At 40.6% G+C, this 144,179-nt stretch overlaps 3 protein-coding genes and 2 long non-coding RNA genes across 6 annotated transcripts; 2 read left to right on the forward strand and 3 right to left on the reverse strand.

Moving 5' to 3' along the window:
• Positions 1-1,153: 1,153 nt before the first annotated feature.
• LOC308408453 (solute carrier family 25 member 53-like) lies at positions 1,154-4,739 on the reverse strand. Its single transcript, XM_080900696.1, has 3 exons — positions 4,671-4,739; positions 3,990-4,276; positions 1,154-3,856 (listed from the first exon to the last, which is right to left on the reverse strand). Exon 3 carries the CDS (start codon positions 3,847-3,849, stop codon positions 2,968-2,970), a length of 882 nt encoding a protein of 293 aa, XP_080756822.1. The 5' UTR covers positions 3,850-3,856; positions 3,990-4,276; positions 4,671-4,739; the 3' UTR covers positions 1,154-2,967.
• Positions 4,740-5,959: 1,220 nt separating this feature from the next.
• On the reverse strand, positions 5,960-9,847 carry prps1b (phosphoribosyl pyrophosphate synthetase 1B). 2 transcript variants are annotated; one of them, XM_080901217.1, is made up of 7 exons: positions 9,516-9,847; positions 8,899-9,088; positions 8,246-8,344; positions 7,898-8,022; positions 7,543-7,716; positions 7,196-7,355; positions 5,960-7,047 (listed from the first exon to the last, which is right to left on the reverse strand). In XM_080901217.1, exons 1-7 carry the CDS (start codon positions 9,635-9,637, stop codon positions 6,955-6,957), a joined length of 963 nt encoding a protein of 320 aa, XP_080757343.1. In that variant the 5' UTR covers positions 9,638-9,847; the 3' UTR covers positions 5,960-6,954. The 2 variants fall into 2 exon arrangements, with proteins under 2 accessions (XP_080757343.1, XP_080757344.1); XM_080901218.1 differs by having other exon boundaries at positions 8,905-9,088; positions 9,516-9,846.
• A 4,660-nt stretch (positions 9,848-14,507) lies between these two features.
• On the forward strand, positions 14,508-17,312 carry LOC308409041. Its single transcript, XR_013973896.1, has 3 exons — positions 14,508-14,621; positions 15,421-15,500; positions 15,714-17,312. It is a non-coding gene; the product is annotated as an uncharacterized lncRNA (long non-coding RNA).
• Positions 17,313-22,518: 5,206 nt separating this feature from the next.
• Positions 22,519-114,926, reverse strand: frmpd3 (FERM and PDZ domain containing 3). The gene is made up of 16 exons (XM_080901584.1): positions 114,879-114,926; positions 39,920-40,029; positions 39,655-39,809; positions 39,465-39,567; positions 39,121-39,166; positions 38,386-38,490; positions 33,592-33,699; positions 31,778-31,909; positions 30,659-30,778; positions 30,307-30,443; positions 29,656-29,782; positions 29,214-29,303; positions 28,958-29,137; positions 28,658-28,793; positions 27,061-27,954; positions 22,519-26,540 (listed from the first exon to the last, which is right to left on the reverse strand). Exons 2-16 carry the CDS (start codon positions 39,955-39,957, stop codon positions 23,740-23,742), a joined length of 5,172 nt encoding a protein of 1,723 aa, XP_080757710.1. The 5' UTR covers positions 39,958-40,029; positions 114,879-114,926; the 3' UTR covers positions 22,519-23,739.
• On the forward strand, positions 27,469-28,635 carry LOC308409042. The gene is made up of 3 exons (XR_013973897.1): positions 27,469-27,516; positions 27,794-27,937; positions 28,323-28,635. It is a non-coding gene; the product is annotated as an uncharacterized lncRNA (long non-coding RNA).
• Positions 114,927-144,179: the final 29,253 nt, after the last annotated feature.

A 144,179-nucleotide genomic window follows, 5' to 3' on the forward strand; every position in this document is an offset into this window, starting at 1 on the left:
CCTAGGGAAAATACCCCTTAAAGACCAGGCTGTCTAGGAAAATTAACCTTAGGTAGCCTGATAAAGACTTATAGACAGCCCTAATCTGCGGGCAGAGAAATGAGGCACTGTCAGGCATCTGTACACACCCTGCGCCATAACTGAAGTGACTAACACACCAGTGAGTGTACTAAAAGAGATACATACCAAAACGTTGCATAACGTATTTCATATTTTAATACACAGCACATAAATAATCACTTAAAATAAACAATTCGTTCGCATTTTTTTCTTAGCAATTAAGAAAAAAATAATTTATCAGCAGGCTAAGACAGCTGGAAAAACAAAACAATTTAAAGAGTTTTACCTGGTGTAGGACCGCGTTGCAAGACAATCTTTAACAGGTAACTGTGTGTGTGTGTAATCCGTGCAAAACCAACGGTTTAAATAGAGACAACACGCCCTTGTGCACGCCAACATGGACACCGGTCCTCTGGCTCTCATTGGCTTTCAAAGCTCAGAAGGCGAATTTTAATTGGACACTCTTGATGTCTCACCGCCCTCTCAAACCTCCTTAAAAATGATATGTTGGGTCAAAGTTCTTCCTATGCAGTGTTGCAATCGTATGATGAATTCCTTCACGTATCCGCACGTTTGGAAAAACGGACACCTATTGTAGGTGATGTGATGGATTTCACGTTTTTCTCTTTTAGCACAGTACCATCTAGTGGGCTACAGAGTTATGACAAGCCAACTTAAAAATAATCATAACAAGAAAGGGAAAGAAACCAGTTAAAGTCGAATGACTGTAATTTGTTAATGCACTTGGTGGGAAAACACCGATACTTTCCAGTAACTGTTATTTTGTTTGGCAGTAAATAGGGGAAAATATGCTGTTTTGACAGTCAAATACATATTCTTTTACTGTTATACGCTGTAAGCAAATTATATACCTTCAGGTGAAGCAGCCGCATGCTCTTGGGGTGTGTGTGTGTGGGGAACCTAGCTAAACAAGAGGCAGCAAAGAATTATTTTCCTGATTCATCCAGTCGGGATGTGTTTGGACATTTCCACAAGCAAGAGCAGGAAAATTCCTCAAAGGAAGGCCCCACTTAGCCCTGCCCCAAAACCTTCTTGCTGTCAGGAAACAGTGCAGTAGTGACCGAAACTTAGCTTTATTTTCTTACAGTCTTTAATTCATAATATGTATATGATGATTCATGGTCACCATATATATTGAGACCATACATGGCTTAATACCTTGGGTTTTTTTTTTCAGAAGGAAATTGTTTATCTTGCAAAAAGACGGCAATCCACAGATGTAAACGGCACATAGATTTATGGGGTCTTATGCTAAGGATCAGTATAAAAGGATCATTTAAAAATAATAATAATAAAACAACAGGTGAGTTAATGGGTCACAGTAGGTTGTCCTCTTTAGCACATAAAATGCCCAGAATAAAAATGACATTTCACACAAACAAAAGACATTCAAATTAACTTTTTAAAAAGTAAAACAACAATGATTATTACCTTCAATCATTGGCTACAGAAAGACTGACAGTCCTGAGGAAATAACAGATTACATTAAAAAGTGTAAGACTGAATATAATTCAGTATAGTGCCAGTGTTTTACACTGAACTACAACATAACTCCCTCTGTGCACAGAAAACCTGTTTCATAACACATAATAATAGTACCTTACGACTTGCAGTTTGCACTCTCGTCAATGGGTGTGCGTGGTCAAGCTGTACCTGGCTGATATTAACAACTCGCTTGTTGTAAATGACCTCATAGAAGCATAGAAAGAGGTAGGACAAGCATAAGTCAATGTGTCAGCTATAAGCAGACTAAGCAGCTGGTTGTGGGCTCCCTCACCAGCAGGGGGCCCCCGAGAGCATTTGAAATGTCACACAATGCAGGTTAATAAATGTTAAATTTTTGTGATATATAAGTTGTATTCATGAAAGAGAAAGCTAAATATTTTTGATACATATTTTAATAAAATGACAGGTTAATGCTACTGGTTTGATCACTTTCACTGTCATAGCTGCGGCCACGTTCATGCCCACTATAAGTGTTTTAAAGTAGACCGCAGCAAATATGTAAAAAAAAAAAAAGACTTATTTTGCTAAAAAGAAAAAAAATGAGGGGGAAGCATTGGGATAAAGGTATGTTTATGAATTAATATACTTTTCTGCCATTCTGCACATTTTAAAAACAGTATGAACAGTCAGATGTTTTGAATTTACAAAAGTTAACTTGGTTTATTTCTTTCCACTACACTAGAAAGGCATGATCATGTATGACATGACAAATGATCGAACATGGACAATTCATGGATAATTGTGGCTGCGCTAAAGTGGGTGGTTGATGGGCCCCAAATCAAATTCTGCTTTAGGCCCCAAAAAATCTTGGACTGCCCCTGCAGAACTACATTGTGGCTGTGTGATGACATTACCAGCAGTGCACAATAATCCTAATTCTCAGGTAGTAGAAAACTAATCTGTGTTTCTGACTATATTATGGCATCCGTTCTTTAAGCCTGGCTGGCTTACAGCAATTCTTGTTTTTTGAGTCCTAAGCAAAATTTCTTTCCTTACAAAACAATAAAAATTCAAAGCATATGTGACTGACAACTTCATCAAAGGAGAACTATTCAAACCCATCTCTGAGACCAGAAGTCTTAGCAGTGGTGCTGTCAGCTTGATAGCACATTTTGACACAGAAAATTAGCTTGTTAGTATGACTGCATTTTCTTCACTCACTGCAGTAAACATCAGAGAAGCGCAGGTGGAAGTAATATATTGAATAATTGTTAAAGTTATGGTTTCAGAGTACCGGAATTGCTTGTGGTAGTTCACTCCCACACTATAAAGGCTTATCAATACGTTTTTTTTCTTGCAGTTATAAGTCAAAATGTCTCCTGTGAACAATATCAAAATTGAATACACTTTTGTGGATAAAAATGTCTGGAGCACGTATCTTCAGCCTGATCGTTTCTCCTGCCTGTCATAAATGGCAGTGGTGAGTCCCCAAGTGATGCACGACCTCAGGATAACCATGGAACCTCCTCGATACAGTAACGCCAAACTCCTATTACGAGATTTCCAGAGCAGAGCCCAGCATGCTATGACCCCTTTAACGTCCCCACCTACTTGTGACTGCATGTTTGCCACAAGCACAGAGAGTGGATACAGAGTCAAGCTGACTGCCACTGATATCACTGTTCCTGAGATGAAAGAGGAGGCCATTGGTGAGACCCCCTGCTCCGCCACAGCAACACACACAGGCCCCTTCAGTCCAAAGTAGAGGGAGCTGCCGAAGGCGTTGCGGGCTGCAATGGGCAGGAAGGCTCTGTAGTAGCCCAAAACAATCCCCTCTGCCTTTAGCCTTAGAAGGACGCTCTTGAACGAGGGTAGACGACTGTCATTCTGGCTGTTCTGCAGCACATTCTGAACACGCTCAAAGGGCGTAAAAACCACGGCTTCTACAACACCTGCCCCAAACCCTGCCAGAGCAGGAAGGGCCTTGGCAGAGATGACATTCTGGGATGACAGAGGGAGCTGTCGGAGGAGGGTATCCTGGAGGCCAAAGAGCAGTGTGCCGTTCAGCGTCCTCATCACTAACGGTGGAGCCACACCCCTATAGAGCTTCACAGGGCCCTCTCTATAGAGCTGTGCCACTGCCTTGTGAACTGAGGTGTTGTGGATTTGTTGACGAAAAACAGTCTTATAGACAGGAAAGACGATAAGGGTGGGAAGGGTGGACAACAAGCTGGAGGTTCCTCCATGCAAGTAGCTCTGGAAATGAACAATTAGGTTGCCAAGTGCCTCTTCTTCTTGTTTACTCTCAGAACCGCCGGCCATTATTCTCCTTAGAGAAATTAAGCAGATCCAGTCAGGCATGCACAGTCAGTTATAAGAGAAAAATGAATGAAAAAAGCCATTTACAACACTTAGGTTAAAAAAACTCAATTTACAGTGTGTGATCATAATCATTTACTTACTCTGTCAGCTGTCTCCACCAGAAAAACAATTCGTTATTTTCCACAGATCACTGTAGGAATGTGGAGGCAGAATAGGTGTGTCGTTATTGTATTTTCCAGTGCTGCATGAGGAGAGGGTATTTCTGCTTGTGCCCGTAGTTACCACAGATGCTCCTCCGATAAGTGGTCCACAATAGAATTCCTTCTTCTTCTTCTTCCATTTTTAAAGGCAGCCTGCATCCAACGATGTTGCACTACTGCCATCTTCTGGGTTTTACTCCCACATCACTTCTATATCCTTAGATCCTCTTGATGAGTCCAGCATTAAACAAAAAATGAAATATCTTTAATTCATCTTCTTTCATATCATATCTAACCGCAATATACCCATACACTCTAAAAACCCCAAAAAGGCTTCAACCATGTTTCCTGAATACAAATGTCAGATTTTTCTGTATGATTGTATATAAACTTTTTAAAAATCTTGACCATTTGACAAAAGACTCCTTGTATTCCACTTTAGGATTAATGTGGTTATAAAAAATTAACCACCACATTATCCCTCTTGACTTCCGTGACTACTTAGTCCCCCCTTACATCCACTCACCTGATATTCTTCTTATCTAAACTATGGCATGCTGCCTTAACAATAATCTGAATCCTCTCCATCTTGGACTTCACATCTGATTTTGCATTTATTACCTCTGCAGTGAATGTCACCATCTTCCTCTATTTTCCTTTGAACCATTTCCATTACTTGTTTCTCCCCTAACCTGGGTCTGCAATGGGATTAGAGAGCAAGGCGCACTGAGCGTTGATCTGCTGGTGTCTGTGACTGACCCCGCCCCCTTTAGAATAATCATTGGACAAGACGAGCTACGTCACGACACAATGGATTGGTTGTATCATCTGTCAGTCAAGACCGCCTTTTCCCCCCGCACCGAGCTTCGGGAGAAGGGTGCGTCCCATGAAGAAATTGTTTCCGGCAGGCTCATGTTCCACGGAGTTTTATCAATGCCAAGCTAAAATATTTTAGCAATTTTAAGAAAATATTTAAGTTACTAATCCAATAACTGATAACGGATGTATAAAGAACCTCATCTTCCCTTTCAAAATATAAATTTATCAGCAGACTCTACAGATTGCAAGAATATCTGGTGGGCAAACAAACAGACAGCCCTCTATATTTGGATTACATTAAAAAATGGCATCACAAAATATTACGGTAAAATGCAGGAGTAATATAAAATAATACAAAGTATCCTTGGTTACTAAAAAGAATAAAATAAGCCAGGTTACAGGAAAAAGGACATTGTGGAAATTAGCTATAAGCTACATCCAGTCTAATTAAAGTATTGTGCATTAGTGCTATGCCATACTGCAGATTTTGGTTTTGATCTGATACCAAGTAAATGCAGGATCAGTATTGGCATTTACAACATACCAATACTGATACTTTTACCCTACATCGATGGCTTATACAGGGGAGAACAGTACGTGTCATGATTGATCAGATGAATAATCAATGTGTAAATGCTGAACACATTTTAATGAACAGGTTGTGATTTTTACTTTCCAGAATAACAAATATATATCCCTTTCAGCCCCCCCCCCCCACACACACACACACATGCACTGCGGTGCTGAACTTTTTTTAGTTGAGCTTGTGGAGTGATTTGTGAATGTCTTACCGTGGGATTGCACATTACAGTGTTTAATCCGCCAACTGTCTAGTACAACCTTCTGTGACATCTCATTGATCCCATGTAGCAGCTTGGGTTAATTTGTAGGTGAAATTTCAAGCAGCCTTCACTCCTGGTTTTTGAGAGCTCCATCTAAACAGCATTTTAATAAAAGACATTTTTTCCTAGTACTGAGAATGTAACTCAAATGGACTATATACTTTTATGTGGTCTAAGATGACTGCGGACAACCTCAACTAGGTTCAACTTTCATGTGTCTAAGCAGAAAAAAGACATAGAAGAGCCATGTTTAAGATCTGATGCATATTTAATTGTATTAAGAATGCATTCATCAAATAACTGGCACATTCAGTCTACTGAAAAAAATAAAAACACAAAGATTTGGATTATGCACATAACTGACAACTCCTTCCTCCAGACAAAGAAATAAAAGGCAGGTGAACATTTCTGAAGGAAGCTCCAGCCTGCAGAGACCCCAAGCTAAAAACCAAACAACCTAACTATGGAAGGCTCCTCACAGACCCTCGAGGACACTGGGCAAACCCCACTCAATGAGGGCACCTCAAGAGCCGAAAGAAATATCCAAAATTATTGTTTTCAGCCTGCTAAGACAAACCGAAGTGCTTTGTCCAATGGGAATCCAAACAGAAACATGGGAGGGAGGGAAATAAAATAAAGCAAGAAAAATATTTTCATTTCAGACTGTTGAGGCACACTTGGTTGAGTGGAGCTTCAGTGGCACTGTAAACTCTCTCAAAACACATTCACTTCAGTAATTATAATCTTTTAAACAGCAGTGGATAAAACAAGGAACAAAAAAGAACTACTCTCATTCAATGTAACAAAAAGCACTGTAACAGCTTCATATAGCAGAAGCTTCTCCTGACCACTGGAGCCGTCCAGGGTTATTCATATTAGCTCTTTGACAACAGACTGAAATTACTCCTGCAGAGGTGAGATGGTCAGGAGAAACTCTGGATCGAAAAGTTATGAATGAAGAACAAAGTTCACAGTGGATAAAACACCATTTATCCATATAAAATAAATATGCCAGCCTGAATTAGTAGCTTGTGATTGCTTTGGTGCCCGAGGTGTGATGGTACACCGTTGAAAGGGAAAGGACTTAAAGTGAGGTGGGGCCAGCGTTAGTAACAGACATGACATTTCTTTTCCCTCCAAACAATTAGCTGAACATCTTTGTTAATGGTTGTGTTTGAGTTGGGGAAAATCCCTCTTCTCTTATTTGGTGTTAACAGCACAAGGTTGATGGTAGACAGCTTTTGTTACAAGGGAACGTGGCTAAACAGGTACGACACGGACTCGCCGTTGTGAGTTCTGCGAATGGCCTCAGCAAGGATCATGGAGATGTCAATAACCTGAAGGCAAGAAAGAACAAGATGTCACACAAACTGTAAGACACTGTGCAGCTTCAAACACCAGCTTTCCAAAAATGCACACAGCAACCTGACGTTTTTCAGCTCTTATGTCAATTTCTGTTCTGGAAACGGTTTTCAATTTCCTGACCTGTATTTTGGAACAATGCTTCATCTTCTCCTCTTGAGGGATCGTATTGGTGACAACCACAGCTTCAAAACAAGCATTGTTGATGCGGGAGATCGCTGGGCCAGAAAAGATGCCATGAGTTAAGATGGCATACACCTTAGTTGCTCCAGCAGAAATGAGTCTAAAAGAGAGAAAGAGCAAGATGCATTACGAGCCTCCATATCACTGGACACAGTCTGCAAAACACATGTCTAAATGGGATTCAGTAATGATCACTTAGTTTCCATAGTAGCCCAAATAGCTCTGCGTCTTGCACTGGAGCAAAGCTCAAAATTTACTTGATTTAAAAGATTAAGAAAGTGCTTTACTTGTCAGCAGCATGGCAGACTGTGCCACATGTGTCGGCCATATCATCCACAAGAATGGCGACCCGATCGGTCACGTCTCCGACGAGAACCATGCGGTCCACCTCGTTCGCCTTTTTCCTTTCCTTGTGAATAAGAGCAAAGTCCACGTTCAACCTGTCTGCTATTGATGTGACCCTGCAAAAGAAAAAGCAAGCATTGCACCAGTTAAAGCTCTGTGTTTAAACTACTTTTACATATCAAATTAAACTCCTGTTGAGATAGGTAAAGCCAACAGAATGTTAATCTAAATTAAACTCTAGAGAAGATATGGAAAGGTTAAGCTATGGTTAAAGGTAGAACTCCTGTGGGAGCATACCTCTTGGCTCCTCCTGCATCAGGTGAGACAATGATGCAGTTTTTCCACTCTGGGATGTTCTCTTTAATCCATTTCAGAACAGCTGGCTCTGCATACAAGTTATCAACGGGTATATCAAAGAATCCCTGCAAATAAGAGATATACACACACACACACTGGTTAAACATATGGGCTTTCATTTTCTTTTATAGTATCCAAGTAAACAACAAGATTCACAATGCAAATTTTCACATGTCAGCCACATGGGAGTTTAAAATGCAAACCAAAATGGTGATTTTGCAGGGCTGACCAATTGGAGGGCGGTGTATGAGAAACAAGTCTGTTTGCATGTACTGTTGTGTTGCTCACCTGGATCTGTGAAGCATGCAAGTCCATTGTGATTATATGGTCAGCGCCTGATACTGACAACATGTTGGCCACCAGCTTGGCAGAGATAGGGGCACGGCTCTGTAATGAAAATAGCTCTTGTTAGTCACATGGAATAAGTAAACTGGCAAGCAGTGCTCAGTTCTAAAAATAACACTTAAGAGAGCTTAGCAGTTCAGTAAAATTATAGCAGACAAATGCTGCAGGTTACCCTGTCATAGTGACACTATACATTAGTACTGACAATATAAGAGGTAGATGGGTTGATTTAGCTACAAAAGGCATTCATTAGAATAGCCAAAACAGTTGAGAATGATGGCTTTGGCCCTGCTACAAAGCAAACTCACATTGCAATATTATATTAACATTTTTTATTTAGTAGATTAACATGTAAAAACATTTGATTTGTGCTGTATGATTAAAATGCCAAAAAGGGAATAAATAAAAATCCAAACAGCTGCATGGGGAGGTATGGAAGTGCAATTCAAGTTAACTTAGCAAACAATACAAAGGAGGGAACAAAAACAAAGAAAAGCAAATATGCCCTGTTGGCTGATGGGCATGGCTGCAGGCTTCTTGTCATGGTGCTGGATGGCAAATGGCATGACAGAAGTAAGTAGACAGATATCCCTCACCCCCACCTTGTCCTTCTTGTCCTGCCGGGCGTACGGAAAGCAGGGGATGACAGCAGTGACCCTGGAGGCGGAGGCAATCTTGCAGGCGTTTATCATGATCAGCAGCTCCATCAAATTGTCATTGATCTCTCCACAGCCACTCTGTACGATGTAGACATCCTCCCCACGCACGCTCTCCCCTATCTCCACGCTGCCAGAGGAGAGAAGGTGACAAAAATAAACAATTAGGGATAAGGAGCTAACACATCATGGCAGGTAGGAGATGGATGAGGGAGAGTAAACAGTGGCTCGTGTTTGCCTTTGTGATCTGATCTGCACAAGCGTTAAACTGAGGGTAAAAAAAGAAGCATGCAGTCCGGAAATGACAGTCTCTAGACGGTACATGATGGCACTTTAAACCTATTTTGAGGCGGCTTTGGTGCTGAGAATTAGCTGGTTAGCATTAGTTCTGTGGAACGCATGGACTACAAGTTCCTGACAACAGTGCGCGGCACTTTCACCGTGACACCACGTTTCCCATTAATACATGTCGCTAGGCTACGATATTTGCCTACCAGACACACCTCTAAAATCTAAGCCTTTTTTAAAGTAGCTACAAAACAAAGAAAACAACTCACCATGTTTCCTGGTTGCTAAATTTCTTTGTTACAACCTTTCCCAGCTCGAGACCGAGGCGGTCCGCTATTTTCTGAGACAGGTCCGGGTGTGAGCTACCGCTAAATATTTTGATATTCGGCATTTTTCTGTGGTCCAGGGCGTCGTCCAGTCCAAGCGGGCTGCAGCAGCGAGCGGTTGTCGGGTCAGAGCGATGGAAGAGTCCAAGACAACAACTGGGAATTGATCAACAGTTGAAGAGCTACTCTTAGCGAGCTTAAGTGTGTTCCCTACCTATCCACCATTATGTCCCACACATCCCGCGTGCAGCTTCCTCTGAAGGTGGCGCGCACGCTTTTGCTGACGTCGACACCGTAATTACGTCTTCCGGCCTTGACACAGTCACGTGAGCGAGCAGAGTCTAGAAAGCTCGGAAGTTTAGACGGGTAAAAATGTAATAATTAGTCCACACGCAACTATATAAATAGATGTGTTTGGTTTTTTCAACTTTTTTTGCGAGTTGTACATTTTATTGTATGATATTAAAAACATGCCTGAAATTGACATTAGTAAATCTCCTCTTTTTAGATTTTACCACAGCAGACCATCTGCACCCCATCCCTACTATCCACCGCCTCTGCACGTCCTTCTGTATTACATCTATGAAGCTCCTCTGTGGTCTTTCTCTTTTCCTCCTGCCTTGCAGGTCCATATCCATTATACCTCCTCTGCATGTGTCCAAACCATCTCATTTTTACCTCTCTAACTTTGTCTACAAACTGCTCAACCTCCGCCGTCGCTTTCTCATTTTTAATCTTGTCCATCCTACTCACTGCCAATAAAAAAAACTTAGCATCTTCATAGTTTCTGTAGATCTACAAATACACTGTGCAACTCCAAGATGAAGTAAATAATTAACAATTTGTAACGTAGCAGATGTGCATCTGTTTTTGTTTTTTTTTGTTTCCGATTTTCCTCCCTAAGGGCAGGAAAAAAAAAACTTATGTTTAACCAAATCAAGGAAGAAGGCACATGGATTTACTCAGGGGGAATTTTTATTGACAGGGGTTTTTTTGGAAGTGGGGGGGGGGGGTGCATGCAAACATGCAGTAATATTTGCAACCCCCTTTACTACATTACCAACACCTCAAAACTCCTCACCTAAATCAGACAGCAGACTCCTGACTTTGACATTTTAAAGTGCACGTCTAATAAAGGAACATCACTGGATATTAGACACAGCTTTTAAAATAAGTAGAGAGCCCCTTAACCTTGGCCAAACTTGTTGATTCTGCAGAACTGGGCAGTTTTGTTGAGGGCTTTTTTTCTTGAGGTTTTGTTTGTGTTTCTCTTTTTCTTTCAATTTTACAACATGGAGTTGTCATGCTAGTTTTGTCTCAGGTTTCCACCTTAAGGCGGAGTTTCAAATTCAAATCAAATTCAAATTTTATTTGTCACATACACAGTCATACACGGTACGATATGCAGTGAAATGCTTAGACAACTGCTCGTGACCTGAAGAAAAAAAAGAAAAGGCTATGAATAAGATAGGAAATAAATATGAAAATTAAAAAGGGTAAATTTAACTAGGAAGGAATAAAATAAAATATAAAAATTAAAGTTAAAAATGAAATAACTGTACAACACAAATTAGAAAGAAGGGTAAATTTAACTGGGAAAGAATAAGATAAAATATATAAATTAAAGTTGAAAATAAAATAACTGTACAACAAAATACACAATACACAGTATAGAAATATATAAGAATGTATGAAGAAATATAAATATATATACACACAATAACAGCAGCTGTACAAGTATTAACTGGAAATGAAGAATATAATGTCCAGTGTTGTGCAATCCACAATTGTAAGTGTCTTGTGCAGTGCAAATATGCTTAAAGTGATGAGTGAAAACAATGTCCAGAATGTCCAGTGTGTGTGTAAGAACTATATGTGTGGGTCAGTACTGTGTGGTGGTGTGATTGAGAGACCGTATCGCCTGCGGGAAGAAGCTCCTCCTCAGTCTCTCTGTGTTGGTCTTCAGGGAGCGGAATCACTTTCCTGACCTCAACAGAGAGAACAGTCTGTTGTTGGGATGGCTGAGGTCCTTCACGATCTTCCTGGCCTTGGTCCAGCACCGCCTGCTGTAGATTGAGTGCAGGTCAGGGAGCTCGGAGAGGATGGTGCGCTCAGCTGATCGCACAACCCTCTGTAGAGCTCGTCTGCCCTGCAGGGTGCTGTTCCCGAACCAGGTTAAGATGTTTTCGCGGTGTGGGTCAACACCTCCTCACCTGTTGGTAGTTGATTCATCAGGCTTCAAGTGTAAGAAGGACAGGCCATAGTTCCCTAACAGACTGTTCCCATTAAACTGGTGACTCTAGGGCACTATCAGTCTTGTTTGATCTCATCCTTTTATTCTTCTGCCCTTCTTAGCTGCTCATTTGAGAGCCCCATTTGGAGCATGCTGGCTTGAGAATCAACTTTCCCGCAATCTGGTAACAACTCAAGCTGTTTTGCGTCTCTTTCTCACTGCTACCTGGACCTCTGGATGTCTGTGACCCAGACTCAACCTGCCTGCCCGCTCTCCACCTGCTCTCCAAGGAAACCCACCTGCTGATCTAGTACTTCCTCCATATTCTGCCACTTCGCAGCCTCAAGTTAGATTTGATCTGCTTCAGTTTAGAACCTGCAATATTCACAGTGTCACTCTCTCTCACCTTGTAAACCTCCTGTGTTCCTATACTCATTCCACCACCACAGTCCCTTCCCTACTTACTCACGAAGTCTGCTTTGTGGATCCAGCCAATCTCACATTATGACAAAACTTTAACCTTGTGAGATATAACAACATTGCCTACTCTGATGTGACTAAACTTAGTAATCCTTTAGACCATGATGGAAGAGACTAACTTTATTATTAGAGTGTCTCTCCTAGACAGAGTTACTGCATTACAGTTTTACCCAAGAAACTCAATGTCAGGAGTCAGGACACAACTGTGAGTGAGTTCAGTAATATGCAAAAACAGAATAAGAATAAGCTTTATGAAAGTATTTCCAAAACATTGACTCAAGCAAGTATTTCTACTACATTTCCATAGAGTTTGGCTTCCAGTATCTGCAAGGAGGAAGACAACAAACATGCATGTACTGGTAAACAAGAAAGTTTTACTGCTATCCATGCTCTCTGTCAGCAGTACCACCACATGGAGGAGAAAAACAATCTGACAATGAATAAAGGGTTGATAAACTGTTGATAACTAGAGGTTAGAAGTTCTCCCTCGGCCATGCCAACTCGTGGAAAAGAGATCAGTGCCTATGCACATGCACACAACTGATAGAACATACAGGTTGAGTAAATAGAGGGAGGCAATGACAGTGTTATTGCTTAGATGTTAAGACATTTTGTAGACCTATTTGTCTCTCCAGTCGTACATTTTATTGCTTCATTTCTGCCTTAAACTAAACCCAACCACAAAGCAAATACTAAAAAAAGAATAATAGCCTGGTACTAATAGGAAAACTGAAGCAGGTTTGCTCATAATCATTCTTCCTGTTCATACTGGTCAGGGATTGTTTCATTTTAAGGCAACTTTAAAGTGAATGATTGGGGTGGGCAATAAGCACAAATAAGGAGTAATTAATTTTGTGTCAGATCTATAATAAAGCCTAGGTTTGATTTAACATTTCTTATTCTTCAGCAAGTTTCCACCATTTTTCTTTCTTTCATTATGTTCCTTTTTATCCAGGTTTCACATCCACCAATTGGTGGTGCCTTCCCCCAGAATAGAAAGGCACCACTTGAAGAAAGCCTATTAAAGGACAATGCTAGAGTGTCTCTCTGATTCCTAAGTGTCAATAGAAATTCTCCAATCTAGTTCAAAGCATACCACAACCTCCTTAAATTTGCATTACTCTCACACTGTTTTCATCTGCTGTAACATGAAAGTCTTGTGATCTTATACAAGAACACGGAGCATTGTGTAACCAGGCCAGGTATTTGAGGCCATTCCAGCCTTACATGGTCCTGAGGGTCTGGGAATGTTACCCGGCAAACCAGCCATCCATACTTGAATATACTTTTAAAAGCCATGACTCTAAACTGTTGGTTGTCTCACCCTTAATCATCAAATCACTCTTTTACATTCAGCCCTGGAAATAGTAAAGTAAGCATCAAATATGTATAAAAATTGATTGCATTTCATTGTGCTTGCTATCCTGGCTGGATTAGATATATATTTGGTAAGGGTTAATATAAGCTTTGATTAGGTAGAGTATGATAGGTAGAGTTAGGTAGGGTTAGATGTGGTGAAGCTTTATTAAGCTGCAGCTGTTTGTTTTTTTATTTAGAAGAGATGCACATTTTGCAGCATTTTCAGATTAGCATCTCTGAGAAATAACTTGGCTGACCAAATGTAGTTTAAGGAGCTGTTTTGCCGACACTACACTGTAATTTTTAATATTTTTCATCCACCTATAGATTTTGACAGTCAACCGTGTCACAGAGTGCTCAAACCCTTTAAGTTAGCTGCGATAAAAAAAAAAAAATCATTTTCTTTGTATTAATATATTGTTTAAATCCAAGTTTTGTCCTGATTTTTCCTAGCACATTAAAAGCTGTAGTCCAAACAGGACAGCTGCTAAAAACATGTTAATTCATAGAATATGTTGTGTTACTGGAGATTAAACAGAAAATAAAATAAAGTGAACTCAAGCTTGAACATGTGCAGCAGCGCTGATGGGGAACATTTTCTGCTGAATCATTACTTTTAGTTCTGTTACAAACTGTGTACTAGTGTTAGGGCTTTGGGGGTTCAGGCCCACTCAATATAGTAATTATGCCCACTCAGCTGAATTCTGCTTATACACTTGAACTATAAGTTACACTAATTTATACAATTTTGTAATGAAAAACATAAACACCCATATCTCCAAAAAGTGTAATGTAGTGTGAGCTTACTTTAATTATTTGGTTCACTGTAGTTTAGTGCTTTAGTGGGAAGTACTTCATGTGTCTTTGAAGCTAAAATGAGGTCATTCATCAGCTTGTGCAGCTAGTTTTAAAGCATGGTCCTACTGGAAAAATGCAAAACAAATGGAAATGCGGTGCTCACGGTAAACTGCTCAATGGTGAGTTCACTGATCCACTTTCTACATCCAGTGAGAATGTTTCTGCTGTCTCCTGTTTGTCTCTGCAATCCAAGATAGACATTTGTGCGCATTTCTAACTGTGGCTACATTTCTCTATGTGTGTACTATGTGTGTTTATGATTTTAATTATTCACCGAATGCCCCTCTGTCCAGCTGATATGATCTGGTCCCAACCCTGATGTGTAGTGAGGTGTTTTCATTGCGTATTTTTGCTTTTTGTAAATGAACGGTTCTATAATCCTCACTCTAAGCTAATCGTGTGTATGCTGTTAGCATTAGCCATGTTGCTAACCAACGGCAGCTACATGTAGCACAAATCAAACAGCGACAGAAAAACACTGACCAGTAAATCCTGTTTTTGAAGAGGAAAATAAAAAACTTAATTGTTAGCATTGGGCATGCTGACTACTGTGCCATAAGGTTAGCATACAGTAGAACAACTGGGATCCATTTAGGGATTGCTATTATAAATGGATGTCATGGATACTCTTATCCACACTCCTTATTGTAAACTAAACAGCATCAAAACGTAGTATGTAAAAAGGAGTAGATAAGACTTAATGGATGTTGAATTTTTAATTATGCTTCCAGGCTGTGAAAATGGCTATTTCTATGTTCCTCATTCCATGTGGAAGATAGTCAAAAGATATCGATTGTATTGTATTGCAGAGTAGTCTGTGACTAATACATGGTTTGTTAATCCTCAAGCTGGATGTGGAACAAAATTGCACAATTTTGCACTGTCATCAAAACTAATAACTTTTTGTTCTGTTGGCAGAGGTCTTAGCACATGACTGGTTGTTCCTTCTTTCTGTTTGACAAAACTGCTGACCTGAAGAAAAATACAAACAGGAAAAGGTATTAATTTTCCACTATATTCATTTTCAAAGATGTGTTGTCATAGAGGAATAAGCAGATATTAATAGTAAAATAATTTGACAGTGAGAGTGATCGCAGAAGTAATTCTTTTCTTAGGAATGTTCAAAAGTGTCTTGATAATCAATGGTCAAACTTTAAATGCCAAGCAAAGGCTTCACTGCTTAATTTTGTCTACTACCTTATTTACTTTAGGCTACCCTGGACCAATCCTTTATGAGAGAATATCATCACACAATATGTGGCAGGATATGTAAAAAAAATTAATAAAAAAATGTTAATTCAGATTCTTGCTGGTTAAAAAAGCAACCTTGTGAGATTTTTGTGTGACTTTGAATCCAGTTTCAGTACTGTAGTAATATTTTTTCTGACTGATTGAAAGTCTGCACAGGTGGAATTAACAATGGCTCAGTCCATTAAGCGTCCAAGTAAATAGCGTTTGAGAAAATCAGAACCTCACACAAAGGGGACTGTAGTCATGCGCTTTATCTGCTGTGAACAGTTTTATTGTGAGTACAAAACTGTGTTTTTATGTCGGGCTTGACTGGTGTGTGAAGTCATTGTTGTTTCAGAAAGGAGGCTCATCAAACTCTTAGTTTCAGTCTAATTTAGTCTAGCAGGTCGCGGCAGATGGCTGTCCCCTGTGAGCCTGGTTCTGTCGTAGGTTTCTTCCTGTTAAATGGGAGTTTCTCATTCACACTATCACCAAGTGCTTTTATTAGGGTCAACTTATTGTTGGGTTCTTCTCTGTATCATTGTGGGGTGTTTATCTTACAATGTAAAGTGCCTTGAGTTTACTGTTGCTTTACTCACTTTAAACTAGATGAATTTTTGTTTTAAAATCTTAAAGTTATTTCAGCCTCATGTTCACTTAAATAATATTAAAGATAGTTTGACACATATGTCTGTGAAGGTTCTCAGTCATCCAGGTCATCGTAGTCAAAGGAGCTTGCAAAGAAAAGCGTCTGGACTTCTTTAAGTTGCTTGAAGACGTTTCACCTCTCATCCAAGAAGCTTCTTCAGTTCTAAGGTCAAATGGTGGAGAGTCCCAGATATAAACCTAGTGGGAGTGACCCCCCACAGAGGGACAAAAGGACCCCCTGATGATCCTCTAATCGCCTGAGCCAAGGTGTGAAACTGGGTGTGGGTCCCAATCAGCCAGAGTTTCGGGTGTGTTCATTGTGAAACCTGGCCCCACCTTATCATGCGAATTCCTGAGATCAGATGGCCCAGGATGTGAGTGGGCGTTAAGGCGTCTGGGAAGGGATCTCAAAACTGGATTATAGATGGCAGAGAGTTGGTGTCGTAAACCCCCGCCTCTGTTCAAAGATGGTCGCTCACAGTGGACATAGATGGCTTCTTTCACTCCTCTTTCAAACCATCTGTCCTCTCTGTCCAAAATGTGAACATTGGCATCCTCGAAAGAGTGTCCTTTATCCTTAAGATGCAGATGGACTGCTGAGTCTTGTCCTGTGGAGGTGGCTCTTCTGTGTTGTGCCATGCGCTTGTGAAGTGGCTGTTTGGTCTCTCCAATGTAGAGGTCTGAGCATTCCTCGCTGCACTGTACAGCATACACCACATTGTTAAGTTTGTGTTTTGGCGTTTTGTCTTTCGGGTGAACCAGTTTTTGTCTGAGCGTGTTGCTGGGTCTGAAATGCACCGGGATGTCATGCTTGGAGAAAACTCTCCTGAGTTTCTCTGATACACCGGCTACATAGGGGATGACAATGTTGTTGCGTCTGTCCTTCTTATCCTCCCTCGCTGGTGTCTGGTCTTCTTTTCTGTGCCTCTTTGCTGACTTTGCTGACTTGGAGAGACCAAACAGCCACTTCACAAGCGCATGGCACAACACAGAAGAGCCACCTCCACAGGACAAGACTCAGCAGTCCATCTGCATCTTAAGGACAAAGGACACTCTTTCGAGGATGCCAATGTTCACATTTTGGACATAGAGGACAGATGGTTTGAAAGAGGAGTGAAAGAAGCCATCTATGTCCACTGTGAGCGACCATCTTTGAACAGAGGCGGGGGTTTACGACACCAATCCAGTTTTGAGATCCCTTCCCAGACGCCTTAACGCCCACTCACATCCTGGGCCATCTGATCTCAGGAATTCGCATGATAAGGTGGGGCCAGGTTTCACAATGAACACACCCGAAACTCTGGCTGATTGGGACCCACACCCAGTTTCACACCTTGGCTCAGGCGATTAGAGGATCATCAGGGGGTCCCTTTGTCCCTCTGAAGGGGGATACTCCCACTAGGTTTATATCTGGGACTCTCCACCATTTGACCTTAGAACTGAAGAAGCTTCTCGGATGAGAGGTGAAACGTCTTCAAGCAACTTAAAGAAGTCCAGACACTTTTCTTTGCAAAATAGTTTGACACACATTTCTCCATCAGTGTGACCGCTTAGAACAAAACAAATAATTCTATCAACGATCGGTATATTTATGTGTTTAGATTTAACAGCCATATAAATGTAATTGCTATATATGTGGCTTAAGATGACTTAGAAAAAACAGATTTTCAACACACTAAATAAATTTTACCCATGGCTTGATTAGATCACTGGAGTCTAATACCATACTGTAATTTTATTTAAACAGAGTAACAGAAGGCAAACCTATCAGAGAAACTGTCTAACAGCTGCCTTATTGTCCACAGAGACACAGTATTAGAAAGATGTAGAATATATATGTTATTCTGAGCTGAAAATAAACCCACGGTGTCCACTGATGACCATCCATGTCCTTTCATCAATGCCTGATTATAAAAGTGCTCATCTCAAACATAATAAGACACAATAACAAACTGCTATTTCATGTTTTCAGACACATGAGTCTGTACATATGTTCTGTTATGTGCTTTACACTGACCGTATAAATAAGGAAATGAAACTCTGGATTTTGTAAAGCTGTGTTTTCATGGAACCAGATGAATAAATGCGTACTCTGTGAATAGCATGCAAAGCAAATCAAGCACTCCCCAAATCAGTGTTCGCCCACGTGCCTGCATGTGTGCTGAAGTTTCCTGGACAAGTCTGGCAGAAAGTAAAAGGCTTGTTCTTCAAAGTGGATCATCATCAACTCTGATTTAATGCAAGTGACGATAACCAAGAAGAGTGCCTCAAAACACACCACAAACTGCAGTATGCTGAATGCATGAAGACCAAGAACAACAAGGCAATGGTCGCTAATGAAAATTGTCCAACATTACCCTGATGTCCATGAAAGTGAAACTGTACACCACGTGAACTTATCGTTCCAGCTTGCAAACATACTACAATCACCCACACAATCACATTTCATCTGGCCAAAGGTATGTGTCCACTAAACATGCTGGGTAACAGAAGCTTCAGGAAAATGGCTGACACTCTGGATAAATGATATGTTATCTACTCATGCATTTATTTTTCCAAAGGGGCAATACTTGTGCTGCACAAAAAATGTTGGAGGGGAAGAGTGGAGCGATCTCAGTAATGGAGAGGATTAAACACCTAATTTGGCTGCAAATATCTTTTAACAGGAACGTAGCACAATGTAAAGGTGGAAGTAGTGTCTCTTGATTTAATATTGCATTAGCTTTTTGGTACAATTCATCTCAGGGGTAACAAACTACACCTCTTTCCTGGAACTCTGCTCTGTTACTTCCACTGAAAGTTATTGTTGCTGTTGTTTTTATCTTTAACTATTGACACTTTTGTAACTTCCACAATCTTACTGCATTGTTTTGGCTAATCTGGTTGTGGCCTGATGTGATTTGGAATATTTAACATTAAGCACAGCACACGAAAATATATGCAATATCATAGCCATGTCAGTAGTTGGTATTGTGCCAAGTCAGTGCCGTTTGCACTGCTAAGTCAACATCAGTTTTTAGCAAAAGGCAGTAAGACAGCAGCAAGAACCTTTCCTGGTAGTCTTTCACATGACTTACTCGTTCAAAGTCATTTTAATGGACAGCCTGGCATTAGCTCGACTTTAGTGCGTGCAATGTCATTGTCAAATTCTCTGAAGAAGTTTATATAATATGCTTTATTGCTCTTAAAACATGGGTTAACTTGTACACAGACAGAAGACCACACTGACGACAAGATCATTGACAGTAAATAAAGACAGGAATGAATAGGTGCACATAAAGAAACAATGGATCAATCAGGGTGAGCTCTTCGTATGAATGAAGCACAGACTACTCCACACAGTTTAAGCAAAGCAACTGGAACAATGACAACCACAAAGAATGTTTATTATAATGTGGAAATATGCTGATGAGGGAACATTGTCTGCTATTTTTGATTATAAAAATAAACATGTCCCATGCTTTATAATCATAATATAGTCTTTAAAATATATGTTTTGCTATTAGTCACTATGTTACATTACTACTATAAATAATTACCATACAGATATGTATTGCTTTGTCCTATTTACAAAATAGCATAGTGTTGGATAAATCTGAATACAAGTGATGCTTTAAAAGTGTTTCTTTCTTCTTTTTTTAATGAATCATCTTATTATGTACATTTTCACTGTAAAATTATACATCTCCATACTGAATATCATTTTCAAAACATTAATATGTTGCCATCATACCATTTCAGTTTTGCCTCTTTTTTCTACTTTAGAAGTGGAAAATGATCTATACAAATAGTATCTTTACCTTCAATGGTCAAAGTGTCTGCCCCTGAAAGTGTAATACGTAAAGGGAAACATGCAGTACAGTGAAGAAGAAAACACTGCTTATGGTTATGGAAATGACACATCAACAGGAAAAAAACTTTTAGAAGAAAGTGCTCAATAAAACCAAGACACCAGTGCCAATGGCCTTCATACTGAAGGTGAAACTCTCATACAAAATGCATATCACAGTATAGGTGTAATAAGTGCCACATTTGCTGTTACTGATGATTATTTATGTTATGAGGATAATGTAGAACCACTCAGAGGTATATTTCTGTAATCAAAGATTTAATCTATTTTAAAAAAGAATTGAATAAAAGAGATTATGTTTAAAGAAACACTTTGATATAATTTAAGTTTGTTTTTTTTAGGTGTGCTTAAATTAAATGTAAATGCTAAAATATTGAACATTTGCAAGTTAGCTTTATGCAGCATGTTTACCGCTTGACATTCAGCATCCTTACAAGCAGTGTTGTCACAGATGTTTTCATAATTTACATTTATGTAAAAAAAAGAGCACACCCTCTTTCAGTTCTAAGATTTACTTATTAGTACATGATAAAAACAATCATCGGGTCCTTACCAGGTGATAAAATTAAGTAAATAAAACTCGGTGGTACTAAACCAAAAAATTTTAAGTTCAGTGTCGAGTTCCTGGGGGAATAAGTTAGCACTAGCACAAAACTTAAGGTAAATAGTTAACAACTCTTAATTTCGCAATGTATTTTGCCTTGCCAACAAACATGTTAATGTTTTGGCCTCGGTATCTTCATAAGGGTACTTGACACATGAAATATTAAAGTTTCTTTATTTATTCAAAAAATTAAAAAAAATTAAGCCAAATGCAGAAGCATCATGTGAAAAATTATGTACACCCTTCCTGCTTCTATAGAAACCACAAATGTAAGCAGCAGCTATGGGCTGCTAATTAGATGTACTTGGTAAACTGATCATCTCTTAAGCAAGTGTGAGCACCTCTGTAAAAGCAGATGTTCTGACAGTGCTCATCTGCAAGATTCAGGTTTGTGATCAAAGGAATCAGCATCAATTTTACAGAAGCAATTAGTGCTACCCATCACTCTGGGAAAGGTTAAACGGCCATTTCCAAAGAATTTGAAGGCTATCATTCAACTATTCAAAAGTGGAAATCATTCAAGAAAGTTGCCAATCTGCCAAGTACTGGACATCCCAACAAATTCCCAGGTCACACTGTGCAATGCTCAGAGAAACTGCAAAAAAACCCAAGAGCTACATCTCAGTTTTTACTGGGCTCAGTTAGCATGTTAAATTTTAAACTTTATGACAGTTCAATTATAAAAAAACTAAACAAGTAAGTCTTGTTTGAAAGGTTACCAGGAGACTCTTCTCCCTAAAAAAACATGACAGCATTTGAACAGACCACAAGACCTCAGAAGTCTGTCTCTCCATAATTCACAGTGGTGAAAGCCCAAAACAACATATCAGCATAAACAGGACAGGTTTTGAAGCCACAGGAACTGGGAGTCATTGAGTCAACCATGAACTCATTTATCAAAATATTCTAGAGTCACATGTAAGGCCATCTGTCTGATGGCTAAATTGAGCTGTGCAACATGACACTGATCTCAAATACAGCAGCAAATCTACAGAATGTTTGAAAATGAAAAGAATCAAGGTGTTGCAATGGCCCAGTCAAAGTCCAAACCTCAATCGGATTCAAATGCAGTGCTGTGCATAAACAAATGTAAACTCCACTTTAAATAAGCAACTTTGCAAAGAAGTGTGGGCCAAAATTTCTCCACAACAATGGGATTGATGAATAAGTCAAAACAGAAAAAAATCACTTCAAGTTATTCCTGTTAAAAGTGGTTCTGCAAGCTACTGATTCACAGGGTGTCACTGGGTTTTTTTCAGACACTGCTTCTACAGTTTGGCTTAGTTTTTGTAAAAAGAAATTTAAAAAAATAAAATAATGACATGGTGCACCGGATCATGTGTTGTTATTCATCTGAGGTTGTTTGCAGTTTATTTTAAGACCTTTTGTGGACCAGATGATTTCTTAAATCATGCAAACCATTAGATTTAAAACTGACTGATCAATCTTATTTTTATTCAAAACAGTAAGTTGCATTTCCTGTGTATTTTTGTTATTTAGCCCAATTGCCTCTGATAATTGGTAAACGGTTTCACAGCACTTTCTTTTAATAGCACATCCACTACACACGTTAGGCTGGCATAAATTCTAAAGGCTCTTGCTGTAATTTCCAGGAATAACAAGAGGATGAGACACAAAGAAGATTTCAGACAGGAAATGATGTGTTAGTTTTATTAAAATACATAGAAAACTACTTTATGTGTTCTTAAATATTTGCTAGATTGCACAATGTGTAACAGCACATAGAAAGCAAATTTGTTTATATTGTTTCTGAAAACTTAAATAAAAACAGGGGAATCTTTTAAAATTGATCAGCATTCACTTTTAGGAGATGAATTGTGAAAAAAAAAAAATAGCGGCATTAACTCTCTTGGAAACAGCGAAACAAACATTAAAAGATACAGTTCAACTTCAGAACTAGTTTCAGAGGTTGTGCAAAGTCCTAAGGATAAGCCTACTCACTTGCAGGTGGGTGTGTATAAACTATTGTTAACAATTGGTGAGGTGCAAGTGAGCTATTAGTGGTGGCATAAAATACAGTCTGTGTTACTAAGTACATTGTGGGTATGCCTTCTCTGCAGCAGAATGAGGTAACAACACTCATTACTGTACCGTGAATAAGATTGTGACTTGAATCTATGCTACATTTTCTGCCCTGAGCAGGTCTGTTTCATACCTGCACCTTTATAGTGAGAGAAAGGGCATGTGTTTATCAGTATAGTTAAATATTTATACTTGTCTTTGAGTGCTTTTCATTTTCCAACACTGTCACTTACATTTTGACTCTTGTATCAGTATTTCACACTGTCAACATAGCTAGCAGAGACCAGTTTGCATTACAACAGAAAATTCAATAAACACAAACACCATCTAACACCATCTAACCAACCAGCCAACCCTTTGGACTACGTACTTTACAGAAGTTGCTATACTTGACGAGACTTCTGAAATATTTTTGTCCAAAGCATACATTTATTTCTGATGTGTTATAATTTTAATAGTTCTCTTGTTTCAATACATTTCAAATATATTCTTCACCTTTTTTCTTCACAAAACTTTATATTATTTGCTAGGTAGACACAACTCAAATATACATTACATATAAAATATTATACTATAATCATTTATGTATATTGTGAATATTGATATGAGGTGATTAGCCCTGTATCATCCAGTCTGTGTAGGGTTCATATCCCATTGTGCATTAGTTTGGTGTATCTTTCTACTTCATAATAAGATCCACGAGGCTACCTCAGGGCCTGTAAACATGTGATGGAACAGTTGCATTGCAATTTTTACTGAAGATGATTCATTGCACATCTCGTAAAAAATGTAAATAATAAATAAATAAACAATGAATTTGGATAGAGTTGCCACCCACATTCAGGACTGTTCTGATTTCATCTTACTGCAAAGGCAAAGTTTTGATGGGTCGAGTGAGGGAGCTCATGTTATTGGCGTTGGAGGAAACTTGGGGGCTCACTGTTTTTGTCGGTAAGCTGCTTGAGTGCCCCATTGACTCTTCTGCTGCACGCAACAGCAAAGTGTAATTGATGGCAACTTCCTCAACTTTTCTCAACAGCTGCAGCCTTTGGGCTTCTGAACGAACCCCTCTGACCAGTTTGATGAAAGTCTGAGTTAGTTCACACAACACTTGAAAGCTAGCCGTGACAACAGCAAGCATGCGTGTTGGACTTTTTTCAACACTCGCCACTCTCCGACAAGATGCTCTGAATTCTTTGAAGTGCACAGCCAGCTCCTGTTTGTACTCTGTAATCCGTGAAGGTTGAAGGCGAGCCTCACCCTCAGCTTGTGGGGTGTTAGCACAGTGACGCAGGATAGCCAACAACTCATTAGCATCCAATTGAGCATTTAGAAAACCATCGGGCAAGCTAAACGTTTTCCCTTGTAAAGCCTGCACCCGAGCTAGGCTCCCCTCCAGTGTACCGCAGGCTCTCAGGTCAATCTCCTGCATCTGAGGTTCCTCCTCTTCCACCTCCTCTTCGTCCCCGCTGCAGTCCTCGGCATTAAGAACCTGGAGGGTTTTGCTTACGACAGGAAAGGTATGTGAGTCCAGCTCCATGCCTGGAAGGACCTGAAGGGGTATTGAGTATGAAAGTTCATCTTTCTCGCTGCTTTCGTCTGCAGCCTCACACTTCCGGTAGCAAAAACAGAATGAGCAGCATTTGTCTTTGTCATCACTGTCTTCGCTAGGTATGGTCAGCAACACCTCTCCAGTCCCTTCTTTGTTTTCACGCAGTAGTTCCTCTCCCTGAATGAAAAACACACCCTTTTTCCCTTTCCCCTCCTGGTGGGACTGAGTGTGGACTGGCTCTACTGGGGTGGGGAGCCTCAGCCCTGTGGCTCTCACTCTCTCCATCTCCTTCTCGAGACTTTTGGCTTTGGGTTTTACCTCAGCATACACAGGTGTGCTAGTGCTGTTGTCCAGTTCTCCAATGCTGTATCGCCTCTGAAGCTTCTTATATTGTGGCGCTCCCATGCAATCTGTTTGAGAAGTACAGGTGGGCAAGCAGGAGCCATGTTCTCCTCTTGGCTCTCTTGACTCAAGACTTGTAGATCGTATTCGTGTGGTTTTGATCTCCAAAGTCTGAGGTCTCCTCGTAGCACCTTGGGTTTGAGGGGCTTTGGAGACTGCAGGAGGGGTCTTCGAGACAGTTCTCTCTCTACCTCTGTTTTGAGTCTCCGTTGTAGAGCCAACCGGTGTGTCAGGTAGTCGCATCCCCCTACACATTCGCTTGCAGTCACAACTGCGTCGCTGCTCCCTGGAGATCCCTGGTGCCTTAAGGACTGGACTGGAACGGAGCTGGCAGGAACAAGGAGTTCCTGAAGGTACGGGTGAGGAACCTTGGGGCATAAATTCTCCCTGCGATGACTTTGGTTTCAGCAGCTCCTCTAAAAACTCTAGCTCATACTGGCGAACTTTCTGCAGCTGAGCCCTGCGCTCATCTGTTTCTCTTCGCATTCTCGCTGGAAATGTGGCTGAAAGAAGATTTCTAAAGCTCAGGAAGGGAGCACTGCGCTGGGACTTCCCCTTACCACTGCTCTGTTTCTTCAAATCTCTGGCAGGGAGAGTGGAGACTTTATCTACAGAGTGACTAGGGGTTGTTGGATCATCTAAAATAGGTAAGGATTTCACTGGGCATTTCTGCGACTCAGGTTGTGATTTGTCCAGGGCACCCTCAGTTTTGCTTTCAGCTGTTTCTTTTCTCTCCGCTTTTGGAGGCAAACGAGGGGAGTACTTGGTTTGTATTTGTGGGCTGGGTTTTGCCAAATTAGGTTCTGGTCCTATTTTCGCCGCATTTTCTTTGTTGTTAGCCAGCTGGAGACCTTTGGCTCGAAGGCGCTCATCATCTGTGGGAGATGAGGATTGAAACACGACTATTTTCTGAACCTGTGGGTCTTTTAGTCTCAGTTGAGATGTAGACTCCTGTTGTACTGGACAAGTACAGAAAAGGTCATCAACTGGCAGAAGTTCTGTAGAGGCTGAAGGCTTCATGGTCTCACTAGAGGCAGTCTCGGCATCTTGGCACATGTTAGAGGGGGAAATCTTGGCAGTGGCAGTTCTATCCACAGACAAGAGACTAGGTAAGGCTTTGTTTGCAGGGTCTGTATTGAGAGGTACTGCTGTCTTCCCCTTTATACCATCAGAGATATTTTCTCTCACTGTCTCCCCAGAAGAATTTACTAACTTTTGATCTTTGCTGACTTGCTCTGTGTGTGAAGCACCAGAAGCCTTAAGTTCCATAGGTGGTTTAGACGGGGGCTCTGGGGTGTTTGCTTTGGTGGGTGCTTTTAATTCCCCTTTCGATTCAATCTGAGTAGTTTCATGATTGCCCGCCTGTTCTGTCACAACACTGAGAACCGCAGAGTCCTGGCTTGGGCTGACTTTAAAGGGAACAGTCTTGCTCAGGATTACTTGCTTGGGTGGACAGCCAGCACGGATCTGACCCACGGAGAAGGCCCCAGTCCCTATGGTCTTTGCAGTGCAGCCAGGGATTGCCAGGGGAAAGTCACGGCGGCAGAGGATCCGATCCTTGTTGATATGGTGAGCCAGCAGGTAGGCCTGGTTCTGGTTCTGTTTCATAGCCGACACCATCTCAGAAACGTCTGTCAATTCAGAAGAGTTGGTCTCATGGCCTGAGTCCAGTGATGACTCAGGTGTAATAGCAGCTAAGACAATCAGGCCTGAAGAGGAGAGCAACACAGTATAATGTTAGAATAACACACGAAATTAAAAAAAAGAGAACATTTTCATAGTGTTCTGTGGAAACTGATATTTCCAGCTGACTGATAAAATTGTGATAATGAAACTGAAAATCAGTCGGGATCAAATCTCTTCAGATAATTTTATGCATCAATGGGTTTTCCACACAAGACACAAGAGTACTGTGGGTTGCGTGTGCACAGCTCTATGAGTGTAAGTGCCTCTATTTTAGGCAGATATAAAAATTTGGTTGGCTTGTTTTTTTAAGCACACGACTTAAATAGGCAGCTACTGATTCCTTATTCATGCAAAATCTGCTATTTTTTAGATGACTGACAACATTATTTTAAGCTTAATTAAAATATCTTTCTAGTTGGATATTAATGAACTAAAATGATGTATTGCAAATGTATGGTAATACTGTTTACTGGCAGTACATAATCCATGGCCTGTTTTGTACATGTGTATTTTGAGAACAGTGGCATGACTGAGGTTGTTGACCTGCAGTCTGTGTTGGCTGTTGAGGGTGATGGGGGTAATCCTCAGAGGCAGCCAAAGCTTCAAGTGCCTGTAAGGTGGACACCAGAGCGTCATCAAGCTCCTGGGCATGATCTCGGACCGTTCTTGTGGCCACATTATCAATAAGTGTCACAGGCACATCTTCCTTTGCCTGGGACAGCTTTCCAGAGGCGACCGCGGTGCTGGCACTGGTACGAGCCTTCCTCCCTCTCTTTGGGTCATCCTCATCAGAACTGTTGTCCCTGAAGCCAGGTGGTGGGGCAGCAATGGCAGGTGGTGGTGGTTGCAGCTTCTCTCCACCGCCAACTGCCTCTTCCTCGTCCTCTTCTTCATTCCCAGGTGGTGGTGGTAGAGCTGTCAGGTCAACAGCTCCTCCATCTCGGGAGGCACAAGTACTGGAGCAGTGTTTCCCAGAGCTTCCACTGCTGTTCATTGCAGGTGAGAGACCCTCTGCCCTAAGCCTGGCTTTGCAGGAGTCACAGAAGTATCGTGACGTTTTCTGGGATTGACCCATTGTTTGTGCTCGGATTCTAAATCCAGCATTCTCCACTGCTGGGTTTTCTAAAACTCCGGCTATTTCCTCTGTACTTTGCTGGGTGGGATCTGACTTTGTGCGGGGCCGTCCGGGTGGCTCCTGTGAAATAAAGTTCTCATTGATGTCGAGTTCTGCTTCGGCATGCGTTTGGAGATCCTGAAATTGTTGTTGTTCTCGAAGGTGGACATGACACAGGCCTAGATGCTGAGGTTCTGCGGGAACCACGGCCCTTGAAGACCCTGACTCCCTGTGCGAGCTTTCCCTCTCGTCTCCTCGTCGCCCTCCACTTGGCAAGCTGGCTGCCCCAGAGCGTGGGTGTGCATGGTAGGAACTTCTGTAATCTGAGGATAGAATTGTCAGAGGAGTGGAGAGTTTGAGGAGTTAAAAACTAATGGGGACAGAGAAGATCCAGATGGAAAAGCAGGCGGCAGCTGGTGGTCACATGGGGATTATTTATTTCAAAAATGAAAATTGAACGTTGAAGTTTGTTTGAAGTTAGAAGGTTAGATTCAGTGGGATGTGATGATAGAATGGTACTGTTCTTCTTTGATGTAGACTAAAGGTTGATACAGCAGATGGAAGCAGATCTGTTCATGTCTGGACAGCAAATGTTTATGATTACAGCAAAAATACATTTCAGTTAATCAGTTTCAGTTGATATTTTGTGTAAAAGTGAAATATGGACTACTTTTTTTCCAAATGAGTCAAGATGGAGATGGGAAGAGAGACAGCAGAGGGCGCCATGGGATGGGATTTCCAGGATACTCTGGATAATCAGGTAATGATTTCAAGCAGTGTCCATCAATGTCCATGAAGACTGAACATAATGAAGACTGCCAATTTCCCGACATGCAGTGTCTAATACGAAACCGGAAGAAAGACACTTATACGACTCTGAATGTGTGATGTTGTTCAACTTAAACTATTAAGGAAACAATGTTGTATTCTGTAGTTTTAAATTAAATCTTTACTTGGGCGTGGGCATGTAGTTCAGCATCAACATGGCATTTTGCAAATGAACAACAGAGGTTAAAAGTGACATACCTGCCTTGGTCAGCTGCGACTGACCCGGGGTTCTAAAGTAGATTGTACGTTTAGGATCTACAAAAAGCTTGAAGTAACCAGAGATGAGGCACGCAAAGTTACTGGCATCAGGCCATTCCATGAGGAGAACCAGTGGCTGTAAGGGAATGTCACGAAAGAGAATTAGGAGACTTAATAGGGGACAAGCATAGACCTTATCAAATTTAACTGTTGACCAGTGTATACTAAACAATTGTAGTATTTCCAAAGTTAAGTTTTAAACTATTGTAATATGAAACTTTTGGCACTTTGTAATGATACCTTGGCCTCATGGATTGTCACCTCCACACGAGCCACTCCCTGGCTCTCACGGTAGAGCTGGATCTTAGACACCCGACTGAACTCGGCCAAAACCGTTGTGAGGTTATTTTTCAGATCAATAACGTGACTGATGCCATGTCGAGGACCCACCAACAGGGTTGTAGCTGATTGTTTCTCCTCCTACAGAAGAACACAGCAACTTTACCATGATGGATGGATGGACATTTTACAGACGAATGATCCAAAAATATATTACCAGTCCAACAGTATGGAACAGTATTCCACCAAAAGGTGGAAGGTCATTGAGCACACGCATGTACTGCAGCTTTCCTTGCAGTGGAGGGACCTGTCAACAGAATGATAAAGAAGAATCTTTTAATAAAGACCAGTCCACCTTTAGTGCTCCATACAGCCTCTTAGGGGCACTCTTGAGCCACAGTTCTTTCTAATAAACTCTTATGCAACAGTTACATCTGTAAGGATGAAGAGCTTGTCGAAAGGAATGATTATCAAGCAGACATAAAGATTCTATACAATAAACTAAGATCCAGCAGAGGTTTTGGGTTTGCATTAATAGTAATCAAGAATATGGAGCATTTGCATGCATATACATATAAAATCATCCAGCAAGATACAAGCTATTGCAGTCATTAAAATGGTTTAGATTTTTACTGATAAAATGTTTTATATGAAGAAACCTTGTTCCCCGATGGTGGTGGATGCTGGTATGTCTTCAGCAACTGAGACAGGGATTTGCACACGTTTTTCTCCTTTACTGTTGGAAGTAGAGTAAGTGGAAGGAAAGGCTCTAGACCCCACTCTTTTCTGTGAAAACACAGAGAAGGATAGCAGAAGTGTACGCAAAAGACAAACAGAGTGGCGTGCAAGAGTACAAGGAGGATGTCATAACTGCAGGACCAAAGAAGTTTTCTTTCATCCTATCGGAAGATGTAGTGAGCCTGGCTGACATCTTCTACCAGCCCTGGTTTGACATGGCTATCCTAAGTCTATTACAAGCACATTGAACCTGTTCTGCTTCTGTGGTTGTGATAGTCGAAGCTAATTACTTGCTAGGTCGAGGTTTCGAAGAGTAAGTGGGCAAGTTGAGGGAGAGATGTAATTTCACAAAGCAATGGCTTTCTTTTTTTCATAATGACCTGCAGAAAATGATCCTTAAGTATTTGAGTTTTTAATACTGCTGGGATTAATTATTAATCATTTAGATATTGTTGAATGAACAAACGTCACTAAGGGACTCAGAATGGTTAATGAGGTTAAGAATGCAATAGATCAGGGGTTTTTTTCCCCCCTCTATAATTTCTGAAAACGTCACTTTTTTGTGGACTTACTCGACATGCTTGAGGGAGATCTTCTGATTGGGCCTTGCAGAGGACACAGTGATGTAAATATGAAGTGCGGCCAATCGTAACGTGACGTCTGATTTCCAGTCCATGCCAAAACGCTCCTTGATGACATCGTTGCGACTCTGTGAGGACATGATGACACATTCTCTGTATAGTGCTCTTTCCAAATTGTTTTTAAAATGTATTATTGATTTGTTTCGATTTCCTCATATTCCCAAAGAACAACTGCAAGAAAACTGTTTGCTCTGGCTCAAACAGCACTTTGAGGAGATGGCAACTTCAAAAGTATCATGACTGTTGACATCTGTTTTAATCTTCCTTTAATCCAATGCTTTACCTGTATATAAAGGTACTCAAATGCAGCGGGGTCCCTTCTTAGCAGATCTGCAGGGTCCTTGGGAAAGAAGCAAATGCGGAACAGACACTTCATCCCTTGGAAATAGGTTCTATGCACCACCTGTGGGAATACAATTATATCAACCACATACCAAATAACTTTGATTTTATTCACATATTGCAGTATCATTTTCATTTATTTCATATTTCATTTAGTCATTTCAGTATCATTTAAGTGAAGAGAGAAGACTGATGCATCATGAATCAATCTGCACTATCTTGGCATTTCACGGTGAGTTCTGTTTATGTGTCATTTTAGTCAAGGTGTAGTACGGCAAAAATGTTTAATGATCAAAATCACCTGCTGAAGTTCAATACGGGGATCAAAATGGAAAAATAGTTATTTAAGTGACCTTAAATGTGGAATGGTTGTTGGTGCCAGATGGGTGATTTGAGTATTTCAGAAACTGATGATCTACTGCAGGGGTCTCAAACTCCAGTCCTTGAGGGCCGGTTCCCTGAAACTTTTTTATGTGTCCCTTTTGCAACACAGAGAATAATCCAAAAAAAGAGAAAATATTCAGGAGGTCTGTGAGAAAAAGTGGTTTTTGATTGTTGGTTGTTGATGCCAGTGGTCAGGAGAGAATGGCCAGACTGCTTCCAGCTAATAGGAAGGCAACATCACTTAACCAAGGTGTGCAGAAGAGCATCTCTGAATGAACAACATGTCAAACTTGTGTGGTCAAGAACAGGGAACTGCAACCAGAATTGATGAGAAGACAACTGGAAAAAGGCTACCAGGTCTGATGAATTTCAATTTTTGCTCAAACAATCGTGGGAACCTCTGGTATAGCAGTAGGCAATACTGCTTCTCAATAACAAGGGCTGTGTTTTAATCTGCTGGTTATCTGAAGATATTGGATTTATTGGTAGGGGAACATGTCCTATCAGTTTCATGTAAATGTAGTTATAAAAAAACTTTTCAGTGACAACTTTTGGTGGGTAGGCTTTTGTTCTGTTATTATTTTTTAACACAGAAAATCACTTTTAACATAGCATGTATAAAATTTGAAGTGTTTTTAGACAAGTCTTCTTCTTTTTTTCATTCTAGGTTTCTTACATGTGTCAGTGGCTGGTTCTCCTGCAACAGATGCAACTTCTGATTCTGGTCCAGACCACCTGCCTCCAACACCAACGCAAAGTGCTCGATGTAGCGCAGTGAAAGGCGGTCCTGCAGGGAAGAGATCACATCCTGGAGGAAATGAGATGGAAGCAGATGAGTGACTGGGATACACTGCCTCAGTAAGAATACATTAATCTACAAGAAATATGAACATTCATTGTACTGAAGCTACTTTTCACCTTGAACCCTTGAACCCCCCTCCCTCCATGTTTATGTGGTGCATTTTATCATTGATATCATTGTAGTGAGTATTTTCACTCAAATCTCTGTGCTTTGATATTATGTTTTGCCATTTTGTGCAGTAGAGAGCTTTTATAGATATTCTATATTGTGCACAGTGACTGCAACCGATTTAGGAAAATAATTCCAGCACGTTGGAGTGTGCAGGGAAAACATTTTACCTCAGTGCAGATCAGTATCTATGAATGATGTAGAGCTTCTTGTATCATCTTTCTAAAATGCAGAGAGTACCATCTAAGGGGACATTTATGACTTATCATTCCTCACTGCTGGCAATGCCTCAGGATAAGGTTTCATAATTTCTTCGGACTCTAAGTTGCACGGACATGAAAAAAGGAGTCTAATGTAGTGATGTTACTGCATTTTGGTAATGAATTTTTATATGGACTCTTATTAACAACTGCAAAAGAAAGCAAGTACACTAAATGCTTTGCTGCCCATCAAGAAGTTAGTTGACTTGTGCTGATGTATTCCAATAGCTGTCCCTAAAAGATAAGCAGTTTTAATGCTATTGATCTGTGTGCTTTGCATTAAATGACGCTTGGGGGAAGCCACACTATCAAGTGAAGGAGCCACAGAATGCAGCCGAAAACACCGCAGGGAAGCTTCTTTAGTTGACAGATACTCTAATAGCCATACAAGTAGGCATCCTCTTGTACCATTGATTAAATCTGCGGTATTGTATTATTGATCTGAGCTTTCTTATTATGCTGAAATTCCATTTAATTAGGCTGACAGGAGAGAGCTTCCGCTATCTCTCCTTTAAAGTGCTTCTGAGTTTTCTTTTTTCTTTTCTCCCTCACCCTCCATGAGCAGAAGAGAGATTTGTAAAATCTAATAGAGTCCATTTAATGAGTCTGCTCGGAGATGTCACACTCATCTTAGAGGCTGACATAGAGACAGAAATGACCTCTGTCTGACTGAATTCATTTGTTGCTTTATGACCTTAATCACTTTAATGAGATTTTACATTCCAGAAACTGCCAGGAAAAAGGTTTCATAGAATTAAAGCTATTTTTTTTTCTCTGTGTTTTCTGAAACCTGTGATTAATTAGATAAACTTTGAGGGCTCTTAGCTTGACAGATTTGTGGTTAAACTGTTTATTTACTTATGGCAATTTGATTGTGTTGATAGTCTTTCTGTATTCTGATCCAAAATGTACTTTAACGATTTATTTGCTACAAAATGGATTTATGTCGACACCAAAAAAAAAGAAAAGACGCAAAAACCAAAACACAAGATGGGTATGTATGATGAATGTACATCCATCATACATTTCCCTTTTAGTCTGACTTCAACTATATTCTCCAGCTTTTTTATAGCAAAACAATAAAGAGGGATGAGGGAACTGCAGTTTATCACCACGAATTATCACTTCACATCTTCACGAGGAGCCATTTCAACCATAGTCAAATAAAATTAATGATTATAGGGGCACTAAGTCATTGCTGTAATCATGTGGTAATTCCTGTTGCCCTTTCCCCTGTGCTCAGCTGTAGGCTGTACGTACCCGAACAGTGGTACGGCTATCGAACGTAAATGACTTGATCTGTCCATTCTCCAAGAACACCTTCAACACATTTGGTATGAGTAGCAAAGAGTCGTCCTTGAGCATTGTCTGAAAGAGAAAAAAGTCCTGTGTTTAGCCCAGGAAAGGCATGTGTGAGCTAGTTTTGCTGTAAAAAAAAATCAACACAATCAGCTTTACTCGTTGGCGAAAGGCAATAATAAAAAGCACTGCAAAGGAAGGATCTAAGAAACAAAGGGGCCTTACGAGAACAATAGAGTGATTCTTAACTGAACTCCGGACAGCCTCAAAAGGAACCTCCAGAGCCTGCCTTACGATGCCGAACCCATGCGTTGTATCATGATCAAAGAAAGGCCTATTCACTTTTTCTGATCTACCCATTCAATATGTATGCCATGCAAAGAAAATTGGATGGTGGGAGTGGAAGCACTCACTGCAGAGTAGGGTGAGGGAAAGCATAAGAGGACAAGCACTATTCAAGGTTACTGCTTTGGACTTAAAGCACACATTAATAGAAAAGTTGCGATATGCAGTCCGCGTCTTCTCCCGTTTTCCCCCTTTTTTTGCTAAAATGTGATGTGATACCACTCTTCCCTCAATATAATCTTTTTCAAAAAAAAGTCTTGCTCAGAAAAAAATGTTCAAGTTGTCATTGTGTAATTTCAAAGAGCTGCACTTGTGATCAAGAAAAAAAAGGTAGTGTAATGAGATGAAGTTTGAGTTGGTTTTACTGTGATAAGCCATAATGATTCTGCAGGAAACGGCCTCACAGCCCAAATAAAATCCTCCATAAACCTCCCTCCCAAAATCCAGCTCTGTTTTTCTTGTCTTGTTTCTCTCTCTCTCTCTCTCTCTCTCTATATATATATATATATATGTATATATATATATATATATATATATATATATATACATATATATATATATATATATATACATATATGTATATATATATATATATATATATATATATACACATATATATATATATATATATATATATAAAAAAAAAAACACCCAGCACGCCCCTGCGGGCGGTTTATCCTTCAAGCTCGGGTCCTCTACCAGAGGCCTGGGAGCTTGAGGGTCCTGCGCAGTATCTTAGCTGTTCCCAGGACTGCGCTCTTCTGGACAGAGATCTCCGATGTTGTTCCCGGGATCTGCTGGAGCCACTCGCCTAGCTTGGGAGTCACCGCACCTAGTGCTCCGATTACCACGGGGACCACCGTTACCTTCACCCTCCACATCCTCTCGAGCTCTTCTCTGAGCCCTTGGTATTTCTCCAGCTTCTCGTGTTCCTTCTTCCTGATATTGCTGTCATTCGGAACCACTACATCGATCACTACGGCCATCTTCTTCTGTTTGTCTACCACCACTATGTCCGGTTGGTTAGCCACCACCATTTTGTCCGTCTGTATCTGGAAGTCCCACAGGATCTTAGCTCGGTCATTCTCCACCACCCTTGGGGGCATCTCCCATTTTGACCTCGGGACTTCCAGGTTATACTCGGCACAGATGTTCCTGTACACTATGCCGGCCACTTGGTTATGGCGTTCCATGTATGCCTTGCCTGCTAGCATCTTGCACCCTGCTGTTATGTGCTGGATTGTCTCTGGGGCATCTTTACACAGCCTGCACCTGGGGTCTTGCCTGGTGTGATAGACCCCAGCCTCTATGGATCTTGTACTCAGAGCTTGTTCTTGTGCTGCCATGATTAGTGCCTCTGTGCTGTCTTTCAGTCCAGCTTTGTCCAGCCACTGGTAGGATTTCTGGATATCAGCCACCTCCTCTATCTGCCGGTGGTACATACCGTGCAGGGACCTGTCCTTCCATGATGGTTCCTTGTCTCCCTCCTCTTTCTTGGGTTTCTGCTGCCTGAGGTATTCACTGAGCACTCGGTCAGTTGGGGCCATCTTCCTAATGTATTCTTGGATGTTCGTTGTCTCATCCTGGACTGTGGTGCTGACACTCACCAGTCCCCGGCCCCCTTCCTTCCGCTTAGCGTACAGCCTCAGGGTGCTGGATTTGGGGTGAAACCCTCCATGCATGGTAAGGAGCTTTCTTGTCTTTATGTCAGTGGCTTCTATCTCCTCCTTTGGCCAGCCTATTACCCCAGCAGGGTACCTGATCACGGGCAGGGCGTACGTGTTGATGGCCCGGATCTTGTTCTTACCATTCAGCTGACTCCTCAGGACTTGCCTGACCCTCTGCAGGTACTTGGTGGTTGCAGCTTTTCTAGCGGCCTCTTCATGGTTCCCATTCGCCTGTGGGATCCCCAAGTACTTGTAACTGTCCTCTATGTCTGCAATGTTGCCTTCTGGTAGTTCAATCCCCTCAGTTCTGACTACCTTCCCTCTCTTTGTTACCATCCGACTACACTTCTCCAGTCCGAACGACATTCCAATGTCATTGCTGTATAGCCTGGTAGTGTGGATCAGTGAATCGATGTCTCGTTTACTCTTGGCATACAGCTTGATGTCATCCATGTACAGGAGGTGGCTGACAACTGCTCCGTTCTGTAGTCGGTATCCGTAGCCAGTCTTGTTAATGATCTCACTGAGGGGGTTCAGGCCTATGCAGAACAGCAGTGGGGACAGAGCATCTCCTTGGTAGATCCCGCACTTGATGGTGACTTGTGCTATGGGCTTGGAGTTGGCCTCTAGTGTTGTACGCCACATCCCCATTGAGTTCCTGATGAAGGCTCTTAGGGTCCCATTGATCTTGTACAATTCTAGGCATTCCAGTATCCAGCTGTGGGGCATTGAGTCATAGGCCTTCTTGTAATCAATCCAGGCAGTGCACAGGTTGGTCAGTCTGGTCTTGCAGTCTCGGCTGATTGTTCTGTCTACCAGTAGCTGGTGTTTTGCGCCTCTGGTATTCTTGCCAATTCCTTTCTGTGTCCCGCTCATGTATTGACCCATGTGCCTGTTCATCTTAGCCGATATGATGCCTGACAGGAGCTTCCATGTAGTACTGAGGCAGGTTATTGGTCGGTAGTTGGAGGGGACCGGTCCCTTCTTGGGGTCCTTGGGGATCAGGACCGTCCGGCCTTCAGTTAGCCATTCCGGGTGTCTCTCGTTAACTAGCAGCTGGTTCATTTGTGCTGCCAGACGCTCGTGGAGTGCAGTCAGCTTCTTCAGCCAGTAGGCGTGAACCATGTCGGGCCCTGGTGCTGTCCAATTCTTCATACTGGAGACCCTTTCTTGGATATCTGCCACTGTGATGGTTACTGGACCCTGTTCAGGGAGGTCGCTGTGGTCAGCCCTCAGATCCTCTAGCCACTGAGCATTGCCGTTATGGGTTGCATCCTTCTCCCATATGCTCTTCCAGTATTGCTCCGTCTCCAGCCTTGGTGGTGCTGTTCTCTTATTGTTCCCTTGCCACTGAGAGTACACCTTTGCTGGTTCTGTGGAGAACAGCTGGTTTATTCTCCTGCCTTCTATCTCTCTGGTGTACCTCCTCAAGCGGCTGGCCAAGGCTGTGAGTCTTTGCTTGGCAGTTTCCAAGGCCTCAGGTATGGACAGCTTGCTGTATTTCTTAGGCACCTTATTTGTCGCACCTTTCTGCAACTCCGTTAGTTGGCTAACCTCCCTCCGTGCTATATATATATATATATATATATATATATATATATATATATATATATATATATATATATATATATATATATACATATATATGACAAGGTTGGTAAGAAAATTAGTCAGGCATTGCTAGTCGCGGCAGAGAAATGTGGATTTTACTGCAACAGTATCTGTCTCACAAAAAGCATTTAGATTAAGCGGAGAGCTGTGTCCGCAGCAGATGCCCAAGCAGTCTGTTTTCGGAGAACTTAAGTATTCAAAAGACTCAACAAGCTGTTCCTCTGTGCAGATTGGAAGAAACTGAAGTCTGAGTTACGAGTGAACAGATCTTCCTCCATACTGCAGCACTAAAGCCAGGGTGCACTGGTTAAGCGACTCACATAAACAGGTCTATCGCTTCCCATTACAAGCCAACCACCTTTGTCCTTGCTGGTTTACAGTGATTTGGAACCAGTTTGACATATGCAAAGTCTGCCCAGAGAGGCAAATTACAACTCAACACTATTATGTCACTGTCCCTCTTTTTTGCTGACACTGTAAGTCTATAGCAGATAGTAAAATCGATACTGAAAAAAGCCTTTATTCAAAGATCAGTGATTTGGTGGTCCGTGCACCAAACAATTGTATTCTCTGTCTTCTTTGATTAACTTAACACAAAAGGAAAATAAAATTTTGTCCGATTTTTTAAATTTATTGATTATCTGTTTCCCGCTATGTTTTTGCTTTCACCTTATTTATTGCGTGGGCTAATGTTCCCTAAATGTGTTCTTGATTGACATGTTGCTGGGGACTGTACAGAAATGCTTTTATTACTGGAGCATTTTGTTGGAAATGGAGGTGTTATCTGTAGCGTGTGGATGTTGATTAGTAGAGTGAGATTTTGGGAGGTTTACCATATGCAGCTGAGTTGAAAGGTTGGACTATAATGGTCAAAAAAACAAATGAAGTCATATTGTGATTGTTTACATGGCTTTGAAAAGAGGGAGGCTACAGGTTGTTTTTTTTTCAATGCCTCAGCCTCTTTCTCACTACACACACAAACAGGATGATTGAACATCCTAAAAGGATGGTGAGAGGATGCTTAAGGATTTCTGAAAGCATTTGTGGCTGCTGATCAAACCAAGAGAAATGCACAGGAGGTCTGTGTTTGCGCGCGTGTGCATGACGTAGAGACGCGACAAGTTGAACTTACTGAGTCCGGGTCGCTGATGGACACTTGCTCTGAGAAGCGCACTTTGGGCGGGTTTGTTCGCAGGCGGGCCTTTTTGGCTGCACTTATGAAGGCAGATTTAGGTGACTGAGGATGAGAAGAGAGTGGGAGAGGAACTCAGCTTAGAGGATGAGACATAAATGAAAGAAAAGCCCCCCCGACTGCTGGTGCTAAAGAGACATATTGGAGAGCAGGCTAATGCTACTGCAATGCGACAACTGGATAAGTGCAAACTTTTAACATTAGCCTTACCCCATTTTCAGTATTTAAAACTGGTTGTTTTTTTAACTAAATAAAATTTTTTAACACTTAGTATTATCAGTACATGGATAATGAGCTTTCATGCGCTTTCATAATGTCAGGGTTTCACCATCTAACAATGTCCAGTTTAGTCAGATGGTTAGTGGTGCTTTTCCTTTTTCTCTGTATTTATCTGTGCATACACAGAAGAGTCTTTATTTAATAAGGTCTCATGTAGGTGCTAATATGCTCACTTAGAGTTCTTCTGAGGGGTGACCAGAAAAAGAAATCACTCTAGCGTGTAAAGCATGGCAGCGAATACTAATGTGTGCCTGCACTGCATTGGTGTGTACTATTATGAGGGAGAACTGTATAGATTCAGGCTGAAAGTGGAAGTGTTTATTATTGACTGATGAGAAGTAAGAGAAATCCTGAAGGACAGGAACAGGAAAGAAAGCGATTTTCCCAGCTTACTACCTGATGGGGCTGCAGCACAGTGAGAACTATCGTGTCTTTGCAGCGTCTATGGAACAACAGAGAATGGAGTGGGTTAGAAAATGCCAAGGACTGCACGGTATTTGGAGGCCCCCAGTTTATAGCTGCTGTCTCCTTTGCCGTTCTTCAGCTGCAAAAGTGACTGACTCATCCGCAGGTTTGGGTTGATGTAACGCATCGCCAGCAATAAGAAACACTTTGTTCCTTTTCACACTCACCACTTTTACTCCCCTTCACCTGCGCTGCTGATCACCTGCCCCCGATGCCACCCCCTCCTCCCTCCTCCCTCCACCCCCCCTCCCTCCTGGGACAGTAAAGGATGTTACCTTACAAGGTCTATGACTCTCTCTCGGGGCGCGTCGCTCACCGTCTCCTCGTTAATAGCCAAGATCTGGTCTCCGGGAAGAAGCTTGCCAAAGGAGGGGCCGTCTGCAAATGAAACGGGATACCATATGCATGCAGCATAGAGAAACCTGAAATCTGAATGCTGGCTTTCTCACATACATGAACACTAACCAGCAGAGACGGAGCGTACAATGACAGGTCTCTGGCTGCCTGCAATGAAGCCGAAGCCTTGAGTCGGGTGGCGCTGGATGGTGACCTGTCGAGCGGAGGCAGGACTTAGGGTACCACTGTCCATACCATCCTGGCTCTCCTCTAACATTGCAGTGCTATATAGAACACAGATATTCAGATATAAAAAGGGGCAAGTGCACACAGAGACAGTGATGAATGTGCATTTTGTTTTGAGAAAAACTAGTGCGAAAAAAGCAGCATGTACCTGCGTGCGTTCGTGTGTCCATCCTGGACCTTGGCCATCCCCTGAGAGGACGGGGCAGCATGGGACAGGTTTGCACTGCAAAGGCTGCTTTCTGTTTGGCAATCATTCACCTGCTCAAAAGAAGGGGAACAAGGGGGGTGGGGGGGGGGGGGGGGGGGGGGGGGGATGTGAGAAACTGAAATAAAAATTTTCCTGGTTTGACAGCAGCAAAAATACTATTTTGTTGTTGTTGTTGTTTTAATGTGCTGAGTTTATCTAAGCACATCTTGGAACACTGCTACAGGGAAAAATAAAATCATAAATGTGAAGCTGAAAAATGTAACACTCAAGATTACAATCCCAGACATCTTCAACAGCTGACAAGTTGCATTTGGCTTTGGTTAAGGTTGTTTGTTGTACCGAGTGAGTGTGCGGGATGCAGGTAAAAATGTAGGCGGTAAAATATATTTGTTAAAAGTACCTGCCCTTTGAAGCACACCTTCAGGAAAGCTGCACTTATCAAGGAACAGTAACATAATGCACATGTCACGGGGTAAAACGGGACAAGTTATTTAGAGTTTTTATTGTGCATGTTTTGCAATGTTTTATCTGTTTTAATATTTTAATATTGTATATTGGATTTGTTTGTATGAGCTTTATTGCATGTTTTTATCTTATTTAAATTGAACACCTGTCCTGGAAAGACTCCGCCCCTACCTGATAATAAACTGATCACACCTGCGAGAGATCCCAGAGAGGCCAATAAGAGGGCCTGGCAGACCAAAGGAAGGGGTTCGACCGAGAGGCTTGAGAGACGGCCAGGAGTAAGTGGTGCCAGGCGGCAGCGCCTGCAAGCCGAAGGGGCTGGTGGAGCTGGGCGTTAGGAGAGGACGGACAGCACCAGCGACTAGGGACGCGGAGCGAACAGGCGGACGGCAGTAGTAACGAGAGCCCAGCTTGTGCACTGCGGGAGAGCAGAGGCGGCGAGACAGCTGGTGCCGACTTGCAGTTTTAAAGAAGCGGCGGGCGGAGTTGAGAGCTCTGCCCACCTGGGGTAAGTCTTCGACTTAGCCCCTTTTATTGAATGAAAATTGCTGAAAAGAATAGTGACTGCCGCTCCCTCCCTTTCTTCAGCGTACCAGGACGCGGAATGCGGGGAGGAAGGCGAGGACGCCGCTGGGTTTCCCTTTTACATCACTTCGCTGGACTTTTTTAGTTCTTTGTGACTTTTATATCGTGGCGGATGCCACTGGACTTTTAATGTTGTGTTTTATTGCTTTTTATTGTGTTACCCCTTGGCCAAGGTTGTTTTAATTCATTTTGCATTTTTAACTATTTAAATATAATAAATTATATTTTAATTTGACAGTTTTTTAATCGTGTGCTTTCCCTTGGCGGCTCCACTGCTCTGTCCGTTTGGAGGAAGGTTTCCTTCCTTTAAAAAAACGACACTGTGGAAATAAAATCACCTTCGCTCCGTTACACACACACAGGATGAAACACATTAAGGTCTCTGATTCTGCCAGTTTCTGCAAGTGTGGACCAAACTACTCCCATGAACCACACATGCTCTTTTGCAGATGCCTGTGTGGGAGGCAGCGAAAGCAAGATTACTGAAAGACTGAGTGTGAATGTAGCATGTGGGTTTCTGTGTTTGTAGCAGAAAAAATGGAAATTATTGTGCGAGGGATAGAGAGCCAGATATTTATGCTCATATCTGTGATCTAGGACTCTGCTGACTGCTGGCTAAAGAGAGAGAGAGAGAGAGAGACGCTGATTGTAATGTTAATGCTGCAGATGGCCCAAAACAGAAAGAGCATGACAGCACTGCTCAGGATTATTATGCAGGGGTACTGTTGAGAGCAAATACCTTTCTGAGTGCCACAGGCAGAGAACAAACTGTCAGTAGTCACATTAGTCAATAGTCCAGATTCATATTCCTGTCACTTGTTGTTTCTGATAACAGTGGCTTATGAGGGAGCACGGCTCATTTGCAGTTCCATTGATGCATTGCTGATCTCTACCTTGTGTCATGGTATCAGATGAGAGTAGATGTATCATAGATAGGCTTCATATTGTGCTCGGTCCATGACTAACAATCCATTACGCTGCATGTGCTTTGAATTTCAATTATGCTAATAATTTAAAAAGATTAGATTCATATAAAAAAATTTCTGTCTTCGACATTCAGCTGACTTATGAGGGATCATCCGTCTGTATCAAAGGTGCACGGCGGTGACAAATGACGCTGCACCAGCTGGTTCTGCCTCCAACAGAAGATTACCCATTTTTGATTGAGATCGGTTATTTTCTCATTTGACTTTGGCAGTGGATTCTGATGGTGCACTTCTTCCCCCAGTTATTCTTCTTTTCTCTGTCCCTCTAACATTTCACAGCTTCTTTTTTCACTTACCAGAAGGATACCCATTCTTATGAATCCTGACAGGCTGTTTCTCAGGTATGTGTGTCACTGCAAACACCTCCAGTGCAGTGAAAGGCAAGATCTGTGAACTAAGCAGGGAAACAATGGCCTGCACTTGTACATTTGTTGTAGAAGAGTCTATGCTGTAGCTAAAATTGCTCATTTCCAGCGATAACTTTATTATACAACTGCAGGTAACCGCTATGAACTCAGGGACAAAGGAATACATTCTCTTCTATCTGGTTTTCAGCCGATGGCTTTGAGAATACCACATAGATTTTACAGCTTTAGATTCCTCATTTAATTCAGAGATTAGTTTTGGTATTCTAAAGTATTGAGGAAAAAAACAGGACAGAGCAGAAGCGGAGAGATGAAGGTAGCCAGCGGACACTGAAGCTTGCACATCTGCAAAGATAAACAGCTATTCAGCAGAGGGGCCAACCTTTTAGAGAAGACACCGAGGAATTCTGTCAAGAAATGATCCCCAAGGGCATCGCCAAGCCTGTACGTTGCTATGACTACAGCTCTCAGTAGCTTGTTGAAGCTCGACCGGATGGAGGGATAGTGGGTGGATAAGAATAGCGATCTGGCCACTACAAGATATAGAAAGGGCTAGCTAGACGCTCTCTCATCACCCTGCAGTCACTGTGGCTAGATGCCAACACTTCCTCAGGCCCCTTGAGGTCAAGGCATCATATACCTGACCCTCCTCAGTGCCGCAGTCTGCAGCTGTCTCCTAGGCCTCAGGGTGTAGGAAAAAGGATCTTTTTACTTATCATCTTTCCAGGTCTGCACCCTAACAGACCTATCAGTAGTTTAGAGAGACGCTGTATTTCATAATGCTTAGTAGTTCCGAAGTAATGTCAAAACTGGCAACACTACACCAACCAGTCAGGCAGTCTCTCAACATTCAGTGCAGTCCATCTACATTAGGATAAAATCTAAATTAAGTTTGTTGTGCCGTGTTCCTCTTTCTCTTTCTTTCAATTCAATATTTCAATTTGTATTTGTTGTTGTTTTATCCATAATGTGTCTGTCCAGCTACCAGGTCTTGCCTGGCTTATATCAAACTTTTGCCCTTTTAGTATGAACCAATAAAAAGGTCTTAAAATCGATTTCAATAGAACACTCTACATGCACACTCTTTTTGGTCCTCATTAAAACAAAGCAGCAGAGTTTTATGCACTGTAGTTGACCTGTGGCTGTTTCTTAGTAAGATGAGAGAGGGGAACATTACAGTAGTCTGGGAAGATTGCAAGTTTGAGACTGGGAATTATAGCTGAGATACATGACATATATACATATATATACATATATATACACATATATATATATATATATATATATATATATATATATATATATATATATATATATATATACATATATATATATACATATATATATATATACATATATATATATATATATATATATATATATATATATATATATATATATATATATATTGCCACATATAATTACATAAATGAAGCACGTTCAAAAGCACTTTAAATGTTATGGGTTTTGAATAGCATTTTTACAATGGGAATGATGCAGAAATAGCTACCACGGGAACATTTACATTATGATAACCCAAATTACCATCAAAGAATATATGAAGGGCATTGTAGACATTATAAAGAGAAATGCTCCTGTTCAGCGAAATTAGACATACCACTGAGAACTATCGAGGAGAGTTTAAATATGTTGTCTCTCCTGTAGCTGTCCACTTTTCTGTCCACTTAAAGTCCCTGCTGCCAACTTGCATTTGCTTAGTTTGCTCAGATGTTTCTGGTTTTTAACTTTCAGCTCAATTTATTGTCTGGATTGCTCCCAAACCGTCCAGCGGACGTTGTCTGTCCTTGTTAAACGCACTCAGCATTATCTAGGGCTAGGAAAGGATAATGCAGATACTCAATAACTAAATTCATTGTGCCTGTATGTCTGTCTAAGGACATATCCAGATCGGCCAATAGCATATTCTGGGAGCCTGAAAGATAAGTGGTGGAAAAGAGCAAATTTAGCTGAAATATCATTTTACATCACATGTCAGAACACGCAGACACAAAGGACATATATAAACTATACAACTTTGATAATGAAAGAAATGTCTTGCATGGCAACGTTATCAATTTGACTGTTTGTTGTGAATATTGCAGAACAATAGTCAAATAGCAAAACAGGCCATGGAGCTTTTTTCATGCATGAATCAATGAATGCAACGTTTTTTCTGCTTGTGCAACGTTATTTAAACTGAGTGTTAGTTTAGGCTATTCCCACATGCGGTAGTTGCGGCTTATCCTTTTGGATGCGGCATCTCAAATGTTGATTCTTAATTACAATTTAATTATTATATTAATTACAGAATCAAAGAGTCAATTTCAGCAACAATTGGCATGACACTTACCCATGGCACTTTGATTTATCTGGCTACTTACCATTAATGCTTGAGGAATTTTCACTTATTTTACTGTTACACTAATTGTTAATCACTCTGATTAACTGAGTCTGCTAAACACTTGGAATATAACTTATAATATGAATCAGAGATGGAATCACAATCAGAAACTTGGGAGTTGTGCAGCACTAATTGGAAAGTGAGGACTGTTGTAAGGAGCTGAGTGTTATTGGATCACTGCCTTGAGAAGTCAGACAATACGTGTGTAGTATCACAGTGATTATTTGTGACTGATGGACAGGCCAAGCTTATGTTTTGTAGCTAAAGAATACATATTAGACTGTAAGGCATCAGCAATGGCATTTAGAGAAATTAGAGTTGGTTACACTGGTTTGGTTTATTAATAGGGTCCTTGCTAGCAAGCAGTAGTACATTAACAGAATGTTAATAAAGCACTGTAGGGCTGTAGAGTGGGATCATGTTAATAATCCATTACAATTTGCCTCACATCCACCAAGGCCTTCAAGGTCAACTTAAAGATTATTATTATCTAATACTGGTCAAAAATGGACAAACGGTGTAGAAACTGACTCTTACCAGCATCGTGTGTACTGTCAACATATAAAAAATACTATATAAAAATGTAAATGATCATGTCAGGGCCACTGGATTGGTCTCAAGGTCATATAATAATCATATACAGAGCTATTTAAAATTATGTTTCTTACTTCCATTGTTTTGTATTGTTTATGGGGATTGTAAATATCATATTATATTATTATGACTTTGCTATGTAACTATTTGAATACATGTCAGTTTTAATGCATGTTCACAAGTATAATTTGGTTTAGAAAACAAAATAAATATGCCATCAAAGCATTTTTTCAATTGATATATCTATTATTAAATATTTAAATGAATTGAGTAAACAATGAAATGAATGTTACAAATGCACTATATCCACAAAAATAAAAATAGAATAAAAAAAGAAAAAACACAATGTACAATACTGTTCTCTTAAAAGTAAATATGCTCAGAGAGAGTGAGCTGCCATAGTGGAGGTTTGCTCTCGCTGAGTGCTTCTTGTTATATGTTTGCTTTGGTCAAAGAAATTGAGATGTGATTCCAGTATAACACAAAGTCAGGTCTGCCGATGGAGCCCTTTTCTATTCACAGTTGAGAGGAGGTTAACAGTGTGCACCTGTCACAGGTGTGAAAGAGTCTGGAGTCAGTGTGGTGAATGTTATGATGACTGCAACATCATCTGTGAAGAGAAGGGGGCACTAGGGGTGGACCTGCCTCTTCTGGTGTTCTTGGTTGAATGCCAGTCAAGCACAAGTCCCACTTAAAGACAGTGGTCCCTGATGCCATCATAAAGTCTGTCTGTGTCAGTTTAGACAGAAACATGCCCTCTGGAGGTCGTTTCTTTAGGCCTCCGGCAGTGCTCTTCCTGTTCCTCCTCACAGAAATGAGCAGCTACTTCTGTCCAGCTCTCCTTGTGTAAGAGCCCCTCTTCTGTTATCTCCTCCACACTCTTGAGAATGTGCTGGGAGACAAGGCAAACCTTCTCATGACACCAAGTATGGCTGTGCCCTTCTGGATGAGCAGCCCGAATAGGCAGCAGATATAGTAACATGGCACTAGCAAAAAGTGAAACTAGAGAGAAATCATTCAGGAGAGATGAGGAGACAGCTATGGTCTGCAGCCACCACCTGCAAAACCATTTCCTTTTTGAAGGATTGTTATGCTGTTGCCTCTCCGGTGGACCAAAACTGCTAAAATGGTTTATGTCTCCTAACTGGACAGGATGATATCCCTCTATTTTAACTTAAGTGCCCACATTTTTTTTTTTTTTTTTTTTTGAGCAGTGGATTTAAAGTGCATAGTGATACTACTAGTTCAATCGCAGACATCCTCTGTCAACCAAAGTTCAGCCAACAGTCTTGCCAACATTTTGTATCATATGTAGCAAATCCTTGATTCTGGAGAAATCCTGTTAGGATTATGAAAGAGGCGACACAATAATCTCCTCAGTGTACTGTGAAATGAGCCTTCCCAGACAAAGATACTTTTTCTGTCACATGTTTGGCCTCTAGGAAATGTCAAACAGGAAAGTCATTTTGACATATCAGCAGCCATTGTCTTTAATCTGTTTTCAGTTGCAGGCTGCGATAAAACGTTCACTAAATATTTATGTTGTTTTGTTTTTTGTTTTTACAAAAGATTTTAGAATTTCTCATTTGCGATACACAGACAGACCTTTGCACCAAGAGAGCCAATCAAATGAAGCCATCGGCACTGGGCCTAATCCCTTCTGTCAATGCAGTCCGCCTGAGCCAGACGTGCAGAAATCCAACTGGGGAATACGACCCAATCCATTCTGCAGGGAAAGTGAAGGCTGATATGAAATTCTGTTTCATTGTGTATTTTATCTGTAGGATTGAATCATTTAAAACCTTTTTTAGTCCCCTGGCTAAAATTGGAAGTAGATTGCACACTGCTTTTCTTCCTTAATCTTGCAAGTTCCTTCCTTCCTGTCCTTCAGTAAAACTGTGCAGTTTCATCCAGTCTGTCAAAAGAAACATATCCAAACACTTCTGTGACACACACACGTGTGTGTGTGTGTGTGTGTGTGTGTGTGTGTGTATATATATATATATATATATATATATATATATATATATATATATATTCATTCATTTTAAATAGCAATAACTACAGTGGCCCTGAGAGGCCAAACGGACTGCAACTTAAGAAAACACCAGCAATAAGAAAAACGCCGCAAAAGCACACAAAAAACGACGGAAATAGGAAGAAACAAAACACAAATAGGAAAAGCGACACCGGAAATAGGAAAAAAGAAAACAGAAATAGGGAAAAAAAGATTTCCAAAAGCACAAGGGAAGTGTTTCTGGGGAGGCAATAACCCGTCGGACCAGTTGCAGGAACCAAAATATGCTAAGAATTGCGCTGGGAGACACTTAAAAGAAGTGGAGGATCTATCGGTTTTGTGAGGAAAGAAAAGATGAGAGGTAAGTGTGTTAGCCTAACTATTAGCCTAAAAATCCGTCATCAGTATTATATGAACCACGATAAAACACACCTAGCATGTTTTGGGTTCCTGCAACTAGTCCGTCGGGTTATTGTCTCCCCAGAAACACTTCCTTTGTGCTTTTGGAAATCTGTTTTTTCCTATTTCTGTTGTCGTTTTTTCTATTTCCGTTGTGTTTTGTGTGCTTTTGCAGCGTTTTTCTTATTGTTGATGTTTTCTTAAGTTGCAGACCGTTTGGCCTCTCAGGGCCACCGTAAATAACAGTGACTTACCGTAAGTCCTTCCTCAGTGTAAGTTAGCTCTACCATATCTGACCTGCTTACCTATGCTTTCACACTCGTGTCTGTGTGCCTACTTGACTAATACCAATGAACACTGTCCTCTCTTTACATACATGGCCTCTACCCACTGCAATCATGTGGAAATGGAAGTTTTCACAGGACTCTACACAGTCATATGAAAAACGAAGTACACCCCACGATTCAGTAGGTTGTGGCAGGAATACCTTAACATAATAGTTTTCTGAATTACTTACTCATCTCTCTCAACATTGTGATTGCACTCTTCATTAAAATGTGAAGAGTGCTTACGTTTATTGGGGTTTTCGGGCATTCTTTTGCGCATGGCTTATCCTTTCTTAAGGTCCCATTGTGGGATTTTTGTCAGGTTGAGATCTGAACATTAACTGGTCATAGCAATGCTTTGAGGCTTTTCATTTTCAGCGCTCGTGTTGTAGATTTGCTGCTGCAATTGGGATCATTCCCCTTTTTCATTACATATTTTTGGTCAAGTTTTAGCTGTAGCTTGACAGATATCCTTACATTTGACTGGAGAATACTTTGGTATACAGAGAAGTTGATGGTTGACTCACTAACTGTGATGGTGCCTGGGTCCAAACCATCACCCCTCCACTGCCATTTTTGACAGCTTATATGAGGTGTTTGTAATGTGAGGTGTTCTGCGTTTGTGTCAGGACTTTATGGGCAAACATCTCCACTTTGGTATCATCTGTCTAAAAGATGTTGTTCCAGAAGTCTTGAGGTTTGTTCAGACCTAAGCTGTGCTGCCATGTTCTTTATAGAAAGAAGAGGCTTTGTTCTTGAAACCCTTCCAAAAAAGTCCTCCTTTTCCCACTCCAACTGTTATGAGCTTTAATCTTTGACAAACTAACCGAGGCCTGTAGAGTCTGTGATTAAAACTTCCTTTTTCATATGAATGTAAAATGTAGTAAAAGACCAAATACTCATTTTACAAGATGTGCCAGTTTATTACTTTTACTTCCTGAATTGCTGGTCCCTTCTTTGCTCTTTGGGGTGAAATTATTTGAGTGGAAACACATCAGTGTGATGCGCCCTACTGACTGGAGTAGTCATAAATGAAAACTAGTTATTAAGCCTTGAAGTTGAAACAGCTGGATGCAATGCACGTGTTACAAATGTCCTCTTTTCCAAATTGTTTCACCACTATAAATGACTGTTCCAAAAATAATGAAAATTTCTGCTTTCATGCAATTCATAGTTTAAAAAAGGAGGAAAAAGGATCAGCTCATAGGGAACCCGTATCAATGGCACACTGAGTGCAAGCAATCCAAAAAGTGTGAAACAGTTTGTGAAAATAGAGTGGTGCATGCTTTGCCTAAATGTGTTTTTGCTTGCCGTGTCTCAACGAGGAGTTGTCTTTGAGATGGAGATGGGAACTATTGAAAAGGATCTGAAAATTCGAGTCTGGTTTGGAGAGGATGTGACTTCTTCACGACGGAGTTCACAACCTTGAGAAAGATATGACACAAAACTTTGCTTTCTTCTCCAAATCCCATTAAGCAAGAAGACGCTGAAACCTATTTTTCGGTTTCAGCAGAAGCTGCAGCCTTGTTAAATCACTGACATCTTGTCATTCTTGCACAGATTGCACTCACGCTACAGCTGGGGACGTCTTCAAGAAATCACTCTGTTTTTGTTAGCACCTCAAACATGACAAATGAAAATAAATAATAGTGGACAGGTATTATCATATTACGTCCTATAGGGTTATCTGGGCGATATAAACAGGTGTATTTGCATGTACTATAACTCTAATATTTAATATATAACTCCAATCTTAAGCAAATGAGTCATGGCACACATATATTAAATATATTTTTGTGTCAGTTTGACCTGCAGACACTAAAAAAAGACAAAAACAGGAGTGACGCATTAAGTTCACTTAATGTAATTCTCAGTAATAATCCCCGAGGGGTTGAATCGCCATTTCGTACATCCTGATGCACAAGTATAATAAAAAAAAAGCCACATCTGCCATATGTTTGAAGCTCTCTTTGTTCCACTTGAGTGTAGTGTGCTGACCTGTTAGTCTCGGGCTAAGCTGCTCCTCTGACTCACTCCTACATCATTAATGTGATCATATAACCACATAGCCTTCACCACAATATGGAAATCACAATGTCCCACCTTCCAAAGGACGCAGTCTACAAGACAGCTTAACCAAAACTGGTGGATTTATGTTCTCATAAAGTGTTATGATAACAAAAAAGAATCCATAGACCTGAAACAAGTACAAATAAAGCTTTAATATTTGCCATTTAAAAAGCAACAGTTTGATTTTATTTAATGTGAGGGTTTGATGATCTCCCTCTTACTTTGTTTCTTTTCAAGAAAATATCACATTGAATTTTTTCTTATTTGTGCGTTAAGTTTGAGCTCTACTCAGGGAAAAGTCAGTTTTTCTAAGGCTACGTTCACACTGCAGGTCTTAATGCTCAATTCCGATTTTTTGATCAAATCCGATTTTTTTGTCTCCTCGTTCACACTACAAATAAAATGCGACAGCAAACGCGCTCTAGTGTGAACGCTCAAAGCGGCCCGCATGCGCAAAAGAAGATGTCACACACAACGCGCTCTGTTTAGACCAAGAACAAACAGTATTGTTTGACTGATGGCCGTTAATATAAAGACTTCGGACTTTACGTTTCCCAATTTTTGCTTTAAGTTATTTTGTTATTTACATAATAATGTAAATAACCTAATAATGATCCTTATTGCTGTTTAAGAGAGGAGCGGTGCTTCAAAGGATAGCTGCAGATTTCTGTCAGAATCTGCAGATTATACAGTACAAATAAAATGTTTACATTGTCTTCCCAACAGTTTCACTGACATCTACACTGGATGGCCAGGAAGCGTTCGCGATGTCTTCTCGGGCGCTGATAATTGGCTTCAGTCTTGTGTCGGTGACGTAAAAGGCGGATTTAATGCGACTTGACCGTTCAAACAGCAGTCGCTTTCTAAAACATCGGATATGTATCGGATTCAGTACCACATACGAAAGTGACCCAGATCGGATTTGAAAATATCGGATTTGCGCCGTTCACACTGTCATAGCATGATCGGATATGGGTCGCATAGGGTCAAAAAAATCGGATTTGATGCGCTTTCGCCTGCAGTGTGAACGTAGCCTAACATGAGTGCTTTTGCTTCCTTAAATGCAGGCAGACGTCTGAACCTGAGAGTTGAGTGTACACCAAAGTCAACTAAAAGGGAGTCTATAAATGCGGTGCTTCATTCATTTATTCAGAATAAAGAAAAAAATCAATAATTCCGAAGGCACATGCAATAATTGCACCTAAACGCAACTGGGAATAGTTTAGTTGAATAGAAAGGCAATTCCTATATGACAGTTAATTGCAAACAGTTCTGCATAGGGCTGGGCTATATCCTACCGTTCACGGTAATACCGGTGTAATGTTGGGCAACGATAGGAAAATGAAATATCGCGATAGAATATGGGTAATATGGGTAAAATGCGCATGCGCAGTGCCTTTGTTTACATACGCACATGGCAGCGACGCAGAATGAGAAGAGCGAAAGTGGATCATTAAATGAAACGGATGAACCGGAACTGGTTTGTAAAAATGCTGCAACTTCAGTGGTGTGGAACTGGTTTAGCTTTCATCCGTCAGATACACAACAAAACACTATTTTTGGTAGAGCGTGCTAGCGGGCCATCGTTATTATCGTGTTTTTTGGGAAATACGGCACACTTAAAATCAATCCTTTAATTTTTCTGAAAATCGACAGTGCCCCTTATAATCCCGTGTGTCTTATGTATGAATTCTGGTTGTGTTTACTGACCTCGAAACGATTTTATGTGGTACATGGCGCTCGAAAATCTGTCAAATGTTTCAGTACGACTTTGCTGAGCTACGAAGCCGCACCGCTTGATGGATTGTTGGAGCATTACGGCTATCGTAGGCAGGAGCCTGGCGGAGTGATGCGAACTGTGCTTCACCATAATATTACCGTATTGTGTGTGTAGAACCTCTTTTAAGTTTTGTGGATATTATACATGGTTATGCTGAGGATATGTCAGCTAATTTCCACTGGAAATGCCTTTTGGTTAAACTGTCAGCAAGGAATTGCATTTGCACTGTTAATTTTTTCTATAACTTTAATGCACTTAAAAAAGCTGCTTGTTTAAGTGGAAATACATTGATGTTTTTTTTTTTTTGCACTAATAAAGTTGAGGAGTTGTAAAGTATTTTGTCTCGTGTCAATTATATCGTTATCGCAAATTTTCAAATGTTTTTTGGTCATATCGCCCTGCTCTAGTTCTGCAAATAATTTGCTAATAAGGTTAATGGCAGCCATAATTTCTAATGATATGTCACCAATGTGGAGTCTTCTCATTAATCTATATTCATATTTTTTTTGTAAAATGCTTACTTTCAGCTTAAACCTTTACTGTAACTAGGGATGTCACCAGAAACTATGCTGACGATTCTGAAAGTGTGATGAAAATTATGACTTTTTTTTTTTTACAGTATTGTATATATAATAGGCAACATATGTACAGAATAGGGTTGTTAAGAAAAAAAACACACACAATGGCCCAGCCCCTCCCATCACTAGCAGCAGAACACGTGAACAGCAGCACACAAACCTGGTGAAGCATCTTAAAGACTGACACCCTGGTTTTTATTTGGTCATTTGATAGATCCACTTCTTTATCTTGAGAAAATATCTCTCCTGTTTTGTCAGTAATCGAAGACAGATGTTTCTGCTCTTTTATAGGTATATGGTTGTAATTATGCACAGTGCGTTTGAGTCCAACTGCGTTTTATTTTCCATTTTTTTTATGGAATAGCATAGTGACTTGAGCCGGTTGCTCGTCCAGTTCACATAGTCTGCTGCCAATCCCGAACCATTATTTGAATCCCTGGTAACACACACCTTAGATCAGCTGCTGTCATTCACAGGCTCAGTCCCAACATGTGGACTTTTTTGACAGTTGGGTCACACTCAACAGTACACGCCATGTCTCACGATGGCAAAACCGTGTCTGACAGCCGGTTTCTCCCATAGCGACAGTCCATTAAAACGTGCCATAAAACAGAAGCTCAGACTGTTCCTGAGCGTGATCCTCTCTGATAAAAGGTGCAGGAGGTGAAGAGAGCCAGCTCATCCATGTAATAGGTTGTGAAGAATTTCCCCTCACTTTCTTGGTCATAAAGCAAATGTTTATAGAAGGAAAGTGGTAGGTTTAAACGTCCACACACTGCGGCACACCTGTAGAGGTCATAAATAAATGTAATATTTCTGTCCTTTTTTTTTTTGTTTTTATTCATCTGCATTGACGTTATACTATGTGAGACCGAGAGTCACCATCCCAGCCTTAAAATACGAAGTTTTATATACCTGTGATACAGTATAAGCTGCTTCTAATTCATAACAGCGTGGATAAGCTCTTTAAAACCGAGGAAGATGGAAGCGGCCACCTCTCTCAGTTTCGTTTGAGGTTGAGTGAATGCAGAGAATTTTTTTTTTTAAGTTCATTTTAATATTCATGCAAAAGTACACTCACTTGTTTGATGGCAGTCTCAAAAAATTTACCCTGAGTCATACAGTACGCTTGCTTGATAGTCCAATAACCATAAATTAAAATGAAATAAATGGGGGGGGGGAAACACCAGTAAAAAATTAACCTCCAGTCTGTTATATATCGCCATGGCAGCGCTACTGTTTACGCATATGATTGAATGTGTTTGCCTTCTTTTAAATTATAGTGTGGTGGTGCAAAAGAGCAGCTATGGGGAATTAGTTTAAAAACTAAATGAAGCCACACGGCAGCGAAACTGAGGAGAGGAAAAAAATATCAGATGAAATATAAAGGCAGGGATGTAAGCAATGAAGAATATTTCCTAAGTGGAAAAAGCAATTCAGGAAAAGAGACCAGCCGTCATATTCCAATAAGCTTCCTACCAATAAGATAGGGAGGCGATGCGGTTTCCCTGGCTGGTTATTGTGAATCTATGCTCTCAGGCTGCGGAGGTTCCACTTGACAACATTTGATTCATCAGTCAGGAGCTGAAAGGAGAAAGCCAGGTCTGCATTGCATTATTCTCTCCCCGAAGTTTACTCAGCAGCCTCTGCTTTGACAAGACTCTGAATCTTTCCTGTGTGACTGCTTCAGTTTTCATTCCTGATCTAGTTTTTTTATTTACCCAACCTAACCTTTCAGGATGTATAAATACTGTAAATAATAAGACACGAGTGTAGGAGGTGAGACTCCCAACCTTCACAAAATCAATTCCAGACTCCTTCGTGTTTTAGTTTTTATTTTTTCAAAGTTGCTATAAATGACACCATTAGCTAACATCTGGCTTTGGCTACAGCTTTTACATTCATGGGGGAAATGATATGATTAGCCCTTTAGGTCCAGCAACTAGTTACAACATCCAGTTGTCCACAGTTGAAAACTGCGAGGCAGAGTGGCAGTGACAGCAGCAGAGCGGCTCTGTCTCTTCGCTGTCACCCTTCAGTGAAGCACGCAGTTCTCAGCAGCTCGCCTGACAGCGGAACGACACAGAGTCACACTCATTCTCTAAGAAATACAGCATGGCTGTTTCCCCCTCCTCCTCCTCCTCCCTCTCCTATCGCTGCCACCCATGAGATATCACCCACACGCCCCTCCCAGCTCCACCCTTCCGTGACTGCCATTAAAGTGGCCTTCTGCAGTCTGCAACATGCAGTTGATTTCATGTACACTCTCAACGCTTTCTATATTTGGGCAGCATCTTAATAGTCAAAGCACATTTTCTCACTCAGGCACACTTCAGCAAACCCTATATTAATGCATGCAATTTGCTTAACTGTGCAAAAACCGATGCTACAAATGCTTTTTGTTCATTTCGAGATAACACGAGAAGCCCAACAGAGAATATTAATGAGCTTGTGTCGGTTGGTGTACAGCAGTTCTGTGCATGTTTTGCATTTACATGTATTAATGACAAGGGGGCGTAACAGTGCAGCGCACCAGTAATCACAATACCTGGTTTGACCTCTGTGCTATACTGCACATAACTCACTGAGCTTCTACTGTGTCTGGCTTCTTTGCTTCTTTAACACCGCTGTTTTTTACTGGGAAAGTGTTTTTACTCGTGCTTATTGGCACGATGAGATGATTCCACGTATGCCAAAGATTATGCAAGATCTGTTAAAATGTAAGATTTGCTCCATTAGCATAGTGCATTGGCTTTGTCTGTCAGAAAACTCCACACCTTAGGTTCAGAACGCAGCAAGCGGTTGATTTGCAAGCGAGCTTCCCTGCTGTCTGGGTCTGGCTGATCTGGGAGCTTCTGTAACAGTTCTCCCTCCCTTTCTTTCCCTCCGTGTCCGTCTCTCACCAGTGACTTATCTTAGTGCTGGTATGTTTTGGCAGTGTGCAGAGAATTCAAAGTGGCTCTACCATCAGGGTGTGTAATTATCAGGCCTGCTGAGTTGCTGTGTTCCCGCTGCGTGCACACTTGGGTCCAGCTAGGCCTGACTCTTCTTTTGCCTCATCGCTGACCAACATCCACTGCTGTGCATTCAATCTGTTTGAGGTTTTGTAATGTGTCAGCATAGCTTTTTGGTGTTGTATCTAACTAAATGCGCAACTTAAACAAGTCAGTCAAACACTTAAAGTGTTTCTCATTTTAAGGTATTTCTGAATTCTTCTGAGTGAAATGAGCTGTGTTGATTCTTGAGCCTGAAATTTTTAAGTGTTAGATATAAAACATTTTTGTATTACCAGTTAGCTTCTCACCAGTTATGCCATCTTTTTTTTCCTGAAACCTCCCAGTTAAATGATGTCAAAGCTTTTTTTTATTTTAGCTAACAGTTTGTTGTTTCTGTGGATCTTGTGTTATTTATTTGTAATGTACAGAACTTTGTGTCAGCTGTGGTTGTTTTAAAAATGCTTTATAAATAAAGATGATGATGATGATCTAATACCTACTCAAAATGCTGACATGTACACATTAAAACAGCTGAGAATTACATGAATTGTATTTCCTGTCCTTTCACAGAGCCAAAGGTATCATTACTTTTTACTCAAATAGACACTCAGCGAAATATTTTACACTCACCTCCCATTTTATTAGGTACATCAGTTTGCTTATTAACACAAATAAATAATAACCCAAAAATTTGATGCATTTAGGCAAGACAACCAGCTGAAGTTCAAACCAAGCATCAGAATGAGGATAAGATGGTCTGAGTATTTTAGAATCTGCTCATCTACTGGGATTTTCTCAGTCAACCATCTCTAGTGTTTGCAGAGGATGGTCTGAAAAAGAAAATATCCATTGAGTGGCGGTTCACTGGCAGAAAATGCCTTGGTAATGCCAGAGGTCAAAGAAGAATGGCTAGACTGCTTTGACGTGACAGGAAGACAAAAGTAACTCAAATAACCACTGGTTACTACCAGAGTATGCAGACGAGCAGCACTGAATGCACAACACAGTGATCCTTAAAGCAGATGCACTACAGCATTAGGAGACCATGCTGGGAACCACTCCTGTCAAATAAGACTAGAAAACTGAGGCTACATTTCAAATGGACTCACCAAAATCTGTCAACAGAAGATTGGAAAACATTATCTGTTGTGAGGAGTCTCGATTTCTGCTTCAAAATTCAGATGGTAACGTCAGAATTATGCCTAAACACAAAAGCATGGCTCCGCCCTGATTCCGGTGTAATGGTCTCTTGTTCTGACACACTTTGGCCTCTTTAACCCCAAACTGAGTGTTGTTTAAACACGACATCTTAACCGAGTGTTATTGTTGACTATATCTATCCATTAATAAGTCACCCATCCTTTGATGGCAGCTTCCAGCATTCAGTGAAACGCCGTGTCACAAAGCAGAAATCATCTCACATCGGCTCCTTGAACAGTTAAAGACAGTTCATTATGCTAAAATCCTCCACAGTCACCAGATCTCAGTCCAATAGATCACCTATGGGATGTGATGGAACGGAAGACTTTTAGACCTGAAGGTAACAACCTTAATAAAGTGACCAGTGAGTATAGTTCCCTAACATTTTGCAATTATTTATTTACCATAAAGCAAAATATTTACCTGTTTTAATCATTTTATTTAAGGATGTGCAATTTGGAAAACTGTAAAAATTGGTTGATTCAGTGTTTCTGTGTTAATTTTATCAAATTAAACTGTGATGGACTCTTAGAGTTAACTATAAAAAGTCTGTGGAAGCCAAAGCAGTGAAGGGTATTTTTTTAGAAAGTCCACACTGACTTGAAGCATGCAGTCTTTTTTTTTCTTGTAGTGTTTATGACCTCAGCATAACCTGATAAAAGGACCTGATATGAATTTCATTCTGTGTACAGCATTACAATGTAAAGCACACAGAGTGACACCATTATGTGAAGAATGTAGCTGATGACGGTTACAGTGGGGTTCTGCCATTAATGGGAGGCAGAGGTTATGAAGTGTACAATTTTACTTTAGATGAGAAAAATCCATCCACCCTTGAGTTATGTAACGCTGCTTTACGATCATGCTAGGACTCTGGTAAAAGGTTGCGAGCAGAGTATATTAAAGGTGATAAGGTTACCAAATATACTCCATCAGTTTTTCATGCATTCATATTTGAGCTATTTTAACTTATGCACAAACATTGGACTTTTTTATGACCAAGTAACTAAAACAGCCACGATAAAGCACACTTTATTTTTGACACATTATTAGAGAGAAAAATCCAGACAAAACTCCATCCACATCATTTTTACTGATGTAAATTAGCTGTAAATGAATGCAGTTTAGAGGACGGGGATGAAGTGAAGTCTGTCAGCAGCTAGGAAGCTAAATTAGTTTTTGTTAATATTTGCATTTGGACTTTAGACATTTAGACAAATGAAAATATATTACTGTCACTAAAACACACACACAACAAAAAGATTAGAGAGTGACAAGCAACGAGCTATTTGCCAGACTTTGAGCTATTCCGCTAACATTGTAGCCTCTGTATACACAGGTCAGATCAGATATCAGAACTGCTTTTGTGTCATTGTAATATGTGTTGGTGCACCCTTGAAAACAAGGTAATTCATCTGAAAGAGTTTATCCTGCTTAGGGTGAGTATTATTACCAAAAAATAGCCACGAGGATGAAACCCCTTGACTCTCGATACATAGCATTTTTTTTTTTTTATCTCTTTTACCTCTCAAGTATTCTTCATCCAAACTGATGACACAGAACCAATATCATAACCTGTCTGGAGAAATATCAGAAGCTCTTCTGACTTCAGCTCTGTTTCTTAGTAATTATGTTGTGATTAATTTTTACTTGTGTAGCTTTCACATCCGAGCAGGATAACTCCCACTCATCTTGCGTAAAAAGCAAACAAACACTTTGGAATCAGCACTGTTAAATGAAGAAGATTGCATCTGCTCTCAAAGATTTTAATCTTCTGCTTGTTTTGATATGGAGAGATGATCCCGGGACTTTGTGACACTCTATAATATGCTGTCTGCTGCTCTCATCCTCAGTGTGGAGGAAATGAATATATGCTTGCCTGCTCTTAGTGCTTTAATCCATTTAATGCACCCTGGGCAAAGGAGAGGAGAGAGGAATACGCAGCCTGCTGTGGTGCGTGCGTCTAAAAGAGCTTGACTATTGCATTGAAGCAGAACCGCTGACTGCATGCAGTTCTTGTTGCGGCTGTCATTGTCGTGTGTAATTCGCTCGCTCGCATCAGTCAGGGTGTTCAATATTTGAAGAAAAAAAAATGGTTCCTTGATATCTTTCAAGAATAAATAAGTGTGCTCAAACTATTTTTCTCACTGCCCAAATGCTGCTTTCAATCTTTATGACGTTATTCTGACAGACTCATGATATATTGACCATTTTGCCAACTTTTGTCCATTTATTGTCTGCAAAGATGACAAAGTAGCAAGTCCAGTTTCACATTGATATCGATTCTGGAGGCATTCAGCCACAACAATTAAATGGAGAGAGTGTATCAGATAGTTTTGGGGGGATAGCGTCTCCCATTGTTGCCTTTTGACTCATATAAATTGTGTATAGCCACACACGCACTTCAGCTCTTCTGGTCTTTTATGAGGTGGACTTGGTGGAATCGTTTTATAGAAGGTAGCACGTTGGAAGGCTACCTGCGGAGGGATGTTTATTTCAGTTGTGAGTGTAGGTGGCCCACTGAGTGATGGCTGCACCGTGATTTGTGATGAATCAGACTGCAACTGTGCACTTTCATCCTTGTTAATGGGGTGCGATCAATACCGTAGCTCTGTATCAGGAACCACAGAGTGATAAGTGCAGCATGAGTATTGGGTTGGGGGGAGGAGACACATGCCAGTCGATGGGAATGTGGAGATAATCAACAAGATCGCAGGTAATACTCCGGGTGGTCTTTTGCAGGAGCGTTTGAAAGGATCAATCTCTATTGCATAATGACTGCTCCTACAGTACATTTGGGAACATTTGTGTCTTTGTGGTAAAGGCAAGAATAGGAGAAAGATGAGAGGATTTATACCATAGATAAACAGAAGAAGTCATTTTTTTGTGAAAGCTTGTCACATTGTAATAATTCTAGCTGTTCTTTGGAAGTGTCCTTAATTTTTCATGCCTTTGTCACTAAAGCACATAACTTTATTTCTAATCCAGCGCCAAGAATGGGAAGAGATAGCACTAAAGACTCCTCCAACATTTTATGGTAAATTTCACACCTCCCGTCAGTGGTGGACTTTCCCTGAAGTGTCTAAGAGGTGCATGCTGCCTCTCTCCTTGAGGCCCCGGCACTGTCTCAGCTAATTGTCACAGCTCGTTTCCTCCTCTCTCCTCCACGCCAGTGTGATAGCCTGTGCTCAGCCATGTGTGTGAAGTTTGAGAAAGCAAAGTTGATTGCAAAGTGGTGGTGTTATGACAGGGGCGCTGAGAGGTTTGTGCAATGCAGTGTTTGTTTACGAGCGCGCGAGGGGTTGGGGAGGACAGAAACGTAGGAAGTAATGAATAGAACGCAGTCAGACGTTAATTAGATACGATGGTTGATGCACTGGAGACAGGCATATTTTTGTGCGTGTGTATGCTTAGGTTTACTATAAGCCCCCGACTCTTTCCGCTGCCCTGTTGCAGTCATAAGCCGAGCCAAGCACAAACCAGAGCTGGAAAGACAAAAGATATACAGAGTGTATCATTTTTTTCTCTTTTACAGTGCGTAAAGTAAACTGTTTGTATTGGGGATATATGATCAGAGCCGGAACGCCTATTAAAACAAGTAAAACAAGCTGAAATGTGCGTAGCTGCACTGGCAGTAGCTAATCTGTCAGGAGCATTAGTGCAGCTTTTTGTTACACAGTGACAAATGCACTGAGGCTTTTTTACGGGTGAGACAAAATAGTCTGTGTTTGAGCCTCGAAGCTGCTTCGTCTTCAAAGCTGTGACTTTTCTGATCATACTGAAAGTTGAAATCGGATTGACACAATAATGAAAATTCTGTTTCATCTTAAGGTTTGTTTGGTTAGATTTTTATGTGACCAAACAAACAACCTTTTTTTTCCCTCTTTACTTTTGTTAGTGACAGAGAGAGAGAGACTTCACGTGCAATTGGCTTGTGTAGTCAGTCAGTCAGTCAGTCAGTCAGTTGGTAGGCAGGCAGACAGGTGCCGAGCACCGATATGTTTCTTATCGTCAAACTACCTCCTCTTGGCTCATCACAGTCCAGAGCACATCACGCACATGCACACACACACGCACACACACATCCTTGAGTGTGATATGAAGACAGGAGAAGGAGAGGGAAGGGAGGGGAGATTTGAGAGTCTATTTACCTATCTTGGAAAATAAACTCTTCTGTGTTTTGACGCTTGATTCAGTGCAGAGGATTCTTTTTGCCTTGCAGCACGCTTGCCTTTTGAAAAACAAAACACGTTTGTTTTTAATTGAAATAACATTTAATTGGTCAGGAATGTTGCAGATGACGATTTCTGCTTAATGGAATCATTAATCAGAAATCCTTCATGGTTCCAGAGGAATCGACATAACCATACCAAAGTGCAAGTTTATTATATTAAAAGGCAGACTGATCATTAGAAAAGTCTTTTTTCCAATTATGTTAGCGCAGCTGAAAGCTGTATTGCTGATTAAAGATGCAAGAAATATGACTAGTTGAGTGTCTGGAGCACGAGCCTCTGTGGGTTCGCTTGTAGTCTCAAAATGGTATTCTTGTTTCAAGAAATGAAAGCTATTCCATGTGGGAAACAACAGTGTGTACTACTCCGTTCACAGAGCGGCGCTGCCCAGAATAGAAAGAGAAGACAGAGGCCAAGAAAATGAGTCCAACAGAGCCTATAGTGTGAGAAACAGACACCTCACAGGTTCTAAGCTGGCAGCTTCATTAAACAGTATCTACAAAACCCCAGTCTCAACATCGACAGTAAAGTGGAAACTCAACTATCCTGGCTTCACGGCAGAAGTGGAAAGAAAAAGCCATATCTGGCACTAAAGGGAAAAGATTAAGATGGGCAAAAGAACACAGACACAGGACAGGAGAAGGTATGAAACACCTGTTATGAACAGATGGAGCCAAGTTCAAGGGGTTTGCGTTAGAAAGTAGGAAACTTGTGCGATGCTGGAGAAGAAGAAAAAGTGAACGCGAGGAGGGCTGGACATCATCTGTCAAACACAGTGAAGGGGAATGAGATGACTTCCTCAAACAGAATAGAAAGGATCTTCACTGTGTTTGCCACATCATGCCGCACCCTGTGGATGCTGCTTGATTGGAGGCAATTTTCTCCCTTAACAAATAAATGACCCAAAACGAAGCTCCAAACTATGCAGAAATTTTTAGAGAAGAAACCATCAGCAGGTATTTTGTCTGAATGGAGTGACCAGCACAGTAATAGGATTTCAACCCTTGTGAGCTTTTGTGAGAACACCTTGATTGTACAGGACATAATGAGTGCACACAATGCAATCTAACTTGTAGGAGGCACTTCAGGAAGCATGGGATGAATTTTTCTGTGAACATCAACAAAATGAGCGCTCAGATGCCACCGAGCCTGATTGCTGGATGAGGTTTGAATGACAAAATTATTATATCCGGTAAAGGTCCTTATTTTGAACCTCGCAAATGCATTCATTGTGTTTTGCGTTCACTTTACAACTTATTTGCTGATGAGAGGATTATGCTTCATTAAAATTTGCAGTGGTAATGTTTATCTTTGGGATTTCAAAATAATGAATGACCCGCTGCTGTGGCAACACAACCCTTTATTCGCTGTACCCCTTTTTATTAGGAGCATGGCCACCCGCTTCATTACACTGACTACATTTGAGCATTTTTACTAAAAAGCCGTGAGAAAAAGAGAGGACCAGAGAGGTAGCCAGGAGCCCGAAGGTGACATTTACGATTTTAAGATAAGAGCTGTGCGTACTTAATTAAGAAATAGCAAGGGACACAAACCACTCTCTTCTTCATTGTTCCCGTAGGAAAGCTTATTTCATGCTTCAGAAAGCCTTCACAGTGCACATGTGCACCATTTGTGTGTGTCTTTGTGTCTGTAAGGAGGAGGTGCGCAGGGTAGTCAAATAATGAGTCCCCGACAAAAAGTCTTTAAGCATGGAGATACGATATATGCAAGCACAAACTCACATTCTCTGCCTTGCATGAAAAGTAGTGTGTACAGCTTTAAACACCTTTATGCTGTTGGGTATTTGCGGATATTGCGCTGCTATTCTCAGGATATTGCACTCAAACTGGAAATTGCTTCATTTCTTTTACTCTCATTTCTGTTATTAGATAGACACACATTTGTACTTCTGTCTGTGTGAGGATACTCCGTGGCATATTGCAGTCCCCAGCCTCCATCACTGACCTGAAACCGGGCCTTAGCTGACAAATAGCCCTTTGAAGGTGTGTCAGAAAGTGAGAATTTCCTCCCTGCAAGGGCCCTAAAAAGCTCACGGAGATAGCACACTACTGCTATTTCAGTAGTAAATCTGACCAGTATATGGTAGTATATAACAAGCCAACATACGGTAGTTTTAGCACTTTTAAAAAAAAGTTAGTTCAAATAATTGTCCAAAAACAGTAACCCTGAAGTGCAAAAATGAATGCGTGTATTCAGCAGTCTGACTGTAACTCAGTAGGTTGTAATTAAATACTCCATAAGACAGGGATCACTGTGGAAGCTGAGGATCAGGGACCCATAGTATCATCCTCACAGTGCAGCAGCTGTAAGCCTCAAGGATGAGGTATAAAGAGATGTTATAAGTAAGATGATACACTGTACAACCCGCTGAGACTACCTCATCATCCTCTTACAAATGCTGGTCTTTAACAGCGCCTCTCTCTCTCTCTCTCTCACTCACTCTCTCACACACACACACACACACACACACACACACACACACACACACACACACACTGTTCGCACGCAGGACATCAACAAAAGCAGAATACCATTTATTGCACTGATTTAGGATTTGTACAAAGCTGAAAACAAAATCCGATTTATTTACTGTTTTCACTGCATCCATTAACAAGCCGATGGTACAATGTGAAGGCTGTTACTCATCTCTTTAGAATTAGAACCTTTAGAACCTTTTACATTTTGTCACTCGCTGTTTTTGATTGGCCGGGTGCACGCGTGTCTGTGTAAATGCATCTCTGTTGCTCATGTTTCGCTTCTTTGTTTTCAGATTCAGATCTTGCTGGGATTCTTTTTTAACAATCATTTTTCTCCCTCACTGTTCATATACATATAATATTTATTTATATTTCAATTTAGTCAGGGGCATGCCATTGAAGTGTCACATTTTATGGTGATTTGAAATGCACGGCTGCATTCAGGACCTGTTGAGAATGAGTTTGCTGATCGCTGCCATTTACGGATGATCTCATAAAGAAGATTTTCATGTGGCTTCTGTTGAGGACGCCGCATTTTTACAAATAGGTCTCTTGAAGCGTTCCATTGCTGGTGCAAGCAGACTAGTTTCAGCTACACCCTGGGCAGTCTGAATTTTTTGATTGTAACTGTACTGATGAATAGATTTTTACGATGACTGTGATGTCTCTTTCTGAGATCTAAGGGGCATCGGGTCTTTGTTCCTGGACTCATTAAAATATTTATAAGGCATTAGAAAAATCTGGAGACAAGAAAACACAAAATAACAGCAGCGCTTTCAGAGATTAACTAAATCACATCCTGTTTTGTTCTTTTTTAGAGTTACATTTCACTTCCACATCCTTTTATCATATAAACTAGTTGTACATTAATGTAATTTAAAAGACACATTGAGGAACTGAACTCTCCTTTTTTTTTGATAATTGCTTTCAGACTTTAGACATTTACACAAATGAAAATATATTACTGTCACTAAAAAACACACACATCTGCACACAAAGAAAAAAACGATCACAGAGCGACAAGCAACTATGAGCTGTTCGCCAGACTTTGCTGACACTGGAGCCTTTGTCATGCTAGTACACAGGTCAGGTCTTGTATCAAAACTGCTTGAGTGTCATTGTGATGTGTGTTGGGACACCACTGTAAACAAAGTGATTCATCTGATAGAGATTATTCTGCTTAGTGTCAAAAAATATTGAGCAATGGGGATAGATTCCTGGACATTTTGATGACAATCGGGTCAAACTCACAGCAAATGGGAAAATCAGTACAACCTTTATATCACCCACAATTTTTTGCGGATCCTCTTCAATTTCACAACAATATAGTAGGCCTTGAGTGACAAGAGTACCTTGGTTGACTAAGCATTTGACCTTGACCTTTATTGTTAGCACCCAAAGTCAAAGCTGACCTTGAAACCCTTTTGGCTCTCAGCGAAGGCGGTCGCACTTTTCTCCTCTCCTGCCCTTATCTTCCCTGCTTAGCTTCTTATGTCCTTGTCTTGTGTTTTTACTTACTTTTTACTTCTGTTCAAACCCCCACAAGGCTGCCCGCTGGGATTGAAATGATGGGACGAGGCGTGAGTTTCTCAAAATGGGCTCATTGAGTGCAGCACGGAGAAGATCTTGGAGAACGCACGACTGCCGTGAATACTCAGAACAAGACCTCTGAGTGAAAAACTGGATTACATCTGGAGGGGCTAGCTCGAATAACACCTTTGAGTGCAAATTCGATCACATCTTGGGGAAGTGCACTGCGGTCGTGAGTTCTCAGAACCTGCTCTTTGAGCAAAAAGAACGACAACATCACAGAACGTAAGTTTGGATAACATCATAGAAAGCTCACGGCTCTCCAACGGGAGATTGAGAGACCAGTGTTGGACTGTTAGTACAGTTTTGAAATTCATATGAGTTGTTCGCACTAAAGTAAAAACCATCATCACTTCATGCGGAGTCCCCTTCGGCGTCAGCTGCAGCCTCAAGGCTGGAGCTGAACAAAACACCCTGATAACGACTGTGTTTAGACTGTTCCCCCCATTCCATGCAAGGCCACCTGGGTTGGCTGGAAGACTGTTTACTTAGCCTGGCAGGGCAAAGGATACTGTCTCAGCTGAACTCTGGACACACACATACACACTGATATGCACACACTGATCCCCCCTCCCTTTCGAAACGCCTTCAACGCTTGTGCAGTCGACTGGACCAGCGCAGACATGCTGCAGGCCCGGATGCGCTGTCAACACCGGCTCTCTCTTACCCTTTACCCGCCCCTGTTGCTTGTCTTGTGTTTCTATGGTGTATTGATAGTCATGTGCTTTTTGTGCTGAGGTGGTTTTTTTTCTGTTATCAAACTGTTCTCCCACTAGGAGCTCAGTCTGAGTGGAGTTTTTTTTTCTCCTCCTCTTACCTCATGCTATGTATTTTCGTTGATTTTTTTTCCTATCAGCCTACCTTTCTGACATGTCTCCCCAATGTGATGTTTGTGTAAAGTTGGTCAGAAGGTTCCTTTGTAAGTGCGCATGCGCCATTAGCGTGCTGCCCGCTGTAACCCTAATTTCCTTCGGGATTAATAAAGTATTCTGATTCTGAAAAAAAAAATCAAGAAACCATCTCAAGTAATATGTCATGTGAAAGGCCACAGAGAGAGCTTTATACAGCGACTGTTTTTCTTTTTTTGATACAAAGCCCTGCAATGTCAAAGGCTACGTTCACACTGCAGGCGAAAGCGCATCAAATCCGATTTTTTTGACCCTATGCGACCCATATCCGATCATGGTGTGACAGTGTGAACGGCACAAATCCGATATTTTCAAATCCGATCTGGGTCACTTTCGTATGTGGTACTGAATCCGATACATATCCGATGTTTCAGAAAGCGACTGCTGTGTGAACGGTCAGGTCGCATTAAATCCGTCTTTTACGTCACCGACACAAGACAGACGCCAATTATCAGCGCCAGAGAAGACATCGCGAACGCTTCTCTGGCCATCCCGTGTAGATATCAGTGAAACTGTTGGGAAGACAATGTTGGAGAAACGTGAACATTTTATTTGTACTGTATAATCTGCAGATTCTGACAGAAATCTGCAACTATCCTTTGAAGCACCGCTCCTCTCTAAAACAGCAATAAGGATCATTATTAGGTTATTTACTTTATTATGTAAATAACAAAATAACTTAAAGAAAAAATTGGGAAATGTAAAGTCCGAACTCTTTATATTAAGGGTCATCAGTCAAACAATACTGTTTGCTCTGGGTCTAAACAGAGCGCGTTGTGTGTGAAGTCTTCTTTTGCGCATGCGGGCCGCTTTGAGCGTTCACACTAGAGCGCGTTTGCTGTCGCATTTTATTTGTAGTGTGAACAGGCAGACAAAAAAATCGGATTTGATCAAAAAAATTGGAATTGAGCATCAAGACCTGCAGTGTGAACGTAGCCATAGTGATGTCATCAAGTTTTCTCACTCAATGAATATTTCTTAAGATTTCAAGTGTTTACAGCTTATAAAATCCTCATACTGCTCCAATCATACATTTAAGATAATAAAAAACATCAGTGTATAATGTAATTCTTCAAGGTCAAAGGTCAAAGATCAGGGTCACACGAATTCGAAAAATTAGTTTCCATTGGATCATCTCTAAACGTTATAGCAATATATTAGTTATTGGGGGACATTTTTATTGTTTGAGCTACAGATACATCAAGATGTAATTTAACAATGACACAAAAAGAACAATATACCACACTAGATTTCCTTATTAACAATGCTAACATCAGCATAAATGATCTATGATAACAATGCAGACGTCACTATTGGGGAGTTCCAAAAAAACAGTCTGACGTCAGCATGTTGTAATAAAAATGTCATAAAACATCAAAGTTTCAATTTAGTCCTCACCCTTCAGGGGGAGTTGCGCTCTCTGAATGCTCTTGTTATTCTCTGTTTTTAAGGATGTTATTATTTTACAACACATACAGCGCTAAAACAAGTCTTACTCACACCCTGGGCAGACTGTATTCTTTGATTGTAACTGTACTGATGAATAGATTTTTTACGATGAATGTGATGTCCCTTTCTGAGATCAGAGGGGCATCGGGTCTGTGTTCCTGGACTCATTAAAATATTTATAAAGGCATTAGAAAAATCTGGAGACAAGAAAACAAAATAACAGCACCGGTAGAAAAAAAGGAGATAGCCCACATAAACACTTTCAGAGACGGACTAAATCATACCCTGTTTTGTTCTGTTCAGTTACATTTCACTTGTCAAACTCCATTTTTCCTAATCCATTATCGCCGTGCCTTTAAGCTTTTTAATGTGTAATTCTGCAGCAGTCGTTTCTTCACTGGGAAAAGTAGATGTCAAGATGAAACTCTCAGAATACATAATGACTTCATTAGTGGTCCTTCTCCGTGATTAATTGGAGCGCCGTGTCACACAGTGTGACAGAGCTGCTCATTGTCAGATAGTGTTGTGACAGAACATGAGGACCATGTAGACGAGCATAGAGATGATCACGCCTAGCCGTGTACACGTGTAGGACACACTAAGAAGTACACCCTGCTTCTAAAAGTTCCGCTATTATTTAGAAGAGATAAAACTTGGTTTAAATAGTGAACTTTGCAAAAAGAAAAGACAGTCTGCCTGTGATTGGCCGATTACAATAGTTTAGCTTCTAATTTGTGTTGTACAGTTATTTCATTTTTAACCTTAATTTATATTTTATTCCTTCCTAGTTAAATTTACCCTTTTTAATTTTTCATATTTATTTCCTATCTTATTCATAGCCTTTCCTTTTTTTGTTTTCTTTAGGTCACGAGCAGTTGTCCAAGCATTTCACTACATATCGTACTGCGTATGACTGTGTACGTGACAAATAAAATTTGAATTTGAATTTGAATTTGAGCTTCAATTAGAAGCAGCAGTCTCTGCTTTACCGCAGTTCTTTTCTTTTTCTATCAACATGTTAGCACAAGCCTAGCCTTGTTAGCTTCCCAAAGATGTTGGCATCTGTTTGTCTAAACAGAAGGAGAAGAGACATCTGAGGACTCTCAGAGCCTCCCAGCTCGAGGGACCAGACATAAGGAAATTTGCAGTGTTTGATGGCTGCTCTGAGCTCAACATCTTAGAGCAGTCAACTGCGAAAACAAGTTGAATCCAGAGTATACACAAACGAAAGAAGAAAGAGAGAGTTGTAGCCAGAAATGATGGAGAAGTCGAGTGTGGGAGACGCAGGAGAGAGGGCAGAGATGGAGTGACTTTAGGGTCACAGCATCAAAAACAGAATAGGCTGAAGATCTGTGTGCTGGTTTTCAACTGGTAAGTGCTGCACCCCTAGGAAATCCAGTCTGGCCTTTGATGAGTTTACCTGCTAATGTTGCCCCCTGATGACATGTGAACAAAGACACTGGAGAGAAATTTGAGTGGGGTCCTTGAGCAGTGCATGGGTTGTCAGATAGAGAGAACCCTGCAGTAAGCTCACATGGCAGACTGTCATTTAATCAATTTTATCAATACAGCCATTGAATTGGGCCAGCTCCCGTGTCAGTAGCAATGTACCAAAAGAGTAAAAGAGACCTCTTAACCGAAGCGGACTGGTGTTTGAAACTAGGATTCAAACGGCAGCTTCACTGTATTAAAGTACATCTGTCTTTGATGAAAACCTTTGGAAAAGATTTGATACAGGCTACAAGCACAGGTCTCTAACCTGCCTCTGGATGGTTCAAATGGTTTGATGTCTCTATGGTGTCCTATTTAGTGCCTATTACCTTCTACTGTCACTATATTTCAGGAGGGTTTGGAGATAAATCCTTCATTTATCCCACAATCAGTATCGGCCTAAAAATCATGTAAGGAGAAATTTGATGCAGAAAGTGTGAGGAGAGAGTCCAATAAAATCCAGCTAAGCTACACTGCTATATTAAGTGTCTATGAAGCATTTCTGGTGATGTGACTGTGGCTTAACTGCATCTCAGACTTAATCGCTATCTGATCTGTCAGTCTGAGCTAGTTTTTTTTCCACTATATGGTTTCGAATGCCCTTGCCCTATCTTAAAAGCTTACACTGGAGTCTCCTAGGGAAAAACATCACCATGTATATAATGCACGGATGCAGAAAAACAGACTCCTTTCCCTCCTGCCTTTGATAGTTATACCTTCCATATGGTTGAGTTGTAGTTTGTATCCACCCTCACAGAGGATGATTTTATGTTTTCTGTCCCCGGCAAGTCAGGTCCACTGTGCCCTTCTCTACTCATCACAGTTTGTTCAAATCTCTGTGAAGTGGAAAAGGACACTGGCCTCTCTTTGCTGGGAGTAACACCATTCAGGAGCACCACTTTATTTGTGGGGTACAACTACATGCAGCTGTCAAACTGAACAAAAGTGTCAAATGTGTTTACAGATTTGATGAAATGAAACTTTTTGGTCACGCTAGCAGCATGTCGATTGGTCAGTCTGTGTGCTGTTCAGTCTAGTAGTTTGGTGCAGACTAATACCTGACCACAACCATGAGATAGGTTTAATTTTTGTGCTTCCCATTTAATAGATGTCATTACAGTACATTGGATGATCAGCTAACGGCATCACTAGCTTAAATTTTAAATTTGTCTAATACGTTTTATAAACCAAATTGCCATGACCCTTATGTTAAGTGCTTTTGCTTGCAACGTTAGCTGGCTGACATGCTAAATGGGCTGCTGAACACCATGATTTATACCCGCCATTTCAGCATCATCATTATGAGCAAGTTAGCATGGTGACATTAGCATTGTGAAAGCACCACTGTGCGTAAGTGCAGCCTCACTGAGCTGCAAACATGGCTGCAGACTCGCAGTTATTGGCTTAGCAAAGCTCTGCATTGTACACAGAGACTGGATGAAAACTGGCAGGACACACAGGAACAAAGATGAAATTCTGTAGCGGGGTCGAAACGACATTTTACACATAAATCCGTCACGTTGCATTTGGAATGAAAATGCTCGATTTGGAGGGGGGTTGCAAGTTTACATTCCTAACATCTCTCACAGACTCACGCGGACCACTATCAGCTGATTCGTGAGACACTCTGCAAACTTTTTTCGTTTAAGTTGTCTCTGACCACCAACCCGTAACAAAAAGAGGTGATAAAATACACGGCAGGGTTTCGGCACAGAGGAGGTCTGACAAGCATAAAAGGCCACCTTTCGAAGACAATAAGTGGCCTATGAGTTGTTGTTTTTTTATATCCTAAAGCGCTCTGAGGATAAACAACATGTTTTGAATATTTCATATGCTAATTAGGGAAAATGTCCAACTGGGGGTGAGTGTTTCCTTTATGAAAAATAATCATGTTTGTTACACTATTCTGTAATGCCTAAAAATCCTAGTCTGAGATATTTCAGTCTCAAAGTGATAAACGATGAAAAATAAATAAATTTTGTGACATGTGTATGTAACATATACAGTACATTTCAACACAATGTCTTATGACTGCAGCAAATTTCATTACTGTATTGCCTGCAGACTTTTCACACTGCAGCATTATTAAACTCCCTCAAGCACATTCGACCATGGCAATAGCCGCTAGCTGATGTACCTGGCTATAACACAGACACCCCCCCTTCCCACTCTGCATCAGCTCTCTGCTCACTGGCATGGAATCAATGCAGAATTGCAGATGTGAGCAAAAGCTGCAGAGGACACACAGACACACACACAAAACGCCTCTGTACGTGCGAGCACAGCATTACTGCAATATCATAGCAACACAGGAGTCCCGCCAAGACAGGGTTCGCAACCTCCTGACAGAATATATATAGGTTATGTTTCTGAAGAAAGACACAGAGACTGAGAAGGTTAGAGGCTAAAGAATTGAGAACGATTATGCATGACTCGTTTTAAATGGCTTGTTACAGCGCAATCATTCAGTGAGGAAGACGCAGATGTATTTAAGCAAAATTTAACTCAATAGCTTTTGCCTGTGGCTCATTGATAAAGGATTTAGAGATTCATTTTTGTAAGACTAGGATTTATACGCTTTTGTTGGGTCAAACTCAAAGGGAAGGAGTTAGAAATCTTCTTTTTTTCCACAAGATTCATGCTCTGTCTAATAGGCCTTTTAGTTTGAATTACTTTTATCTTTTTGTACTATATCAACAGTCGCACAGTGTGATATTAACTTGGGAGCCGTATATACATATACAGCTTTGGCACATTAAGTCAGAGAAAATTGAAGGTAGGGTAGAAGGTGTACTTACGATCTCTGAATGCTTACTGATGGGTAGGAGTTTCTTTTTTTAAGCAGGGATCTGCCACAAACACACACACGCACACACGAGTGCTGGGGCTGTTTTGTGTGTGTACTGTACCTGTTGAGAGACACAAAAGCAAAGAAAGCCTTAATGCTTGTCATATTGTGCAGACGCTTAAATAAGCAGAGTTTTGAGACAAGCTCTAACATAAAAAAACAAAAAGTATTACATGGTAAGTAATACAATCAAACATGTTTACGTATGTGGGTGAGTAAAATACTACACATTTTCTTGCTTACATAATGTCTACACTGGTTTTTAAGAGGCATAATTGCAGATTTCTGCATGTCCCTGCAGCAATAATGCACGGCAGGCTGATGCAGCCAGTAAATGACAGTGGAAAGAACACATTTATGGAAGTCGGTTAACGGCAGAAGCATAATGATATACCTCAGAGCAGGAAAGTGTGCTGGATTTTTTATAAGGCAGTGATAATGGCTGGTGTGATGTTCTGGTTCTTCAGATTTTAAATAAAAATGAAAATAGACTTGGTGCCATATGGAATGAAAGCTATGGTCTGCACAGGCTAGACTAGGCTAGTCTTTAGACCATCTCCTTCTGGTGGACTATCTGTCAAACTGAAAGCAAAAACAGATCAATGATAAAAATTTATGAGCATACAGCCTTCAGCATGTGTAGCAGTCATTCAGGACTTCACATACAGCCCTGAGCCTGTGCTCTACTTGACCCCATGATTTTTACACTATAGGCACAGTTTAGGGACAGGACATCAATGAAATACCACTATTTGTTTCTACCTGTGGTAGTTCTAATTACAAACTCACTAATTTTATCCAGTTTAACACTGAGTAGAAGTTATGCACATAAAGTGGGGCAAAAAAGTATTTAGTCAGCCACCGATTGTGCAAGTTCCCCCACCTAAAATGATGACAGAGGTCAGTAATTTGCACCAGAGGTACACTTCAACTGTGAGAGACAGAATGTGAAAAAAAAAATCCATGAATCCACATGGTAGGATTTGTAAAGAATTTATTCGTAAATCAGGGTGGAAAATAAGTATTTGGTCAATAACAAAAATACAACTCAATACTTTGTAACATAACCTTTGTTGGCAATAACAGAGGTCAAACGCTTACTATAGGTCTTTACCAGGTTTGCACACACAGTAGCTGGTATTTTGGCCCATTCCTCCATGCAGATCTTCTCGAGAGCAGTGATGTTTTGGGGCTGTCGCCGAGCAACACGGACTTTCTATGGGGTTGAGGTCTGGAGACTGGCTAGGCCACTCCAGGACTTTCAAATGCTTCTGACGGAGCCACTCCTTTGTTGCCCGGGCGGTGTGTTTTGGATCATTGTCATGTTGGAAGACCCAGCCTCGTTTCATCTTCAAAGTACTCACTGATGGAAGGAGGTTTTGGCTCAAAATCTCACGATACATGGCCCCATTCATTCTGTGCTTAACACGGATCAGTCGTCCTGTCCCCTTGGCAGAAAAACAGCCCCATGATGTTTCCACCCCCATGCTTCACAGTAGGTATGGTGTTCTTGGGATGCAACTCAGTATTCTTCTTCCTCCAAACACGACGAGTTGAGTTTATACCAAAAAGTTCTACTTTGGTTTCATCTGACCACATGACATTCTCCCAATCCTCTGCTGTATCATCCATGTGCTCTCTGGCAAACTTCAGACGGGCCTGGACATGCACTGGCTTCAGCAGCGGAACACGGCTGGCACTGCGGGATTTGATTCCCTGCCGTTGTAGTGTGTTACTGATGGGGACCTTTGTTACTTTGGTCCCAGCTCTCTGCAGGTCATTCACCAGGTCCCCCCGTGTGGTTCTGGGATCTTTGCTCACCGTTCTCATGATCATTTTGACCCCACGGGATGAGATCTTGCGTGGAGCCCCAGATCGAGGGAGATTATCAGTGGTCTTGTATGTCTTCCATTTTCTGATGATTGCTCCCACAGTTGATTTTTTCACACCAAGCTGCTTGCCTATTGTAGATTCACTCTTCCCAGTCTGGTGCAGGTCTACAATACTTTTCCTGGTGTCCTTCGAAAGCTCTTTGGTCTTGGCCATGGTGGAGTTTGGAGTCTGACTGTTTGAGGCTGTGGACAGGTGTCTTTTATACAGATGATGAGTTCAAACAGGTGCCATTCATACAGGTAACGAGTGGGGGACAGAAAAGCTTCTTACAGAAGACGTTACAGGTCTGTGAGAGCCAGAGATTTTCCTTGTTTGAGGTGACCAAATACTTATTTTCCACCCTAATTTACGAATAAATTCTTTACAAATCCTACCATGTGAATTCATGGATTTTTTTTTCACATTCTGTCTCTCACAGTTGAAGTGTACCTCTGGTGCAAATTACTGACCTCTGTCATCATTTTAAGTGGGGGAACTTGCACAATCGGTGGCTGACTAAATACTTTTTTTGCCCCACTGTATGTCTATAGTACCATGCAAAAATCTTGAGGCCAAGGAGCCAGACTTTCTTTTTCTTTTTTTGGTGCAATATTTTATCTTTCAGAAATCGTCACAGAAGAGCCTTAAAAAGAGATGTCACAGGCAATATTATTGAAAAATTGTCTTTCATGAGTTTGATTTGTTAAAATAATAAAAAAGGGTTGTCATATTATTAGTTAATTCACATTTTTTCATTGTGATCATTGATCATTTTCCGCTGTTTTCATTAACAACTTTCAGCAAGGTTAGGTGGGTTGGTGGTTTCTCTTGTTTCCAGATCAACAACACAAGTCTTTGTGCTAGTAATAACACAGACCAATGTGTACAGATTAGTTCCAGGGGGACTTCTTTCACTCCAAATAGTGCCAGAACTGAATTCAGAGTTTCTTTAGAACAGTTTCATTTTTAGAGTATTGCACTCTTGCGTGTCTTCTTTGATTTAGGAATATGTTGAACAGTATAAGGGCCCTCTTCCTATTTCCTTTCAGGCTGTGGCTGCTGTTGATCCTTAACAGGTTGAAGCATTATGTTTCCTAATGCCTCAGGTGATAGCTGGACTCCATGGCGACTGAAACATAATGCTCTAGCATTGGTGCTAAATCCTGCTGACAAATTGATTTAGACTAATGGATGACTGGCATTATAACACATCCAGGTATTTTAAGCATTCGCCTCGTGTTTTTAGTTTACTGATTTCCCTGTATTTTCTCGCCCACACTCTGCACTAATTTCATGATTCAGAAAGCCCTCTTTAGATTAGATTGGTTTATAGGTTTCAGAACATGCCATTGAACTGACATCATAATCACTCAAACATGCTCTGATTCAATATTTCATCACACTTTTCTAAAGACACGGACTGAGACGCTTTTCTCTTGTTGAGCACAGCGTTCTGGTTTTTAATGGACTCGAGAACATCTGCATGTATTTCATAATTCACTTCATAAATTATATGTTTCAAAGACAAGCTGCATGTCGCTTTGATTGCAGGATGCAAAGAAGAAATGAAGACTCGCCGGAGCCGTAGAGACCGCTACAAACTCTCTCGCAATACTTCTTACAACCGACCGAGGAGGATTCTTTACATGCCCAGTGCAGAATGCAAAAATAAGAATCAGATCTGACATAAAAGTAGGAAGATTTTAATTAGCACCAGCAAGCCCCCACTGGTGGTTCGTGTGTTAGTAAGGGTAAACGTTTCACAAGGCTGGCTCCAACCGTGGCACTATATTAGAGCTTCAAACCTCCACGGATGCTAAAGTAGTTGTGATTTTCTTAATACTGGAGACCAGAGGGGTCTTTTTGATTAAAAAAAATCATCATATTAAGTGTTTTCACTATAATAGATTAAGTAATCTACAGATACTGATTATGGTGGAGCGGAGCAAACAGAGTGAGGCTTAGGGATATGCAAATCCAGTTACAGCTGCCATTATCACCTTTTAGGTGAATGTGATAAACAGTAGCTTATTTTCACATTCAGCAGATACTGTACTTCTGGGCACAATAATAGATTTAATTCTAATACTAATACTCTTTTTGCTCCGGCTTTGGAGTCTATCCAGTCTCAGGGGAAATGTCCTGCACTTTGGCTGCTACATGGCCCAGAGTGTTCACCAGTGTTCGCCTCTCACACAGTCACACTGCTATGTCGAAGATTTTGATTATTGCCTTTTAACGGCTTTAATTTAGTTTGATTTTTTTCACTACATACCGAGCCTTGAATCAGGATCACCGTTTAAAAAAAATGGGATGCACATTTTTAAAGGTCTTTGTTTTAGTTCATCATTCTTCATTATGAAATCATAGTTATGAGTTTGCCTCCTCCCTCACACTAATGTGTCACGTCTTGGCATCGGCATCACGGATGGTGTTGAGCTGTGAAAAGACATGGATTTGAATTTGCCAGAGGAAACAGTGGCACAAATGTCCATTATGAAAGAACTGGCTGTTCCATTAATTATGGTTTTAAACTCATAACCACAAAAATCTATTTGTTTCTTCATTTGGTTTCATATTTAATGCAGATTGAAGATTACACTGCATAGATGGTCTTGTCAGCATTGCCGTATGTATTTGTCTGCTTACTCCACATGCTCAAAGATTTAAAGACTTTTTGCTGTTAGGCCTCAGCATGGTGAAGTAAATGACCTCTACAGAGGGTCCACTTTAATTGAGTGATTTGATGTAACTGTTTTCATACTCCCCACTGTCTCCAAAGCCACCGATATTTCTGCTTCGTTATTCCACTGCCTGACAGATTTCTTGGATTGTGTGTGGATTTTGCCTTCGAAGCTGACATTTGGTTAAATCAAGTGAAATGTAATTTATTTCAGGTTCAGTCAGCTGATTGTTGAACGCACTGCCAGGTGAGTTGGTGTTTTGCTTTGATGAATGCTGAAGGAGCGGTCAGACATTTTCACCACCTGCTATTCATGGATTAGTCAATACCATAATGTTTAGAAAGACCTTCCTGCTCCTTCATTTAATCCTCCCATCACCATAATTACTCCCACTGCTTTTCTCCCCCCTCGTCTCCTCCTCATTTTAACCTTCTCTCCTTCCGTCGTACATCCATCATCTGATTCGTATATTCCATAAACAGAGCCCAGCCCTTTTTTCAGCGCACATCTTCACCCTTTCTGCTCCTCTCTTCTCCCAGGGCACACACTATAACGCTTCTTATTTGTCATGTACAAACAGTGTCTTTCTACACCTTCTTTTCTTATCCTTTTCCTTCACAACTCCCCGCTGGGGTTATTTCTGCAGCCAGGGCAAACTCATCCTTGACTCAGTGCTCTTTTCAAAGCTTGACCACATCATCCTGACCTGATCTAAGGCTAAAAAAATACTATTGCTGTCTATTTTAGGCTTAGGTTCGTTAAGGTTTGATTAGTTGGTAAAGATGTGGAAAAAATAAATAAACTCTGTGCAGTTATCATTGAAAATTTGAGATGCTTTCACATTTTAATTAATGGGTAACATATTGTACACAGCATCCTTTTATAAACAATACACCCACTAGGATGGTTCCTGCTGTGTTACTATGGTAACATCACGAGCTATCTCATGGCAGGTACAATTAGTCATCATCAGCAATTAGAGCTGATTAGTCCATGGGTCTAAATGTTCATTTTTCACTGAAAAAAAGGAAAAATAAAGACAAAAATCACTGATCTGAATGAGCGAACAATCAAAGTTTTCTGGTCCTGAGTGATACTGGCCACATATGCTCATGAGAGCATCCTAAACCAGCAACTATTTGGCTTTTTTATTTTAGTTTTATGAATTCTGGTTTGTGGCTCAACACTTGTAGCCATAACTTTAAAAATAACTCAGCCAAGAACTGCTGTTCATTCACTGCTTCTCAGTTCGATCTGAATGAAGCGAACCCGTGTGTAATTTGCTGCAATGCACTTTAAATACGCAAAACTTCTGCCAACACAAAAGAACGAGCACACAAATCTATCGATGATCAGAAATGCAATCTCCTTCGACGATTTCTCCACACAATTAGCCTTGAGAAAAAAAAGAGAATCTCCTTTATTTCTAGTAATTGCCAAATACTGTACTTAAAAGAACTTCTGTGGACCGTGCTTTCCTTCAGAAGTTAGTGCATTACTTATTCCTCCTCCTCTGCATCCCTCAGTGCTCTTTCTTCAATTGCCATTCGCTGCATCCACTCACTAATGGAATCCTTAAAAGGACCATTAAAGAAGAAAATTATAGCTAAACAATTCAGATACTGTATATTTTAACAAACCTCTTAGGCATTTCGTTTTCTGCATTAGCAGCGATGGCTCAGTGGGAAAGGCTGAGGTAAGGTGTCAGCTAAAAGCCCATAATGAAGCGGACTGTTTGTCAGGCAGGAAGATAAGACCTGTAATTGCTCAAGGTCCTGTAATGTCAATATGCATCCTAATACCTTCAAAGGCCCTCTCCTTATAAGAGGAAGTGCTTTGGGGTTTTTTCCCTTTTTTTTTTGTGAGATAACACATGGCTGTGGCCAATGTAGCCACTGGATGCATGTGGGTAGGAATTTTTGGAATATCCATAATAAACCTGCTGAAGTGTCAAGACTTGCTGATATCGCAGTGGTTCAGCTGTTTTTCAAGCATAAATGGTTTCAATTTAATGCAAGGCTGCGAGTTTGTGCTGTGTGTGTGTGTGCGACCGTGTAGATCAGCGCACGCATTTGGTCAGTATGTGTGCTCACGGACATACAGTACTTACTGATTTGTGTGTCTTTGTGCAAGAACATCTGCTCTGCTGGTAGATGTTCTTGCTAGCTCCTAACCAGTTAAGCTTGTAATAGAAAACTGTGGGTTGCCCTTTACTCACTGTGTCCTCTGCCGTTGCACGCTTTATTTTTAAAAAAAAAAGAAAAAAGAAAGAATACTTGCTAATTAAGATGCTTAGTCCAGGGGTTGTTCTCTTTGGCCAACTTCTTTGCACTGTGGGAGTGGGAAGCGCTGGCAGGTCTGCAAACACAACAAGTGTTCATTGTAATTACAGCCTGTGAGAGTGAACTGTGTTTGTGCATATGTATGCAGTTAAGGCAGCCAGTGTAAACAGTGTACCTACGAAAAATAATAGAATAAAAATCAGCTCGTATCACTTAAAGTGATGTGACAATGTAGCATATATACAAATTTTAGGTCGCAACGAGCAAAACAATGTCTAGATTCCCCTTTTAATCTGGTCGTTTGTGCTCCTGCTTATGTATTGCCAGCTCCAGCCTTTCAGACATTTATTTTCTTCTTGTTTCTGCCTGCAAAGCTTTTATGTGTCTCCGAGACGTGGATTTGAATTCTTACTGTGTTACTGAGCTGTGACACTGGCTTATAACCCAAGCCGTGTTGCAATTTCAGACGTATCACGTTGCTATAGTGATATTTGTCAGGAGAATGCTGCTGAACTGAGTTTAAAATTGAAAGAAATGTAAAGCCTGTAGGCAAAGGATAAGATTTTTGTTTCACTGACCACTCACTATGAAGCCAGGAGTGATCTGTAAGGCTAGAGAAGCAGCATCAAGACACTACTGCCTGCCTTTCTAATTATATTTGAGGAGGCTTTGGTTGCATGCATGCAAACAGTTCTTTTAAATAAGAAAAAAAGGACTGCATTTTCCTCATGCATTCTTTTTTTTTTAAGAACAAAAATCTGCATTTGTAAACAATCACCAGCACAGAAATATTAGATATCTGATGGCTACACCAAAACAAATCTCTCAGAGGCTAAACCAGCAGAATAACAGAAGTTCCTTCACCCCCTGACCCTCCTGATTCCTCTAATGTAATTTTAGTTAAGATTCAGGCACAAGCTGGTGTACTGCTGTGGGGTAGAAGTAGACCTAATGCTATATTCTGTATTTTATTCATTTGGTTTTATAGTATAGTTTTTTACACGGTTATATATATATTTCATGCTATTATTTTGAAATATTTTTTTACTTCCTACCCACACCATAATCAAAGAAATTCTCCAAACCTGCTCATGCTGCATAAAAGATAGGGGGTGAGGGCGGTCAGGGGAGAGGCGTCACAGAGCATGTGCAGAAGTGGCACAAGCATCAACAAAAATCTATCTGCAATGTTTTCTCCGATATATGTCAATTAAAAAATGTACTGGTCTCAGTGGAAGGGTGGCTTTCAAGAATCCATTTTTAAGGAAGGGAAACGGGGAGAAAAGTCTGAGCTATTCCAAATTACACAAGGACTGGACTGAAAATCTATGACAACAGCATTTATGCAGTGCTGTTTTTGGTTCAAATTGTCATTAAAATATGTACGTAGGAGGTCACGAGATGGAGCAACAGTTAGTTTCTACAGCTATCTATAGAACACACAGGGGCTCTGTCAGTGTTTGCAGTTGCAGTTCAGCCAGTGGTGTCAGAGATCTTGTCAAACTGATGGAATTATAAATACTTAACAGTTACCATCAGCTTTTGATCCACCATGCAATATCCCGAACACACTGCCAATACACTCAAAGCATGCCTGAATAGAAAAAACACACAGCTGAACACCATCAGTCATGGATTGGCCTCCCCAGAGCCCGGACATCAGCATTACTGAAGCAGGATCATCTTTACAGAGTGCAGAACAAAAGGCAGAAACATCCAAAGAAGAGTTTTGAACGTCCTTCAAGAAGCCCGAAGAACCTTTCCTGAAGATGACTCAAAGAAATAACAAGAAAACTGCCTAAGACTGTGTGGAAGAATAAAAGTGGTCATACCAAATATTGTGCTTTAGAACTGCACAAACTCTGCCGTATGTACTGTATATCCATTACATATGTTTTTATGAACAACGATAACTATTTCCCATTTTCCTAACAAAAAGAAAGAAATGAGGGGTAGCTTAAGACTTTTGCACTGTTTAACATTAACCAGTGCATGATTCCAGACATTACCATTGTTTTCCAGATCCCCTCCCACTTTTGCAGCTGTTGTGCAAAAAGCTACTCTAGTGGCCCCCACTAGTGCTTTAAACAAGCTTCCAACAATCTCAAAGCAACATCAGAAACTCATTATAACCCACCACCACCCCTTCTGGAAGGTAATCTAAAATACTGATAGAAAAGAAATGTCAGACTTCTTCAGCTAGCAATTTAACTTGATAGCATTTTATATACATCGTATTCCACCAGACGTTGCCAAGAGCAGCCCCCCTTTTATAATCAGTTCTGATGATCTCAGCCACTTGGATATTATTTCTTCTTACTGTGTACTTCATTAGCCTTTTGAATGCGTTGTTCTACTGCTTTCCCCTTAATAAACCTTACAAGGCTTATTATAATGATTTAGTTTGCACTTTCATGTTTACACCTCAGGACAATTAGACCCGATTACCTAATACATACAGAAGGAAAATAAGGGCCTAGAGAAGAACAAAGAATGGGAAGGTGTGCAACTAATTAATAGTGTTTTTTCACAGTTTTTTTTTCATCTTTGTGTGTGTGTGTGTGTCTGTGTGTGTCTGATACTGATGGGTTGCTCTCTTGGATGATTGCTGATTTCTAATTCCCTGCGCACCTCACAGATAAGGCAAAATTGGCTGCAGTCTTTGGACACCTGATACTTGCTTGTATTTGGAACTATCCAAATTACTGAGATAATTTTCTCCCTAGGTTGGGCCAACGGTACACCTGCCTTCATGATAATATTATGTGATTAGTCTTTGTCAACATCATTTTACTTTTTGCTCAGTTGGACTCTTTTTTTTTTCTGGCACACAGAGAATCTGTGAAACTGTACCGCGGAACCAAAGACGAGTCGTTTCTGTCCAGTTAGAAAAAAATGTGCATCAGAGTAACTGATTTTCCAGCGAAAATTAAATAAGACCTTTTAAAAATCAGCATGTTGTTTGACTTTGTGATCAGTGGGATCTTCACCTAGAACGGAAAAGACGATGGTTTCTAGCCAAGCACAAAATAAGGGTTTTAAGAAGTGAAAATAAGCCTCAGCTGGAGTCGGGTGAATTAATAATTTATTTAGCGACACCCCCAGAAGGCCCTCTGAATTCAGCGTTTTCTGCTGTGTTTGTTTCCGTCTAAACAGAACGCAGCAAGAAACCTTGAGGTTGAAGCTGTGGATGTTCAAACTGCAGGAGCTGGAAGACAAATATCAGATCCCATATCCACTTTTAGCGTCCTGAGAGATGGCTTTATGTTGTTGTGTTTGTTGTGTTACTGGATTCAGAGAGCATTACTTTTAATGTTTGTGCTTTACCATTTGGGAGCACTATACTTCACGCTTTATCTCCACCGCAGTTCACTGGGAAATATTGTATCGTTTCACAGCGCATTTATTTGACTGCTATAGTTCCGTGCTGCTTTTAAAAAATGAGAATTTAGGTACAAAAGATAAGCTCAAATCAATTTTTAATCAAAGCTTGCGTTATAAAGAAAGACACCAATTTAGAGGACAGGATAAGGCTAATAAAAAGCACGCTGAATGGTTTTTGGAGTTTGTCTAAAAGTCACGATAGCCTGGCCTCTGCTTCTTCAATTCTTTTTAAATCGGTCTCTTGTGAGGCCTCTACTTGAAGGAAAGTGGCATATTAAATTACACAGAGTACCTTTCAATCTTTACAAAGGGGCATTCAGCCCACTAAGGTTCATATATGTATTCTTTACAAAGCCTTTATCCATCCTTGGGATAAATGTCTGACTGAATCTCATCAAAGACATTACCCACATATAAAGCAATTCTCTTTCCGCCCATCACTTTGTAGCTGACAGTTTAACTGTAGTGGACATTATCTGTGCTCTGGTTGTCTGTATAACCCTCTTGGATATTTTAAACCCTGTATGTCAGTAAGCATCCTCCAGCTCCTCTGGTAGTCCCTTCAATCAGTGGCCTCAAAGATAAGGTTAGTTTAACTCTGCACCCACCCACTTTGAGTCATGAGTAGTTATTTTATCTGTCCTTGCCACATAATGGAGAGTTTGATGGTCCATGGTTTCTGATCGCTGCTAGTCCCTTCATGTGAGGTCACAGTGGCTTTAAATACAAGCCACACTTCCTCACAGAATAATCAGGCCCATCCTATCTTAAAGACCTCATAGTATTGTATCACCTCGGCACTTCGCTCTCATACTGGAATCAGTCGTGCAAATAGAGCCAGATTTGCCCTTCAAGGTCAACTTCCCGTGCATCTCCAAACCAGGATGGCTGCTACGGTCAGATCAGCATCAAATTTTAATCAGTTGGGATTTTTGATTACAATGGGCTAATATCTGGAATCCCAGCACTGTTGTTGTGTTTGATCACTATGAGTACTTTTAGGGTAAAAATTGCATCATCATTATCAATCATGGTCCAATTAAATACATTGCTTTTATTGATTTTATTTTAAATATATATGGGTTAAAACGAGTTTATATCCAGCTGGCAGAGTTTAGTTATCTTTCTCAGTAATGGTGATCATTTAAACAGAAATAATACACATAAGCACTCTCTGTAATAAATCAAATGCAAACATAGTGTAAGTGTTGTGTACTATAGTCTTTTTTAAAATCACTGTTACCTAAGTGTACACATATATCATAGTGTCTTGCGCTGCCCACTCATCACAGCTCTGGAATCTGTCCTTTTTTCCACATGAACGCGCCCTGTGCCCAGCATAAGGAGTTTTACGTCAGCAGCTAGAACACCTGTGACTAATCATGTCTTTCACTGCACTCTCCCCTTTTCTCTTTTAATGTTAAACAGTGCCCAAAATACACCCACACAGCACCACCACTTAGATGCTCTGTGCTGAGAAAAATGACTATTATTCATGCTGTACTTTACCACTGTGCACAACAAAGCAACGCAATACAGAAGGCAGGAACATTCGGCTGCTGGCGATTTGCAATTATAATTTGAAAGGATAAAAAAAACACTTTTGATTGCAAACAGCCAGCTTAACTTTTGCCTCATTTTCAAAACAGTTTTTCACTCATTTTCTGGATTCAGTGTTTCCAACAATGAAGTTCAGTTTAATTTGATTGATACTGAGCTGCACTATGGACACAGTCCACATTACAGTCAAAAGCTTATTTGTTTCACCCGTTATTAACAAGCAATCTTTATACAGCTAACCCATCCAAATAAAGAAAAATGCAAACATTAATGAAATGTGAAAATGCATAAGGACCCAGGAACATTCTTTATTATGTTTTTTTTCTACTTCTGCTATATTTGGGATACAAATATTGTGCTTTTTACTCCATACTATTTATCTAAAAGTTATAGTAACTTACTGTTTTGTGCACTTTAAAATATCAATATACTGAGATATGCTGTGTTTTTACAGATAAAAATACCCAGCAGTTAAAAATTAAAAATTATCTCCTCCTGCAAAATGAACACCTTCACTTGGCAAGCGAAAGATTGCTGGTTAAATTCCAGCCGGAGGCACAAATTCCCTTCGGGGAAAGGCATAAAACTCTGCCAAATCAAACATGTGGAGCTATCAGCTGTGGCGACCTCTTGTGACATGGGAAGAGCTGACTGTAGCTGCTTCTTTTAATAGTATATAACTCAGGCAGAGAGGTGCTTTAACCTTTTTAACTTTAGGTAATTTAAGCATATTTTGATACCACACTTAAAGTAGGCTTTTAATGAAGTTCGCAATACCAATATCAGCACACATGTTCGTTAAAAAATAATTCAAGTTCCAAGCTTTTGTGATGCTGTAATGCTGATGCATTACATATCTTACAGCAAAGGGCTAAAGAGCTTAAAAAGCATGAATATGAGCCTAAAAAAGTCTTGCACAATGTCTTCTGCACAATATGGATTCTGAATAAGATTATAAAGTTGAAAATTTGACTAACTTCACTTTTTAAAGCCCTCACCATGAAATAATTTTCAGAAAATTCACATTTTTTAAAATTTATTTATTGAATCTTCTGACAAGTAAAAGAAGAAAATAAGTATTAATTTGCATATATGAGTTTGGCATTATTTTAAATTTATTGCTTAAAAAAAGGTATTGTGCAATTTATTTAGTTTGAAAAACTCATAAAAACATCCAAAACGATACGCTTGCCGTTGACCGCTGATCATAAAATATTTAGTAACATTAACATTTAATGCAGTGCCATTGTTAGTTATGTTGTACAAGTCATGTAAGTCACAGATCAATAATGTCATCTAGCGCTGGTATTTCGCAGCTTTAACTGCAGAAAGAAGTCAGTGCATGGCACGCCACTGACAAACATGAGAGAATTCAAAGGCTAAACTTCACGCTGTGTGTACAGAGTGTATTTATTTACAACGGGTGTTTTTCTCTGCATCTGATTAGATTTTTGTCTGTCACAGATCGGCTAAAGCGTGTTTGCTGTAAACGCACAAGTACAAAGCTCCATTTTACGGTTATTCGGCCCTTTCGACTCCATTGCACCTGAATGCACCTCTAAATAAACTAAATTATGTATTTGAAAACTAGAAACCTTTGGTTGGCCCACTTCCCACGGGGAACACGAGTCCACTGACATACTGTCCAGCACTACAGTGTGATCTTGAGCAGCCAATTATAACTCTGTGACATAAACTAGAGCTTAATACTTCAAAGGCCACCGCCATGAACTCTTTAAAAGTCAAGTCTCAAGGGAAAGTGTTAAAAGCATTGCATCATAACAGGTCTGGCCCACTGGAGAAGTTAAGACCATCCAGTTTACTACTCATCCACAAAAAGCCATTACACAGAGAGGTGCATGTGTGCGTGTGTGTGTGTGTGTGTGGAGATAAAGATTCCACTGAATCTTTATAACACTAAATAACATTTCCTCATATATACATTTGAAGCAAATAAGACAGAAAACAGCACAATAGGTCGATTTAAAGAGATGTGCGTGAATGACGTTTAACGTGCGAACTGTCACATCAGTGTAATGAGAAGCTTTTGCTTTCCATGTCAGGAAATTGTTCTCAGTTCAACAAGATGATGTATCCTCTTTGATAACGCTGAAGAGATCTTCATATGCTGACGCAGTGAGAGGACTTAATGACTCAAAGAGTGCTGCTCTCTGTCTAAAACGAAACTGTGCAAAGAGAGAGGATAACCGTTAGCGAAGGAACAAGTCTGTCTTTAAAGCTACACGACAACTTGTAATCCTCGCTTTGCTATGACTGTCTTCTTCTGTGACGACGGCATCGAGGTTAGAGAGCCAGGCCACGTAGCTCTAGTTTAATTACAAGATTGGCTCGGGTTGCTGTTGTTTGTTGGGGTTTTTTGTGTGTGTTTAATGACTGGCTGTTACCATGCAGACGTTTCTCCTCATTAGCTGGTGATACACAGTGTCTCTGTGTCAATGGCGGCAGAAAAAATATTTAGTCAGAAAGCTGGAATAAAGTTTGTGAACACAAAAACAAGTCGTTCTAATGACGTGGAGGAAAAGCTCTGTCCCATATCTGCTCAAATATGGGACAAAAACCGTATGTATTCACAAAGGGAGACATTTGCATAATCATTCTTTTAATCAGATTTATAAAGGTGTGCATATTTGCACATACTCATGCCTGATTTACACTCCAATCCCATAATAATGCCCGCGTGTAGACACTCCTTTACTGATCACTTGTGTATAAGATCACTGTTTGCACCACTGAAAGAATTTCACTCTACTGTGCAAATGTGGAAATACAGATTTTCTTTACCATGAAGGTAGATCACTTCTTACAGGACTATATCGCCATGGTAACCTGACCCACTCTGGAGCAGGTTATGTTACAGATCAGAGATCATCAGGTATGAAATCAACGCCTACTCAGTCAGTTCCGTGGGGAAAAAAATCAACATCATTCCCAGAGGGTCCCTCGCATCCACATATGTGGATAATGGCAGGGGCAAAAGGAGAAAGAGCATCAGTAATAAATATAGATTCTTAGACACAAATTTATTTTCTTTTTTGGCTACTAACAATTTTTACATTTTTATTGCTCTATAAGTGATAATATATGATCCTGTTTTTCTCTTTATTCTTACTGTCGAACTTAATCGGGGCAACAGCTGAAAGAATCAAAACTAAAACTATCTATTAAACATTCATTTAATGAAATGCTCGATTACAATCTGTCAGATTCTCCCATGTTTTAGTGAGTTGTGATGAATTTACACAGTATTTTTCAGCAGGCTTTCTCTAGTGGCTTGAAATAGCCTAAACACTATCAATACAGCAGGTCTTGTCCAGTCTTACTGACCAAATCCATACAATGCATTTAATAATAAACCACTGCACAGAGGTCTTCCTCTCACATACACTCCCACTCTGTAGCAGTTTCAGCCTGCATTGCGTGTTTAACCTCTTCATATTTTTCCCATGTTAAAGTACGTGGAGGACATGGAGGGGAAACCCTGGGTTAACTTACCAAGATAACGTAGCCATAGTTGGCTCTTAGGCTATGTTCACGCTGCAGGCGAAAGCGCATCAAATCCAATTTTTTTGACCCTATGCGACGCATATCCGATCATGGTATGACAGTGTGAACGGCACAAATCCAATATTTTCAAATCTGATCTAGGTCACTTTCGAATGTGGTACTGAATCCGATACATATCTGATGTTTTAGAAAGCGACTGCTGTTTGAATGGTCATGTCGCATTAAATCCGTCTTTTACGTCACTGACACAAGACCAATTATCAGCGCCGGGGAAGACATCGCGAACACTTCCTGGCCATCCAGTGTAGATGTTAGTCAAACTGTTGGGAAGACAACGTGAACATTTTATTTGTACTGTATAATCTGCAGATTCTGACAGAAATCTGCAACTATCCTTTGAAGCACCGCTCCTCTAAAACAGCAATAATGATAATTATTAGGTTATCTACATTATTATGTAAATAACAAAATAACTTAAAGCAAAAAAAAAAAAAATTGGGAAACGTGAAGTCCGAACTCTTTATATTAAGGGCCATCAGTCAAACAATATTGTTTGCTCTGGGTCTAAACAGAGCTCGTTTTGTGTGACGTCTTCTTTTGCGCATGCGGGGCCGCTTTGAGCGTTCACACTAGAGCGCGTTTGCTGTTGCATTTTATTTGTAGTGTGAACGAGCAGACAAAAAAATCGGATTTGATCAAAAAATCGGAATTGAGCATTAAGACCTGCAGTGTGAACGTAGCCTAAGAGTGTTAATGTAATGCGAAGGCTGAAGGGAGATGTTATCAGAACGAGCACGAGTGTTTGGCTCAGTGATCTGAGCATCATGCCAAAGTGTTGGCTTTGTCCTGTGGCTCCTTTCTGTGTTCTTACGCTGCATGTTTACAGCCGAGCCCTGCATGGTTCTGGTTGTTAAGCCGTAGTACTACTTTGATGAACCAGGTCAAAGGGAGAGAAAAGTTCCATATGAGCACAGGCGGTAAAGTTACTTTTTAGAAAGAGTAGTGTTTCAGGTTTTTGGTCACAATTTCACAGTTTCCGGGTCCATTCATCCATTTACTTCCGTTTCAGTGTCAGCTGCCATAGGACAAGAAGGTGCACCCTGGACTAGTGTGTCGCAGGGTTAACACAGAGAGACAGACAACCATTTAAACCAACTTAGAATCACCAATTAACCTAAGCGACCTCACTAAGTGCATGTTCAAACACAGAGAGAACATGCGAACTCCACACAGAAGGTGCTAACATGTGCCCCTGTGTGGTCTTTATACAGTCTCCTTCGGTTTGTCTGGTTCACCTTCAGCTGCCTCCCATTGATCTAAATTGCTGTTTCGGGAGAAACCACATACCTAAAACCTTCTATTACACTGTTATTGTAGTTCACAGATTACTCGCTTCATCACCAGGGCTGCTAGTTTTTGAATTGTAATTTGCATTGGTGATGTAGGCTGAGGTGGACTGAGGTGAAATGACCAGGTCCATCCGTGTGCCCTGTTAACAAACGCCCTGCAGGAATTCCCACTCCTACTTTTGCAAAAGTGGCCTCACACCAATTTGGCACATTTAGTGAACATGCTTTAAATCAGCCATTCCCAAAGTCAAGAACGCTGCAGCCCACTTAAAAACCAGAAAATCCCATGAGGCCCATCCAATCCTAAATTTTCACTCTAATCAAAACACAAGAAAAAATGATGTAAAATCATCAACAACACAGGATGCTATAAATTGCTAATGCTAAAGCTTTTAATTCAGTTTTTATATAAATAAATAAATTTATACAAATATGTAAGTGTACATACTTGTTAGTAATTTCAAACAGATTTCAAACTGTTTTTACTGTAGCCCATTTGCAGTACCTTCGTGATCCACCATGGGGCCTCAGTCCACACTTTGAGAACCACTGCCCTAAATTATTTAGTTAAATTAGTGGAGAAAATTATATATCAAATCAGGCTTGATTTGCACTAAGAAACACTTTTTATTGCAAATTCTTCTTATATTATATATGTTATAAATGCCAGTCTACCTGTGTGGAAAGACATATGCATTGTTGCGCAGACAAGGTACACATCTGGCCCCTCGAGTGCACCTAAGGACTGTTTTGGTTCCTCAGTCACTCAGAGGAACTTTAAAATAAAGGTTGCGACAGCTCTGTCGTCTCTTGTTTTTACCTGCATAGCTCATCCAGAAGCAAACCACTGAACCAATCAATGATCTATTGTGCTGTTCCCAGGGGCTGATAGGTAATATGCAAAACACCTCAGTCTGCATTCAGCAGAAAACATAAATTTGCAATGAAGACCTGGGAGGAGCTCAGTAGGTCCGTGATTAGGAAATGGGATCGTATTGGGGTAAAGCTGTGCAACACATCCTTTTGCTTCCTCAGCATTCTTGTCGTGCATCTTTAACATCATTCTTTATGAGGCGCCATAAAACCAAGATTATTAAAAGCACCTGCACTGAACCACTGAAGTTTCTGCTTTGAACAAAAAAAAGTGCAGACACAAATTTTTCTGCTATCTTGGCATCTACGCAGTGGAAAAGCAGTCAGACCGAACTGGCACCCATGGGACTGCTTTGCTGGAAATGTTGAAGGTTGAGGTGAACATTGATTAGTGGCGGCAGTTCAGGTCATGCCCCCTCTCTGCATCAATATGTCAAGGTTGCCCTTTCCTTTGCAGAGTCCCAGATGTGACTGCAAATCTCTGGCTGTCAAATCCGTGTATGATTTCTGGGTTGAAATATTTGACTTTAAAATACGAGACCATGCCGTAGACCATTAGATCATGAAGCCATTCCTCTCACTAGTGCAGAGAAAAAAACCTGTGATATGAGTCACACTGTAATTTCACAACATGTGAAATAATATTAGTATTACAAATAAAAATGATTTCCATAGTGTGTCATCATCTGTAATTGACTACAACCAACAGCCTCCTTGATCACCTTTGTATGACATTATGTTTAGTTTCATGTGACCAGATCAACCAGTTCTTATTTGACTATTTGAAATAAACAGAAGAACTTGTGTTTTATGGCCTAAACCCCCACAATTAAGATAAAACCTGCAGTGAAAGAAGTCAACAGAATTTTTTATTTGAACCTATGAAAGTACAGAAGTACTGGGGCTGATAAATCATTAATACTTTTGTGGCTGTTTATAAGCATGAGGAGAAATTTTAAAGTACATTCTGTTCAGCTGACTCTAACCTGCCCAAACTGTGTTTTGGTTCTCTCAAAAGTATCAGGGATAAAGCTGTGAGGCCATCAGATGGTTGGAATCAGTGAAAAGAACAACGTTGATCTGTTTTCAGTTTATTTGCTCTTTTTCAAACATTTTGAACACTTTATATAAAGTGAATTATAATTAGATTTTACTCAAGTTCAAGTACCTTAACAGAGTATTTTGTTTAGTTTTGCCCAAAACAGAAAGGTATCACACACATATTGAGCTATGATAATATATTCGAGCACAATATTTGCTGAACACTTCCAAAACACATCTTTTTGTCTTTTTTGTCTTTTTGTGGACACGGGTGGAAGTCCTTCAAAGAAATCCATTTCTAATGAGCTTGAAAGTCAATATTTAGTATGAACACCTTTATTCTTCAACACTTTGGATGTTGGCTGCCTTTTGTTCTGTTCTCTGTCTGTCTGCTTCATTAACATTGAGGTCTGAGCTCCGGGGAGGCCAATGCATGACTGATAGTGATAGTGGTTCAAAATGTGATGGAACTTTTCTGCATTTATAATTCATACATGATCATTTTGTGCAAAAAGATTTGGTGTCATCGCTCCATAAGACCCATTTCCACTGATTTTCAGTGTTGTGTAACTTGTTATCCCGCAGCCATTTCTCCCTGCTTACCTTCCTTAAGAATGGCTTCTTGACAGCCACTCTTCCAGTGAGACCGTTTTTGATGAGGCTTCTGTGAACACGAGATGGATCAGCTTAAAGGTCAGATAAATCTCTCAGCTCCTGTGTCAGGCCTTTGCTGGATTTCTTTCCTAATTCTCAAGGACATAATTTTCAGATACTGTTCATCCGCTCCAGACTTTTCAGGGCTGTTATTTCTTCTTTTGTCCACCACTTCTCCAGTTTCTACAAATTTTTAAGGACACACTACACACCACTCTCAGATATGCCAATTTTCCAGCTAATAGCTTTTGGTGATTCGTTTGGAATTACCTTGTTGGTGAAGAAATGCTATTTTATGCCTGTTAAACTGTGTTAGCTTTGGTATGTTTGCAGATTCAACTGAAGAACAAATTATGCATTTTTGTGACAGGCTGCTAGTAAAAAAGATGCAAAATGTATTTAAAGCTGATCCTTTGTTAAGTTTCTGTAATGTGTTGACACTACACTGCTTTGTCCTTTGAGGTAGTTGCCTTTTTCAGGCTTGAATGATTCATAGGTCAGAGTTACATGTAAACAAACAAACAAATAAAACTGGCAACCCTCTGGACTGAAAATGAGTGAAAAATCAGACATTCAGAATAGATTAGACCACTTTTTAAAAATACAGGATCATCTGGCTCCTTGCAAGCAAAACATAAAGGAATGATGGGTGGCTCAAGACTTTTGCACAGTACTGTAAGGCAAATAATTTGAGGTATTATTTTGTTCTGTACAAAATACCACTGTGTGACTGCTCTATATGTATTGTATATGTTAAAAAAAATGCTTAGTTTCTGTGTATACAGTACATTCTCACATAAATAGATTTTCCCTCCAAAATGAGATTTTCTCTTCTCACTGCATTTGTTTAGCCTGGCAACCTTCTCTGAGAGCCTACACCTAAGGCAGTTAGTCACATTAGGGCTGTATCCACCATCCTGTGGTGTCTGGGTTGTCAAGTAAAGCCAGAAAAGATTTTTGAAACTCTCACCTTTTTTTGCCCTGGAGATATCAGAAAAGGAGCTGTCACTCAAAGAGGCCCTGAAGCTGACAGTCAAACAGTGATGAATGCTAAACGCGCTGTGTGCGTTTTCTACGTCTGTGAATGTGATTACGTCATTTTAAAGCAAGTTCAGTGGTTACGTATTGGGGCCGCATCTTTTTCAGTATCTTATGTGTGGTTCAGTCACATCCTTGCCCCTGACTTTGGTAATCACCTGCTCGGGTCCTCCTCTCCCAGCTGCTGGGGACGGTTTAGGTATGAAGGTGGAGATTAAATGCAGCTCTGAAGTTTTTCCCTTTCAAAAACACCCTCCACTCCGCCAGCTGCCAGATCCCCCACTCTCTTATCTCGGTGGGCTTTGAAACTCGCAGCGAAAACAAGGCAAATAAGTTGAATCTTCTTTTTCATCAGCTTCAAAACAGCCACTGTGGCAGATGTAAAAATAGAAACTGTCATAAAAGCATTAATCATTTAACTCTGTATGACGCCAATCAGCTGGATCTCGACTGTACCCGGCACAAAGTATTCCCCAGGTTGGAGCTGCAGAGGGAACATAATCACAGGAGACAGCTTTGTTCTCACAGCCATGTTCTATGCTGAGATCGTTATCTGAAGAGGAACATCTGTCTGTCTGAAGCCATAAGCTTTTGTCATACCAGGCTCTAGCATCCGGCTCAGTAAGAAATCCACTTAACACACGCGCACACACGCACAAGCATGGGCACAAACTGATAACAAATACACATCAGAATCCAGCACAAGTAGAAACACAAGGAATCTGTGCCGTTTTCTCCCCGATGCTCCGACAGAAGACGAGCACAAAGTAATCGCACAGCCTTTTCAAAGAAGCTGAAGCTTACCCTCTGGATGGAAGGTATCCCTGTTATCTGTACTTGCATCGTAAATGATCAAAATTACGTCCTGGACTTTTTGCAAAGTGCTGGGGAATTTATATGCAGCTAGATATATAAAAGTTTTCATCCACAGCCATATGTTCACAAAGCAAGCAAATTTCTGTCAGAGCGGTAAGCCTGCAGGAACATATTAAAGTGCTGCATGTGACAAGTAGCACAGCTTCGGGGTTCCTGCAGGGGACCAGACTGATTTAGTGTCTGCCAGACTGATGAGCCTGAGAGGCACACAGTTATTGGCCCCGACCACACTAGCCAGGTGCAAGAGAAATTACAGCTTTTAGCTGGGAGCAGCACCTTTGCCCAGTGAGAGTTTTGGCAGAAGATAGACTGGGCATGTGTTCTTTTGCAGCCTCGAATTACCAGAGATGTATGAAGCTCTCAACTGCCTACAGACATTATGGATTGGGATTGTGAGGTGTGTTTTTACAGCATAGTATGTGATGTATTTGAGATGGGAGACAAAAAAAATGACAGCGCTATGCAATTAATAGGATGTGCCAGTTGGATGAGAAATCAGTTGATTCTTTTGCTGCTCCATTATCAGCTTGTTTCACTCGTTTACTTGTTGCACTAACCGAGACTGTTAAAATTGTAGCCATCCAGTCTTTTGCAAATATCGCAACACCAGATGGGAAGTCAGAGATAGCCTATATTTAGAGCTGCCCTCCCAGCATTGCAAAGTGTTCTCTATCGACTGTCAAGTTTCTCGAAATTGCAAATCATCTTTTCAGCTCCCAGATTTCTGTAATGTCATAGATCATATGATGTCTTATTGTGTTATTTTCAACTTCAGCATGATGTTTATTGTTCCCAAGCGACAACTGTGTGTTGTTGCCGTGCCAAACAAACATAGACTTTAACATGAAACCTGGTAAATGTCATAGAAATCGAAACCAGTGGGTAACATATCTCAAAAACAATGATTGCTTTCTGCTATGTTCATGATTATTTGAGAAGATACCGTCATGACAAACCCTGCTTTTACTATTGTGTATTTATCAGACTCCATCATGACATCTTAAACAGAAATGTTCTATTCCAATAGCAACTTAAATGAAGCTTATACACAAGTTCAATAAGGAAGATCTGTAATGACTCATCTGCCTGCGTTCCTGGGTTGTTGGCTGCTAGTCTATTCTTTACATCACTTCCTCTTTGCCACAGGGTCAAACTCCATGCTGACATCTTTGCTCTAGTCCAATCATCTTCTTGCTTCAAGCTTCGAGCCTCCACCTTCATCCTCACCAGCCTGTAGTCTCTGGGAGGTCCTACTCTAATTTCTGTCACTGCTGGGTTCTGTTTTTCTGTGATGGGTTGTTGGAGACTTAATCGCTAAGTAGCTTAATTAAATTATGAATGTCAATAAATCACCTTCAATTCTTCGAGATGATTTCTCCTTATTGAACTGAAGTCAGCTTTAAGCCAATTTTTAAACTGGATGTAAAATTCAGCTTTTAAATTAACTACACCAAATATAGGCATAGCAGCAGGCATCTGGTGCTCCAGACCCAGGACAGACACTAATAGCCCTTTTCCACTAATACCTACTCAGGTTGGCTCAAATTGACTTGACTCTGTTTTTAGATTTTCCATTGGATAGTAATACCTGGTACCAGGTCCTTCAGTATTTACTTGGCTGCGGTTCCAAGTGATCTGAGGAGACCTAAAAATGCGAGCTCAGTGGATTGCATGCCACCGATTGACTACTCAGTGATGTCACCTAATGACTCATGACAGCATCTCGTTCATGAAAATCGAAACCGACATTTTTTTGAAACCTGCCTCAGCGAGCGAAGTGGCTACGCAATAATAAACACCGTGGTCCCCGACTCTGACAAAAAAAATACACCGAGCAGCAGGTATGCCATCATCTCAACGTCCTCCATTGTTGTGGCGTTCATTTTGCATACAAATGATGTCACTGGACTTTCAGCTGTGTTGCTATAACGACCCCACGTACTTGATTGTAATGGAAAAAGACCAAAGTCGAGCCGAGTAGGTACGAGTGGGAAAGGGCTATAAACGGAATCTTTCTAGAGCACCTCGATGCTGCCTCTGTGCAAAAGATTGTTTTTGTAAATAAAAATGTCATAAAGACTGTCAGGTACTGAAAATCTTAGTTTGATGCCAAGGGCGGGGATAAAAGGCATACTGGATTTGTAGCCTAACGGCCACTGACTACCTTGGCCTAATTTAGGGGTTAGACCTTTGATGTTTCTTATAATCAGCAGCTGGGTCCTAATTTAGGATCACTGTTTTTGTGACTGACTACAGTTGAGTTACAATGTTGACTTTCGTACCGGACTGTGCTGTATACATGACAATTAATTCTTTAATGTCTTGTGTCTGCTCTATTTTTGTTTGGTAATGTTTTAACAGCTTTTGGAAGATCTTTGTACGTCCGTCTCTGCACTTCCTGGAAGAAGTCCTTGAAATCTAGAGAAATGTTATACTCACTATTGCCCCCTCGAGGCTAAAGAAAATGATGAAAACTAATTGCTCAGTTGGTGTCAATCTGTAAGCATTAGTGTAATTTAAATCTCTTTGGCCATTAAAATAAGGAGTTTCATTACTATTTCAAACCTACTCTGAGTGCCTGGACTTGGTTTCTTTATGCCATTTTTTTTGGCTTTTGTTCTGCCCCACTATTCTTTTTTACCATTATTCCCTTCAGTGAGCACCGGTGATTTAAGACACCAGCAGCACTCCTGTTATTTTCTCTTTTTTTCCCTTTCATTTCCCCCCCACTTGCATTGCTTCTTTCTTCTGGTTTTTGGATTTTTTGGAATGGGTGAAAACAAAACCAAAGATGTGATTTTCGACACAAAGCAAAGATGCAAATCTGCATAGTTCTTATATTTCTGATAAATGGAAGAAGCATCACAGAAAAGATAAGTGCTGTTCAAGAATGCAAGTTAATATCTGAAGTTTGGCATTTTAATACAAAACAACAGTAAAAGAGTAAATTTGAAAATTTGTGGATGACAACAATTATTATAATTTAGTGGGGAAAAAATACCATTGGAATTCAAGAGCTTGGGCATACTTGTCGATTAACCATTACAGAAACACAAAAAATGATTTTTGCTAATTATCACTATTGCTGATGTATGGCAGGTGTGTCATAAACTCTGCATTCACAGAGGAGGTCAGAGGAAGCAGATCACAATATTACACAAAAATGAAAAACTTGACCTGTGCACATGATTCTGTCATTACAGTTTACTTTTTACCAGCAGGTACGTCACAATATTCTCTCTAACACATTTAATGTGAAAAATATTGTACATTGATGAGTGTGTAACCACATCTTCTACCAAAATGATGCATTTTCAGAATGGCTCAATTAGAAAAACAGTGCACAGCAGCGGCGCCGGTCTGTGGAAGTTGCCATGTTGCCTCGCCATCTTGAATAATGAAAATTTTAATTTGTGTCTTCACCTTCACTCTTCACATATGAAAGATCATATCTGTGTTTTATTGTCTGAGACAGAACACTTGGCATCTGAAAGAAATATCATCTTCTTCCTCCTCATCTCAAGCCTCATCTCCTAAACTAAAGTCAGGGCTCTAAAACTTGAAAAAGTTCATAAAAGCATTCATTTATTCCCAATATCCTCACAATTACTTATTGTCAGCAGATTAGACATGCGACCTTCCCATCTCCAGCTTAGAATAAACTGAAGAACAACAATGGCTGGTTAGAGGCTAACATTATACGAGCTTATATCAGCCTTCAGTCCACACTTTCGCTCTGATAAACAATTTGATTAGATTCTCACATTATATGAGACTTTATTGGCTAAATGTTTGAGTCCAACATTGTTAGATCTACATCTGAGAAAGTTTGACCAACATTGTTTTGGCTAACAGAGACAAACACAGCAGCGCTTAGTGACAGAAAAGTTCTCGATATACTGCACACCTCACCTCAGTATTGCCGTCACTGAACATGAGTGAGCATCACTCACTCATTGACTCGTACTGGACTCCTTTCACAAAGCTTTACAGACTATATCAGAATAAATAAATGTGAACACCCAGCATATTGACAGCTAAGGTAAACAGACTTGCTGCTTACACTCTAAAATTATACACTTTCAGTGCAATTCAGTGGAGTGCAATCTGCAATCTACTGACATCTAGTGGTGAGATTTTACACACTGTACCTTTAACTTTATGCAATTCCAGTTTACCTCTCTAACATCTTTAATGTATTGATAGAGCAATACTGCATTGTTATGGTAATAAATCCATTAGAGACTTTCCCTTATTTGCATCCTTTCTAGCTGAGCTGGGAGAGATCCTGCTGTATTAACTTTTCAATTAAATCTGCATTATGATGATGAATTATTATTTATAAGACTCTTATGCACTTTTTAATGGTAGGATTGCATCGAAAGAGCAGCTTAACAATGTGAAATCCTTATCTAATGAGCTCTTGTATTTTTTTCCTCTGCTTATATTTACATGTGAACTGGAGGGCTGATTTACTTAATGAATACATTACATTACTCGTATTACTTAACTCCCTGATCATTTTCATCATGCTCTGACTGTAGTTGCCATAACGCCATTGATCACAGCAGTATTTGTTTTAAAAAAGAAAGTATTATGGCAGACACACATACACAAAAGAAAAGAGTCTGCCTCCCTGTGTGTGTTCACTGTACCGCTGTTTTAGAGAATGAATGTGCGGAATGATTGACTGCAGTGAGTGCTTTTCCTGAGCCCCTGTAGCTGCTACATATGGGGTGGAACAAATAAGTGTTCTAAAGATTAGTTTGTTCAAGTTGTTTATTATAATAATTTTTTTTTCATGGATCATATACAACCCCAGTGATCTCAGAGATATCAGCATCCAGATGGTTTCGCAAACAACAAACTGGTCGGCTGCTTTATTAGCCCTCGATGCCCACCTAATATTTCTAGCTTCCCATCTGAACACAGAGGGCTGAAAGCAGCCCTGTTTCTCAAGGGAGGAAAACGCAATTTGGAAAGGAGCGAATAAAATGATTCATCAATATCTGATCGGCTGATTTATGGGAAAAGAGCCAACAGAGAGTCTGAGGAAAACTGAATTGAAATTTATGGGAAAACATATGTGAAATAGGATCATGCAAACTGAAGCAAAGGGCGTGACAAAAACATTGAACTAAACCGTGATCGCCACTCTGCAGCGAAGAGGAGCCTGCAGTTAACGCAATTTTCACCTTGAGATAAATGCTGGATTGAAGGCATATTCATATGACAGCCGGCTGCTGCTCTTTCTTTTACTTAATTTCCTTTAAAATGTACAATTAATCTGATTGTGTTTCCTGGAAAAAGGACAAAAACCTGCAGCTGTGATTGTGCATCATTGCTTCTTTAGCCAAAATTAGATGTAACATCCTTCTGTGTATTCCCACAGCAAACTCTAAAAACTGATTACAGTTTAGTCATTCCAACCAATGCTTGATAAGCACATATCCCAACAGGCTTTAGCATGAATATTGTCTTATTTATTATTCATCTTCTATGTTTCTCGCACTCTGTGTTGTCAGCACATTTATTGAGAACACATGCACTCTGAAAAATGATTTCAGAGCCAGTTTTTACTGAATTCCCCAGAGGAATGACAGACCATTAGGATAGGAGTTTTCTGAATCAAGGCTTTTCACCTCGGTGTTGGTGCACAATTTATCACCGCTGCACTCCTCACAGAAATATACTTTTTCATCAACACTGAGATAATAGGCACACACGCCATTAACTGTATTTCTGTGGTTTCTTCTGTTTGTATTTTGAATAAGAATACACAGAAATGCTGTGTAGCGATAGAGGAAGCGTATGCTCCTGACACTGGGTTTACTGCAGCACAATATTTCACTAACACATCTGCGATGAATCTGTCTTAGTCTGAAGAAGCTCTTGGTGACTTTTAATCTTGGCTGTGGTCTCCTGGCAGGTGGTCTAAGTGCCCTTCATTACAGGCCGATCCTTCTCCAGAGAATGTACTCCACTGCCTGCTGAAGACCGGGCCTCCCACATTACCTGCAGACCATTAATTAACAAGATGAGAGCTTCATCTCAGCAGTGGCCCTCAGCTCAACAAACCACGATCACTTAGAGACTGTAAAATTTCTAGACAAGATCAATGGTGGCTCTGATTTCATAAATCAGACGATAAGACACCCAGCCGGGTTGTAACCATCAGCTAATGTCGAAAGGGAGAAGACATCGGAAGGGGATGACCCTAATTTCTGTATCAAGGGTTGTGTGTGATTTGTAGCTCTGTTTAATGTGAGGCAAAACAATAGCTAAAGCAGACCTGTGTATGTGTGTTAATGTACACTCACTGGCCACTTTGTTAGATACACCTAGGTTCAACTACGCTTAAACACAGATATCTAAACAGCCAATCGCATGGTGGCAACACAGTGCATTTAGACATGTAGACATGGTCAAGGCGCCCTGTTGAAGTTGAAGGTGATTTCAGTGACTTTGAATGTGAGATTGTTGCTGGTGCCAGAGGCTCTCTGTTTGCTGTGTATTTGATCAGAAACTGGTGATCTACTGGGATTTTTCCACACATCTATTTTCAGAGTTTACAGAGTGGACCGACTAAAGAGGAAATATTCAGTGAGCAGCAATACTCTGGCTGAATCTGCCTTGTTTATGTCAAAGGTCTGATGAGAATGGCTAGACTGCTTTGAGCTAATAGGAAGGAAATAACCACTGGTTACAGCCAAGATATGCAGGAGAGCATCTCTGAATGTACAACACGTCCAGCCTCGAAGCAGACTGGCAACAGACGCAGAAGACCACACCAGGTGCCATTCCTATCAGCTAAGAACAGAAAACAAAGGTTTCAGTTCACACGGGCTCACTAAAATTGGACAACAAAAGATTGGAAAAATCTTGCCTGGTCTGATAAGTGTCGATGTCTTCTGCAACATTCACATGGTAGGGTCAGAATTTGGCATAAACTATATGAAATAATGGATCTATTCTTCCTTGTATCAAAAGTTCAGGCTGATAGTGATGGTGTAATGATGGTGGTGGTTTCATGTTACACTCTCAGCCCTCTAGTACCAGCTGAGCACGATATCATGCCATGTCACAAAGCTCAACTCAACTTAAACTGGTTTCTTGAACACTGTATGTGAGTTCACTGTATTCAAACAGCTTGCACAGTCTCTAGATCTCAGTCCAGTGGAGCACCTTTGAGATGTGGTGGCATCATTGATGTGCAACTTACAAATCTGCAGCAACTGTGTGATGCTGTCATGTTCTAAAGGCTCCAGCTCAGTACAAGCCAGGTGTTCCTAATAAAGTAAGTGTATATTGTCACAATGGCAGATGAAACATCGAAATGAATTAAACTGAGTTTTATGTTAGACATGCCAGAATAAATAAAGAGGTCATCAAAAGGTAAAGTTCAGGTAATTCTGAGCCAAAGCACCTTTGAGCAGCTTGGGCTCGGTGCTATAAACATCAGTGTTTCAGACCCGATGTTCTATTTCCTGTTCTGTATGACCACAGAAGCTCCATCCATGTACATAAAAAAAACCATGCATTTTGAACTGTGAATCGGTAAAGTTAAGCTATTAAAACGTGGATCTGGAAATTATAATATTAGGTTCACTTCAAGAAAGGACAAGAATATAAATTTGAGATATTTTTTCACACTTTTCCCAAGTGAGTCACTTTTGAGGGGATCAGACTGAATATGTTAATGTTACATGTTACAATAATGAATTTCTTTTTATGTCTTAAGTGGTCATAGGATTACAGATTCATTTTCACAGCTGATGCCACTACGAAGCAATGCACTAATAACAAAGGACTGTTAGCATGTGTAAAAGAGGGTTAAATGAGTAGATAAAATAATGAATTCACAATTTTCTGCTTTCTCTTGACGTCAGATTCCCATAGGCCCATTTCTATAATTTTACTTCCTTTTAACACTGTTAAGATACTCCTTCCTAATTGAGGACAAAATCCACACAGTTGTGTTCTTAACTTTTGAGAACAAAACTTCTTCTTTGTGTTCCTATTCTTTTGCTGCAAGGGGGAGATGCTTAAAGAGAATTTCATAGTATCTTCGGAAGATTTCCTCTTCATTCATTAATCATTATATTAGATTGACTTTATATTTTCATCTCTATATTCACACCAGATTTATTATCCATAATATTATTTAATTATTAACAGATAGATAGTTAGATAGATTTAAGTGATATCCTTACTTTATTATTATTATATGGACTTTAATTGGGGAAAGAAATCCTGTAAATCTTGTCAACTAAAACTATAATCATTTGAATATATGTTAGCATTTTTATCTTTACCACAATCTGCACCATCATCCAACTGTACTGCATATGTATATTGTATATTGTCCAGTGAAAAATTCTTGAACCACCCTAATTACTTTATCTTTATTTTGTTTCAAAGGAGACAGACATTCTTGTAATTTTGTAATGTACGTGATCTCGATCAATTCCTCTGCCAAGGCCTTTCAAAGGTTTCTTTGAACATTGGCTGCTTTTTCAATTATTTTCAGTCCAGCCCTTATATTTGAGCATCTTCAGATAATTTTTTGTTTGTTTGTTTGTTTGTTTGTTTGTTTGTTTGTTTGTTTGTTTGTTTGTTTGTTTGTTTGTTTGTTTGTTTGTTTGTTTGTTTGTTTGTTTGTTTGTTTGTTTGTTTGTTTGTGTGTGTGTCTGCTAAATCACTTAACTCATTCAAGGCTAAAACGAGCACCTAACTCAAGGGATTAGTTAGCGTTTCATCTACACATAACAGAAAATTTAGCAAAGAATCAATTTTAAATGGTATTTTTGTCACAAAAACACATCATTTGTTCACATTTCCTCAGTTGAACACAGCTTGGCAGTCAACAATATGATTCCCAAAGGGCTATTAGCTCAAAATATGTTCTGAATACTATACTGAGGAAAAAATGGCAGGCCTAATAAAATCTACAGCAGACAAACAGTATCTGAAAGTCATGTCCTTAAGAAATGGGGGGGAAAACAAAGCAAAGACCTGACACAGGACCTGAGAGGCACATCTGGCCCTTCAGTTGATTCTTCTGTTCAGTGAAGCCTCAACAGAAATGGTCTCAGTGGAAGGATGGCTGTCAAGAAACTGTTCACAAGGAAGGGAAACAGGAAGAAAGGACTGAGGTATGGCAAAAAAAAAAATCAAAAGAACTGGACTGAAAATCAGTGGAAGCAGGTCTTATAAAGTTTAAGCATATTTAAACATAAGAAAGACATCTAACTCAAGGGATCAATCAATGTTGCATCTACACATAAGAGACAACTTACCAAGAACAAATTTAAATTGCATCTTTAGGCACCTTGTTACTAACAAGCTATTAAAAAACACAAAATGTGTTCTTTAGTCAAATCTATGAAAAAAGATAACACAGTTTGAAAGGCATAAAATAGTAGCAAGTTAACAAGAACTATTAGCTATACTCAAAAACGTTATCCTTGACACGTGGAAGACAAAAAAGGAAAGACAAAGAAGGCCTACAGTAGATATATAGGGCAGATGAACAGTATCTGAAAGCCATGTTCTTAAGAAACAGGCCGTTTTTAAGACATGGTGGAGGTTCTGTGATGGTTTATGGAGGTGCTTTGATGGTGGCATTGGGGATTTTGTCAAAATTGATGGAATTATGAACATAAATAACTACCATCGGATTTGGATCCCTCATGCAATACCATCTGCAAAGTGTTTGATTGGCAACAACTTTGTTTTCCAGCATGACAATGACCCCGAAACACACTGCCAGCGCAGTAAAAGCAAATCTGGATAGAAAAACACGATGGAACAGTTTCTGCGCATATTTCCCATTTTCCAGCAAACTATAAAGAAATGCGGAGGTGTCTTAAGACTTTTGTGTGATACCATTGACTGACTTGTTTAAATATGTTCTGTGAAGACAAATAAATTCAACGCTGACGTTCGTTGCTGAGTCATTAATTCTTGGCAGGCTGATATTTATGTGAGAACATGTTCTGCATAATAACACATTTAGTATGCCAAATTACATTAAAAGTTCATATTGGGCTGCATCTCTCCCTCAGGGTTGTAGAAATTTAGATGTTGGAAGGATGGCTGCTTATTCAGTAAAGCCACTTCTCTATTTTCCTTAAAGAGTCTGAACCCATTAAAATTTTAAATTAGTCTTTTCTGAAGAGAATGAATGTACCCTCGCACAACCTTGTTGTCACTGCAGCTTTTGTAAAAGTCTTTATGTTTGTGTGTGCGTGTCTGCACATCTGTATGTGCAGAAGCGGTGTGGGGTGTTTGGAAGAGACTCTCTTACAGTAATAACTCCTCGTGGGCTGCTGTAGCTGTGCGTACTCACGCATGAGTGCACACATTCGATCATGCACACACGCAGGATGTAGTGTGCATGCTAACAGCCCTGTGGGCTGAAAGCTACAACCCCCGAAACAGTCTGCAGATGAAAATAAACCCTGTCTGTGTGCTTTTCAGAACTATTCAGTTACACAAGCAATCAGTCTGATTCAAACAGAATCTGACATAGTAGCGTCCAAGTACAAATCTGAGCTTTTTGTTGGAGCCGTAGCTCATGTTTGTACATAGACATGCTGTGTTGACAGCAGAATCTAGCAGGGCTTTATGCAAGAAAGCATCATGATCTACAGGGGAATTACACCGCCTGCCTGCCGTGACTACGTTAGCAGAATATTAAATGCACATTGTTGCTTTCTCTGCACGTTAATGGATTACCTACGAATACATACATGTTTGCAGAGAACGAATATGGCATTATTAGGTGCAATGTAATATCTGAGAAGGAGAGGCACGTTATCTTTTTCTACAACTGATTTAAAGAATTATAAACATGGAAAAAGGCAGTTAAATTACAATCCTGTCAAACTGTGGTTATCAAAAATTTGGAACTGGATCAGATTTTCTGCTAACTTATCTGAAGAAATGTTGCTAATTATTGTATTTAACGAGTTGTGAAGTGCGTGGAAAGGTTGCTAGTCTATCACAGGGCTGACAAAAAGCTACACTAACATCCACACCTATGACCAATTAAGAATTGCCAATTAACCTAGCATGCATGCATTGGAAATAATAGGCACATTAAGAATAGCCTTTCTATCTTGACTTTATCTATACTTTATCTGTTACACTGCACACTCTAGCAGTTTGCAATATTTCAGATAAGGCTTCCATAAAATTAGTTCCTGTAAAATAAAAAAATTGATTTTTTTCCAGTGTGAACTTTTAAGGAATAATTTGAAATCTTGGTAATGTACACATGCAAACTTACCTACACACACACACACACACACACACATGTATGCACACACACACCTGTGAGCACTGATAGTATGTCAAAGTGTTTCATTTTCAGACCTTTGAAGTGAATCCCTGTATTATGAGGAAAGGTTTTATCTTTGGCTTGCACCGCTTCAGGGAGGGAGCAGAACACACTTCAAAGAACCTCGCAAATCTCCACAGAAAGACAATAACAGAAGATTGAGATGAATCCTCAGAAATGTTTACTCCAACAAATCGCAAGTATCAGGAGAGATTCTCTTAGTTTTAACCTCTCATTAGATATTTTCTTGATAGGGAACAGTGTTTTGTTTGCAGTAGGTGTAATGTGATTGGAACAGTAAGAGGAGCTTTTCAGCATTTTATCTGTACCACTACAATCAAAACAGATAACATCCATCCATCCATTTTACATCTAACCAAAGTTAGGTTGTGGTTGCAGCAGGTTAAGTAATATTTCAGGTGTCCTTCTAGTTCCATCTGTGGGCTCCAGAGGTGTTCACAGCTCAGATGAGATTATATAACCTCAAATGCAGCTGGCTCCTCTAACCTCTCACTGTTTCTTTCACTACTCATGCTCATAAGAAATCTAAACCAACTGCTTCATCTTCCATCTCCACTTCCTTATTTGCTCAGCTGTACTGACAAACCACCTGCTGGTCCGCCTCGCTTCATCTTATCTTTACTTGTGAACAAAATCCTGAGATACGATGACCTCAGATCGAGATGCTGCTGATTAACAAAGTTTCCAAGTCTCCGAGTCCGCTCGAGTCGGAGAGACATAAATTGAATCAATCAATTAATCCAGCAGTGAGCAAGAGTGGGTGTTATTTGTGTTTCCACAGATTCATCCGCAGAGACGTTACATTACAACGCATCAACTTTGCATGCGGACTTCAAGAGAACAAGACATCAAGAGCAGTCAGGAATGAGTACTCGGCCACGCTGTCTCCAGCTGTCGGTGCCCAATTCCGCAATGGAGGCTTCATACCATCTGCTTCACACTCTGCTGCAGAGTGCCCCAGCGTGTGCTGAAGGTCATGTTATGATGAAACCAATGGAACCATGTCAACTACAAAAAAGCAGAGGCACAATTCTGAGGCTCCCTAAACAGACAGCGAGACGATGGGCAACCCCGATAGTCCAACACGGGTTAAAAATGACGTTTGACTTTGCGCCACAGATCACACACCTGTTGGTAACGCCAGGCTTACTCTGTGTGGTTTGTAAGCATTACTGCACTGCCAAAAGAAGAAGAAGCTAGCTCAGCGGCACAATATTGTCAGAACACAGTGGTGAGGTTGGGGTCAAACACAGTTTTCGCTACAAACGACTGTGAAACAGCAGATGCAAGAAAAAAAAATGCAAATGTGAAAAGTAATCTTCTGTGATCTCAAATGGAGCAGCAGTACAGTTAGCACAGGCTTCCTCTAACAAAATGCAGTTTTGTATGCAGCTGAATACTCCGGTGTTATGTTTGGTTCTCCTTTCTTTCTTTTCTTTCTGCTTCTTGACTTGACTGATTACTTCAAGCTTGTCTGTAATCACGGTGGGAAATCCTGCATCACTGTGTAGAATGAGAAACAAATCATTTCTGGATGGTTGGGGAGAATTATAAAAAAATCCTTTGCTCACACGCTAGCATACTGGCCTCCATTTTGTGACTGTTATGAGGTGGATTTTTTTTTTATTGGCGTGCAGTCCAGCCAGAGAACAGCAACATGCAATTTCTAGTTCTGCACTAAATCAGTGATTTGATGATCTGTTGTACTCTTTTACATAAATGGTTCAATTTTGTCAATAAACAAGTGGTTGCAGTGTTAAAAATAAAACAACTATGAGCTGTGAGACCCCCCTGATCATCTTTTTGTTGTTTATATAACGGATCCTGTGTCTGTGCGATCTCCTGATCTCAAATCTCCATCTTACGAGCAACTGTAAGGCTTCCAATTTGCAGCAATGGCAGCAGACGTGGAAATCTTGCGCTTTTCTCAAGACTTCTAGAGATTTATTAAAAGTGGTGCTTTGTGAAAGAGGCAGCAGGTCCACTGCAGGCTGTGATTTAGAAAAATCTTGGAGAGCTGCACTCTCTGCTGATGTGAAGGTTCTACTTCACAGAGCTATATCTGGTTTAAGAGTGACGCAGTTCTTTTCAGGCAGCTTGTTAGGAAATGCCCCACATTTGGAGACGATCATGATTAGCAACCCAGTGTTTCTACCTGTGGGACAATTAAAATACCAGAAGAGGCTTCTCGAGGCTTGAACTATGCATAAAGTGGGGCAGGGCTCAAGTTGCTGTCTGTGGAAGTGAAAAGCTGTTCATGCATTTGTAGTATTTATTTAAAACCTCATCTAAGAATGCTGGAAATGTGCTGTCAAAATGTACTTTCTAGCAGTTTTAGATCTCAGCAGTGAAAAACGAGCACCATCCATCATCTGTGACGCCACATACTTTTTTTCATTTAAATAAAATATATTGATCCAACTTGTCACTTACTCAAATTATATGAAAAAAAGAGTAATTCCTCTATTCAAATAATACAAAAAAACTTCACTCATTTCTTGATATTTTGTTAGGAAAATGGTCATTTCCAATTTATTCAAACACGTGCACTCTTACGTGGAAATACAGTATAGAAGGGAAAAGCAGAGTTTATACAATTCCAAGCTTCAACGTCAATATTTGGTATGACCACCTTTACTCTTCAACATAGCAACACTCTTAGGAAAACTTATAATTTCTGTAAGTAGTGTTCAAACAAAGTTCTCTGGGCTTCTTCAAGGACATTCAAACCTCTTTTTTTGTATGTTAGATGTTTGCTTTTGTTTTGTCCTCTGACAAGATGATGATCGCACACTTTGGGAGGAGAGAAGAGGAGAGGCATTCCTCTGTGTGCTTTTCTGTTGTTTTACATCATTGGTGGTGTGTATGGGTTCATTGCCATGCTGAAAAATGGCTTTGTTTCCAATCAGATGCTTTCAGATGGTATTGCATGGTGGGTCAAAATCTAAAGGTACTTTTCTGCTTTCTAATTCCACTAATTTTGACAAGATCTCCAACACCACTGGCTGAAATATGGCCCCAAACCATGACAGAGCCTCCACCGTGTTTTACAACAGCTGCTGTTGTACTGCTCTCCTGACCTCTGCTGTGACAATGATTTAAACCAGAAAGTTCAAAGCTGGATTTATCAGTCCGTAAGACCTGTTGCCACTAACACCTGTTCACCTGCTCGGTGTTTCCCTTCTTTAAGAAGGACTTCTTGACAGCCACTGAGCCCTTTTCTCATTGTTAGTAAGGAGTACAATGGCCAGATGTAACTCTGTCAGGTCTTTTGCTGAATTCTTTCCTGTTTCTTAAGAATATCATTTTAGATTCCACTCATGAAATGGGAACAAAAGATGTGCTTTTGTGTCATGCTGCTAGTGTCTAAAGATACAATTTATAGTTGATGATTTGCCAAGTTGTCTGTTACTGTATGGGCAGATATGACACTGCGTCATATACGAACAAAAGAAAACATGAAATAAATTGAAAAAACAAAGACTAAAGAAAAACATTTTTAAAAAAGGAAAAAAAACATCCAAATGCCAGGAAGGTATTATGCAAGACTAGTATAAAAATGAGAAAAAAGCATGGCTCCTACTGAGCAAGATGTAAAGAAATGAGGGGTGGTTGAAGACTTTTTGCACAGCACTGTGTATAATACACATTTCAGTGACTGTGAAAACATGCATTATGACAGTTTTAGTGCTTACAGTAAAGGTTTAGATAATAGTTAGATTTTTTGTTTTACTTACTTAAGAATATTCATGAAAATGTTTCAACCTTTGCTTGTGCAGATCAGCTCTTTTACAAATTAAAAAATGTAAAACTGCAGCCATTTGAAGCTTGCATAATCAACATTGTTGTTCCACGTGTTTTCTAGTATTTCGACAGTGTAGACGCAAGTATAAACAAGATTTCATGAATAGAAAGGAACAACACAACAGGACCTGAGAAGTGGGAGAGGTGGGAGATGGGGTTGAAAGAGAGACGCAGGGACAGCATCAGTAAAATCCATTAAATCCTTTTGAAATATTGAGTAAATACTTCTGTTTTCTACACATGTGGCATGGACTGTAGATGATGATAAAAAAAGGCCCTGATGGCTCTTCAGTTTAGGCTCCCTCAATGATCCGCTCATTCCTCAGCAGTGTTGGTCAAGTTAATTGAAAAAAGTAATCAGCAACTAATTACTGATTACTTCGCCAAAAAGTAATCCCATTACTTTACTGATTACTTATTTTCAAAAGTAATTAATTACTTAGTTACTTAGTTACTTTTTAAAAACACGATTTACAACCTGAATAGGTGATAAAGCGATAGATCTTTCAGCCCAATTCTACTTTTTCTCCATAATCCATCATACAAAATGTAATCAAATGGAAAAGTCTCTTTTTAAAACTTGTTTTATTAGTTTTAATCTTTTAACTTTATGCATCAAGCAAAAATGTAATTATATGCAACATTTTCTGACTGGAAGAAATTTGTTTAACATTTAAATTTTCTGCACATTCCAGCACATAAAATAAAATATTTTTTTGTGTTTACACTCAGTCTTTCAAATAGATGCAAGTAAAACACAGCAGAAAATAAATAACATCAAAGACTAGCGGTCCTGTTTGTCTATTTTCACCTTTAAAGCAGGAGTAGGGTAGGCGGGGGTTTGCCCTGGTGCAGGTGTGCCGCAGCGGTCAGTTGAAGAATCCACGAGTTTCTCTGTGAATTTCCCATTACGTTGTAGCTCGGAAGTTTAGGGTTTTTTTTCGCTGTAAAAAGAAGTTTTCTTCCCACGCACAACAGACACTAATGTTTTTGTCACTTTTTATGGAATCAAACTCAAAGTAAGGTCAGTACTTCCACACTTTAAACGCTGCACGCTCATACTCTCTCCTGCACTCGATATATTATCCATTGTTGATCTGCACACAGCTGTTGTCACGAACGTCGCACTCGCTTACGTCACTGTCATGAGACATTCTCGTAAAAAAAATCGCAGTAACGCAGCGTTCCTACGGGAAAGTAACAGTAATCTAATCACCGTTTTTGCAATAGTAATCCCTTACTTGAAAAAAGTAATCGGATTTCAGTAACTGCCCATCTCTGTTCCTCAGTGGCCATATCGCCACCTTCCCTCTGCTCACAACATGGCTAATTTTCTAAAAGTGACCTCACTTGCAGAATCGAGTTTTTTATAGTAAACAAATGTAGCAAACTTAAAATCCTTGTTTTTCTGCCCGCTAAAAAATGAAAACCTCTGAAAAAGCAAACCTGCAAGAAACACTGCAGTCATCTGTTTTCTTTGTAAAACCTGCAGGAAGACACAGAGACACAGAGAGTGGACTAGATGGGAAATTTGTGACGCCCAACCATGAAATGCTATGGATATTTTAATGCTGCCTTTGGCACGCTATGGTCACAGAAAAAGGAACGTGACGCCACAGTTAAAAAAGTAATTAACTTTATGGCCCCTGGCTATGTTTGTACCCTGCAAAACAACAACTGCAACAACAAGAAAAAATCTTCAACACGATCCTACCAATGATGATTATATTTTGACTTGTGCGAATGTGTATATGTGTGTGTAAAGGATGCAAAATTATATTATGTTTGAGAGAATGCAAATGTTCTCAAAGGCTGCACATATCTCCAATGATGATTCATGACCCTGAGCATATTCAGCATACTGCTGGTACAGTGCTACAGATTTGAATCCTCCATTTCTGGCTTGAAAGCTCTTGCATTCAGAGTTAGAGTTAATTCCTTCAGTTTATATGTTAATTTTTTTATATGTTATTTTCCACACCGTATGCTAACGGTAAAAGTGATGCGGTATGTTTGGCTTCAAAATGTACAAAATGAAGGGCGAGGTCAGAGTGAATTACAACGACAAAATGAAATTAGTCATTTCAGAAGTGCCACAAAATGACATATGGTCATGTTCAAGTGACTGAGCCCAGAGATGGTTGTGGTAATTATGACGGGAGCAAAGGAGGAAATAAGGTGCCATTGTTGTACAGCTGCAAAGCCAGAGCATGGGGATGGAGGGTTGAGGTGGATGGGTGACTCAGCAAAAAACACAATTTTAACAAGATATACAACTGCTCATTTCCTGTTTCACACAGTCAGCAAAAGGGATCTAAAAGCTTCTTATTGTTATAGACCCAACGAGTTCTCCGACTAAATGGCGTCATTTATTTCTGCTATCTGAAATGACCCCATTAAAGGATACATTAGGGTGCGGGAGAGGTGACTCGGAGCTTGGAGTACGAGACTTTTTAAAAATGTTTTTACTTGCTATCGTTTATTTTCACTCCCTCCTTAGTTAAGTTGAACCACAGGGTTAAGAGTTAAATTCCACTCAAACCTTTCACATATCAAACATGCACTCATCAGTTTGCATGCCCACTTATGTTGCTTAATTGTAAACAAAAACAAGAGTGGGTTTTGTAGGTTGCAACTACAGCTTGCACAAGGAGGCATTGTTTAAATGCATAAATTCTAACTTGCATACATTGAATCTGTGTATTTTTTTTTACTGACAAATGGTTAAAATTGCCCTTCTTCCTCCCACATTGATGAATATGCATTTAACAAAGATATACTCAAGCTTATTTACAGAATACAGTATGTCTTCTACCACAGAAAGTTTTTTCTTAAGCTGCTTCCACACATATGGCTTTGAAGCTGACAGCTGGTCACTTTTCCAGGCATTGCAAGCTCTGGTACGCCTACTGTAGATAGCCCTCTAATATATTTACTACCAGGTAATGTGTCAATCAACAATAGCCTGCATTCTTGTTTATAGGCACTTCAAGTCCTCACTCTAAAGTTGGGAAAGGTTAAGGATCTGCCCACTTTGTATCTGTCTTGGTTATTTCACCTGTAGTTACTTGAAGTCACCCAGTGTCACTGACTTTCTAGGTCCTCTGATCACCAGTGCCAGTGTGGATGGAGCTTCAGTGTTTGTGCAGCATAGACCTCCCAAAAGAGTTTTCACTTTTGTGCAAATTGCCTGTTGGGCTATGATTGACTTTCTAAAGCAACATTTTGCTTTACGCTTTAGTTACCAAGTGTTTTGATGGAAGACATTTTTATCACCATCACTGTGACAACTTTCCAGAGGTGTAAAAATTCTGTGTTTTGGCATCTAATAGGCCTTCACACCCAGGGATGTTTTTCTCAAACTGGACTTGCTGGATAATCTTCATGTCTCATTAGACGGGTACTCGAAGTAATGTATCCCAACCAATAAAAAACTGTGGTGGTTTGAAAGCAGGTTAATAGTGAGTCCACAGGTTAAGAGAAGCATGGTTCTGAGGTGGATGGCTGACCGTAAGGACACAGACATATTATAATCCAGTTTGGGATCCTGGCCAAGTTAAGCAATGACTTCACACTGCACTGCTCTTCTGCAAAGCAATAGCATGATTCTCAGAAATCTGCTGGCACAAAAGACCAATTAATATGCATGTTGTTACTCAGATATTTATTACCACAGTAACATTGCCAGTTTATTAACGTTTTTCTGTCGTGTGTGCGTCTGAGGCCTCCAGCTTGGCCAAACTGGCCCTGAGATACAGCACCAGAACAGAACAGCTGGTTGTCAAGGGTGACAGTAACAGAACATTGTAGATAGATAGATAGATAGATAGATAGATAGATAGATAGATAGATAGATAGATAGATAGATAGATAGATAGATAGATAGATAGATAGATAGATAGATAGATAGATAGATAGATAGATAGATAGATAGATAGATAGATAGATAGATAGATAGATAGATAGATAGATAGATAGATAGATAGATAGATACCACCCACCTGCAACATTGTTGCGGATCAAGCACACCACCCGTGGCAACAGTATTCCCAATGGCATCAGCCACCCCCAGCAGGGCAATGCACAAAAACTGCTCAGAAATGGCTTGTACATGATAAACAGCCTAAGGCCTTCACCTAGTCTGCAGACTCCCCACTTCCAATCTGATGAAGCATCAGCAGGATACAGGCTGGAACAAGTCCAGTCCACAGAGACCCCACAAGTTACCCACAGATGGCATACCCTCAGCATCTCGGTCGATGATGTCTCAACTGGTCAGAGCTATTTTGGTGAGTTTAGAGACCTAAACTTGCCCTGATGGTTGATATTGCAGCTGGATGTCAATAAAATCAATTCAGTGGTAGTGATCGGCACATCCCAACATAACAGGAAAGACAGGGATAGTTTATCTCAACAAGACTGTAATAGCTCCATATTTTTGATCTCTGGAATACCCGCTGTACCATGTCATTCATTTTTTAAACCACATTTGATTGCAATACAAATATAAAACATCCCTACCCTTATCCTTTAATTCCACTCTACATTGTTGCTTTGAAGTCCTGCAGAGCTTTGAAAACTGGACAGAAATCATTGTGCCTGACAAGACTGTAGATAGGCATCACTGCTTAGATTTAAAATCAAAGCAGCTGGTGCAAGTGTGCCTATTCATGTGCATCTCTGGAGTGCCCACGTGTCTTGCAACAGAGCTATCCACTTGTGCTCAACTATCAGGGTAAAATGTTCATGAGACTGAAATAATGCATGTTGTTTCCACTCATTTAAATGCCCTCTACTGTAATTGGTGTAATCGGCAGGTTTTATCTAGTGCCAAGTCTGTTAACTGTGCTTTTATGTGCCTCTTCAGAACTGCCAGCCTGTGACAGCTAGTTCTCCTTACATGAAGCTGATTGGATTTTGAAAGCATGTCCAGGCTGTGTATTTGTCAGTGGTGGGCCTGGGGATCTCTCAATGAGCCATATTATGAGAGGTTGATAAGTTTGTGCACTTGGGCAATGGCTGCATCGCAAGTTTTGTTAATTTGCTGTAGTCGATAACCTTGGGGCTGTATTGCTTCCTCTAATGACTAAGCAGAACTTGGCAGATAAGATGACATAGCAGCTGCATCTGAAAGCGCAATGTACAACAAGATCATATAAAATATTACTGGGCTTTAATGTGGCTTTAAATCATGTTTTATAAATTCATAAAACATGTTTTTTCTGAAGTAAAATTTACCTGATAAACTGTGGTCTACACCAGTGTTTCTTGTTTACTGCCGTACAATCAACCTACGCATATATTTTCCGCAAAAGCACACCTAATCAACCTCAGACATCCACTCTATCAAACCCCAGTCTAACCAGACTGAGTGAGCTGAGTGGCATTTAGATGGATGTTGCAGTATGGATTTTAAAAACAACCTTTAAATCAGCCACCGTCCATTCTTAAACACGCCGCATAATGGAAAATATTGATATTTCTTGGCACATGTTGAATGTACTGCCTCTAGAATTAATCATGGCGTTGAAGCAAGTGTTCTCTCCACATCTGACTGGCTTCCCTCAATGCTCTCATTCTCTCTATTTGCTCCTTCCCACTGTCTCTATAGCCTGCCTAGTCAAATGATGAGATCAGAGATGCCTGGTCATCTAAGTAATGGATTTCTTTCTGTTGATTCCTCCTGGGTCCATGGCCCTGCGTTCAGTGATGTATGCTCCATGCAACGGTACCGGACAGCTCATCTCTGTCAGCCACAGGCACCTCTGCATAAGCACATTCACCCAGAGCCAATCTTTGAAATGCACTTTGAGGCTGTTGCTGCCCCCTGGTCTTTGATATACACACAAAAATAAAGGCATTGTAACCATTTTAAAGTCCTGTAATGAGTGTTAGAGGTGAGTTCAGGGGAAAGATCCTTCATTAGCAGAGGTTGTAAACTGACCTTTTCCCTGGTCTGCAGGGGATGCCACCACCATTTCATCTTTCGTATTAATAGTTGTGATTGTTCAGTTTCACTTGCATCCTCTGTGTTAACCTCACACGGCTTCAACATGTGTTTGTTGCAGTTTCATCGCTCTTCCTGTGTTCATACCCAAACTTCTACCCTCATCTGTGCCATACTCGTACCCAGGGGCCAGTCCCGCTCTGCAAGTCGGCATCATTTCTTCAAAGTCCTATGTGGCATTTTTGCGTCATTTCTTCAACATGAGCACTTTCAGCTACCCTGCCACACTGTGAATTACAGCCTTTAGTTTAGACTGTAATTGAAAAACTGTCCAAATGTGGAGTGTGGGATGAATATATGAATTACAAATGAAGCAGTAGGAGAAAAAAAACAAACAAAGCAAAATGGTCCCCCCTCCCAGCCCCAAAGCAGCACAAGCCCACAGTATATGACAGTCATATAAATTATACGAAATGTCATGGACTTTCAATCACTTGTTCTGTTTTGCTTTTTCTTCCCCGTTCCTGCTACCTCTCTGTTGTTTCCTCTTCATTCCCACTGACATTCCTCAGATGGATATCAGACCATGTCCTCCAGGAGACATATTCCATTATAATGCTGCCACAGTGCTCATCCACAGACCCATCTCCCTTCTAATCAATGGCCATGCAGCACAGCAGGCACACACAAACAAAACAGATACAAACCTTTAGTAAATAACCAAACCAACAGTTGAGCACTGATGAGGATGAAAAAAAAAACCAATGACATATTCTATATCTCAGACACATTGCCGATTCCTTCACATCTGCGTAGATCAATATAGATGGAAATCCAACAGAGTAGCCCCAGCTGTGCACCTCTTACCTGGTGTCTCTGTGGTGGTCCTCCTCTCAAGCTGTGCTTGTTGAAGACCCTCGCGTTACACAGCCATGCCCTCCTATATGGGCATACATCTGTGGGACAGATCAGAGCTCTGCTGTCTCTGTCGGCATGGAGAGGAGGAGGGAGCAAGGATCAGAGAGTCCTCCCAGCCGGCAGCCCCATCTAGCGCATCTCCTTGTGTCTCCCGCTCTCCCGGGTCATTCCAGCCAGCCCCTCAGCAACCGCAGAGCCAGGGAGCGAACGCGGGGGGATGGGAGGTGCTTAGAGGACTGAAACGGACATGGAACAGCGAGCAGAGCACCTCCTCCTCCTACATGTCTGACTGCAGCCAGTGGACATGCTGCAGCTGGAGTCTCTGTCCGGTTCCTGTTTGCTTCCAGTGCATGTGAGTGTGTGCGTTTCTGTGCATTTGCGCATCAGTGCCGGCTCCTGTCTGTGCTGTGTGTGGGGGGAAAAAAAAGAGTCTGCCTACTGCCTCACTGTTAATGCTGCTGGTGGCACCGAGATGAGATGCTGAGGCAGTGTGAGAGAGGAAGAGAGAGAGAGAGAGAAGGAAGAGGTGCATGTGGGAACAGGGGAGGGACAATGGCAAAGGAGACTATTTGAAAGGTCCTCTTGCTCCGTCTATTAATATCAATCAATCAGAGATGCATGGCTGTGTTAATGACTCAATTGAACCTGCACGTGTGCGTGCGTGCACGCGTGTGTGTCTGTATGAGACGTGCAACAAAAGGGAAGAAAACAAAGGACAAATATATTTACATGAAATTAGGAGGTTACCTGTTTGTGTTCTGTGTAGCTTTCGTGTGTTTTTAGTGTGCATAAAATTGCTTCCTGAGAAGTTTACAACCAGGCATCTACACACACAAAGGTACAGAGTAAATGCACATATATATTAAAATAAATGCACATAAAAAAAAGGTACACCTAAATAGAAGCTCAGTATCTCTTCAGGCTATCACTATATCAACAAGCCCTAAGAACCTACAGCCTTAAAAGGCTACCTGCCTCCCCAATGCCCAGGGGAATGATATATCACAGCTCAACACTCTGGAGAGAAGAGGAGAGGTGAAGAGAGGGGAGGAATAAAAATAAAATCCCCATGCAGTGAGACACCCCTCCGAAAAGAACTAAAAGGCAGGTGGGCCGTTTGATTAGAGAGAGGAAAGGGAAGGAAGTGGAACGAAAATAAGACAGACAAGAGGTGAAATGTTGAGGCTCAATTTCACCCACAGTGTTTTGTTCTCTGAGCATGCTGTCTGCTATGCTTTGACTGCCTAAAGAATTAAAGAGTGAGGCAGTAGGAGATAAAATGAAGAAGAATGAAGATCTGGCGATAGGATGAAGGGCCTTTGAAATTGACAGTGAGAGACAGTAGCGGTTTTTGATACGGGCGACACGGGCGGCCTGCTCGGTGCTGAAGTCAAAGTAAACTGTATTGTCTGTATTGTCATCTCCGCTACATACAGTCCAGTTTAATATAGAGAGACGAGATGACGAGGCTCCAGTTACAGCAGTGCAAGTAAACAAACAATAAATATAAGATAAGTAAGAAAATAAATATACACTTTAGGACCAGGAGTAAAGGGATCAATAACAATTTAAATTTTATAATTTACAGTTTGCTGATTTAAAGTCTCACACACAACCCATCAAAAGGGGAGGGAGACCCGCTGCTTCCAAATAGAGCACATTTCATTCATAATGGTGTAAATCCAAGCCCATTATCTATTCATGATTTGAATCCTGGGTTGTGCGAAATCCCAGAAATAAACCTTAGACAAAGTGAATCTGTGAACTAAGGTGTAGGTTTGTTAGGTCATGTTGTGGCGATCCTCGAGTTGGGGGATTTGTGTTCATACTGGAGTGTAAAATTAAAACCAAGATGGACAAGAAAAGTTCAAAGCCATCAGGTGCTCAGTTTAGAAAAAAGAGAAAAGAAGAGGAGGAGAAAAGAGCAAAAGATACAGGAAAGCAGATGTGTCATTGGATAATGGCAGGTCATCCTGAAACAATCAGAATCAAAATACTTTATTAATCCCTAAGGAAATAATGTGGATTACAGTTGCTCCAAAAAGTAACAGTAACAGACTAAACTCCAAACAATACATTATGTTACAGATTTTAATATTAATTAGTCATTGTCAATTTTTGATTTGTCCTGTTCAGTGTATGACAAATTATGATGGCTGTTTGGTAGCCATTTGCATACAATGCATACTGTCTCTCTCTTCATATGTGTGTGTGTGTCTCTGGCGAAATTCAGTATGGTTTCGACAACAGTTTTATGTTAATGTATAATGTGTGTGTGTGTGTGGGGGGGGGGGGGGGCAGAGAGAGTGTTCGCCCGGGGCGCCAAACAGGCTAGGACCGCCACTGGTGAGTGGCGCATGCATGGTCTTATATAAGTCATGCATGCGCTTATTTCCTCTGTAGTTATGCTTTTGTCTGTGGAAGACTCCCACACTTCCTCTCTTTTTGTCTGCCCTCATTAACTAAGCCATCATTTCGCTTGTTTTGGTGATGAGATCTGTTGACTGTAAAGACCTTATCACATCAATTCAGTGACTCTTTGTGCCCTATGGATGAAAGCATTGTGATGCAGGAGGAGATCACTCCCATCATAAAAGAACTGTTTCATCACAGGATAAGGGTGATCAGTCTGTCTAACTTTGTATTGATTTGCAGGGACTCTTTGCTCTAAAGGGAGACGTTTACCCAAACAATGCCAGAAAAATCCCCTGGCAACTAAACAGAGGCACCAAATCCCCTTACTGCAGGGGGACAAAGATAGAGCTCTTTCCTTTAATCTTTATTTTGTTCCCCACATATTTGCAGACAAGTAAACTTTGGAAGTGACTTACAGGCTTCAAAAGCCCCTTTTTGTAAGAAAAAAACTTCCCAGGCCTTTTTGACTAATTGTTCACTATTCCCTAACATCTGGGCCAAAGTGACTGCTGTTACTGTGGCCGTGCAGCTCTTAACATCGATTCATCTCTGCAGACCACATTATACCAATAGATGTGGTCTTGGCCTACATGTTCATTGGCAAATTGTAGTTTTGCACTAATGTTCTTTTTGGACAGCAAAGCCTTTTGCTGGCATTTCTCCATTGCAGGTCGAATTTTTGCAGTCTGTTAATGATTGCAGCCACGTACGCTTTAACAGTGGCAAGAGTTACCTGGAGAATAAATGTGAGGCTTATTGGTGATTTATGTATTTATTTATTTATTTGTTTGTTTTTGAGTAAAATGATCTGCTCTTGTGGTGAATTTGCTAGAAAAGCCAGTCCTGGGAAGATTTTCAAATACATTCTTGAAAAGAGTTTTCCTTACAGTGAAATGTTTGATTTCAAATCATTTGGAGGTTGGTTTAAATCAATTTGCCTCAAGCTTCCACAGCGGTACTCCGAAAGCCTTAGAAAACCTTTAAGACTGTGGCACGTTAATTCCACACACATCTTTAGCCATCAGAATTGTTGTCTTAAGGCCAAGAAAGATGCCAAGCGGATTTATTTTACCAAGTGGATCATCATGGCCTTGCCATATTGGTCCATTTGATTGACCTTTATTATAATTATGAATTTATTTTATTTTCAGTTGCTACAAACGGGACAGACATGACTGGGGGATAGGACAGGGAGAGAGAATGAAAGAAAGAGAGGGAGAGAAAGAAAACCAAAGGGGAGAAAAGACGGTGAGAAGGGGGAGAAGAAAGAAAGAAAAACAAACAAAAAAAACAAAACACCTGGGTCACCTGTATGGAGAAAAAAAACGGAAGAGAAAGCAAACAACAAAGAGCAACATAATAAAAAAAGCGGCACCATCACAATAAACTAGCTAGCAGTAGATATCAGTAGATACTAAATAATAAACGATATTGTGCAGCACGCAAGATAGACAGCGCACAATGTGCTTTGAGGCAGCAGCCAAGAAAGCTGTAGTCCGCGTCTGTGAATACCCGTGTGTACACCTGTGTGCATACCTGTGTGGATCAGCATGCTTGCATTCCAAAGGTTTCTCCATGTAACGATCTGCTAGGGAGTGTGGGGAGCCACAGCCCCGTCCTCCAGGGTATGAAGCAGGTATGGAGGAGATCAAAACTACCCAGAACACAAGAGACCAAGGAAGACCAACAGAGGGGCAGCAGCGCCACTGTCCCAGTAAGAGCTGAGGAGAGTCCCAGATGAGGGCTCACTCAGCAGCCGCGGAGCAGAAGCCAGGGGGAGTTGCAGTGACGCGCCCGTGAGCTCCGCCGGCAGCCAGCTGTGCCTGAGTGACCGAGCCCCAGGTCGAGAGGCCGGGGGCACCCCACCTCCGAATTGGCCCGAGCGAGCCCCAGGCTCCAGGCCCCGATAAGCGGCCGCCAAGGAGTGAGGCGGTGTGTACCCGGACGCCCACCCCCAGACACAAAGAACCACCAACGCACCGACACCTGAGGGAGTCCGCCACTGGCAGGGGAAGTGGTGGTGGGTGGAGATAGGCCTCCAAACCTTGGAGGGCCTGAGATGTCCCCAGAGAGGTGGCGTCTGATACCCAACCTGACATATAGACACAGACATACAGGCACACACAGACACAAACATCCATCCCCACCCTCATGCTCTCATATGCACTTACTCCACACTCAACCAACGTGGAGACAGACATAAAGAGACGCTGTACACACGATCACACTCCCCAAGCGTACTCTACGAACCGGGTCTAGGTACCCTTGCCCCTGGAGGGGGGAACTGCACCCAGACCCAGGTGGTGTTACCCTTTTCCCTGCGGTGGGGAGAGGCAGACCGCCCCGACTCCGCAGCAGGAATATCTTCCTACATTATGAGACAATCAAGACACTTTAAATATGACACATGCTTTAGTGATGAGGATTATACATGAATCAACCAGATTAGGAAAGGAAATCTGGGTGATTCGCATTTTGTCATGATAAAAACAAAGTACTCTCTCTTTCAGTTCTAATGTTTAAAGTTGAAATCTTTCCTCTTTAGTTCTTTGATAACACACAGTGGCCAAAACTTCCGCTTTTACAGCGCTTGCTCACACTTACTGATGATCAATTAATCAAGTGCTTTTGATAATCAGCATCCCACTGCTACCTTCCCCCCTTAAAGCCTATGGAAACATCAAAAAACTTTACAATATAAAAAATCATTATATTGTACATTACTTGTTACTTTTCACAAAAGTATTACATTATTTATTTATTTATTTCCCAGAAAAAGTAATTGGATAGCCGTAGAAATTCCCATCACGAAGGAAATACAAAAGTCTTTGCACTTTAGGTTCATGTTACTGACTTTGTGCTTGATATAGTAATGTGGCTCCAACAGTTGAATTTGTAGACCACGCTTCCACATTTGTTCTATTTCCTACACAAATTGAGGCCAGGCAATTGATGCTCTGGCACTCATGAAAAGAGAGATTAATTTTTTTTCTTTGTCTATTTACAAATTATACAGATAATAAAGGTAATACGATCAGTTCTCTTTACCTGACCTCCGTCTAACCCCATGTGCCAGATAGATATATAATCCAATTAGAAAACCTGACCAATAACAATTCCTAAAGGTTCATTTTATAACAATGGGAAGAAACTGAATAACAACAGTTAAATATTCCTTTACAATCTCCCCATTAATTTCAAAGCAAAGCTTAGGTAGCCTTCAGAAAATCCAGACCTGATCCTGCAGCAGAAACAGTTCTGCGCTGATCTGGGGTCTGCTTTTGAAAGTAATTCCCAACGCTTGCTGGTGTTAATCTAACTTTGTAATCTGCTGCTAAATCAGGCTCTAAAAGTGAGCTGAGACAGCAACTGGGGCAATCTTGTGGAGAAGAATCAGCCACATGGAGTGTGTGCAGGGGTAATTATGCATGAGGATAACGGTTAGTACTGCTTTGGATGTTGGCAGAGGACTAACAGATGCTAAATCCCTGTCACACCTGCACTCCTGGCAGACCTCTGGATTACAGCTGAGCTTATATCTATACATTTCCTCGCTGTGTCTGTGTCTCTGACACATATCCAGATGTGCTACGACAGTCCCACGAGTTTAGCTTAAATATCCATTTTGCATTAATGCTACATTTAAGGAGCAGTTGGAAGCGAAACAGAATAATCCGGTGGTGCAGAGTAGGATTATATAAGATTACAAACTTGATTCTAAGTTGTGAAGAAAACTCTTATACATTGGTTATCCTTCAGCATTACTGTCATGAGTCGCTGTGTGGCAGGCAAGCAGGAGTGGTGGACCCAAAATGCAGAACTCAGACACATGGAACCAGACAAGACATTGAACTAAACAGACAGATTCACAAACAGATGGGGTGACACCATAGACAGAGACAGACTCAAAGGCAGACCAAATATAACACACAGAACTCAAACAATAATAATCATCATCATCATAAACTAGAAAATGATAACTAAAAGCGCTGGGTCACCGACCCAGGACCATGACAGTACCCCCCCCCTCAAGGGCGGGCTCCAGACCGCCCAACAGAAGCACAAAAAACAGCCAAAAACAGAAAACAACCCCACCAGGGCGGGCGGCGGGGGACCAGGAAGGAGGGACAGAGCCCAGAAAGACCCAGAAGGTCAAGTTCAGGGGGCCGACCCGGAGGCCGACAGCGCAGGAGGCCAAAACGGTTCAGTTCCGGGGGCCGACCGTGTGGACGGCAACTGCGACGACGGGCAAACAGTTCCGGGGGCCGGCCGTGCGGAAGGCAACGGCGGAGACGTGGAAACAGTTCAGGAGGCCGGCCGCGCGCAAGGCAACGGCGGCGACGTGGAAACAGTTCAGGAGGCCGGCCGCGCGCAAGGCAACGGCGGCGGCGAAGGAGACGACGGAGCAGTTCAGGAGGCCGACCGCGCGGAAGGCAACGGCGGCGGCGAAGGAGACGACGGAGCAGTTCAGGGGGCCGACCGCGCGGAAGGCGGCGGCGTGGAAACAGTTCTGGGGGCCGACCGTGCGGACGGCAACAGCGGCGTGGAAACAGTTCTGGGGACCGACCGTGCGGACGGCAACAGCGGCGTGGAAACAGTTCTGGGGGCCGACCGTGCGGACGGCAACAGCGGCGTGGAAACAAGTCCGGAGGCCGGCCACGTGGAAGGCAGTGGCGGCGTTCAGGAGGGCGTCCACGGTGGCGGAGATGCCCAACAGGCGGCCAGGCAGATGACCGACGATGTGGAGGTGGTAGTAGGGGACCTGAAGGCTGCGTGGCCCCTGCAGCCCCAGGTGAAGCGGAGGCTGGACCAGACGAGGCGGAAGCTGAAGCGGAGGCTGGACCAGACGAGGCGGAAGCTGATGCAGAGGCTGGACCAGACGATGATGCAGAGGCTGGACCAGACGATGATGCAGAGGCTGGACCAGACGATGATGAAGACACGGAGGCCGGACCAGGCGATGCTGAAGCGGACGCTGGACCAGGCGATGCTGAAGCGGAAGCTGCAGCAGGCGAGGGCGATGAGACTGCAGCTGGCGATGAGACTGCAGCTGATGGCTGGACGGGCTCCTCAGGCCCCCCAGCTGACGAGGCAGAAGGCTGGACGGGCTCCTCGGGCCCCCCAGCTGACGAGGCAGATGGCTGGACGGGCTCCTCGGGCCCCCCAGCTGACGAGGCCGCAAGCTGGCTAGGTTCTCCTGAACCTCCAGCTGACGAGGCAGGAAGCTGGACGGGCTCCTCGGGCCCCCCAGCGAAAACAGTCTCAGAACCAGTGGACACCGGAGCCCCTGGCACACACAGGACAGAACCAGCAGGCGCACGGGCCTCTGGCAGGGACGGAACAGAACCAGCAGGCGCACGGGCCTCTGGCAGGGACGGAACAGGACCAGCAGGCGCACGGGCCTCTGGCAGGGACGGAACAGGACCAGCAGGCGCACGGGCCTCTGGCAAACACATGGCAGACTGCACAGAGCATTGAGTCTGCTCAGGCAGCAACGGCCGGGTGCGGTCCTCAGCTGGCTTCTTAACCGCCAGGGGTCCAGAGTCTGCTGGGGGCTGAAACCCAGCCTCTGGGGAGGCCCTGGAGTGAATCTCAGTCTCAGAACTGGCCAGCTTTTGAGGACTGATAACAATATTGTTTGGTTTGTCTCTCTGATCAGGATTCAAGGTTGTGGAACAGTTCTGTAAGGGTTGGATAGACATAGCTTGCTGTACCGGAGGTGTAGGTGAAGATGATGGCTGTATAGGTGGCTGAGCTGAGGGCAACTGAAGAAAAGGTCGGGAAAATGATGGTTGTGAAGTTTGAAACCGAGCTGACGATAAGGCTGATGATTCCTCTACCAACTGAGCTATTGACTGGGCTAAGGATTGAAATAAGGTTTGTAGTAAGTCAGGCTGTGGATGTGACTGTGCTATGGGAAGCGAGGCTGAATGTGGTGGAGGTGGCGACTGAGCTTCGGGCCGGGCGGCTAACAGAGCATCGGGCCGGGCGGCTAACAGAGCTTCGGGCCGGGCGGCTAACAGAGCTTCGGGCCGGGCGGCTAACTGAGCTTCGGGCCGGGCGGCTAACTGAGCTTGGGGCGAAAATGGTGGTGGAGTTGGTGTCTGGGCTACAGGCGGCTTCTGAGCAGGAAACACAGGACACTGAGCTACAGGTGGCTGCTGAGCAGGTGACACTGGAGACTGAGCTACAGACGGCTGCTGAGCAGGGGACTGAGCTGAAAGTGGACGGGCAGCTGACTGAATAAACATAGCTCCAGAATAAACAGTTCCAGATGAAACAGTCTTAACTCCTGGGTCCGAGGGAGCATCAGAAGCACAGTCTTTTGAACCAAAGTGGAAACGATCGCTCTCAAAATGAATACTGTCATTTTCTGGAACAGGAGGAACAGAAGATCTAGAGTTCATGAAGCTGACGTTAGCGGCCTTGGGGGAAACGGTACGTTTATCCCTCGACACAGAAGGCGAATGTAGGGGGACTTTGTCACTCACCCTAGGCGGTTGGTCGAGAAGAGTCCCAGGCTCCTGCCGGAGCCGTGAGTGCTGGCGGCACGTTCGCCGCTTCCAAGTAGAAGAGGAAGCAGCACTGGCAGAATGTGACAAGGAATGGCTCGGCTGTGGCTGCTCCTGCTGTGAAGTGGAAACGCTGGGTGAGTCGGGCGGCACGATAATAATCCCTAACATCTTGTAAAAGGCTTGTGCAGGCGTGAGCTGATTGCTTGCAGGCTCGTAGTAATCCTCCCGGGACCGGCTGGAGCGTTTTCTGCGAGACCTGGGCGTCCGCGGGGAGGAAGCAGGTGAGTGGACCGAAGGGTAAGCAGCTAGTGAGGAACGGCAGCACGGAGGCCCTCCAAGCGCTAGCCGAGTCCCGTCAAAACGGGAGCTGCGCTTCCACGGTGAGTCCGCTGGATCCATTACTGGTCGCGTCGTTCTGTCATGAGTCGCTGTGTGGCAGGCAAGCAGGAGTGGTGGACCCAAAATGCAGAACTCAGACACATGGAACCAGACAAGACATTGAACTAAACAGACAGATTCACAAACAGATGGGGTGACACCATAGACAGAGACAGACTCAAAGGCAGACCAAATATAACACACAGAACTCAAACAATAATAATAATCATCATCATAAACTAGAAAATGATAACTAAAAGCGCTGGGTCACCGACCCAGGACCATGACAATTACACTGTGAAAAGTCTCTAAAGTCTCTAATAAACCCTGAAGTCTGCAGTTAGCAAAGTCAGTCATTAATATAGGGTAATAGGCCTTACTTTCTAATAAGGCATCTGTACTGTGGTTATGGAGAGTCATTAATAAAGGCCGACGGATTTCTCACTTTCTAACTAGTCATGAGGAGTCAGCTGATGTCAGATGCAATTATAACGTGTCTAATGAACCTTACAGAGCCCCTGAGCCCACTTTGCAACCGATTTATTTTTGAAACCCTTGCTATGAAAGCACCGTGGAGAATTTTTTTTTTTAATGCTTTGTTTTTCTCAGCAGTAAAATTTGCCAAAATCTTGTGGTATCTTTGCTGCATACCACCACACACATGAAGCAGCTAAAAGGTATGACTGTCATGGTTCCTGAGTCCTTCGAGTTTTGTATCTTTTATGTGCATTTGTTTCATTATATTTCCCAGGTCTAGTTTCTTATTTAATCTGTTCATGATTTCAGTTTATTTCTTGTGTCACTTTGTATTCTTGCCTCTGTTATGTTCCCATGTCTGTCCTTGCCTCGCGTTTTCTCTATGTTTAGTCCTTTAGTCTCATGTGTAAAGTCAGTCTTGTGTTGGTTTACCCGTTGGTATGTAGTCCACGTTTGTTTTCCCCGTTTAGTTCGTTTATGGGTCTGCCATCTGTTATTTCTTGTGGTCATCGTCCCTCTGTGATTTCGTGTCTAGTTTTACTCCCAGCTGCGTGTCCCAGCTAATGTCTCTCCTGCTGTGTATACATCTTGAGTCTCCCCTTGTTCTTTGTTGTGTCATCTCTTATAGTTTCCTGGTTTTGTGGTCACGGCTTCCTGCACAGTTTATGTTCTACGTATTGTGAGTCCCAGCAATAAAGCAGATTTTTTGAGATTACCTACTTGTTTCTGAACATTGGGGTGTTAAACCTGCCTTCTTGCACAGCACACACATTACAATGTTCTGGAGAAGTTAGATATTAAACTCTTTGGGTTCTTTGCACAGAGAATAAATGTCTGACAAAGACGTGTCTGTATTTTGGTAATCATTCAGAGCAGTTTATATTTATTATAGTTTAAACACAAAGAGCAATAAATTAGGCAGCAATTATCTATAAATGAAAATGGATTGTTAACAACATACATGCCATCTGCTCTTCCAAAATCTCAATTAATTCAATGAGTTGAAGACACAATTGTCCATCACCTTTTTGTTTTCCTGATAAAATGAAATGTGAAAGTGAAATCTATCTTCTCCTTTTCTATGACTAGTGATGGTCTCTGTAACTATCTGAAGGTTCATCAGTGCACTAAGGTATGATAATTTGGGACAGACTCTAAGTGCAGCTAACTCTAAAGAACAATTTGAGTTTAAAAACAGTCAAAGTAAAATTACATGTCTGTGAAAAGACTGGAGGAGGGGATGGAGCCATCACTCACTCTTTCATCGGCTGAATTTCCAGCTTAAACGAAGTAAGAAAACGTCCTTCTTGACAGGGGAGAACCTCGACTATCCTGACTGCTGTGAAACCTCTGACAGCCTTGTTCTTCTGTCATGTAGTCACAGCGTCTGCGAAGATTGTCTGATGAGCTGATGGAGTAGGAGACGAACACCTGAACGTCTACTTTTAAGAAAAGCTTTTCAAAGCAAAGGCCGCCTTTAAAGCAGGAATTGAAGCTTCTGGGCGAGGGCTTGCCACAGTAAAGAGATCATAGAAGTGCAGTCTGACTTTTAGAAGCTCCAACTTTCTGTCTGGAGCACCAGCAGTAGACAGAAAAAAACAGACATTGACTACAAATTCAAAGAGAGAAGCTCCAGAGTTCCCAGAAACCTTTTTTTGGATAATTTTGAGCTTTTTTCACAAAGTTAGAAGGAAGTTTGTTTTAACAGTCAGCGCATCAGAGGAAGACCTCGGGGCTGTAGATATCTTATCCATTCCAGCAATTCTGAACCCAAACAGTGCAGGTCAGCATCTGAGTGTGCAGTGAAATTTCGTTAGTTAATTGCCAGCTATACTGTGAGAAATGGATGTAGGAAAATTCAGTTACAGCACTGACATAAATTAATACACACTCTAGGATGAAAGTGAAATATGGGCATCAATGCAATTCTGCAAATTTGGCTGATTATTTGTTTAGTATACAAACTAATCACAATGTAAGATGGTCATTTTTAATATTTGGTTGTAAGACCATGTTGACCAACTTTCTACCTCTCTCACAGTGTCTCTTAGGATTACTGTTATCAATCATATGGAGAGGAGCATAGCTTCTGCATCTAAAATCCCAGAAACCACTTTGTATTTATTTATTCTGTTATCAGCAGGGGCTATTTAGATTTTCTTTCTCTTTTTTTTGTAAATTGCTGTCCAGTGTGACTTTCCAATTACAGTTTGCATGAAAGCACACACACGTCCAGATTTTTCTTTCATTTCATTCTTCAGTTATTTTTCCTAATGTCTGCCACAGTGTGGCTCAGGAATGACACATATTTGACAATTGCAGTAATATTTTCTCATTTTTTCACATTTCCTCGTTCCACTTCTTGCGTTGAATTTGTTCTGTTTTGGTTTGATGGTTTCCAGCAGGGCAAAAGCCCTTCTGCATACGTCTTCCTTTTAATTCTTGTAACTTGCTCAAATATGAAAAGAAAAAAGGGCTGTTTGTAGAGAAAATGTGAAGTAATCTTTCATATTATTTCTCACAGGTTCCAGGCTGCGGATTACAAATTAGTTGTTTGTTTTCATGTCACACATCAGATGCATTCAGTCAGGGCAAGCAAAGCAAGTACTGCATGTCCAGTAAAATCTAAATACATAGACATCAGTTAAAAGAGAAGAAAAAAAATATTTTTTTCTTTGCATCTACAACAGTATTCTGTCAGAATGTTTCTCATGTTTGCATCCATTCTTTAATTTATTGTTACCCTGTTGCCACAGTTGGCTATTCTCTTTGGAAGCAGGCTTAAAAACACATGACTACTAACCAATGGAATCATCTGTTGATTTGATAGGCTGACCTATCCATTTCTGGATAAAGAGCTGGCATTAGCAATAATTAAAAAAAAAAAAAAAAAAAAAGCTCCTGTGATTTATCATCTTAACAGATAAGTTTTCTCTTGCTAACCATTTTGGTTAACATGTATACAGATAAGTTACAGTATAGTGTGAAATTTTTAATAACTTATTTAGCTTGGTAGTTTATCCCCTCCATTGGTAAGGAGTTCCTTGATCAACCTGCCATTTCCTGTTTAATAAAAAATGTAAGTTCAACAGTTGCAAGTCCAACCAACATTTTCAGATTACTGTCTGCAAACAATCTCTTAGTTGATTAAATGCAGAAATAATTATATTTTACAGTTCCACGATCCATGAATCAGTGCAGAAAAGGCATTTAAACGAGACAATGAATACATAAATAATGAAAATAATAAAACGGCCTGTTTTCCTCTGTTCCAGTTTGTCTTGTTTAACAATTGAGGATGATTTGTTTCTTCTTGCCTTTCTGTTACCCCACCCCACTGTTATATATACAGAATTATGGTGTTTAAGTGCAACGTTAAAATAAGTTAATTACAATCTTAGTGTAATAATTAGAGGCTAGTATAAAAACCTAGAAATATTTCCTATGTATTGCTAAATTATAGCTAATTATAATTTCTCTAGAGAGAGAATTATTATCAGATCAAAAGCGATTTAAGGCATGTATAAAAATAATCACTTTAAATTTGATTTAAATTTATGCATAATTGCAACCGAGGTTAAATTCCTGTGACAGTGAAGTACTACCATGAAACATTTCTCTGAGAGTTTTTATGTTACCTCTAAAAATTTTATTTTTTTATATTTATTTTGCTCTATACTGCTCTTGGCTTTGGAAAAACAGCACAACAATCATATTATGGTTATACACTTTTGCAGTGTTTAGCTGTAATAGAGAGTATGCATTGTCCATGACCCTTCAGCACCACTCCAAATAAATTAGATGCTTTTTCTTTTATGTTTCTGATTGGCACATCAGTTTGACAGTTCAACTCTATCTACTTTAAAAAACTGTTGCAACACCGAGGGCACAAAGTAGCACTACTGCTTTGCTTTCCCATGTGCATGCCTTAATCAAAACAAATGTTTGCACTGCTTCCTTCAGTATATAAGGAGCCAGTGATTTCTGGCAGTGGTAATGATTATCACACATAATACAACAAAACAAATAATATTGGTGTATGGTCCTTTAAACAACCACTGCTATACAGTTACCACTTTGCACAAAAAAGTTATATTAATATATTATTATTTTCAACTATAATTAGATGTTGCAGTCACTTCAAATAGATAAATAAATATACACCTTTTTTTTTAATGTATCTGTTCACCGTGTGTACGTATAATTGTTTAATTTAGTTTAAACTGTTTAAGTTATCTAATTATGCTGACATAACATGGCATGCTTCTTGTGGTAATGGGTTCATTATTTAGTTATCACAAGGAGACAAAAGGTTGTTTCCACTTCATTTATAAGAGATCTGAAGTGCCAAGACAGCAGGGTGTGAACTGCAGGGGAGCCAAAGGAAAGCTCCTGTCCTCTTAATAAGACATGAGCTCTCCTTCTTATGGGGTCTTTTGTGGTCTTTCGAATGACTGACAACATGCATTTCTTTATGCCTTAATTCCTCTCGGTCATGCATATAATTAGGCTGTTATTGGTGTGTGATTCATGCATGAGAATGATTTTCATCTTACTTAAATAAAGGTACCAACATGAGCTCTATTGTTTTTTCTTTCTCATCTAAAGCAGAGAAAACAGAGTGGTACTTATTTTGAAACTGAAGCATGAGCTAATCTGATCTCTTTCCTTATCAGTGTTACTTCTATTCCTATTAATGGGAGCAATGATAAATATGAACTGAACTGAGTGAATAGAGTGGTTTAGAAATCATGTATCTGTCCATTTTGGCACATAGTCAGGTTGTCTAAAGGTGAAGTGTAGTCTCGCTTGCTTGCTTTGACAGATGACAACTGAAGCAACTGATTTAATTAATCAATATCTATAATAAATATAATACCAAATGATGGATGGATGGATGGACAAACTGCAGATCAGTCAAAGTCTAAATGGAAGGATTTGGATTGTGTTTTTCTATTGGAGATAACATAAAGTTCAATCCTCATCCTTTAAAAAGAACACTAGTCCCACCACAACTTCACAGCCACTTTAGTGATCCTGCTTGATAACTCTATCAGTAAAAAGATAAGGGAACCGAGCTGTCTTCAGGGCTACCAAGTTCTCTGTAATTATGGCGTGATCTTAAAAAAACAAAAGTCAGTTTCTCATGATAAATGATCCCATTATCTCAAGACATCTGCCTTTTGTTTTCTTGAGATAATGACATAATTTGACAACCATTTGATTTGATTTGATTGTCTCCCAACAGACGAAATGTGTAATATTTTCACACTATTTCACCATGTAAACAGATGCTGGAAAAAAAAAAAGTCATTGCTTGTGGTATGGCAGGAATACAGAATGACACACGCACACATCAACACGGATTCACAAAAACCCAGAATAACGTATCCCAAGTTCTGTTAGCGGTGACCTTGCTGGAAAGACTTCGGCATCGGCGAAGGTGCTGATTGCGATCGTAACGCTTGCAAGTCTTTGATCTCAACAAAATGAAGGCTTAACAGTTCATTAACCCTTTGATCTCATCTGATCCATGTGATCTACAAAGCTGTATAGCCCACACATGCAGTAGATGCTGCACACACATGCCCCGCTGCAAGATAATGGCTCCATCATCTCGATCATCGGTCAAATTTGCACTTCAGGTTTGTGAACACAGATGTCGATCTGCCCCATCATTTTCAGGGGTCATGTGTTACACAGCCTGGTGTTCATTGCATCTATTGGATTTATGAGTGGCTGAGCAATCAAAACAGAATGAGAAGTAAGACTGTTAATATCCACATTGACCTTAGGCTGACCTGACATGATGGCCAGCTGTACAGTCTAATGACATATTGACTGTTTACTGTGTAATTTGAGGCCTGATGAAAAAACATACAGACTCGAGAGGGAAAAAGACAAAGAAAAAGCAAACACTCAGATTTTCTAATAGAGTTGTTAAGTAGGGATTTGTAAAGTAAATGTTAAACATGAAGAATTCTTCTCACTTCCTATACAGCTGTCTCTATTATTGTAGGGTCTTTACCATAAAATGCAAACCACATTGAGGGGACTGTTGTTGTGACTTGGAGCTATATGATTTATAGCTATAATATTCAGACTCTTACATTTTCCACTAATGATAAATAATAGGCTGGTGCTTTCATTCTCCAGGACTTTTTAAGTATTTAATCTAAAAGTCTATTTTTATTTTTTATGACAAAAGTCGGTTAATGTAATTGCTGCATACTGAATTCAATTCAATTCAGGTCTTAAAACATGTCTATTTTCATCTTGGATGGAAGGTTAAAACGTGTACATTTTTATTTCATGTCCCAAATGCAAAAAAAAGACACATATTTAATTTCTGTATTTTCTTCCCACTGATGATAATCTTGTTCTTATGTGGCAAGTGTTGCAAGTTACATTATGTTGTTTTTACCTTGAATTTACCACCTGAACACACAATGCTTTCATTTGCACATGGCAACTGGGCAGTTTAGTTCAATAACCAAAAGCTCTAAACTGGGCTTTCTCACAACAGGCCTCTATGAGATTTTGGCCGTCATCTCACTTGGTATTTGTTACCAACTTTATCCTCTATAATTTGTGCAAAGGCATATAAAGAACCTTAAAAGAAGAAATAATTTGTGTTGTTTCAAAGCCTGGTTGTCCCCATTGAGTTTTGTCCAAAGCTTTCCCTACCAAATCCCAACTGTCAGAAAGAACAATGATGCTATGTTTTGTGCGCTTGTGTGTTTTTGTTTTAGGTTAAGCCAATTGTGCTGCACTAAAGCGATAAAAGCATGCCACCGAGGGCCTCTGTCCTTTAAAAGGAAGAAGTCAGTCCTTGTTGTCCAAGTTAAAAGACTGTACAGGGTAGTTCTTTGAATAGGTCTTTGCCCAGACATATCAAGGTCTTGACTGTTACTGTCATGGGAGTGAGTCTAAAAATAGCCTCAGGGACTTCCGCCAGCATATTAGACAGAGAGACACAAAACAGGCTTGTTAGTACATAACCTTGGGCTCCTGGGATCCTGGGTCCCAGATCAATTTGTGGTTCTTTTTTAACCTACACAAAACAATTTTACACCTCTTTCCTTTTCTGAGAACAACAGGAGGTCTGTTTATTACTGATTACAACTGGCACTCTTGCAGAGCTGAATTCAATCTTGCACACTGCAGCCTGCCAAATACTGCGGTCCAACTCCCAAGTCATCACGCACTGACACTTGGTTAGGCAGCCATCGCATTTGAACTCACTAATGCATAATTATCCAGGATGCAGAAGAGTCTGATAGTGTCCAATAGAAGTCCCTTGATGTCTGTCTGTGATATCTACAAATGTTCTTTGTTTCCTGTTGCAGAACCACCTTTCATCATCCATGAGATGATGCAGGTGTTAGCGTGTATTTTAATCAGAAATATGATCTTTTCCCATGGTGCCTAAATCTAACCACTGAAAATGACAAGTCCAAAAGGGATGCAAAACTCTTACCCTTTCAAAGTTCTGTGGTCCAGGCCACCACACCTGCATCCTACTGCACTACCTTGTCTGACAGGATACTACCTTGTTAGGTGGATTCATCTGTGATTCGAAAAGATTGTAATCAAGCTGTAGTATGTGACAACTGGGGTTAAGAATTTCTTGGGCCTACTTAGTGTCACACAGTCATGAAAAATATGTTTATGGTTTATGGTCACAGATAGTTAAAATTCTTTGACACATCTAAGAAAGAGAATTTTAGATTTGTACAACTTGGGAAGGTACTTTGGAGCCTAAATAACTCTAAAGATGATCAGTTCAAACAATTGTACCAAAGTACTAAGCCCATTTTCCATTAGTACCTACGCGCCACAACTCGACTCAGATTGACTGGTTTTCCATTACAGTTGAGTACTTCCTAATGTGCGCTGTTGCTGTCATAGCAATGCATGTGAGTTTCCTACAGGGTAACTAATATGCGACAAGAACGCTACAACAAAAAGTGGACGTCGAGGCAAGACTATACTGCTGCTCGGTCGGTGGCTTTTCATCAGATTCAGGGACCAGGACGTTGTTTTTGTAGCTTTTGCCCCGTTGCTGGGTTTCAAAACTAGTCATTTTGGTTTTCATATAGAAGACGCTCTCATGACTCATTGAGTTATGCTACTGACGAGCCAATCAGTGAAATGCAGTCTGACAAAGTCACATTTTAGTACCTGCTTGGATTGCTTGGAACCCCGGGTGGGGAGGTACTATTTTAGTACCTGGTACCATTAAAACTAAAACCGTGGCCAACCGTGGCGAGTTGGATATGTCACAACTTTGCCAAGGTCTGGAAGAAGACCCACTTGTCACCCTCAGAGGAAAGTGGTCTTGATGTCTAAAAACAACCTAGGAACCTCCAAAGGCTCAAATCGGCCATGAACTGGAAATTGCTGGAGTGTATGTAAACTTCTGAACACAACTACTGATTATCAAAGATAATTTGCATTGAGGAACACACACACACACACACCCTGGGACCGAGTTAGCTGGGCAAATACTGGCTGCACTACCTGTGAATGACTCTGCACTAGTCTGATTCAGAAGCCTGTTTATCAGCACAGTCTGAACCCTAAAAGAGAATGATCCGTCAGCCACAATGTGCTAACAAAGACAGATTGCTTTCTTGCCATTTGTTTTATTGTACTGCATAAAAAATGTATCTCATTGTATATGGGAAGACTCTGTTTGTTTGTTTTAGCTGTGATAATTAGGGTGTCTCATTACAAAGAACCCATTAATTCGTTTTCTGAAGACTGCTGCATACATCAGGTGTAAATGAGATAAGAAAGTGAAGACAAAGCCCCCCCCCATGTTTCTCGGCCATTTAAAGTTAACCATTAAACACATTACATTAGCAGTCACGTTTTGTTCTGCCACAGATCTGGGACCTCAGCAGTTCATTGTTTCACATGCTTTTCAACTCCTCTAATCTCAAGATCCTAAATTAATTATCTTGTTATCTCGGGATAAAAAAAAAAAAAGTGAAATTTTTTTTTTTCAAGGTCACTTGTTCTAACAGTGTAATTGCTTTTACCTTCATAAAAGGCAAGTGTAGTAGACCAGATAGTGGCGTAACACTGCAGATGGATTAAAATGGAAATGACAGACAAGCCAGACAGAAAAAGATCACACCTGCTTTTCACATTTAATTTTACATCAGTCAGCTTTAAACACCTAGATTGCGATCACAATTAGTTACTAAGTCAGCCATGTGTGAAAAAAGGGGGGGAGCTGCTGTGTTAGGAAATATACTTTTGTTTGGCCTCAAGGATAATCATATGACAGTGTGGGATTTCAATTTGTTACTGTATGAAACTCCAGCGGCTGTCTCTACGTTGTGACATAAAGATATTAAGGGTAAAACTAATATAGCTATAACTACATTTAGTTTATTTAGTTTCACCTTAATGTTAAAATAATATATGACAAGTGGTGAGGTCTGTATTGTTTAATAATTGTTTTGTTTTCAACTAATGCTTTTCTCACTGTAGGAGCTGCTTTTTCTGAAAAGGCAGCGATTTTCTGACATTTATTTGCTGCCTGACATCGAAGCTAATGATCTGATCGATGCTAAATTATTCTGCAATTAGGGATAATTCAAAAGGCCAAGAGCAGGCTTAATTAAAAAAAAAAACAGACATAGAGCAAAGTGTTTAAGTATTGCAAGAAACATTTGTCAGTCACCCAGCAGTCAGCCCAGATTGTCTTTGGCGTCATTTCAGCCATTATGCCTGACGCTGGTATACTTATGTTTCTTTTGCACCTCAGTTTAAACTGGCAGCTAAACTCCCAGTGTTCATGTATTTCAGCTAACATGACATGCTTATGCTACGATACCAACCGGCAGACTCAGTGGTCTGTCACAGCGTGTCAGCCGGCAACACCTTCAGTCTCTCTAAACTCCTCTGACTTCAGCCATTTGTCTGGGACCGCTATTGGGGCTGTTACTGTTTACCTCGGGGCTTGGCTCTTTGTTCCTCTGACATCAAAACAGGGGTGTCACTTGACCATTATTATTGCATTTCAGTCCTTGAATAGCTAGTACTCTGGTGGAATTTACCCTCAGGCTGATGTTGCACTAACTAAAACGACATAAATCTGAGGTCACTGAACTGTCCTAAGGTATGACTCTAGTCATCCAAGAATAAATCACTCCGACAAGACAAGGGGCGGTCTGTCATAGTTAGGATGAGTGAAAGTAGTGCAGAGGTGCTGTGAGATGATAAAGAAGTGCGGAGGTTTTCTGTAATTCAGGCAGGATGCTTCCAATATAAAACATTTTTCAAGTTTAAGATATAATGAATGTGTGGTATTGTGCGGTTCATCTCCTGTACATAAGTGAGGCTGGCAGATAGAAAGATAAGTGTTTAGATCATCATATATTTCGCTCATTTTACATCAATTTTTACACAAATTTGGCAAAAATATCAGATTTTTTTTTTTGATTCTCAAAAATAATAAGATTGTGATTTATAGAGAATGATTTTTGTTTTGGCATGAATAAAAAGTTGGACATTTCTTTCACACAAGGATGCATGATGTAATATTGATACCTTACATTCAGAGTTTGTTTCTGTCTGATGTTTCCAGATGAGCTCAAAACCAAGCTAATTAAAATCAGTCAAATGCCTATACACGCTTGTTAAATTCTTCTTCTTCTTACAGCTGCTCTCCTTAGACAGCTAATCATCTGTCTCCATCTCACCCTATCTCATCCTCTTCTGTCACAACAAACCTCTGGACATTCTTCTTCACTACATCCATTAATCTTTGAATATGTGATCTTTCGCTTTTCCTCCTGCCAGGCATCTCCATCTTCAGCATCCTTTCTCCAATATACTTCCATCCACTATCCCTCCTCTACACGTGTCAAAACCATCTGTCTGAAAACTACTCGATCTGGGCTGGCCCTCTGATATATTCATTTCAAATCTTGCAACTTTAGAGCTCCAATCATCCTCTGGCATTAACATCAGCACAAAAAATGTGCACTCGGAGCTGCATGGTGTGGGTTTCCATTGATTAGCAGCTTGTTTATGCGTAATGTGTACGTGGCTCAGTTCTTTTGTTCATATTTGTGAAATTAGCATACAAAATATTTGTTTTAAAGCCAGCGCTTTCACCAAAAAATAAAATTGGGGGGAAGTTACATTCTCAGTGTATGATGCACATGATCAAGCTTAGCTCAACAACAGTTAAGAGGAACGATTGCGCTAATAGCTGATAAATTAGCCATAATACATTTCATTGTTCGCTACTGTGCCACTGGGTGTCACTGTTGATCTCACCCAAGTTAAAGATCGATGATCCTGTTATGAGAAAAGCTTTTTTGAATGGCTCTCTTAAGAAGCTTAGCTTCATGAAGTGGAACAACAGATGGGCCCAACTATAGTTGGTGGAAATATACTTAATTTGTTAATTTGCTCATTTACTGTAAAGAAGAAGTGAATTAAAAGTGGAAGTAAACTAAGCAGAACAAGCTAGAGGGATAAAAGCTGGAGCCAGTGAAACTAGCTGGTGTTATTTAGCATTGCTGGTGCCAGCTGGTCTTGATTAAAAATTCAGCACTCAGTCAGCTAGCTTAAGGAGAACAGGCTGACCAGTCAAGTTTTTGGAGTTGTAATATGTTGTCTAATGAATGAATTAAGTCTGTGCCCATTATAATTAGGGGAAAATGCTTCGGCACCAACAGAGGCAAAATAACAAACGCTTGGATGAAGGTAAGACAGTTCACTCTAAAATGCTGCATATTGCTGCATTATCATTGCTTTGCCCAGCATAAGTTAATGAGTTTGTTACAGATGTGTGGTGAGTAACTGTTGCTGTATTGATCTGATGTAATTTTAACCGCTTATATTCTCTGTTGACACATTTGCTAAGTATTAGCTTGACTTCATATTTATTTATTTATTTGCTAATTTATTTCAAACATGTAAACAATATACAAGTACATTTAGAAAAAAAAGTAAGAGAGAAAAAAATACTATACAAAAGTCAATACATTTCAATATTGCTACTGTTCTGATGCAGCTGTCTAAAAACAACATACTGTTTAATTAAAAGCAAGGGAAATATTTAACATAGTAATAGTCACAGTTCTTATGTAACCATATATCATGAAAAAAATAAATTCAGACTAAAATGTTAAAATTTGCTGAGAAAATAACCACATTCTTTCAGTAACCCTGTGAATAATATACCTGATGTTTACCTAAAATGTTTTAAAATACTAATGTTAGACAAGCAAGACGACACCAGTGTTACAGATGGCTGTTACTTATGAGGTGCTGCAAAATTTGGCAAACCTTTGGATAAATGTGGCCTTTTTCAAAATACAGAATAATACCGGGAACAGAAAGTTTGTCGGGCAGGAGCGCAAAAAAAAAAAAAAAAAAAAAAGGGAAATGACCCCTACTGTAACACTGCAGGAAATTCTGGTTTTCCACCAAGAGAGCAGCTTAAAGGGATTGCTGGGACCGTGGAGGTCATGCCTTACACAGCAATGTCACTGTTATGGATCACTTTGCTCTTGGATGTGTGGGTGGATGTATATCTCAGTGCATGTTCGAGGGCATGTTTGTTTGTTTGTGCTGTTCTGTGTGTGTCCTTGATTTTTGAACAGTCTCATCATCAGCAGCTCTCAGCAGAATAAAAAAATGTTATTCTTCAGGGAGGTTAAGACGAATGTGCAGCATGAAATAGTCCTGTGGTTTGCTGAGCCATCGCTCTGTGCTATATAATTTTTTTAATTTTTGGGGGGGAGGGTTCGGCGGCAGCGAGGAGGAAGGTTCCAATCCGGTAGCCATTACACTCCTTTTACTTTTTCTGCCCTTTTTTTCCCCAAAGTATTTTCACTCCACTCACACAATTACCCTGCTGTCTCCTTACATCCTGTTCCCTCTTCTCCTCTCATTAGCTGAGGAGACAGGCCTAGTGTTGGGTATCCAGTTGACCATTTTCTATGTGTACATGCTCGAATGTGTGTGCATGTGTGTGTCTGTTATCCTCTGGAGCCTCAGTCTGTTGGCCAGTAGCAGAGCTGTGTCTTTAAAAGCAGCTCATTAGTGCATCCACTTGGACTCCAGACATCTCTTTCTTCTTTTACAGCTGGTTCTGGGCACATTAGGGCAATGATGCTCTCTCCCTCTAATGGAGCAGAACGAGAGGGGCAGCACTGAGCTGCTTGTGTTTGCTCCCCTATTAATTATCATTTTCCAACCAACTTAAAGCACAGTGTTATATTCTTGCAGTAGCAGCTCTGTAAGTCTTTCTTTAGCATTTACATTAGTGGCAACACACTCTTCTGATAATCAGGATATGCTGATTGCTGGACTTTACGATGTACTTTTTAACTAGTGCTCTGGGTTAGTAAGATGCTGTGATTTCCTCGGGTTGACACTGTGACGGTCCACACATTGTATGAAATGACCACTGACCACTGTATACGACAGGTTTCTACTTGATTTTAAATTCCTACAGGAGATAAACTGCAGCGCAAATTACTTTCAGAGGATTTGTGAAACGCATGCTCTAAAGAGTTTTTGCATATGAACTGTTGCAACAGTGTAATGTTGTCGTCAAAAATCCCAAGCTTAAATGAAGGCTAGGTAAAATATCAAAGATAAGAATACATTATGAACCGATTCAAAATAGGTGAAAACATTTTTTAAAGAAAATTATTGATTTATCAATTAAGTTAAGTTTATCTTGGCATGCACACACAATACCCAGATCCGTAACTCCTGAGTATAGAAGGAAAACCTTTAATTTTAGGCTGATATCATTTTCGTACATGAACTTAAGGGTTGGTAGAATCACAAAAAAAAAAAAAAAACAACTATGTCTAATACACAACAGGAGAAAGAAATCTGCATATATACAGTCTCAGTACCAGAAATTGATAGATGGAGCATGAGGTTGGTCACAAAATGACCACCTTCTGCATATTTGCGCTTCAGTTACCTGCACTATAGGCTCACACAGGTGAAATGCAGACGCTGACGTTGTACACTGACTTTTCAAGTTCCAGACTGCACAGCCATGCTAGATGGCTTAACTGCCTTTCCTCTAGTATGCAGATGGTAACTAGCTTTTCCACTCTGCAGTGATAAGGCAGATTCAGAGAGACGCTGTGATAAATTTGCATGAACTGGGCCTTTATTTCCTTTTCTGCTGCTGCACATGGTGCACAACATTTGGACAACTTTTATACGGGAACTGCAGCCTTTCTGCACTTTTCATGGCTGATTGTAGTAATTCTCCCTTGTCGACATGCACTTTACAGAGGCTGGGGCTTTCTGGGGCAGCATTACTTCTCACACAATGACACACTGAGAGTTGTTCCTTTCCCACAAGTGTGACTCTTAACATTTGCTTCATATAATAACACATTAGTTCTATTGACTTATATTTCACAATTTTATTTACAGGAACTACTTTTAAATACAGAACTGTCAAATTTGTGTTACAAATAAACTCTGATATTTTTAACTTTGCAATGAAAATCCTAAAATAGATTTTATCTCAATGTATCCCCTGAACTTATTGAGGCACATGATTTTTAGCTACGTCACCCAGCCTTCACAATATGCTGCTAATAAAAAGTTCCGTTTCTTTATGTCATAGGTGTCAAACTCTGGCCCGCGGGCCAAATTTGGCCCGCAGCCTAATTACATTTGGCCCACGAAGCATACCAAAAATACTATCAGAGCTGGCCTACTGGTATTATACAGCTAATATATATATTGTTTAGTATTAAGCTTTGCTTGTTCCATATTCAGTTTTTCAGCAAAACGTGTTTGAGTCCATAAGAAAAGATTCATTCTTATATCTGGAGGAATAAATATATTTCAATAAATATTAATGTTAGCCCACGACTTTGTTCCAGTTTTGAATTTTGACCCACTGTGTATTTGAGTTTGACACCCCTGCTTTATGTCGTGCTTGGTCTCCCAGTTCCTGTCACAGATGACCTAAAGGTGCTTCTACCTATAAAGGTAAAAGTACCTTTGGTACCATCCTATGTGGCGGTCCTTGTCTCAGCTGATACAGCAGCTGCTCTCACAAATTTATGTTTACAGTGTTTGCATTCTTGACTTCAGTTTATTTACTTTATTATGTTGTTGTTGTTTTTTGTCATTCTGTTATAAGAGCTCATCTTTACCTACCTTCCCATGGAATTGCACATTTGACCTTTTCTGTGATGAACCTCAGTGTCTTCTTCCAGTTTTTATGGGTCCATAAAGTGCAGCAACTGTTACAATTGGAGTAAGAAAACAATATAAATGTCCTACATGAGGTTAAGTTATACTTGGGCTCAGGGGGCCTGTAGCACAACTGTACCTATACTGTTCAACAAACAGATCTATATTTATAAAACAGGCACACCTTTTCTCTCACTAGGAGAAACTAAGCTGCAAGCTTACCCTGATGGTATTTTTTTTCTCCAAAAAGTTCCTGAAGGAATTTCTCCTTGGGCTTACTGAAAGTTGTTTTGAGAACTTGGCTGTGATTAAACCCTCCTTTAAACATGAGTAAATTGAGAGTGCCTCCCAAAGCTAATGATGATTTGCCTGTTTTTATTTTTCATTAGTCACTGAAGTGGAATGCATGACATTATAAACAATGTCGGTTTATGCTATTTGTTGCAAGAGCATATTAATTCTGAAAAGTCTAGTTCATTATGGGAACATTGAATTAGCTGGGCCTTGCCTGCAGTAAACGGATATGATTGGGCCGTCTGGGCACACTTAAACCATAATTATGGAATACTTTGGAGGAAGCTGAAAACTAGTTTTAATGACCTGCTCTCACTTGAGAGAAAAACGAAAAGATGATGACCCATTTGAAAGTCGGTTGTGGTGTATGTATATGTTGTTTAATCACATAACAGACTTGTTATTCATATCGTACATTTAAAATGTGCCAGTAAAGCTAATTGGCTAAATTCTAACTAGTCCCTCTGGCAGAGTGATTTTACCTGTATTTAACATGAAAAAATGAATAATAATTAGTGTTATTAATAATTAATTAATTATCTTAATAAGTTATGAAGGCTGGATTATACCTGGTGAAAGCTCTTTGTTTTTAGCCAGTTCTCGTAGGTGTTGCACTGAAAAAAAAAGCAAAAACTGTAACTTGAGCAAAAAAATACATGTTTATTTGTCAGATGGAAAAAATAAATTGCCTTCCACCTGGTTTTGATTAAATTTTCACCCAGCTGAAAAAAAGCTCTATAATAACTGTAGAGCCTTAAATCATATAAAATAATTCATTTCAAACGTAACTTTTTCTTGTTTCTGAAAAACTGCTTGTTTAGCTTGTGGTTAAAGCAAAGCCTCAGCTAAATGAGCTCAAACATCACACTCAAAATGTTTTTTGGAGCCTTGAGTTTTATAGGCCATATCTTTGTCATTATCAAGGAAATCTCAGCAACAATTCTGCATCCTCATATCCAAAGCTGTCATATTTCAGACCTTTAGGGCTAAACTTATGCGACATATTGACATTACATGTGTTGCAAACGCAATACAGAATATCGCCAAAAAACAAGATTGTTGCTTTTACTCACTTTTGTGATCCTTAAAAAACAAACCACAGCATTTTAATTACTATAAAATAGATTATATTGTTCTAAACACTCATGGTGTTTAGAACAATGATGCTAATGATGATGTTTGTTGCTTACCTAATAAGTTTTGCTTTCAAGCCCAAGGTTAACATCTGTATCAAACTGATCCAGCCTTGATGTCAAGGTAATCCGAGCTGGTAAATGGTTGTTGTTTATTTCCAACATCTGTGGGATATGCACCGTGCACCCTGAATTCTTTCACCTGGATTGGATTCTGAGCGTACATTCATTGTCTGCCAGTAGAGCGATACCAACACAATCATCGCTCACACTCAACTTCTCTTAATTCAAGTTGAAGTTTAGAGAAAAAAATATTTTGCAGGTTAGCATTCCTTCCCCCGAATTGAAGAAAGTCTTAAATTCTATAGGGGTTTCTAGATCTGTACAAATGAGGATAAATACATCACGTTTTGGAATGACCTTTACAGTCTGGGGTGAATTTTACATGTGTCAGCCTGTATTGCTGTACTTCATTTTCCCGTGCTGTACAAGAAGACCGAAAGTCTCTTGAGCCTCGTTCTAACATGATTTAACCTCACAACTTTCCCTTTAGTGCCAGAACATGGAAAGAGGAAAGCCTTAACTCAACAGAAAGATTTTGTTTTATTTATTTTTTTTATTTTTTTGGACTTGTTTTTAAGATGCATACTGTTAGACATTTTTTGTTATACTTTGATGCCAGTGAGTTAAATAATCATAATATCGATATCCCTGTTTCCTGCAATTAGGAAACAAATTTAATTCATTGTGTTAATCACAAGTGGAGGGCATACAAAGGACTTGCAGGCTTCCTTAATCAAGTTCTTAAATAATACTTATATATTTTGTGACAGTAGCACAATAATCAGCTGCTCTGGAGTCTCAGTGAATTTGGCATCATGGCCTGTGAAGCAGCACTCCGCCTGCTAAAATAGTCACAGTGGACTTGTAGTGCTGAAGTCCATGTTGGTAGAGTTGGAGGCCTTCTGGTTGCAAGACTGCAAACTCTTCTTGTGAGCATGATGGGTAAGGCTGAGGCTTGTTGGTTAGGAATGGCTGAACTGTCAAAATAAGAGTGATGCTCTCATTTTATATAGTGAGAATCACTAAATATTGTTTTAAGTAACCAGTAAAGTTGACATCGTGGTATTCTGTCAGGACAAGAAAGGTAAACGGTGCTTGTCCTTTGAAATCTATAAAATTTATAACAGACATCAATTGAAACCTACCAATGCAAAATCAATCTCTGCTTAAATCTCAAACAGCATCCTGTCCCATATAAGATCTCCCACTGCCAGTTAATATCCATCCACTAAATTATTGCTATTCTGTGGCTACATTTCGATTGGCTGTGTTTGAAGTGTAATCTATAGCATTTCTTGTTCTCATCTTGGTGTCCAGTTATCAAATTCTGGAGCAGGGAAAGCTGAGAGACCTGCAGCATAGTTGTTTACCTAACAAAGTTTTTATTAATATTTTTCATCCCCTGTAGATATTGTCTCATTTTATCCACTTGTTGGTCCGTAAAAGACACCACTGCTTTATACACAGAAGAGTTTCTCATTATTCCCAACTCTGGATCTGCATCAGTCACAGGCCACACAGCTAAAAGAGAAACACTTGGCATTTAACTAGTGAATCTATCTTCTGTCTGCAGGCTAGTTTAGTTTGCATTAAGCAAGAAAACCAAGCCATCAAGGTTAACATCAAAATAACGCAGACTACTACTTTCATTTTTTTTTTTTTAAGCATTATGGTTCCCTTTGGAAATCTGACCTGCATGGACTTTAGAAGTTACATGGACTGGAGTGCTTCTTGGACAGTTTTCTGGATACAGTGAAAGTAATAATCAGGTAATGCTATAATTATGTTTTTCTGTTATCTTCCTTATTTATGATATTCTTCTTCAAAATGACCTAAATATATGTTTTATTGTTCAAAATCAATTTTGCAAGAGGATAGCCTAGAAACCAACAGGGTTGAACAGCAGTTGTGGACAATGTAATTTCAGGTCCATTACACAAGTCCATTATCACTTCACCACTGAATTTGAAAGCAATTGATATTATCTGTGACATAAAACTTTAACCTCTAATCTCTTCCTTCAGGTCTGTCCCTCTATAAATGTTTTAGCCGGAGATGCTTAATACTGCATTTGGAGAGTTTTATGTAGCCAGGTCAAATCCAAATTCGAATCAGTGCTAAGACATTAAATTTGTTTCCATCTTATAGTGACACTGCAAATGTTAATGTGCCTTTGAAGTAATCCCTTGGGCTTTTCTCAAGAAAGAGTATTCTGACTGAGAGTTTAAAACAGGTTCGACATCTTCTACTTGATGATTGCAGGATTTAAAAAAAAAAAAGTTTTCAGGAGTTTGTTAGTTTCTGATTGGCAGCTGGTGCTTTTTTTTTTGTTTCTCATAGCAATTTCCAAAAGGCTCTATAGTCTGTCTTAGACCCTGGTACTAGCCTAACTTGGTGATCACCTTCAAGTGTTCAGTTGCCTTTAGTGTGTGAGTGTGAGTTTAGTTTGTTTATTTTTTAGAGCTGCACATCCCAAGAACAAAAGAGAGTTGCTGTGTGTGGAGAGCGATGCTGTTTCCATGCTTGGAAGTTGAAGTGTAAATCACTTTCGACCAATATTTAAATCATCATGGTGTTCTTCTTCAGTCTGCTCCACTAAATGAAAACAAGAGGGACCACCTTGTACCAAGGTTGTCTCTTCCTGACACTGGCATTGCGATTCAATCAATGATCAGTGATATCACTGCTGTAGATAACTGCTGGTTACGGCGACATGCTAAAAGTAAAGCACAGAATTGTGCCTCCACCCCCTACAAATG

This window comes from Rhamphochromis sp. 'chilingali', assembly GCF_963969265.1.
Source record: "Rhamphochromis sp. 'chilingali' genome assembly, chromosome: 13".
NCBI classification, from domain to species: Eukaryota; Metazoa; Chordata; class Actinopteri; order Cichliformes; family Cichlidae; genus Rhamphochromis; species Rhamphochromis sp. 'chilingali'.

Bases quoted from the DNA above. Each gene is read 5' to 3' on its own strand.
- LOC308408453 (XM_080900696.1), bottom strand. From the start codon at position 3,849: ATGGCCGGCGGTTCTGAGAGTAAACAAGAAGAAGAGGCACTTGGCAAC.
- prps1b (XM_080901217.1), bottom strand. From the start codon at position 9,637: ATGCCGAATATCAAAATATTTAGCGGTAGCTCACACCCGGACCTGTCT. The intron at 9,089-9,515 runs GTGAGTTGTTTT...CTCCTCTGGCAG, and splicing joins TTTAGCAACCAGGAAACATG to CGTGGAGATAGGGGAGAGCG. The intron at 8,023-8,245 runs GTGAGCAACACA...TCTTATTTGCAG, and splicing joins TGCATGCTTCACAGATCCAG to GGATTCTTTGATATACCCGT.
- frmpd3 (XM_080901584.1), bottom strand. From the start codon at position 39,957: ATGGCCAAGGTCCAGGATGGACACACGAACGCACGCAG. The intron at 33,700-38,385 runs GTAAGTTCAACT...TTTCTCTTTCAG, and splicing joins CCATCAGCGACCCGGACTCA to ACAATGCTCAAGGACGACTC. The intron at 30,779-31,777 runs GTAAGAAACCTA...GTATTCCCACAG, and splicing joins AGAACCAGCCACTGACACAT to GTGGTGCATAGAACCTATTT.